At 43.9% G+C, this 144,179-nt stretch overlaps 1 protein-coding gene across 1 annotated transcript; it reads right to left on the bottom strand.

Moving 5' to 3' along the window:
• Positions 1–44,594: 44,594 nt before the first annotated feature.
• On the bottom strand, positions 44,595–107,453 carry LOC124722371 (atherin-like). The gene is made up of 4 exons (XM_047247546.1): positions 107,450–107,453; positions 107,136–107,335; positions 51,858–52,001; positions 44,595–44,894 (listed from the first exon to the last, which is right to left on the bottom strand). The coding sequence occupies exons 1-4, from the start codon at positions 107,451–107,453 to the stop codon at positions 44,643–44,645; spliced, it is 600 nt and encodes a 199-aa protein (XP_047103502.1). The 3' UTR covers positions 44,595–44,642.
• Between the last annotated feature and the right edge of the window lie 36,726 nt (positions 107,454–144,179).

Below are 144,179 nucleotides of genomic sequence, written 5' to 3'. Positions count from 1 at the left end.
GTAATGATATGATATTGAAAAAACATGTGCATAACCTCACTTTTACAGAAAGGTATTCTACAGAACAAATTTACTACATTAGAAATTAAACTTTTGTATCTTTTTTGTTATGGGTGTTACAAGCTGCATATATATTATAAAACTAACAAAATAATGAAATCCAATTAGCTTACCTCAACAAAACGAATTAATATGAGCTATAACAATGTTGACTTCAATATTTTTTGCAACAATAGAACAATCAGCCATAGATAACACAACTAATACTCATCTCGAAATAGCATAAAACATACCTCTCTGTGGTGCCATAGAGTAGTACACTTTAATCGCTTAGTGAAGGTAGAAATTTCATTTTTTCATATTCATGATTATTTTGCAATGAACAAATGTACTTTTAACTTGGCATTTTTAAGGTTATATTTGTAATATTGTCATTTTAATTTTTTTGTCACAAAGTCTCTTTAACATGGAATGACCCATATGAATGTAATTGTAATTGTGTTATTATTATTAAAACAAATGGAAATTGCATTTAGTTTTTTTTCTTAACTCTTACCACTCAGGACACTGAAAATGTCATACATGGTTAGAAGATTATGTTAAATATTGGTAAAAAAGTGGTAGGTCAAAAGTTGAAATTTATTTGAAGTACTAGGACAAACAAATTTGTGCTTCTGTTTTACAGTAATGATTATGGTCCTCCCTGATAAGAAAATGAAATTTATGCTGTACTACACCATAAGTTTTAAACACATACTGTTCAAGTGACTTACACAAGCAGTACAGTATGTAATTCATTAAATTCCTTGCCAAAGCATATATTGCCATGCTTAAATTTCATAGTCCAACACCAACAGAGCTGTTGGTGTTTATACAATATTAATACATTTTATAAGAAAGTTAGTGTACACTGTGTTGCTTCTGCAACACACTATGGTCACAATTGGGCTCTTCTGGAGGCTTTTTGGTTGATCTATGGTATTTGGAGCTTTGGAAGTTAATGAAATGAAATTTCTTGTCTCTGCACACATTGCGGCAGAAGGAAGGAAGAAAGACACAAAGATATGTATTTTATTTCTTAAAATTGTGTTGGCTTATAAAGTTTCTTCATTACACTGCAAGATGTGAACATTTAATTTTTATTGTGTACATTCTGAAGTGTTATCACATAAGATTGTTTTCTTTTCCATTACATTCATAATGGTAGTGTGTTTTTCCTCTTAACAAGAAAACATGACACTTGAGTTGGTATGTGAGCAACACATTTTGTATCGAGTGACTTGTGCAACCGGTGAAATCCATTATTCATCACACTTCTTAGCAAAGCATATACTGCTGTACTTGAATATCAGTTAATTTTTAGTTTGTTGCACAGTCAGTGTATATTCTACAGTCCTTTTATCACTGAGGGATCTGAAAATGTGTTATGTTACATGTATAGTGTGTTTCATAGCTAGTCTTCCTTATTAGTGAAAGAGTTGTATGTAAAAAATTTAAATGTGTACAAAGTGTTAGCACCTGGGGCTATTTATATTATACTCATAATGGTGGCGTCTCCCTGATACAGTAAAATGTGAAACTATTGGCAGCAGTTGGCCGTCACACATTGTTCTGAGAGATTTCTGCAATCAGTTAATTGTGCATTACGCTTCTTAACAAATAGTGTACTCCTGCACTTAAATTTCCATCTGTTTTAAGGATTGACATACAAAAACAACTTCATGGTCCAGCACCAACAGACTTCGTGCTCCTTTACCTTATTTGTAAATCTGAGGAAGTTACGTTTGTACTGGGTTGCTTTTACAAGAAACTGTGAACATATTCGTGCTCTTCTTTAGGTACCTTGGTTGACTATGGGGTGAGGAGCACTGAATGTTAATGAAATATCTTGCGATTGTACACGTTGATGCAGGTGGTGGAGGACAGAAGAAGAGGCAAGAGAAAGATACTTGTTTTATCAAATAAAATTGTTTTACCCTATAAACTTTCTCCTTTCAGTTGCAAGAGGGGAATACTTATCGTTTCTAACGTGCGTGTTTAAAAAAAGTTTAAGCGCAGCCGTATTTTCGATGTATGGAGCTATTCTGTTTCCTGTTTAGAATTCCTTTAGTTGAAAACGACTGTAATCTAATGACTGGCAACAGTTGGACGTTTACACATGTAAATTAGTTCACATTTTCAGTGACGATGTCGGACGAAAATAAATAAATAAATAAAAGAAACGAATTCATTGTAAGGGGGTTGGGTTAAGTTTTGATAACAAAATGGATTAAGTAAATATAGTTACTTGAATGTAAAACTTCCGAAGCTTGCAATGGGGCAAAGCATCTTCTCATATTGATCTACGTTTGTTTCGACAGTAATACAGAACTATGATCTTCATTTGTAGCTTTACGATAGTAAGAAAATCTTTCATCTAAATAAAACTACAGAATCCAAAACAATACCAAACATTTTGTCCAAAAATAAGAGATTTATAGCGATAAGCGCGCCCAGGCGTTTCTGCCTGCAACAGACCTGGCGTTCGCCGTGCCTACCTGGCGTGACGTCACGAACAAGCGCCGAGGCCTTCCTTTGAGTCGGTGTTGCCTAGCCCCAATACTGCCAGCAATTTGTTGAGTCAAGTCGCCCCTTGCTCGTTACCGGCCCATTAGGCAGCAACAGCTTGTGCATGCCATGCCATGTAAATAATTCTCCACACTTCGGTAACAGCTCTCTAAACAGGCAAACTGAGTTAAGTCATGCCGTCGGTGCTATTTACGGCACAAATTCCAAGATTGCCCGTTCTGACAAGAACTGTGTTACGTTTGTGGAAATCAAGAACACGTAGAATCCATATGTTAGCAATGGAACAAACATAAGTATTCTGCCCACTCACAAACATATAGTCACAAGGCTCATGTAATAAATGCCATGTATTCAAAGCCTTTTGCAGGCTTTAACAATACTAGCAAGTGAACAGTTTTTCAGTGCTATGCCAGTCAAACAAACTTTTTGTTCATTTGCTTCTTTGCGGAAAACGTGTGAAATATCTGTTGGACATAGGTGGCTCTGTTATATTGCTGATTCGTAACACGTATGAACTGTTAGGCTCCCCATGCCCATCTAAAACTAGCACGCACCTGACAGCTTATAATGGACAAGACATTCTTATTCTTGGAAAATGTAGGGGAAGGCGGGGCAAGACGGGGAGGTGGGGTAAGATGGGGAGCTTCCCTGTCTTGCCTATACTATTTGTCCAACCGTTACGTTCTTATCGCCTCATGTGTTTACCTCGCTGCGGGTGTTGAACACGTACATTATACGTTGAATACAATTGTAAATAGAATGGTATTCGTTATTCCGACGCTTCCTAATTAATTACAAACTAATCTTTAGGCTATATGGTGAATGAAAATAAAGAAAACGTGCAAAGTTAGTATTCTTGCTTTGCTTTTACGACTTACTATAGGAAATATGGTATTTATTATTTAATAGAGATTACCAGGAATGATCTGACTCAATAGTACGTTCCACGTGTTTTATTTCAGATGGTTCACAAGTATCGGCGACAAACGTCTAGGCAAGATTGGTCATTAGAGTCAATGGAAGGTGCTGTAAATTCTGTTATACAAGGTCATATGGATTCTTTCAGGGCTGCTCGACAGTTCAACGTGCCACAGACAACGACTGAACGACATGTGGCAAAGAAACGTGCTAATCCTGGCTATACAGTTGTGAAAAGGTTAGGACCAATCACTAGTGTGTTTACCCCAGAACAAGAGGCAGAACTTAAAGACTACTTAACAAAGATGGAAGGACAGTATTTTGGCCTAACACTTAAAGAACTTTGTGAACTTGCTTTTCAGCTAGCTGAACGAAACAACATCAAACATCCATTTAATACTCCAGCCAAATCTGCTGGAAGAGATTGGTTTAATGGGTTTCTTGCACGAAATCCAACCTTAACAATACGAAAACCAGAGGCCACATCAATCGCACGAGCAATGGGGTATAATCGAGTTGCTGTAGATCGGTTTTTCGATCTTTTTAGAAAGTCAATTAGACACATTCAAGTTTACGGGAGACAGAATTTTCAATTGCGATGAGACTGGTTTAACAGTCATTCCAAAAGGTCACACAGAGGTGGTTGCTTTGAAAGGGTGCAGACAGGTGGGAGCAGTTACTTCAGCAGAAAGAGGCCAGACTGTGACTGCAGAAATCTGTGTTTCAGCGTCGGGGTGCTACGTACCCCCTATCTTAATTTATCCTTGAAAACGAATGCAACAAGCGTTTGAGACTGGCCTGCCCCCTGGTGCCTGGGCGGAAGTCCAAGAAACTGGTTGGATGTCGAAAGAATTATTTTTGACTTGGTTTAAGAAGTTTATTGCATTTACTGGAGCGTCAAAGGAAAGACCAATACTTCTCATATTGGACAGCCACAAAAAGCACACCAAGAATTTAGAACTGATAGATGTGGCCCGCGAAAATGGGGTTGTATTGCTGTGTTTGCCACCACACTGCTCACATCGTCTTCAACCATTGGACGTGGCATTTATGAAACCTCTCAGTAAATTTTACGAAGATGAAGTAAGATCGTGGCTTCGTACCCATCCTGGAAAATTTGTTACGCTGCATCAGATCGCAAGTTTATTCGGAAAAGCCTTCATTCATTCAGCTACAATGTCCACAGCACTGAACGGGTTTCGTAAAACAGGCATTTGGCCTGTAAACAGAAATGTGTTTCAAGAAAGTGATTACCTTCCCTGTTCAACTACAGACATTCATCAAGCTCACACATCTGCAGTTACAGAAACGGAAGACCAAATACCAGAGATGTTGTCAAGACGTAAAACACCTGAACAATTAACAACTGACATTTAAGCCTCTGTTTCGTATAACTTTCTAGTTACCAGCCCTGAAATGGTGTTAGCTATTCCAAAGGTGGATAAAAAAACCAAAAGGAAACCAACTAATAGTCGTGGAAAACCCGTTGTTTTAACCGAATCTCCTTATAGGAGTGAACTATCTGAAGAAATTAAACGAAAAGGAGTCCCCAAACGTGCTGCATGTAAACGAAAACTCTTCTCAAATACTTTTAATAAACCCGGGATAAAACCAAAAGGACATAATGACAATGAAAAAGTGACGAACGTTACTGACGTCTTAACCACCCCTTCATGCTCAAGGAATAATAGACTGAGGTCGAATGACAACGAGGAAGAGAGTGAAGAATGTTTATACTGCTATGACTTCTCTGAAGAAGGCTGGATACGGTGTATTAGCTGCGGTTGCTGGGCCCACAACACTTGTGCAGCGATAGAAAGTGATGATGACGTGGCTGTCCACACTTGTGTACTATGTGAAAGTAAGAGGCCTAAATAGAACGTAATACCTGATTCTACAATTCGCAGAACCATGTTTCGAAACCTTATCGTCACATGATTTCGTTATCCCAGCCCTTATTTAAGCTTTAGAGATGAATTCATGCTAGTTCACCATCTTACCCCGCATATGGGGCAAGACGAGGAATTGGTAGTTTATGTTTCAAATCGATATATTTCTAACTAAATGTAACACGTTTGCAGGTTTCTTTGCATGCTATTGTAATTCAGTGGTTAAGTAAACAAATGATAATCAAACCTATTTGAATTTGTTTACTTTTGTCCCTTTTATATGGGTTTAAATTTAGCTTCCCCATCTTGCCCCGCCTTCCCCTACTTTGCCTGCCATGTATCGCTCACATAAGTGAACAGTGACATTTATGGTGCTACAATCACACGATTGTGAGAACATACTTGGCCTTGATTCATTTGATTTGTTTGGCTTTAAAATTCAGGACAATATGTAGTCAGTGTCTTCTTTCCATGCAAAAGACAATGTAGCTGGCTTGTTGAAAGAATTACCAGAACTCTTTTCTGAAGGTTTAGGCACGGCTAACAGTTTTGTTGCACATATTGCTCTGAAAGACAATACTCAGTCGAAATTTTGCCAGGGCAGAACTGCTCCCATTGCATTACAGGACAAAGTCGCTACTGAACTTAAAGAACTCCAAGATAGCGAAGCTATTGCGCCCATACAAGCTAGCCAGTGGGAAAGTCCACTGGTTTTGCTCCCAAAACCTTCAGGTCGTATTTACCGCTGTGTTGACTTTTAAGACTACAGTCAACTCCCAAACTATGGTTGATACGTATCCATTGCCACGCCCAGAGGATCTCATGGACTGCTTGCGCGCTGGTCGCTGTTTCTCAAAAATTGATTTGCGCGAAGCATATCTTCAAATACCACTAGATGAAGAATCTCAAAGGTATGTGTTGTGAACACTCATTTGGGCTTGTTTAAATATTTGGGTTTGCCTTTTGGCAGTGCTTCCGCACCTGCCATTTTTCAAAACCATTTGGAACAGCTGACTGCTCAAGTACCAAACTATTCGAACTATTTGGACGATATTGTCGTAGCAGGTCGTACACCTGAAGAACACATTGCAAATTTGCGTGCTTTGTTTCGTGTGTCATCTGATGCTGGACTAAAGTGTAGACTGGATAAGAGTGATTTTTTTAAACCTGAATTACAGGATCTTAGTCATGTAATCAACAGTCAAGATGTAGACCCTCTTCAGCGGCATTTGTTAGCTATACGGGACATGCCAGTTCCTCGTAATGTCACAGAATTGCAGTCAGTCTTAGGGAAAATGAACTATTATATTCGGTTCATACCGAACGCCGCACAAATCGCAGCTCCATAACATCGCTTGCGTCGCAAGATGTCCCCTTTGTTTGGACAGATGAGTGCCAAGAAGCTTCTCAAAAACCTAAAAGATGGATTGCTCAGTGATTGATGCTTGGTGCACTTTGATCCTGACAAACCGGTTGTGTTGCATGTTGACGCTTCCTCTACGGAATCGGTGCAGTGCTTTCGCATAGAATTGGTGATACAGTCAGACCTCTTGCTGTGACATCAAATGTGTTGTCCAAAGCTCAGTGTAACTGTTCACAAATAGAGAAAGAGGTATCTACTATTGTGTATGGTGTCACCAAATTCTACCACTATTTGTATGGCAGAAAATTCTACTTAGTAACGGATCACAAGCCATTGCAGTCGTTGTTTCATCCGACGAAGCCGGTTCCTGTACGAACTGTACAAAAATTGCAACTATGGGCTTTGTTGTTGTCTCAATATCAGGACGATATTGTGTGTCGTCCGACAGCTCAACATGGTAATGCGGACGCACTTTCCCGTCTTTCGATTAGCCCTGATACAGACTTTCACGCTTCTGCTGCATCTTGTTGTCACATCGATGCTCAGGATTCTGAACTGCTTCAATCCTTTCCGCTGAACTATAGGAAAATTGTAGAGACCACGGAAGCTGATTCATATTTGAACATTTTGCTAAAATACATTCGCACATCTTGGCCTCACTCACTGCACAGTATAAAGAACTCTTTAGTGCGTCGATACTTGGCACGTCGGCATAGCTTCGCTCTACAGAAACGAGTGATTCGTGTTCAAAATGACAGATGACAGTCGCCTGTGTTGATCCCAAAGCTTTGCAAAAAGAAGTGTTGCAGTTACTTCACCAAGGACACTGGGGGATTGTTCGTACCAAGCAGTTAGCGCGTCGACGCTGTACTTGGAGGGTATTGGTACCCAAACAGAACAGATGACGTCACAGTGTCACCCATGTGCGGAAAACAGTCCGCTCCGCTACAAAACTTCTCTGCTTGGCCTTAGTTGCAGTCACCATGGCAACGTTTTCACATAGACTTTGCGCGACCTTTTTAGAACACTCGTTGGTTGATTGTGATAGACTCCTATAGCAAGTTTCCTTTTACTGTGCCAATGATCTTGACAACGTTACGTAGCACAATTCAGGCGTTGTCCTCTATTTCTTGCCTCGAAGCTTTATCTGAAGTCGTAGTATCGGACAAATAAATTTGAAACATTCTGTGAACGCAATGGCATACAGCATCTAACTAGTGCTCCGTTCGATCCACAGTCAAACGGCGAAACGAAACGTTTTATCAGAACCCTCAAGCAGCTGATAGCCAAACTTCGCACCGCACACACCAGGGATCAAGCATTACAACTGTTCCTCGCCTCCTATCATTCGCATCCACGAGATGGATCATTGTCGGCGGACCGCCATCGGACACTGCTCCACCTGCTCCACCTTTCCCTGCATCCGGCGCCGAAAGAAGGCCGCGAATATCGCATGATATTGCGTTTTTCAGGGTTCTTAGCGACAGTAGACGGTGGATGCGAGGCGAGGTCCTTCATCGACTTGGCGCATGCATATATCTCATTTCAGGACCAGAAGGATTGCAGCGCTGACATCACACTGAAATTCGTCACTATCACGCTGACCCTTTTGTGTCTCTCCCCCCAGATTCACAGCTCCTGAGGACAGCGCGACCACAGCAGGCGCCAGAGGGTGTCATCACGATACCACGGGACGAACCCATGGAGACGGAGCCTTTGCCGTCTCCGCCTCCTCTCGTCCTACCAATGGAGCTGGACCCGCCCCCACTGTAACAGCCGACGCCTTCTACGTCTGGTTGTGGGCCTCAGGTGGTGGACACGTATCCTTTTGGTCGTTTTCCGGTGGACGCTTCCACCAGAGCGAAGGCCAGACGACGGAGTACGACCGGAAGCCTGGCGACCCCTGCAGCCACAGCTTCCATTGCAGCGCAGCATCCACACTTCGGCTTCCCCCACTGCTGTCGAGCTCCTTATACGATGAAGGTCCGCCGCTTTGGGGGGGAGGAATGTTCCGGTGTAAAAGTGAAGCGCCGGCACGACGGCCAGGAACGGTAGAGCAGAGAAGGCTGTGAAGAAGACGTCAGCCAATAGTATGCTGACCGACCCGTCTCCAGGACGACACCGAGGCAGCAGCGGCCTCTAGGCGAAGAGAACATGTGCTCCACGCCGCCTGCCCGCGGCCCAATTGAAGAGTAGCCGTTCTACGAGCTCTACAGCAGCGACTTAGGAACTGTATTGTTTCACTTGTATTAGGAGTTGTGTATACTGAAGAGATTTTCTTGTTTTGTCTGTCGCCCATTGCTTGCGACCACCATTGTAAATTCTCAAAGTTAAGTATTGTCGTTTATCTTACTGTTATCAAAATCATTAATACGATTTGCTTGAATTGTTGTCTAGCGATCTGAGAAGCAGGTTTTCTTGGCAACCCATATTTGGCGTGTAGGCAGGACACAACACTATTAATCATCATATTCCATAACATTGAAAGGTCTCTGTGTACTGCATCACTACAATAATACTTAAATTACGTAATTGTCCACATGTAAGCCCTAAATTAGATTTACATTGAATATATTTTATGCTCCTAGATTTCCACTCTTCTCATTACCATCTGTGTGAAAGAGTAGCTAGTAGTATGGAACTTGCTGTCTGCTGTGGTCAGTCTGGCCAACTTTTGGTGTTCAGTCAAAGCAAAGAGGTTTGTGCCTTCTATGTCGTCTTTATCGACAGTGGGTAGGTTGGTACCGGAAGCAACCCCTTTGGTCTGTTCTGGCTACCTGCGGAGATCCGTTGTTCTGGGGTGGTTAAGCACTTGACGGTCCGCAGTCGGTGAGCGTGGTCGGTAGCTTAAGACAGCTTAGAGTGAGATGTGTAAGTCTTGAGGCTAGCTGAACTGGTATAGTTCACTTTTTATTACGGTGATGTTTCATTATATGATCCACAGTTTATGCAGGATAGGCATGGTGCAATTTACCAATTTTAATAAGTGTCTTCTGGTATTTTCTTTGTGCTATCAGAACTTCTAGTGTACAAAGGCTTCCCATGTAGTGATGTAAATTTGCCTTTATGCTTCGCACCACATGGCGCAAACTTGCCTTGTGTGTTGTTCAGTGGTAATCAGTCGTGTTCCCTAGAGTGAATTTAGGTTGTGTTGAATGTTCTATGTAATTAATGGATTTTAGTGCATTTTACCGTATGAAATTTCAAATGGATAGCGTGCTTGCTTTGTTAGTCTGAATTAGGTGCTTGGATGAGCCAATTGGGCCCTCAGCTGTCTGTGTCTATCGAGGAATAAATTTCTTGCAGTTCATTTTATCTTCCTTTGTGCGTCGCATATGTAATTTAACCGTTTTGTGAAAATATTCAGCCACCTGGCAAATGTGCCACCTCTTTTTAATCTAGTTTCTACGTGGTCCTCTCTCCCTTCCCCATCTTTTATTGGTTTTATTTATCTGAGAATATTTTAAGCGCCGTCCGCTTTGGCCGAGCGGTTCTAAGCGCTTTAGTCCGGAACCACGCTGCTGCTGCGGTCGCAGGTTCGAATCCTGCCTCGGGCATGGATGTGTGTGATGTCCTTAGGCAAGTTATGTTTAATTAGTTCTAAGTCTATGGGACTGATGACCTCAGATGTTAAGTCCCATACTGCTTAGACCCAATATTTTAAGCAATTGCATTTGTCGAAAGATTACTACTTCGGAAGGCACGAATCTCTTTCCCTGACTCTTTAGTGAAGACCTAATGTGTCTTGAGCTTTCTCCTTTAGTACGGATCTTGCGTAAGTACGTGCATTTATCCTATTCTCTTCCCAGAATTTTCAGATACCTTCCCCTTCATGTGGTCAGTCACCATTCAACCATTTGAAACAGTGGTAAACTTAACTCAGGCAACGGCAAGCGGTATTACAATCTGTTTATTGCAGAGTGTTTAAATTGTGTCTTTGGTTAAAATAAGTTGTGTTTATACTTCATGAGTGTCCATCAACGCAGCCACCCCTTCCGAAATCGATCATAGTACATCCAACCTGGCGTTACCAAAGCGCAGTATTCTCGTAGGCCCAGATTCTGAATTTTAATTAGATTCTATAGAATTATGTTTTAATTTTACTAAGTGCTTTCATTCAGTATGATCACGCTTTTGAGTAACTAATTTCAGTGTTCATTTGATGAGAGTAGTGACGTATTAAGGGTTACTAAGCAACAAGTTAATAATTTCTTTAATTAATTGTAATTAATTTATTCCCAACTTCGTTGGGTGGCAACCCTAAATAATCCACTATAAAAGAAAATATCAGAGCGCTTATTTGCATTTGCATTCGGTAGTCCAGTAAGTTTAAAAAGCCTCGCATCACGTTTCAGCGGAAGCCATTTAACATCATTGCTTAGAACAGGGTCTGTATGCCTGTGCATTAACCAGCGTGCAATAGAATAACTAACACAGTAAATATTTCATTCTTAAGCTCAGTTTGAAGCAATTAAACAGAATGCAAATCTAACTACACTGGCTCTGAAGGAGCCTTTGCTTTGCTTCATTAACTAGCTAGCTTAGCACATGAGGGCGCTTAAATTTCCTTGGTTTGAAGAACCATGCTCATTAACAAAACTACAGAAGTATGTATGACAAATGGTAAGTATTCTCATGAATAATTATTAATTAAGTAAAGCACAACAAACTATAACTCTTCAAATAACAAATGTGCTTTGATAAGCAGCCTTTTACCCTACTCAGAATATAGTTGGCTGTGAAAAAGCCGACACAATATTAAATTCAAGTTCAAACACTTTCTCATGAAATGAACACTGATAAAACTTTGTAATTCTGATCAAGGTGCATAAATGCAACAATTAATAATCTTTTTCACTTCAGATAAATATTAATTTTCTTTTAACCAACAACTTTACTATTTCCAGGCAGCTTTTCCAGCAAGGAAAATTATTTAAGAAAATGACTGCAGATTGATTTAAAAATGCATTGGAAGTGGAGTATTTCTCAAACTAGAAAACTGAACTTTAAAAACATTAGAAATCGATCACAATTACTTTCACAGCTGCCGAATAAGTCTTTCAACAATAAATTAGGACACTCGGAATTAAATTCACTAGGATAAGTTTCCTCTCCAGGTTCGTGATTTGGGATAATCGGGGGTGTAAGATAAGTTTTTAGCAACACCACAATTGTAATTGAAATCAACCAAATTTCACAAATATCTGGTCCAGTTACAGAGTGCCAAATATAAACAATTTAGTGGAAGGCTGGGGGCACTGGTGGCGTAATTTGCAGTGGCTGTAACATGAAGGCGATGCAGTCATGGCAGTACTGTTGGCCTCGCCCTGTTACAGATCTTGTTGGGCTCGGAAATATGTTTTTACAGGGCCAGAAATCATGCCATGATAGTAGTATCACAAAATGCAGCATCCGACGCCCATAAATACTGCTCTTAGGCTCCTCTAGCATCAAAACTCCAAGAATATGAATCACAATGATCCGCTACTGCTAGCGAGACTGTAGCCGAGACTCCTTACCCGTTACAAAGGACGAGTTGCCTCTAGCGCACCACACCTTTTCCACTCCGCCAGGCTACTTCCGTAGCTGCAGGGCTTCTCCACATCTTTTACATTAAACCCTACGTTCCCTGATTATGGACCAAGTCATTTACCGAACATTGTATAACAATCATTCCAGTATTTATTTAAATCCACAAGCACAGTTTACACAACATGGTTCAAAAGTTCACATAAGTGAAATAAGTATACATATTCAAAGAATTTCCTTGACGGATACAACACTCTACATAAGCAACACCATACATTGACATAGAAATATCGATACAAATACAAAATAGGTCTAAATTAAGTGTTACATGTCCATTGATAAGAATGGGATTGTTGGGTCAAGAGGGGGAGCTTACTTCTCATTGGTCCAGGTAGAGAAAGAGGGAAGAGAGATGAGTGCTTGGCCTTATCTGCAAAGCCGGCCACAGATTTCTACCCACGAATGCATAGGCGATGGCGTGGTAAGACAGGCTTGGTATTATTAACATGGGCGGGAGACCCCTTGCTGAATAATTGATGTGGAAACAGTATCTTTTCCGCCAGCAACCAGGTCGATCACGTCGGGGACGATTATGCACATACATAACGCAGTTTCTCTAACATTGGCGGGGAGATGTGTGGGGACATGATTCGCCACCTGGGGTCAAGGGCGGCGGCGGCGGCTCAGCCAGACTCCACCCGTCACTGCTCCGAGTGCCTCATACTTGCCGTGTTCAATCCCCGTTTACCAGCGAGTGCCTCATAATCGAGGTTTGTATTTCTAGCAGTGGGGGGTATATCTTATACATACAGTATCTTTCGTTGGAAATCGGTAGAACTGCAGTACTTGTAGAATTTGCTTTGGCATCGGTAATTTTGCCAGATCGTCAGGATAATTTTGAGCATATGTTGCACTGTGGCTGAGAGCGTTGTATTTTTAATGTGATGTAACATGGCACGATATGACACAATGCGATGTTGATGGAATAACAATAAAATGATGGAATAAAATATAAAATGGCAAAAATGTTGAAAAATATGTAGATTTTGTTAAATTGTGTAAAATATGGAAAAATACGGAAAATGTAAAAAACATGGAACTGATAGTACTTGTATGTGTGCCTGGGGGTGATGGTTGGTCTCTACTGGCGCCTCAAATGACGAAATGAGGGTTATATTAAATTTAATTTGTTGTCAACGAAAACCCATACACTACACCTTAAGTGGCATATCTTAACCTAATTACAATAAAATTAATTTGTTATTAACAAATAGCCACTTTCTGATCCTCACTTTCTATGGGCACACTTCGAAAATGAAACCGCCTACTGAATACCTCTAGTTATAAAAACCAGAGGGTGGAATGGTTGCTTGAATCTTATTGGCCCAGGGGGCAGCAGACTGGAGGGGGAGTGGGGGAGGGGAGGGGTTGAGCGTTCTCCTGGGTGACCTTGATCAACTGCCAGCGATCGTCTCAGAGGAGGGGATCTGGTTGACCATGAATATAACTAGCAGAATTGTATAACCTGACACCGCATGTGTAAACTGATGTACCATTACCTTATCAGTGGCGTTATGATAAGACCGTTATCTGCACTCGTGCTCTCTGTCCTTATCTACTTAAGGAACAGGCGTGATTCTCTAAGAAGCCATCAGAACAGTCAATGATCCCTATACCAGATCACAACCGTCGTAGCTGTTGAGACACATTGGGGCTTTGCAAAGTCGTAAGTGTTGTAGCTGTCTATAAGAAGATAAAGACGCCGGAAGGCTGTGGCGAATTGCATACGATGGTACAGGCACCTGGATGCACGTAAATGTAACTATTGCATACAGTTACATGAAAAGGTCAATTATTGTTCGGTAACAACCACATAATACCTAAGAGTAAGTGTCGAGACCGACCTAAATTAGAATGATTAAATAAGAAGATAAGAAGATAGAAGAAGTGGCCAACTTATTCAACCGAACTTTTGAGTATTTCTTGTCAGCCTGGAGCCTGTACCATGATGGAATATGTGGTGTCACCGCCAGACACCACACTTGCTAGGTGGTAGCCTTTAAATCGGCCGCGGTCCATTAGTATACGTCGGACCCGCGTCAGTGATAGCAGACCGAGCGCCACCACACGGCAGGTCTAGAGAGACGTCCTGGCACTCGCCCCAGTTGTACAGCCGACGTTGCTAGGAAAGGTTCACTGAGAATTACGCTCTCATTTGCCGAGACGATAGTTAGCATAGCCTTCAGCTAAGTCAATTGCTACGACCTAGCAAGGCGCCATTTACCCTTTGCTATGTATCTAATGAAGCATGTACAGTAACAAGTAATTGTGGATTAAAGTTAAGTATTCCAGCAGCTACGTACTTTTCTTTATAGCATTCATTACGTATCCTGTTTCAGACCTCACGCCAGCCTGCGTGAGTATAAGCGCGTGCCTTTCGGTTACCCGTCACTGTGGATTGGCTGTCTTGCCAGTCCACAACAGAATAATAGAAAATGCAACGCAGAGTGGCATGCATGCAGTTGGATACTTGCAGGGATATCAGTCAATCCAGATGATCTAAAGGAGTGGGGGAATTTTGAAAACAGCTATTTTACATCATACATTTACGTAAACGTATCTTAAGGGCAGAAGTGAGCAGCCTGTTTACTTTAGAGTGATAAATTAGCTTAAATAAACAATGCAGTGACTAACTGGACTGTAACTTTCTTACATAAGGAGGCTAAGCCAAGTGGCCGGTTTGTTTACATAAGGAGAACAATGGACCCTTTTTACCCAACTCCACTACTCACGGGAGTACCTCAACGACACAAAGACAGTTCATAGAGACATACATCATGTGTGGAAGAGTATTGTCGTGTTGAAAAGTGGCACCAGAATACTGTTGCACGAGAGCTAACACACGAGGACGCAGGATGTCCGTGATGTGACACTGGGCAATCAGTGTTCCCTCAGTCACTACCAGCCGAGAACTGGAATCATACCCGATGGCTCACCACAAGACGACGCCAGGAGCAACACCTATATGCCTCTTCAAAACATTGGAACAACGGGACCTCACCCGAGTTCGCCACCATATTCACCTACAGTGGTCATCTGGGGTAATGCAGAACAGCAATTAATTGCTGAACACAATGCGACCGCCATTCGTCAGTAGTCCATGCTTTCCGATCACGTCACCACTCGAAAACCCGACGGTTCTGTTGTGGTGATAACAGCAGGCTACGGATGGGACGGTAATATCCTAGTCTGGCTGCTGCTAGTCTCCGACCAATGGTGGTGGATGACGCAGAACGTTGCAGCGTGTCCGTTACATGTTCTCAGATGACAGGCGCGGATATGAAGTGATACAATGAGCTTGGTGTACAATACTTTGTTCCTCTCTTGTCGTGCTCAGATGTTGCAGACTGGAACCATGACGACGAATCTTCAAGTTCCCAAGCAGTCCAACATCGGGCACTGACACAACCGAGTGCCCTACAAATTGTATATTGCACAATTAGACCAGCTGGCCAAATGGAGACTCACAATTGGCCCCCTTTCAAACTCTTTCACTTGCTGATAACACTTTCTGATACGAGTGGGTGGTTTCTCCGCGTCCTTCACAATGATCCCTAAAATCGGATGCCGTTCATGCCCCTTATACATCCGACAAGGTCTCGTAATAACACTCAACATGAACAACACTGATGCACCCTGATGGAAGTTCTACCCAGCACAGAGAAACGTACAGGTTGACAGTTATTGAACTACGTGAAATAAAATCGTCATAACTTCTGAACGGTTTTCGTTAGGACGTTCAAAGTGCACGGTTGGCCGAGGGGCGTGATGGGAATTAGTTTGCGAATGGGTGGTTTGGTTTAGCGACGAATCACACATTCATTTGGGTGTGTTCGTCAATAAGTAAAATTGGCGCATTAAGGAGACTGAGAAACCGCATTTCGTGATCGAGAAGTCTGTTCAACCTCAATGGGTGACTGTGTGGTGTGCAACGTCCAGTCACGGAATAATCGGTGCGATATTCCTTGATAACTTGATGAATACCGAACGGTACATGAAGGTTTTGGAAGATGATTTCATCCCAATTATCCAAAGTGACCCTAAATCCGAATATCTATAGTGACATTTGCATATACGTACAAATTTTCGTTACACCCAGCCATGTCCTATGTGCACTGCACTTTTTTTGCTGGGCAGTGTTCTACTTACAACACGTATTCGAGAAGTGGCGGCCTTTTGCGTGAAAGGTCAAAACCTAGGAAGTTGCCGCACAAATGGGCTTGACGTAGAGTGGAGCGGCAAACCCAGCATACAGACCTGTGACAATTTGCAACAGCTGGACCAAACACTAATTTCAGATCGACTATTTACAGTTCCTGCTCTAGCTGATGAATTTCTTCATGTTTGCGGCAACAGAATTTACACACTGGACATGGAAAAGATCGGAGAGTGCAAATTGTGTGCAAGGTGAGTACAGAAAATGCTTATCGACAGACGCAAAGATTTAAGATTTTTTCAACGACCCACGTTACTGTTCCTGTCTAGCACCCAACGACTATTACCTGTTCTTTCATTTGAGAGACTGTCTTGGTGGACAACGGTTTCAAGATGACGAGCAACGCAACACGGCTGTTGGCAACTAGTCCAGTCCTAAGCAGAGAACGTCTGTGCAGAGGGATAAAATAAGCCGTGCAACGTTACCGAAAGAGCTTAGAAATAAACGATTAAATTAAAGGTGAATCAGGCTTGGAGGAAATTAAAACTGAAACTGAAACGTTTTTAACTAATATATCTTTCTTATGACCGAGGAGCCTTAATTTTTGAATACATCTAGTAAGTAACAGCTCCATTCTTGCCACAATCAGAAAGCGCATTCTATGAGGCTAGAAGCTTTTTCCACGAGTCAGCAGCTGTCCTCGGTTCCACCCGCAAACATCAGACGTGTGAAACACAGCTTGCTCTTTTTAGTCATCTCATGCAGAAACCAGAAGACTGTAAAGCTCAGGTTGATGCCGTGTTTCTTTAGTTACAAATAGCTATCGGAACAGTTCCGCGCAATCCCCTAGTAAGCCAAATATGTGGATACGGAGTATCCGAATACAACATATATTTGTATTGAAGAATTACTTGCGAATAAAACTCAGTATGCCATTCTTAATGGAGAGGCATCATCGGAATTGAAGGTAGCGTCCGGCGTATCAGAAAGTAGTGTGTAGAGGAAACAAAATGGGTAAAATATGAGTCCATTTTGGTTTCCGTGTATCATGGAAACAGACCGCTTCCGAACATATGTTTCTATGTATAAATTTATCTACCTACTACAACACCGAGAGGTCTGTAACGTGAATTGAGGATCTCCCTTCAAACAATGTGGGCTTCTCAAGACCCTCAATAAGGCAGTGAGCGAGCTCGCCAGAGATTGATGAATACACTTTATACGTCTCAGTATACTCACAGAACATTATGTCTCAGAATCAGTAACCAGGCTTAGTTACTTACATTTAACACTGACCTCCCTTTTTGGGATTAAGTCTTCTGGGCTCCCTGTGAAATACACTGAGTAATGTTTCTTACACTGTACCGAAAAGTTTACCTTATTTAATAGCTATAACATCTGCAGTTTCTTAGACAGCAGGTTATCTTCCTAGCAGTAGTGGATCAGTAAAATCCACCGTTTAAAAGAATTCATTCTCTGTTGCAGCAATCGTTAGTAAATCCGCACATATACGTGGGGACTTCAGAAAGTTGCAAACGTCGTCCCTTGCTAAGACCACCGCGTGGCACGTTCTCAGTAGAGAGTACATGTTTCGGGTTTCCTGCAGACACAGTTCTGTTGCGGTACGGAAAGCAGGTGCAGCACAGTGTGGGAGTGACGTGGCACGGTAACTGGAAATGTACTCCAGAGTAGAAGTACGCGGAACAATACGATTCTTGCAGGCAAAACGTCTAAACTGCACACAAATTCACCTCGAAATTCTAGCGGTATATGGACTAAATTCAATGTCGCGTGCAGCCGAATGTGAGATCGTAGCAATAATTTCATCAAGGGCACACAGGCGTGGAAGACGCTGATCCGCCATACAATCCAGCCGGCCGAAGTGGCCGTGCGGTTAAAGGCGCTGCAGTCTGGAACCGCACGACCGCTACGGTCGCAGGTTCGAATCCTGCTTCGGGCATGGATATTTGTGATGTCCTTAGGTTAGTTAGGTTTACCTAGTTCTAAGTTCTAGGGGACTAATGACCTCAGCAGTTGAGTCCCATAGTGCTCAGAGCCATTCGGAGCCATACAATCCAGAGTCTGCACCGTGCGATTTACATCTTTTCGGAAAGTTGGAATAAGATTTTGGGGAAGAGATTTTCCTCACCATAGGGCGTTTACACAACGGTTCTCGTATGGCTCCGTGACCGAGCAGAGGATTTCTGTCATTAAGGACTTGAACAGTTCGTAGAATGTTGTGGCCGTTATTTACAGGGACTGGGTGGCTGTGTTGAAAAATAGTGTCATGTGTCTGCGTCACTTTGAAACGCACTGCAGCGTTCAGTAAAAGTTATTTGGCCTGCTATAAAGATATGTAACTTCCTTTTCGAAGTCCCATCGTACCTTCAGCATTCTTCGTCTTTCCATTTCTCCTTGAGGCTATTGCCATCGAGACTGCCTTGTGTGTGAAGGAAATAACAGGGTCATTACCATCGTTCGCGTCTTCGGCCTGTTTCCGCAGTTGCCCTTGACGATAGTTGTGTTCCGGCATGTGGTAAGGAGGAGGAGAATGCCATAATGAGACAGTTGACTGAGTTCTTCCAGCTCCTGCTCGCTGCCATGTCGCCATCACGTCGCTTCAGAAATGAAACCAGGGAGGGCGGTTCAGGTTTTATTGTATCCTGCTTCTACAGCACTCCCCACACTTTTATATGAACCTTTTTCTGTTCTTTTAAAGTAATTTGCCCACCATTGTTTCCTGATGGAGACAGCCCGTTGCATGTCCCTCCTTCTTAAGTCTGTTACTTCCGAAGCACTCTCGTTCTACTGTACCTAGAGACTGCTGAAGTCTCTTCTTGCAACGTGCACTCGTCGTTTTACATCAGTCAAAGCTGTGATCCTTGAAACAACTAGTCGATGTGGCGTCTTGTAGCTACGTGTTGGGTAAGTTCACTCGTTTTGTAGCTGTTTAGTAAGATCTAACGCGTTTGCTTTAACATTGCTTTCTGTTTTTATATGTAGATTTAGATGGATGTTTCCCCTTGTAAAGCGTTCATTTCGTTCTACTAATCTTCTCCAGTACGCTGATGACCTCGCTTAACTAGTCGGTTACCATAGACTCCGGATATCCCAACGGTCCCTCGTGCTCCATCTTAACCAGTTTACTTCCTTGTGCAACCAGTGGCTCCTTAAGATAGGCGCTTCCAAAACCTAGGCATTAATTATAGGATTAACTACTCGCAGCTTCCGATCCTGTGCTTCTAACAAACCACTCACGACCGTCATATCCTGTAGCTAACTCCAGTATAATACCTCATATTAACTCGTGATCATACACTAACGTGAAAGCACCGCCTGCCAGCTTTCCAACAGAAGACCCACAATAGACTGAACCTACCGACTGAACGCAGATGGGACTTGCATTCCTCCATCATTCATCAATCTACAAAGCCGTGATCCAGTGCATCTTCAACTATGACAACCAGTTTCTATCATTTACTTGAAATCCTTGAACTTCGTGCGTTTACTACTGGTTAGTGCATCAGCTTACCCTCCACTATTCGAATCCTTTCCTACTTATCAAACTACCCTTGTTCTTCTCACATAGTGAGCATTTCCATACATTTCAAAAATATAATTCCAACAACCGAAACTTTCCTTAGTTATCAACCCTAGTAAATTTTGACCCAACAGTAACACATTCCGCCGAATTTATACACGTTCTTCCTGCAAGATTTAAGCAATTCATTTCTATACTTTACATTTGTACTTACAATAAAAACAACAGCTTTTATCGTCATCAGTGCATAACTTCCTTTTGCAAAATTTAAATAATAGGAAAATATTTTATCATTTCAGTATATTTCAAGTACATTTGTCTATTATGTTGCTGCACTTCCACGCCAATTCCAAGTGTGCTTTCTGTGGGAAAACTTGCAGCTCCTTCTTTTTCTTTTTTTTTAAATCCACTTGAACTCGCTTACTATAGTCAAGCCTTACTCTCCCGCATCAATTTATACCATCCACATTTACCTTCATTACCAAATTAATTATTCCTCGATGTTTTAGGGTGAGTCCTATCGAGATGCCCCTTCTTTTAATCAAGTTTCGCCAAAATCTCTTTTCTGACTTTTGTACCTCCCGATTTGTTATCCGATGTACTCATCTAATATTCAGAATTCTTTTTTGACACCGTATTTCACACGTTCCTGTTCACTTCTTGTCTGCGCTAATTATCTTCCATATCACTCCCAAACCAGGCTACGCTCCAACTAATTATTTTTAGAAATGACTGCGTAACACTTAAATTCATATTCGAAGTTAACAAATTTCTTTTTTTTTCAGAAAAGCTTTCCTTGCTATATTTAGCCTGTATTTTATATTCTTTTTAATATTACCGTCGTCAGTTATTTTGCTACTGAAATATAAAAACTGGTCTCGTTCTTTAATTGTCTTATTATGTAACTCAATTCCCTCAGCATCACTTAATTTAATTCGACTACACTCCATATCCTAAGTTTTACTTTTGATAATTTTCATATTATAACCTGTTTTCAAGATAATATACAATTGATTTTTGAAGTCCTGTTCCATCTCTGCTAGTGTTACAACGCCATAAGTTAAACCTTAAAGACTTTGTTTCATCTTCCTGAACGTTAATTCTCTTAACAAGTTTCTCCTTGGTTTCCTTTACTGATTAATATACGGATTAAATAACATGGTGGATCTGCTACGACCCTATTCAGCTGGCAGTTACTGGTGCTGGAAATCTCTCTCGCCTTAAAGTGACACGTGCGCACGCTGTCAACTTGAAGTGACCCTTCGAGGCTTGTTGACAGACTGAACAGTGCAAACAAGTCGTACTGGACACACAGTGCGTTCTATTGACCTGCTCTGGGAACCCAGGTGCATGTTAACATTAGTTCCACAAGTGGCTACAAGTGATGATTTCAAAAAAAGGTTCAAAGGGCTCTGAGCACTATGCGACTTAACTTCTGAGGTCATCAGTCGCCTAGAACTTAGAACTAATTAAACCTAACTAACCTAAGGACATCACACACATCCATGCCCGAGGCAGGATTCGAACCTGCGACCGTAGCGGTCGCTCGGTTCTAGACTGTAGCGCCCAGAACCGCACGGCCACTCCGGCCGGCGTAATGATTTACTGTGGTCAATATAGCACTGAGAAAAACGTTTCCAGTTAAAGAAAGGTAACTATACAAGTCATTTGGGTCGTGCAAAATCCTTTTTGAGCAGTTTATGTTACTCAGCTGAGTTGCTGTCGCCTCGTTGCATCTGTACCAGTTGCAATGCCCCTCACCAACATCTTCTAAACGGTTTCCACACACGTAGTATGTAGTGTATAAAATCTTAACGTAACCACATTCTGTAGTGCCATCATTGCTTACGACAGTTTCTAATACTATTCAGTGCCCAATGGAATAACTATCTTTGCTCATATAAATAGTATTTGAGCCGCATTTTCTGAACACTATAGTTTTGTGTTACTTTTACACTCTAAGACGAAAAAAAGTCGCACCACCAAAGAGTTATACCATTTGATCATAAATTGATATTAATACAGGTATCGGTGACTAGTGCAAAACTGTAAACTTGGGAGGCCGGTGGATGGATGTGTGACGCTGCAGCGCTATTTCAGAGCGCAACTGGCAAGAAAAGTAAACCGTGGACATATCGGTACCAGGGCATAAGGTCTTCGCGAATTTCAGTCCCTATACTCAGTTGGACAGTATTCCTTGCAGACAGGTGCCTGAACAATATACGCAGATGTCCGCATTTGCGACAGAACGTGTAGTCGTGCTCAAAGAAGCCGATTGGACTAATCATGGAATCGCTCGATATTTGACTAGGAGCAATGCCACAATTCGACGACGTTGGCGGGAATGGCTGAACCATTGCCGAACACAGTGTCAAGAGTGAAGCGATCGACCAAGGGAGACGACTTAACATGGGGCACTCAGAGCCCCGGATTCATCATTATCATCGATCCGACGTGCAACTGATTCATCAGTGACTACAAGAACCTTTAATGGGCGGCTCACAGAAAGGGGACTGAACTCACGGTGCCCCTTGTGCAGACTGTCATTGACTTTTGTACACCAACAAACCCGTCTGCAGTGGTGACGGAGACATTCGGCAGGAATCTCGTTGACGCGTAGAACTGTCTTCAGCGATGAGTCCCGCTTCGAAGTGTCTGGAGATGCCCCAGACAGTAGTGGGATACCAACGTGACTGCCACCCTCCATACGGCCCGACAACCACGAGTGATGGTCCGGGGTGCCATTTCTTGCCATAACAGAATCTGTTTGGTTGCGCGCTTAGTCTACGACCACACCGGATGCGCCTCGCCTGGCGCCTAGGTATCTCGCGACTCACCAGGCGTTCCACCATGCTAAACAAACAGCTGTGAAATTATGAGACTGGTCGCACTGAGCGCTACGTGACTAAGCTAGTCGCTAGGAGTGTGGCTAGAGGAACGCTCGTGATGGTTCTTCCTGGCGTGTCGTCTAATGGCTCCGAAGATTATGCTACCTGATAAACGCTGCTGAATACGCAATTTCGTTTGTTTCTTCTATACCACTGATGAAGATGTATTAATAACGGCAGTTTTCAAATGGGAATGCCGGCCGCAGTGGCCGAGCGGTTCTAGGCGCTTCAGTCCGGAACCGCGCGACTGCTACGGTCGCAGGTTCGAATCCTGCCCCGGGCATGGATGTGTGCGATGTTCTTAGGATAGTTAGGTTTAAGTAGTTCTAAGTTCTAGGGGACTGATAACCTCAGATGTTAAGTCCCATAGTGCTCAGAGCTATTTGAACCATTTGAACCAAATGGGAATGTTTGTAGTTTTTCCGTAAAAGCCGTGAGGAATATCGAACAGTTTTACAGTCATTCGTAGATAACCAAAGAAACTTTCCTAGAAATTCCCAAATTTTTTTATACAACATTTTTGATTCTCAGCGCTCACCTCTCTCATAATTAATGCTATGTACACTTCCTGATGGTAGTTTCCGCAACAGTTTCAAAGAAATATTTTCTGCCAGAAGCATTTCCTGACTCGGCTTTGGAGGAGACATTTCGACGGTGCGAGCAACACGCCTATGGTGGCTGGCATCGATGCTCCGGCATAGCCACCAAGTATCCAAGCGCTGGGCACCAGGTGAGTCGTTAGGTACTTAGGCGCCAAGCGAGGAGCGTCAGGTGTGGTCGTAGCCTTACAGCTCAGTAGTATGACGCCCAGTTTTGCTGACCTTCACCTAAAGCCATCCTGGGCTTACATTTCAGCAAGATAATGCCCGCCCGCACACGGTGAGAGTTTCTATTGCTTGTCTTAGAGTTTGCCAAGGTCTACTTTGGGCAGCCAGGTCGGCGGATCTCTCCCCAAATGAGAACGTCTGGAGCATTGTGGACAGGACCCTCGAACCGGCTCGGAATTTTTACGACCCAACGCGCCAATTGGAAAGAATTTGGCACGAAATCCTTCAGGAGGACGTCCATCTACTCTATCCATCAATGCCAAGCCGAATAACGTCATGCATAAGGGCCAGAGATGGACCAACGCTTTATTGACGTTCAATTCGTGAAGCTCTTTCTCTTGAATAAGCCATCCAGTTTTTCTGAAACTGGGGTTGTTTGTCTGTACACATATATCACATCTGATGATTTCCGTCCGATTCGGATAATTCCTTCGTGGTGTGTTGTTTTTCTTTTTTATCTTAGAGTGTACTAACTACACAGAAACCCCTGTTCTTAAGGTAAGTTATTAGACTAATAGACACTCTTTTCATTTCATTTACACTGATATGTTTCTAGTTATGATTCCGGGATGTGGATTTCGCAGTATTTTATGACATTTAAGTGGCCACTAGAGAGAGCACGAAGAGCTTTTTTTATGGATGGAGGTTGGTATCATGGTAACAAAGAACACAGTGAAAGAGGGTACTAGTCAAATTTCGTGAGGTGTGGTTGAGAACTTAGTGAATACCTTGTTCAAGAATTTCATTGATATTTGGCAAGCATGATGTATGAAATTAAAGGAACCATAGTGCCAAGGCATATGTCGATCGCATGTTGCTGAGATCCAGTGTGTGGCAGTGCAAATAAAACCTCATTCCTATAGGAACACACGATACTGAACGTATGAAATCACGATGTCTGGCGAATTTTGAAATTATCAGGGACTGGGTTAGAAAACTTCGTGGGTGATCGTCAGACTTACAAGTTATGCAACAAATCTACCACGGCCTTCCTAAAGGGTACAGAAGACAGCAGTGTAATCCATTCCCTTCATGCCTTTCTTATGTTCGGATATTTGGTGTCAGAAGAACGTATCGTTCAAGATTAAGTATGTCTGTAATAGGTTTCTGAAGGCTGGTTGCTACACAGTGGACATTTCTTTTTGAGTCCGTAAGCTGCAGAATAACGCCAGTGAAACTAACATGAACCACTTATTCAGTACTTTGCAAAAACAGACATAATGTCTTATGGGACAACCGCAATCAGTGATTTTATAATGTTACTTAAAATCCGTCTTGATTGCAATTTTTTTTTTTTTTTATTATTCATATGACCGGTTTCGGTTCATTCAGAACCATCTTCAGATCTGATATTTAAGTTACAGGAGTAACCCGTCCAATTCAGCAACTTTCACATGCTACGTCACTTAAATATCAGATCTGAAGATGGTTCTGAATGAACCGAAACCGGTCATATGAATAATAAAAAAAAATTTGCAATCAAGACGGATTTTAAGTAACATTATATTCAGTACTTGTTGCTCTACATGTGAAGAACTGAAGCAGTTGTTGCGGACCGCTTTCGTTTCTTACATTCCTGTTGCTTTCGCTTCGTAGTGTAATTAGCTTTCCAGCATTTCAGAAGAGCAAAGAACTTTTCGCTGTCGATTGATTATGGGTTGGTACCCGTACGAATAAGCTCTGTCTATACTGAAGCAAATAATTATAATGGTTGTAAAGAATAATGGACTGTATCAAGGCTGCTATTTATACCAGACTCTATTTAAGGTTTGTATTAATGAAGTTCTGAAATAATGGCAAAGGCAAATAGGAGATGATTTTTTTTATATACTTCTACTTCGGGACAATCAGCTGAGCTTAGCAGCTGGTGGCTTTGATGTAGAATGCTCGATATGAAACTTACTGGAAAGATATGAAAAGATGGAACTCAAGATAAAATCGGATAGTAGGGTAGCAAGACGAGGGTAGTGAGGTAACGAAGGAACAGTGGGGAATGTAAGTATGTAGGTACGTAAGTTTCTAAAGAAGTGTGTAGTAAGACAGAAATTTCAGCAACGATATCTTAGACCACGTAAGCTGTAGTCAGAATGTATCCCCTGTTATAGCCCGACAACTACAAAGTTTTCAGATAAAACCATAACCAGCAGTCCAAAAAGTTTTTAGATTGTATTAAAAATATACAGAAAATTGTAGATATCAGTTCCAGTGATCCAGATGTTCTACATACTCTCTCCCCTTCCCCCTTGCCACCTCCTCCACACACACATGATCACAACGCACAGAACGTTCATACAACGCATTTCATTGGATTGAATGTCAGTTTGTCGTCAAAGCGTTGACTATTCGTGTGAATCTCTGCACTTTGTCGTTGTGGTAGATTGTATTGATAACACCACGTTTCCATAAGTTCCCCGCGTTATCAATTTTCATTAAGTAGGGTTACCAGACGTCCGGAAATTCCCGGACATACCCTACATTTTAACCATTTGTCCGGGGTCCGGGGGGAATTTTTGTAGAGTCTCTAATGTCCTACATTTTCAGAAACAGTGACCGTTAGAAATGAATTGGCATCTGTGAAAATAGAAACGAATAATTGGTTATTAACCTCAACTGCAAGTCGCTATGGCAACACAGCCACAGTGATACAGAATATACATTCCATACTTAGAAAGAACGAGGGATGTCGCTACACAGCATTTGAACTCTGGGTTAAAATGGACTTCGGTGTCGGCGGTGTCTGCGTGCTATGCAGATGTTTGTAACGGTGCGATGAATGACGGGAAATCGAGACAACGAATCATAATACAGATGTGAAGAGCCAATGACTTGATTTTCTCTCTCTTCTATTTGCAGTTTGGTAATCGAAGATTAAGATTATGGAAAGTCAACAGTTAATTCACAGTGCTTTTTTTACAAGTCGAAATGCCGAAATGAAAATGCAAATTCAGTGACAAATTGTCGTTAAAGTATAAATGTTTCAAGGCAGGAAGAAGCGAATACGAAGCACAATGCCTTATTGAGGAAAGTCAACAGTTAATTCACAGTGCTTTTTTTACAAGTCGAAATGCCGAAACGAAAATGCAAATTCAGTGACAAATTGTCGTTAAAGTATAAATGTTTCAAGGCAGGAAGAAGCGAATACGAAGCACAATACCTTATTTGTCTTCCAGGAACATTTGTTTGTGTTGCACACAAAGATAAGGTTATCAAACAGTTATTTTTTTATTTTGCGTCTGACTTTGATCGGCATATTGCTATGGCGATTATTTAAAAAATTTTAATTTTTAATTGCCAATTTTAGTATATTAATACGGAAACGTTTCACTTGTAGGTGCACAAGATTGGAAAGTACACCTGTCTTCCAAGAAACATAAAACACCTCAAAATTCTGCAGGTATTCGAGATATTAAAGGTTTTTTTGCTCAACCCACACAGTCAGCATATCGTGTTAGCGCTGCAGAGGCAACGCTTGCATCTCACGTTGTTAATCACCACGCATCATACAAACCCATGGACTGCAGGCCGAAACTAAACACAAAACTATGCAGTGATTCTCAAATTGAGAAGAAAGTTTCGAGCGCAAGATAAAGACCGAAGTGATAACTAACAAAGTCCTTGCACCACATTCTGTTGACGTGGCGATACAACGTCTAGAAGAAATTTCTTTTTTGGGGTTAGTACCGACAGCAGTAATAATGCTTCCCAGAAAGTATTCCCTATTTCAATACAATATTTTGACCTTAAAGCTGGCGGTATGCAGACAAAGGTAATCGAAATTAAAACTATATAAAATGAAAGTGCCGAAACAATATCATCGTATGTTCGAGACACTTTAGTAGGGGTAGGAATAGAAAATAAATGTGTCGCATTTGGTGCTGACAAATCGAACACAAATTTTGGTGGTATAAGTCGACCAGAGGGTAAAAATGTATTCACCAAACTAAAGTCCTATATTAATGAAAATTTTGTTGGAGTGGGTTGCCCAGCTCACATTCTTAACAATGCCATTCAGCATGGGTCGGATATTTTAAGTGTAGATTTAGAGTGTATTGTTTTCAAAGCATTAAGTGCAGGAATAGCAAAAAAATACTGAATTAGTTTCAACAGTCCAGAATGGCCAACCTCCTGCTTGCTACCACTAAAATATCTAACCCATTAAAGACTTTACTTTTCTACATATGCAGTAAGAACTGAGGAACTCAAGCATTATTGTGAGTTTGTAGAAATTAGTTACAAACAACTTCTTAGTCACAATAAAACGACCTGGTTATCTCTGTTCCCTTGTCTTGACAGAATAATTGAAATGTATGAGGCTTTAAAATCTTACTTTTTGTCTATATCCAATGCTCCAAAAGTTCTAAATGTTTTCTTTGAAAACAGTTTGAGTAAGGCTTATTTATATCACTTACATTCATTGATGTCTGTGTTCCACCATGGGATACAACAACTTGAAAGTGAACAAACATCCATTGTTGAGATGATCGCAATTTCAGATCATGTGTGTTGTCTTCTTAAGAATAGATTAGAGAGTAATTTCATGTCACTAAAGACGAGAAAGGCCTTGATAAGTACTAGGGAGGAGGGCCTTGATAAATAAGCTGACAATATTGAGCAGGAGGCTGTTTCGTTGTATGGCGAATGTATCGGCTATTTAGATAAATGGTGTGAATTCTTTTCAGAACTCAGTTGTTTTAGGTGGTTAAATTTAAATGATAAATTATGCATGGATAATGTACAAAAGTGTGTACAGTTCTTGAGTGATAAAGGCATTGTAATAGATGATGTCAAGTGTTGTGATGAGATATGTAATGTGAACCAGTTTTTGCAGAATCATAGCTCTGAACTTGAGAAATTGTCCTGTAATGATAAGTGAGTTAGATATTTTAGTGGTAGCAAGCATGAGGACTGCCATTCTGAACTGTTGAAACTAATTCAGTATTTTTTTTCTATTCCTGCACATAATGCTAATGTTGACAGAGTATTTTCTCTTATAAGAGCACAGTGTACAGATGAAAGGAACAGATAATCTGTTGTTTTTGTAAAGTATAATTTTAAAAACTTCAGTTGTTTAGAATTTTTTGATTATATTTCAAACAAGCTAAATGTTTTGCACAGGATTAGTTATTCAGAGAAATATAACTGACTGCTGTTGATTATCATATTTAATATTGTATGAGTCAGAATTTTTTTAAAAAAATATTAATGTATATGCCTGTGGGTATTATTAATAGCATTTAAATTTGAAATTTACATAATATTTTCATTGAGCGATAATGTCCTATATTTCTGATAAGTGTCCAACATTTTTTACCAATGTGTCCTACATTTCTATTAGATAATCTGGTAACCCCAGGATTAAGTTGCGGCAGGTGTCCATACATCATTGATTTTGTTCGGGAGTCAAGGTGTGCGGGACCAACTTTGCACACAGTTTTGTCTCCTTACGGACATATTGGGAAATATGTTGAACATTTGATTTATAGCTGTTTCTCCAGTACACTTTGTGACACAACAATGTTGACACACTACGGTCGCACGTCCTCTGCTAAACACCGTCTACTTACAACTGACTGTTCGAATGTACATCTGTTGTTTACATATGTAAGCTCAAGGCGCCACCGTAATTATTGGGCTGGCGTCGCTTATACACCAGGAGGAATAAAATTAGTCTCGGAACTTTTTGGATGAAAAATTTATGTGACACAGTCATTCAGAGATGTTCTTTTCTGTGGAGCAGAAACGTGGACACTGACGCAGAGAGCCGTGGAAAGTAACTTAAAAGAAAAGGTCGTGCAATATCGTGGCTAGGAAAAAATACTATTGAGAAATATAAAGGTGTGCTTGAAGAAATAAAGAAGTATACCCTGTAATGGTTTTGCCGCATATGGGAAATGGGACAAGATTGTTGGCCAAGGAGACAATGTGAATGTTAGCCACAAAAAAGGTGATGAGGAAGGCCTAGAGCGGACTGGACAAAATAAACGCTGTTATTAACTGAAGGAAGAGGCATGCAACATGTTTGAAATGACAGGGTTACATGAAAACGGGGATTCTAGAAATAGCTGATAAGACTGCAAAAGATTCAGAAATAACTATACTAATATAATAATAATAATAATAACGATAATAATAATAATAATAATAATAATAATAGTAATATGAACACTCACCTAACATGGTGGAAAGCCATTTGTTTCTTTCAAATCAGGATACTGAGGAATTACGCGTACAGATCTTCACGGTAGTCAGTGAGATTTTGTGACAATCTTCGCAAAGAAGCTGCTCAAATTACATGAAACGTGCTTGAAAAGGTTAACTCGGCCTTAATTGTGTTTATCATGCAGTCCAGAACACTCGTTAATATTTAAATCTTTTATTGCAGAAACCTGGAAACTTGTATTTTTTAGCCTTTAAAACCAATCGTAGACTTCTCTCGCTAGGTGAGTTAGGTCAGAATCATCTAACATGAATAGATCATCGGCAGTGGACAACACCTGCATATTAGAATAAAGATGGGTTGCTAAAATAGAATTCAAAAGTTGCTTTTATCTTCTCTTTCAGTGTGAGGGTAGTAAGACAATTTGCATGTTTCATGCATCATAATTTCCATCTCTCGCCGTCATGTAAAACATAATGTTAATTTATGAACGAATTACAGTATCTCAGTAGAAATATGACAACATGCTGATCTTTTACATGGATCTTATTCCCTCTACCCCTCTCTCTCACACACACATACACACACACATACACTCTTTAGTATTAGTATTAGACATTCAGAAATATGGATTACAAGGGAATGTCATGCTATTATGACTTCAGTTTGTGTCTGAAATTAACTTTATCATATTTCAAACTCTTCACATCAGTGGGTAAGTAGTCCAACATTTTTACAGTTGAATGCTTACTCCTTTCTGTAGCTCTAGAAGACTGTGTTAATATGCCAAACTGTTTAAAGACCTGTATGAAAGATGTTCTAAGATAGGCACCATATATTATCCTTATCAGACGCTTTTGTGCAACGAACATTTCCCCCTCTCCTTGAAGAATTGACCCAGAATATGTCGCCACAGGAAAACTGAGTTATCCTTCCACATTTTCATCTCCAAAGTCTGCTTTTGTTCATAATATCAGGGCTGTAGAGCTTAGATGGTTCATAAAATACAAATTTGTCTTTTGTAATTCATCAGTATTAACACTAGTATTTTGTTATTATATACGATTTGTTTAGAGACGCGTGGCCGTGCGGTTAAAGGCGCTGCAGTCTGGAACCGCAAGACCGCTACGGTCGCAGGTTCGAATCCTGCCTCGGGCATGGATGTTTGTGATGTCCTTAGGTTAGTTAGGTTTAACTAGTTCTAAGTTCTAGAGGACTAATGACGTCAGAAGTTGAGTCCCATAGTGCTCAGAGCCATTTCAATCATTTGTTTAGAGACAACCGCAGATTTTTAAATAAATTACACTGTATGACACACTGCAGTCACTCACAGGTTTTTTTAGAAGTTATTTTTTTGTGTCATTACTAGTTTCAGGCCTTAGCCCATCATCAAGCAGATTTCTTGGCAAGTTTCAAGTGTGTGTAGTAAAATATAACAATTTTTTGTGATTACACTGTTTACAAAGGATTTTACATTTGTATCCCAAAATTCAACAAAGTTTTTTGTGATTTTACATGGTTCTACAAAAGATTTTTCGTTCTATGTAAGCTCTATACACTGTACTTACACCATGAAACCTCTCCTTTACATATTATAAGACAGAGATTTGACTTCCTTTTTTCGATCCATGCTGATCCATGAACTGAACTAAATACAAGATGTCAGATACATTTTTTTACATCGGCTGATGATTTAATGTGCCTAAGTAATTAATATTTCTACCGATATGGCATACTTTTGGAGTTACTGCAAAGATACTTCTTCACAGTATGGATTATTTTATATGGGCATACATGTATTTATTTATGTTTAATCATAATGGTCACTGAAGAATATTCTCTTTGTCAATTAATTATTATTTCTATCATTTATAATTACAGGCATTGTATGTAATTTTGGAGGTACATTTGATTTTTTAAATTCTAGTTGCTCATTAGGGATGAAGTCAGGTTTACTGTGAAAATAGCTATATATTTCTATTCCTTCTAACAAATTCGTCTGTACTCGTTTTTCGGCAAAATGTAATACCTCCAAGTTTTCTTTGATGCTTATTTCTGTGTTGGGCCAAGTCAGCAGCAAAAGCTGATTTGATTAGGTTCTTGAACCTGACGGCATCCATGTGTTCATGATATCATATGTTGGAAGTCCTACCAGTTTGGTCAATGTAAAATTTGTGGCCTACAGAATAATTTAGTTTATAAATACCAAACCTGTGCTGTACTTCAGTCTTAACATTTAAGTTCTGAACATTTTTTTCTAGTATTTTATTGTTTTTGGAATCATTTTGGTATTTTTAGCACAGAAAAAGTTTACATGTTGGTGTGACAGCTTACCAATGAATGGTATGCAAACATATCTGATAGAGTTTTAGGGAGCTATTGTGCTAAAGTGCCATTTGGCGTGATTGGTTTGTACATATAACTATCTTTGTGTTGGTTTTTAATTCTGTTGCGAAGTTTAGTGATGGTATCAGAGGTATAACCATTATTTTCGGCTAATAGTGTAATTGCTTTTAGCTCCTATAGTTTATTTTCAATGTCCAATGTTTCCATTCTTTTGAGCATTGCCCTATAATAAGCCATTTGTGATGCTTGGGGTGATGTGGCGAGCTGCTGATTGTGACATCAATTGTAATGAGTTTCTGTATATTTTAAATTTATGGTCACCACTGTATTTATTAATATTTACCACTGTTCCATCAACCAAGATAAGTATAGCATTTTTAATATGCACATTTTTCTTTATTGTCATATTGGCTTTGAAAAAAGATGTTTGTAAGTTACAAGGGCTATCCACAAAGTACATTACGTTTTGGAATTAAAAATAAATAAAGTATTGGAATTTTTTTTTATTATGTACAGATGAAAGCCACACTTAAATACTACTTTTCTATATAGTTGCCATTTAAATTAAGGCACTTATCGTAGCGATGGACGAGCTTGGAAATTCCTTCGTCGTAAAATTCGGCCGCCTGCGCCTTCAACCACGTGGTTACCTCTTCTTGAAGCTGTGCGTCGTCATCAAAACGCTGCATAGCCAACCACTTCTTCATTGCTGGGAATAAGTGGAAGTCGCTCGGTGCCAGGTCGGGACTGTACGGCGGATGAGGAAACAACTCCCACTTAAAAGGTTCGAGAACTTCACGAGTGGCATTTGCCGTGTGGGCCCGGGCGTTGTCGTGAATCAGCAAGATCTTTGAGCCCAACTTTCCCCTGCGCTTGTTTTGTATTGCTCTTGCTGACGTTGTGCAGAGGTTGGCAATACCTCTGAGAGTTTATTGTAGTGCCTCTTTCCAGGAAGTCCACAAAAATCACACCTTTTCTGTCCCAAAAGACAGTCGCCACCTGGTTGAAGGCACAGGCGGCCGAATTTTACGACGAAGGAATTTCCAAGCTCGTCCATCGCTACGATAAGCGCCTTAATTTAAATGGCAAGTATGTAGAAAAGTAGTATTTAAGTGTGGCTTTCATCTGTATATAATAAAAAAAATTTCCAATACTTTATTTATTTTTAATTCCAAAACGTAATGTACTTTGTGGATAGCCCTCGTATTTATGCAAATTTTGGCTAGAGAGCTAGCTAGACCATTGTCCATTGCAATACCATCTTCCTGTTCATGAAATTTGTTATTCAACCTGAAATAGTTTTATGCTCGCATCAAGGTTAAAAGTTCAACAAGATCATAAATTTCAGGTAGACTGATCGTTTCATATTTAAGCAAAATTTTTAATTAATGAGACTGTTTCTTTTACCAGTATATTTGTATACAAGTTAATTATACAAAGCATGTAAATCTGGCTGTGTCTGGTATGAGTATGTCTCTGATGTTTTCTGAAAGCTCATAGCTATTGTTTACACGAAAATTATCTTCAAATTTATAAGCCTTCATGAAAACTCATAAAGTTTTTCACTGCTTTTGTAGAAAGGGGTCTTTTGTGAATTCACGGTCAAACATATAGGACAATTTTCTGTGTGAATCTTAGGTAGGAGTTGAAGTTTTGGGGCTGGGAAGTTCATTATGCAGATTCAGATTTTTCAGTTCACATTAGTAGAAACTTATACTCGTTGAACATTTTTTAAAACTAAGCTTTTAATTTGAGTTTTGGATCATAATTAAGTCCTCTTATCTCATTGTTCTTTAGAAAATCTGGTATCTTATTTAAGTAATCATCATCGAGTGTTATTACTGTAGAGCTTCCTCTGTCTTCTGAAACTGCAAATGCTTTATTGTCTATGAGTTTCTTATTTATTTTTCTGAGATCATTTGATTCTTGTGAAAATTTACGTTGTGTTTTGTTTGTGTCTATATATTTCTGGATTACTTTGTTAGAAAGAAGTCTCAGACATATAACATTTTGCCAAAAAAAGTACAGATGAATTTGTTAGAAGAAGTAGAAATACACAGCCACATTCACAGTAAACATGACTTCATCCTGAATTATCAACTAGAATCTAAAAAAAAAACAAAAACAAATGTACCTCGCTGCATCTTCTATAATTTGAAATGATAGAAATAATAATTAATTGATGGAATATTGTTCATTGGCCATTACCAACAAACCTAAATAATTAAATGTAGATCTTATAAAATGATCTGTATTATGAAGAAGTAATTTTGCAGTAACTCTAGGAGTATATCTTGTCTGTATAAATATCAAGTTCTATGGCACATCAAATCAGCAGCAGATATAAACAAATGCATTCACCATCTTGATTAGTTTAGCTCATGGATCTGCGTGGATAAAAAAAGAATACCAAACCTCTCTCTTATAATATGTAAAGGAGAGCTTTATCTGAAATAAGTACAATGTACTGTGCTTGTATAGAACGTAAAACCTGTTGTAAAACTATTTCATCAAAAAACCTTGTTACATTTTAGGACAAAAATGTAAATCTTGACAAGAAATTGATACTACCATCTGATGATAGACTCAGCCCCGTGACTAACAACGATACAATAAAATTAATTCTAAAAAAACTCGTGGCTGGTTACAGTTATTCGTACATTGCAACTTAATGCCTACAAAAATTTCATCATATGCATACAAAATTTTTCGACTCATTCAAACACGCAATTATTCAGTGTCACCTCCATTATAACTAACAGCTGATAATGTCGTCAATATTCCGCATGGAAGAATTATATTTTAATTTACTATGCAATATAGAGGGAGGTTTATTAGTTATACGACTTCCACTAGGCCATAATACAATCAGAAGTATGTTTAGAACTACCAATAGAAAAATAGTGTAAATATCAATTTTCATAATTATAAGAAAGCCGCACTAGGGGCAAAGTTGGTACTGCATTTTGAAAGAACATTTCAGGACGCGAAAGATAAACAGTGAGGTGAGAAAGCTGCTTGGGAACCACACACTGTCTTGAGAGCATTGGCAGCGAGCCAGAGTCAGGTAGAGCTGTGGCAGTTAGGTTATGAAAATATAAGGAGCTGGAGGCTAGAATATACAGATTCAACAGCTTATAAACGACAGCCACCCACACAGTGTAGAATCTGACGTCTTACAAACCGTTAAGAAAATCAGGAATGTGACAAACTAGAAATACTTGAGATGGGACATGCAGAACGCCAGTTTAAACCTGACTAGATATAATTTCCTCCCTCTCCTCTCCCTTAAATTGAGTTTCATTTAGCCAAATTTTGGATTACAACGAGTAACTCCCCTAATTCCGAATCTTTATAGAATCTAACTTCCATGTATAAAGCGGTCTCAAAAGTCTGATTACTTTACAAATGAGTTAATGAGTCAAATATTAGACACAAAGCATGTAAGCGATAAATAGTTAATAAAAAGTTTGAAAGTATGTTTAATGTTTATTGGAAGTCTCGAACAGCTCTAATTATCAAACACTGGGTGATTATAGTCTGAGTAATTTACACTCCGTTTTAAACAAAAGCTAATTTCTGACACATTTCAACGTTTATGACTTCATTTTTCCTGAATCAAGAGTTGTACAACGACATAATTTTGCGCATACATTCAGTGATAGATGTAGATACTGTCTGCAAAATGTGTTGCGAACAGAAGTAGTAGTAAAGAAGTAATAAATTCAATGTCGTCTCCCATCCTGAAGTTTTACTATATGGACAACGAAAATGTGGTAAGCGGAAAACTCTTTTGTGGGGGTATCAGCGATCAGCGAGAAAAAGCTTCATAAAGTTTGAAATAATGTATGGAAGAGCTGAGTTATCTCATTTTCAAATACTGGATGAATATAGTATGAGGAAATTTGAACGCTGGAAGCTATGCTACCTGAAGACATATACACTGTTTGTAACTGTAACACTTGACTTCAATATTAAGCCTTTTACGTAAGACTACTACTGTTAATGAGTAAATTGTGACGGTATTTTAAATTTTTAAATTCGGTCAATAATTATATTAAATATTGAAATTCAAATGTTTGTTGCCCCTGAATCTATTAGATAGGCAACCTGCACCTGCAAAGTGTGACTGTGCACCTGGTTAGTCGTTTGTCAATATAAATACACCACGGTCAGTCTTATTTTACATATTTTGTTAAATGTTACGATTTCCACACAGCACAAAAACTCAGTTTTTCATTTTTTTGTTGTTAGATGTAATGACTTTGCATAATATGAAAAAGTAATACTTTCTTGTGCAAGCCATCTGCCTCATAGTTTTAGTATCTTCTTTAACTCTATCAACAATATCTGTGTGTTGAGCTTGCATCAAACAAAAGCAAAAAACGGGAAGCTGCAAAATGATAAGCGCTTAAGGGATCGCAATGCCATTGTCTATGGAAGAAGCTGTGGCCACTACAAAAACACTGAGGCTCCAAACTCTCAGCTAGAGGAATATCGGCGAACACCCACGCGGTGACAGAGCGAGCACGTGCACGCGTCGACCGTCCACTGCATTCGGTGTTGCTGAAAGTAGAGAAATGAAGGCTGCCAAAGAAGAACTAAGAAGTGTAGTGCGTTTACTAACAGAGGAAGGAGTGCGGGCAGCGGAAATTCATCGAAAACGGCCTGAACTCTGGGGTACTGGTTGCCACCGTAACTCGGCTGTTTTCGATAATGAGGGCAATCAGCTGTTGGACAATGGTACTGGCAGTGCTGTGTGGCGTTCTAGATCACACGTCATTGGGCAACGATAGCCGTCCTTTATTGATAAGCTTGTGCCAAGCCTTGATCCTCGTGATGAGGCATGCAGTGCTCTTTGTACACTTGTTCCATTCTTTGATGAATTTCTGTTCTTCGCACTCCTTCCGCTGTCAGGAAACGCACTACACCACTTTAGTCTTTTTTGGAAGCTCCCACTTCTTTGTTTTCAGCACGAATGTGTGCATTGGACGGTCGATGCGTGTCCTTGCTCACTCTGTTGACATGTGAGTCCGCGCCCGTGCCCATCTAGCGGCGAGTTTGGGCTTCACCGCTCTCATTGGGGCCACATCTCCTTTCATAGGGAATGATGTCCCGATCCCTTCAGTGGGTTTCATTTTACAGCCTCTGGCTCATTTATTTTTGAGTGACCCTGATACACGGTCCCGTCACATTAATGAGACCACCTGCTAAAAGCCTAATAACCAACTTTTGCACCGCGGACGTACAGAAAGAGAGTCAGTGAGATACACACAGGGATGTGGAGCTATGCCGACTCCAGAGACGTGGCCAGCTGTGCTAGGTTTCTCGTTTAGGATCCATGATGCGAACAGCCCAGTTGAGGTGATCATACAGATTCTCGATTTGGTTCGAATCCGGGGAGGTTGGTGGCCAGAGGAGTATGGTAAACTCATCCTGATGCTCTTAGAACCACGCACGTACACTGTGAACGATGCGACACGTTTCATTGTCCTGCTGGTAGATGCCATCGTGCCGAGGAAAAATAAACTGCATTTAGGGGTGGATATGGTCCCCAAGGATAGATGCATACTTGTGTTGATCCATCGTGTCCTCCAGAATGACGAGCTCACCCAAGGAATGCCATGGAAACTTTCGCTAGATCATAACGTTCCTTCCTCCAGCCTGGATCCTTCCGACGATAGTTGTATGGCCGTACATGCAAACGGCCATCTGTCGGATGACCCAAAAACCGAGATTCATCTGAAAAGCAACCTGTCGCCACTCAGTGGACGTCCAGTTGCGGTATCTGTGTGCAAATTCCAGCCTTCGTCGCCGATGAACGGCAGTCAGCATCGGTGCATGACCCATTCACCTGCTGTTTAGCCCCAGACACAGCAACCTTCGCTGAACGGTCGTCGAGGAGACATTTTGGTAGCCCATTGGTTCACGTGGGCAGTCAGTAGCTCAACAGTTGGACGTCTGTTCGCTTGTACACATCTCTACAGCCGTCGTTCAGCCCCGTCACCTACGACTCGTGCTCCACTAATTTCGCATAGCGTCAATTTGTCTTGTACGGTATGCTTTAACCACGACGGCACGCGAACAGTAGAACCTTAAACGTTTCGGACATGCTTCTACCCTAGGCCCGAAACCTAGTGATCATTTCCTTTCGGACGTCAGATAAATCGCTCCGTTTCCGGACTACGACGACTGCACCGTTTCCCATGACCCAAAGACACTTTATATACCCTCCACTGCTAGTGCTGCCACCAGCCATCTGCGTATATGTGGTTGCAAACTTCAACTGTCATCTGACGGTGGTTGGCGCAGCCGAAATCAGCTTCATGACAAATATTTTAAAGACCATCTGCTAAGTGTTTCGCATTCCATATTAATAACAGTGATTAACTTAAATTAGGAGTGTTACACTCTTCAACAGTGTGTGCAGTATTTGAAGCTTCTTTGATGATTAAGAATTTTTGTCGCACTAGGAATGGAAGCTACAACTTGCCTTTTGCTTTGGCTAAGCCATTTCTATACGATGTCATATGATCCACGGGTGTTAACCAAGCAAAATACGTAGGAGCGCTTCTGTGAAGTTGAGAAAGTAACAGGTAGGTACTGACAGAATAGGGGCTTTGAGTTGTGCTTGGATAGCTCAGTCGGTAAGAGTACTTCTCGTGGAAGGAAAGTTATGGGTTAGATTCCCAGTCCAAGAAAAATTTTTAGTATACCAGGGAGTTTTAAAACATAAATTAGCTTCAAGATGTGGGCATATCTTATTGCAAAATGACAAGAATCGGTGTTCCCAATGCAGGCCTTACTAAATCCATCACAGCAAGGTTCTATCACGTACACTGCTGACCGTTAAAATTGCTACATCATGATGATGACATACAACAAACGTGGAACTGGCATGAAGTATAGTATGAGTATGTGTAGCACGACCGCACAAAATAGGTGAAAGTAATATCACCTTCACTGATGAATCAAACCATTATGATCACCTGTTTAATAGCTTGTTTGTCCGTCTTTGGAACGAAATACATCACTGATTCTGCGTGTGGGATCCGACAGTTTATTGGTAGGTTTGTGGAGGTTCAAATGGCTCTGAGCACTATGCGACTTAACTTCTGAGGTCATCAGTCGCCTAGAACTTAGAACTAATTAAACCTAACTAACCTAAGGACATCACACACATCCATGCCCGAGGCAGGATTCGAACCTGCGACCGTAGTGGTCGCTCGGCTCCGGACTGTAGCGCCCAGAATCGCACGGCCACATAGGCCGGCGGTTTGTGGAGGTATGTGACATTAGAGGTCCGCGCAAAGGTCATGTAATTCTCGTGAATAACGGACCGCTGGTTTGCGTATACGGTAATCGCACCCGATAGCGACATACTGTAGATGGGTTCCATACGATTTACATCAGGCTACTTTAGTCGCCGAAACATCAACGTGAGTTCGCTATAGTGTTCCTCAAACCACTGAAGCACGGTTCTGGCTCTGAGACGTGGACAATTATACTGTTGCAAGATGACGTCGCCGTCGGGGATGATATCAAGCATGAAGGGATGCAGGCGGTTCGCAGCTGTCAGCTTGTCTTTGGTTCCTACCACAGGTCCTACGCAAGCGCAGGAGAATGTCACCCACAGCGTAATACTGCTCCCACCAGCCTGTGTCCGTGGCGCTCTGCATGTTTCGAGCCGCTGTTCACGTTGCTGACGGCGTTTGTGGAGACGACCAGCGACCTAGTGAAGCAAAAATGTGATTCACCCGAAGAACCGACAAGTTTCCATTGCTCGACAGTCGAATCCCGATGGTCTCATGCCCACTGCAGTCGTAATTGACTATACTGTTGAATCAACATGTGAATATGTAGGGGTGTTCTGCTGGATGCTCGATGTTCAACAATGTACGATGAACTGTGTGCTCTGAAACACCTGTGCGTGCATCAACATTGTGCTCTTTCGGCAGAGATGCCACTAATCACCACCTATCCTACTTTACGGAGCAGAAAAGCCTCAGAACCCGACGTTCTTTGAAGAGTTGAGGACGTCCATCCATTTAGCACCTAGTAGTTGTTTCACTGTCCTCCTACCTCTTTCCGTAGATGCTCACGACAGTAGCACGTGAATATTCGACCAACTTCGGTGGACTGTGGTCATAGTGTTTTGGCTTATTTTCGAGATACTTGTTCACAGGCTGTGCGTAATAATAAACTTCTCTTTGTCAAAGTCGCTTATCTCAATGGATTTTCCCATTTGCAGTCCATGTGTCCTCTAGGATGACCCCCGTCCGTGTTTGCTTCGCTTACTTATTTTTGTTTCCGCTTCACATGCCCGCAAAGCCAGCAGGCGGCATCCCACGCCGCGGTGGGCTGTGGTCATAGTGTTTTGGCTTATCGGTGTATATTCTGTATGTAAAGAAAAATTATGCAGTTAGTTTCTCATTCAGAAATCACATTTGAATGTTGGTGGTTTGCGAGAAGCTGGTGTTATGCCTCGTTCGAGAAGGGGTAATGTCTACCTGTAAATGTCCGAATACTGCAGTGGCGGGGTCGTGACCTGTCTTGACTATGATTTATCATTCCGCAATACGAACGATCGCATTGGTCTGCGTCCCACAACTGTCATACTAACATGGAATATATGAATTCAAGGAGCCATATTTAACACCATATAGGGATAGTCAAAATAATGTAAACAGTGGTAGCAAGAGGATAATTGTGTTTGACGGTCAACAATGCAGGTAAGGCATGTGTTGCGCTAGACTGTGCGTGTTCAGTACGGACTAGGCCTCAGTGCAGGTTGTTTACGAGTAATGCACACTTCGTATTTGCATTCAGAGGCCGAAGTCGAAATGCAATGAAAGGCCTAGTAGAGTTCCAAAGAGGGCAGATTATGGGGGACCAGATTAACTGGAGCATCAGTAATCAAGACAGCCAACTTATTGAATGTTTCAAGAGCAACTGTTTCAACAATAATGACAGATTACACAAAATATGGAAAGACATCATCGTGTAAACGTAATAGTGGGCGCAAATGAAATCTAAATGACAGAGATCGTCGTACGCTAATACGAATTGTGTCAAAAGAACACAAAACTACGGCGGCTAAAGTGACTGCAAAGCTCAATGGCATCTTCGAGATCCCGTATCTATCGACTCTGTCCACCGAGAACTCCATAAAGTGAATATTCACGTAAGAGCTGTTATCCGAATCCATTAGTGACGACAACCAACGCAGAGAGGCGTAAAACATGGTGTCAGGAGCATAAATCCTGGACGTCTGATCAGTGGAAGCGCGTCATACGGCCCGACGAGTCAACATTTTCTTTAGTTCCAACATAGGGTCGGGTTTATGTATGGAGAAAGCCAAAAGAAACCTGATTGCTTGATTCCAGCGGTTAAGCAAGGAGGTGGAAGCGTGAAGGTATGGGCAGGCATATCATGGTATTCTGCTGGCCCCATCATTACTGAAGGCCGTGTTACAGCCAACGATTATGTGAACTTTTTAGGTGATCAAGTGCACCCCATGATTTAAATATTGTTCCCAATAATGATGCCATATTTCAGGACGTTAATGCACCCATTCGCACAGCCAGGAAAGTACGATCGTTGTATGAGGAGCATGCAACTGAACTGCGGCATCTTCCCTGGCCAGCACAGTGCCTTGTGGGCGGTATTGGAGCGCAGACTCCAGAGCAGATTTACACCTCCCTCGTCACTACAGGAGCTACAAGAGGTTCTGATCGAAGACTGGCATTACGTTCTACTGGAGACTATACAATCATTATATCCCAGTATTCTAAGAAGAATCGAAGCTGTATTACGGGCAAATGGGGGTCGAACCCCATATTACACTACTGGCCATTAAAATTGCTACACCAAGAAGAAATGAAGACGATAAACGGGTATTCATTGGAAATATATATTATACTAGAACTGACATGTGATTACATTTTCACGCACTTTGGGTGCATAGATCCTGAGAAATCAGTACCCAGAACAACCACCTCTGGACGTAATAATGGCCTTGATACGCCCGGGCATTGAGTCAGACAGAGCTTGGATGGCGTGTACAGGTACAGCTGCCCATGCAGCTTCAACACGATACCACAGTTCATCAAGAGTAGTGACTGGCGTATTGTGACGAGCCAGTTGCTCGGCCACCATTGACCAGACGTTTTCAATTGGTGAGAGATCTGGAGAATGTGCTGGCCACGGCAGCAGTCGAACATTTTCTGTATCAAGAAAGGCCCATACAGGACCTGCAACATGCGGTCGTGCATTATCCTGCTGAAATGTAGGGTTTCGCAGGGATCGAATGAAGGGTAGAGCCACGGGTCGTAACACATCTGAAATGTAACGTCCACTGTTCAAAGTTCCGTCAATGCGAACAAGAGCTGACCGAGACGTGTAACCAATGGCACCCCATACCATCACGCCGGGTGATATGCCAGTATGGCGATGACGAATACACGCTTCCAATGTGCGTTCACCACGATATCGCCAAACACGGATGCGACCATCACGATGCTGTAAACAGAACCTGGATTCATCCGAAGAAATGACGTTTTGCCATTCGTGCACCCAGGTTCGCCGTTGAGTACACCATCGCAGGCGCTCCTGTCTGTGATGCAGCGTCAAGGGTAACCGCAGCCATGGTCTCCGAGCTGATAGTCCATGCTGCTGCAAACGTCGTCGAACTGTTCGTGCACATGGTTGTTGTCTTGCAAACGTCCCCATCTGTTGACTCAGGGATCGAGACGTGGCTGCACGATCCGTTACAGGGATGCGAATAAGATGCCTGTCATCTCGACTGCTAGTGATACGAGGCCGTTGGGATCCAGCACGGCGTTCCGTATTACCCTCCAGAACCCACCGATTCCATATTCTGCTAACAGTCATTGGATCTCGACGGACGCGAGCAGCAATGTCGCGATACGATAAACCGCAATCGCGATAGGCTACAATCAGACCTTTATCAAAGTCGGAAACGTGACGGTACGCATTTCTCCTCCTTACAGGAGGCATCACAACAACGTTTCACCAGACAACGCCGTTCAACTGCTGTTTGTGTATGAGAAATCGGTTGGAAACTTTCCTCATGTCAGTACGCTATAGGTGTCGCCACCAGCACCAACCTTCTGTGAATGCTCTGAAAAGCTAATCATGTGCATATCACATTATCTTCTTCCTGTCGGTTAAATTTCGCGTCTGTAGCACGTCATCTTCGTGGTGTAGCAATTTTAATGGCCAGTAGTGTAATAAACAATTCCCAAGTAAGTACAGGTGTCCACATTATTTTGCCTATTCCCTGTACGTACCCTGCGTCAGGAAATGGGTTTACTTGCAACATGAGAAGTAGCCACTTCACACAACTATGATGTATGGAGCACCACTAATTATCAGCACTGCTACCATTGTTTCAACTTCTCTCGAAACAGCAGCAGAGACAATACTGGACACAGAAGTGGCAACACGTCTACTTGTCAGGCAGGTCCCCGATTCTGCATACAGCATCACGATGGGCATAACCGAGTATGTTGACTCTGAGGAGGGAGAACGTTGCCAGATTACATTCATTATCGTCATCGTCTGCAAGCACCGTAATGTTATAGAGTGCCTTTCGGTACACATCACGATCACCTCTGGGTCGTATAGCCGATAACTTGGGCAGCAGCCGCTACGCTTCTGATGTGTTATTGCTGGTATCTGCGCCCTGTCTTCAAGATTTCCGTGACCACTTATTACGTGCGCTGTCTTGACCTATCTCGACATAGAGTGTGTCAACTGTAGCTCTGGCCAGTTCGTCTCCAAGCCTCTCACCCATTGAAAACATATGGTCACAGGTTGCCGAGAGACTAGCGTGTACCACTCGTCAGACTTGATGAACTGGGACATAAACATGAAGCAGTACGGAACGACGTAACAGTTTTTGTCATCCAAGTTCAGTTCGACTTGATGCCCAGCCAGGTTAGAGCCATTGTTGCTGCGATAGATTGTACTCTGTATTACGCTTCGCACCCTTGTGCCCCTGAATCACCTTCAAATCTAATCTTGTATTCACCCCACTACACAGTTTACACACAACAAGCATATTTTCGTTATTTGCTCTGGTGTTCGAGATTTAATGATCAGCGGTGGAATTTCGCTTATGAAGTGTATATTTGTAGCGGAGACACAGGTACATCCATCGTGAGATTTGTGCGAAATGCAGACCTGGACTTACGACTGTGTGGCAGATTTCTTTCTTCCAGTTAGTGCACTCGAGGTCTCGTACTCGGCTTCTGGTGCCAGCTAAAGAATGGACAGCTCTGAAAAGGATCGTCAGAGTGAACGTAGGAATCATGAAGAAAAGAAAGTGTGGTGAGTGTGACGAGCTTTATTGTGTTACAGTTACAGCGTGGCGCGGTCAGGTGTGTCGGTATCCGTGCAGGAAGGAGTGCGAGAAGCGCTGGTTGCGGTCGTACTCCTCGTAAGCGGGCAGCCCGGGCCGCAGCAGCTCCAGCACGGAGTCCGCGACGGGCGGCGGCGACCACACCTGCGGCTGCGGCGGTGCCTGCGGCTGCAGCAGTGCCTGCGACTGCGGCGGCGCCTGCGGCTGCGGGCTGACGGGTTCCGGCCGCTCGCTCTGCTGGGTGTGCGAAGGCTTTTCCTGGGAGCTCTGCCGGAAAATATCAACACTTGTGACGCCTGCCTTGTTACATGAGGCTCGCTTTTATCAGGACAACTACAAGTCCCTCTTCATAAATCCTTTGACACGACAGCCACAAGATCATCGTCCACTAATATTTGTTTCTGTGGTAAGGTAGCGAGATGGCAACAGTTTGCAAGAAAACTGTAATCTCTGGTTTAGTTTTTTGAGCGGCCAAAGCCAGAAGTGGCACCTACTGCAGCGAGTTGGGGACGATGGTGGGGAGGGGGGCACCTCTTCAACCAGGAGAAACTGCGTTGTCGCATTCCCGAAACGATGAGATGCTTCTCTCTCGAATGAACTGTTACAGAATGGGCACTGACTTATCTTCCCCCTCACCCCAATCTCCCCATCCTCGAGAAGAGACTATGGGGCGAAACAACAATCCTAGGTTACGAAATATTAACACAGTGAATCCAAAATTAAAAATACTCATCTTAAAGGCAGAGGTACATTTTAGAAATACTACATAAGAAGCCGGTATTTGCAACAAGGGGAGGTGGCCTGACTTTGGTGTGGAATGTGGTGAATGCCCATTGGCGGAGTTCTTCAAAATCGTGCAGTTAAGTGTGATGTGGATGTCAGCATGTTAATGCCGCTGTGTAGGACCTCACTCTTGGCTGGGATCTGATAGAGGAAGGACATGACCTAGGTGCTCCAAGAGACAGGCTGGGTAAAAAAAAAATGGCTCTGAGCACTATGGGACTTAACATCTATGGTCATCAGTCCCCTAGAACTTAGAACTACTTAAACCTAACTAACCTAAGGACAGCACACAACACCCGGTCATCACGAGGCAGAGAAAATCCCTGGCCCCGCCGGGAATCGAACCCGGGAACCCGGGCGTCGGAAGCGAGAACGCTACCGCACGACCACGAGCTGCGGACGCTGGGAAAAATTCCGTGACACTGCAGCAGCACACATGGACGAGATTCTAGGATTTGCTGTGTAGATCGTTTGCTACTATTTATTTACCTGTTGTGTTACTTCTAAGACGTTCCTTTTTGTCAGGATGAGGTAATAATTTTTTTAATTGCGTGGCGATGAATGTTTATTGTGCCTCATGGTACAAAAGTGTCATCATAACCCGTAATTTCCGCCAGTTGACAAGAACAATGCACCACAAAGTAATTATCCGAAAGAGCCAGATATCGGTTTATGTGATGTACATGTACAAGTAAACAAATGATTATGATGTTAGAAGAAAGAGCTTCAGAAATTCAGCAAGTCAATAGTGTGTTGTTCCACCTCTGGCCCACATGCAAGCAGTTGTTCGGCTTGGCATTGATTGAAATAGTTGTTGGATATCCTCCTGAGGGATATCGTGCCAAATTATGTCCAATTGGCGCATTAGATTGTCAAAATCCCGAGATGGCAGGAGGGCCTCGCTTCAAACCGTGTCAGCCTTGCTGGCCAAGGTAGGGTTTGACAAGCTCAAAGACAAGCACTAGAAACTCTCGCCGTGTGCGGGCAGGAATCACACTTATTATAGTACAGTTGTCTTCAGTGATCAGTACCAGCAAAGGAGAGCCTAGAGACACCCCAGACACCGGTGGGATACCAACCTGACTGTCTCCTGACATACAAAAAAAAAAGTTCAAATGTGTGTGAAATCTTATGGGACTTAACTGCTAAGGTCATCAGTCCCTAAGCTTACACACTTCTTAACCTAAATTATCCTAAGGACAAACACACACACCCATGCGCGAGGGAGGACTCGAACCTCCGCCGGGACCAGCCGTACAGTCTACGACTGCAGCGCATGAGACCGCTCGCGTAATCCGGTGCGGCCCCGCCATACAGCCCGGCAACTGGGAGTAGTGGTCTGCGTAATACGTCTTTTCATATCAGGAGCTCTTTGGTTGTCATCTGCGGCACCCTTACAGCATAGCAGTACGTCGATGATATTTTACGCCCCTTCATCGCAAGTTATCCTGGGCTTACATTTCAGCAAGATAATGTCCGCTCACACAAGGCGAGAGTTTCTACCGTTTATGTTCGTGATTGCCACACCCTACATTGGCCAGCAAGGGTGCGGATATCTCTCAAGTTGAGATCCATTTGGAGCGTTATGGGCAGGGCTGAATAACTGTTTGCATAACGGCCAGAAGTGGACCAATGCGTTATTGGCTTGATGAATCTGTGAAGATCATTCTCTTGAATAAATAATACAGTTTTTTTCTGAAACTGTAATAATTTGTTTGTCTGTACATTTAGATCACATCTACCGATTTCTGTCCCATTCAGATAATTCCCTCGTGGTGCGTTTTTGTCTTAGAGTGTAAATTGTTTACGGAAGTTGAGTCACTGATCTGTTATAGACATGTACAGCTGGAAAACTTACTTCTTTCTTTTCTAGATATTAAAGACTACTGTCCTCCTCCCCCCCCCCCCTGTTATTCAATATTTAATTAATTTTTATCATATTTCAGAGCTGCCAGTTGATTTGCAACAGCGCCTTAGTTAAACAATAATGTATAAGGGGGAAGGGGCTATCAAAAAGTTTCCGTTTGAGAGCGTTGTTGCAGCGTATATGCAACGTAGCGCGACTCTAATGATGTGTATATATAAGCACCGACATGTAGACAAGGCATTAGTGTGGTATTCGTGTCTTCCGACGTGCGTATGGTAAATGCGGAAACGTGAATTACGGCGATATTATTACTACATGCATCCAAACAGGCCCAAAGTGCTGTTATTATTTTCTTGGCTCTCGAAGGGCAAAACCGACAGAAATTCGTCGAATATAGAAGAATGAGTATTGGCAGCGTGTCTGTCGAAAACTGCGACAGGGTGTGCTGCTGCTTCATGATGACGCACGTTCCCATATCACAAATGTAACGCACAAGTCACGCTGACAAGTGGGAGACACTCGAGCACTCGTCCTAAATTCCTGATCTCTCCCCATGCGATTATCACGCCTTCGGTCCCGTAAAAAAGGCCTCGAAGGGTTGCCTTTTCCTGTCGAACAAGGAAGTGCACCAGGCAACTACGAATTTCATCATGTAACACGACACAGTGTTTTACGAAACGGATATCTTCAGTCTGGTGCGTCAGTAGGATGATTGCCTCAGTGCTCATGCCGATTTTGCCTGATTGGCATACCGATTCTGAACTGTACGGCCTTCGAACGGAAACTGTTTGATTACTCCTTATAAAAAAGCTAGGAAATAATATGGAAGTCAAATGCAAGTGCTAAGGTAATTAAGGAGCTTGTACTGTGAAGGATGACCAACGCCAACAAAATCCGCCTAACTTACAGAAGCCCACCATTTCCACGACCCAGCGACATTTGCAACTAAAGGTGGAGGTGGACAAAAATATGGAAACACCGAAAACACAACCCATTATCCTGCCCAATATGATTTAGAAAAACCATTGGCATTTAAAACAGCTCCCGCTCGTCTTGGAATGGATAAATACAGGACCTGTATGGTTTTCAGTGGAAAATTATACCATTCGTACTTTAGAATACTGGTAAGTTCAGGTGACGATGATGGAGGTCGGTAGCGGTTACGTGCCCTCCTTTCCATAGTAGACCACAAAGCATCAGTAATATTGATGTCTGATGATTGCTGTGGCCAGGGGAGATGGGACAATTCACCCTCGTGCTCACAAAACCAGTCCTTGACGTTGAGACTTGTATGAACAAGGGCCGACCGCGGTGGCCACGCGGTTCTAGGCGCTGCAGTCCGGAATCGCGGGACTGCTACGGTCGCAGGTTCGAATCCTGCCTCGGGCGTGGATGTGTGTGATGTCCTTAGGTTAGTTAGGTTTAAGTAGTTCTAAGTTCTAGGGGGCTGATGACCTCAGATGTTAAGTCCCATAGTGCTCAGAGCCATTTGAACCATTTTTTGTGTGAACAAGGACCCTGTCGGTTTGGAACACAGTACCACCATTTGCGAACAAATATTGCACCGTGACCTGGACATGGACAGCCAAAGCGGTCATATAAGCCTTGGCAGTAATGTGACCTTGAAGAGTAACCATGGATCCCGTGGAATACCACGATAAAAAATGTTCAAATGTGTGTGAAATCTTATGGGACTTAATTGCTAAGGTCATCAGTCCCTAAGCTTACACACTACTTAACCGAAATTATCCTAAGAACAAACACACACACACCCATGCCCGAAGGAGGATTCGAACCTCCGCCGGGACCAGCCGCACAGTCCATGACTGCAGCACCTTAAGACCGCTCGGCTATTCCCACGCGGCAATACCACGATATGCTTGCCCAAATCGTCACCAAACCTCCCCTCCCCCCCTCCACCCTCCCTCGCCCCCCCCCCATTTTAACTGTTGGCAACAGGCAGCTCTGGACGGCGTACGCCAGACGTAAATTCGGCCAGAAGTTGGAAACAGTGCGAAACAAGGCTCACCCGACCAAAAAACTTTCTTCCGTTGTTCCATACTCCACGTTTTATGGCGTCAGAACCACGTTTTAATGTTAGAGGCATTTGCATAACTGATGCATGGTTTTGGAAATCCAGCTCACCCTTCAATTCGCAGTTACCCGTTTATGGAACCTCCGTTCGTGTTGTTTTGGTGCTGACAGGGTTCCCGAGTGCGACATTCAGTTCTGCAGTGAGTTTGGAAGCTTTCGTCCTCTCATTTTTCGTTGCAGTTCTCTTGAATGACCGTCTCTCACTATCACTCAACACACATTTTCGTCCACTTTGTGATTTAGCGGATGAGGTTTTCCGCTTTCCTTGTATGCGATATAAATGCTCGATATGTTGCCTCTTGAAACTCCAAACACCTCGGCTCCCTCAGTTACGGAGGAACCCGCCACACAAGCACCAACAGTTTGCCTATGTTCGAATTCACTTAACGCGAACATAAGCATTCACAACTACACAGAACGCTGTTATGGCGACGACTGACTCTTGCAATGTATTGAGGGCACTGCAGAGGTACCATTTGTGCTCAAATACAATAGTGTCACCTGCAGGCTTGGTTAGCATCTGCATCTACGTCCAAACATGCATTTCTCGCGGTGTTTCTATATTTTTGTCCAATCCATATATTTGCTACATTTTCTTAGCTGAGCGGCCAGTATTCACTGTACAACAAACACTGACGGAAACTGAGGGTATTACCTCATGGACACCTTGTCTGAACGCTACCAAACTGATACTACAGTAGTGAAGCCTGACATTGTCAGGGAGTAGACGTAATGTAATTTATGAAATAAAAAAACTAATTAAAAAATTTAATGCTTAGATCGTAATTTTTCACCTCAATAAATTTAAGCACAATAACTAGTTTCAATTGCTCTCTAGAACCATCTTCAGATCTTCCACATCGTAACTAATGCAACTGGCCATTCGACTTTCTTAATACCGTCTTCTTGCGAGATTATGGTTTAAAACCTGGGTCGCTCACGATATTTGTAACTACATAATGTCATAGTCTTGTTGGTCCACAGTACGAATGCATGCAACTGCATGATAACATTTAATGATGACAGTTTTTACTGTGTATTCACTGCTTTTTACTGTTTGGATGATCTGATGGTTGTAGGAAGCAACGGAAACTAACTTTAGTGCTTTAATCGTTTAAGGAAAATCCCCAGTTGCGGTCTAGGAATTAAAAAAATCTTTAAATTATTTTTTTTCGTAAATATAATACTACAGTATTTCCATCCCCATGGGGTATGTGGAAGAAAATTTCGTCCCTTCCCTCCAGTATACAAAATAGCCATTCCTACAGATGAATAATGGTATGGTTATATGACGGCTGTTTGCTTTGTCTAACGGTACCGAAACTTTTCAGCTGGAGGTCGCAACACAGCATGCTCAACGGACGTACACGTGCGACTTATCTCCTTCTTTCGGTCTCTGAGAAAGGTCGCGTCACTGCCATGGGGACAAGGGACCATCATAACGACAGATTGCTCACACAGCAGGCTATAGCCCAATGACTCTGGATAAACAGACGGATGACAAAAGCTAAAGTCCAACCAGAGGTCACAGGAAAAGTGTCACCACGATCCACCAGAGGCGTGTTGTTAGATTGTTAATGGGAGCTTCGATCAGTATGTGGATATTACGGATACTACGCGAACTCAAATGGGAATCACTGGCGGGAATAAGACCTACTTTTCGCGAAGCTCTTTAGAAGAAGTTTAGAGAACCGGCATTTACAACAGACTGAAGGCCTAGATACATTTCGCCTAAGGACCACAAAGACAAGAGAAATCAGGGCTCGTACGAAAGTATATAAATAGTCATTTCTCCCTCCCTCCATTGACGAACGAAGCAGGAAAGGGAATGATTAGTAGTAGTACAAATGCTCGATATGATGGCTTTCGGATTGCGTATATTGGTTTAGACGTAGATGTAGTTCAGGTTGCCGGAAGATGGGTTGAGGGCTAGAGTTTCCTTGTGTCTTTTACCTTTGACACCGTACCATCAATAACTGAGACTTGCCAGATTCAACTGTAACATTGAGTAGCATTCTTTGCTATCCAGCAATGACTGTCGCTTCTGTTTATAGCCACCAGATAGTCCCCAACGCGCCCGTAGATGACCTGGTGAAAAGTTGCAGGTGTGGTGTGTGAGATATCGGATATGATAACAGGACTGGTAAACTTTATGTTGTAGGGATGATACCTTCAGCTGTATTTACAGGTCGTATTTTATTTCCATTCGATTTCGGTGTTACGTTACATAACAGTTATGTTTCCCTATGATACGAGATTGAAAGCTACGGTAAATGTACAATGGAGGCTGAATGCTTTCCAATATGTGTCAAAAATGTTATACCATTTTCCAACGGGATAATGCAAGGTCCCACACCGCAGTTCTAACAAGGCATGCTTTGAGGAACGAGCGGATTCTTGAGTGGCCTGCCCGGTCCGCTTACGCATGTCTGGATAACCACGTTCCTCGGAAAGAGGTCAGGTTGATGGGAGAGAAGTCTGCTCACCGGCTTATCGTGCAGGCGCGCGCCAGAGTGCGACCCAGCGGACTGGACCCGCTGCGCCCACAACAGCAGCTCGTGCAGCTGGTCTGGGTTGGTGGGCCGCAGCGACGCCGCGGCCAGCGCCACCACGCTCCCCAGCAACAAAACCTGCAACACACACTATCTTAGCTCCTCCTCTCAGCTACAAATTTAAGGCCTGAAGTGCTCGCCTCCATCTAGTGTTAAGCTGCACACTCAATAACTCTTGTCAATAATCATTTTGAATATGCTGTGTGATATAGGCCTACGTATTTTTGGTTGTAAGATCAAAACGAACCGTTAAAGTTGTGGTATCTCGTAAGATTCTAGATATATTTAAAATCATGTTTTTTTTCATTTCCGGTCGATTATATTTCATTTCATTATCCAGTGTGGTCCATTGGTAGTGACCGGGCCAAATATCTCACGAAATAAGCGTCAAACGAAAAAACTACAAAGAACGAAACTTGTCTAGCTTGAAGGGGAAACCAGATGGCGCTATGGTTGGCCCGCTAGATGGCGCTGTCATAGGTCAAACGGATATCAACTGCGTTTTTTTTAAATAGGAACCCCCATTTTTTATTACATATTCGTGTAGTACGTAAAGAAATATGAATGTTTTAGTTGGACCACTTTTTTCGCTTTGTGGTAGATGGCGCTGTAATAGTCACAAACGTATAAGTACGTGGTATCACGTACCATTCCGCCAGTGCGGGCGGTATTTGCTTTGTGACACATTACCCGTGTTAAAATGGACCGTTTACCAACTGCGGAAAAGGTCGATATCGTGTTGATGTATGGCTATTGTGATCAAAATGCCCAACGGGCGCGTGCTGTGTATGCTGCTCGGTATCCTGGACGACATCGTCCAAGTGTCCGGACCGTTGGCCGGATAGTTACGTTATTTAAGGAAACAGGAAGTGTTCAGCCACATGTGAAACGTCAACCACGACCTGTAACAAATGATGATGCCCAAGTAGGTGTTTTAGCTGCTGTCGCGGCTAATACGCACATCAGTAGCAGACTAATTGCGCGAGAATCGGAAATCTCTAAAACGTCGGAGTTGAGAATGCTTCATCAACATCGATTGAACCCGTACCATATTTCTATGCACCAGAAATTGCATGGCGACGACTTTGAACGTCGTGTACAGTTCTGTCACTGGGCACAAGAGAAATTACGGGACGATGACAGATTTTTTGCACGCGTTCTATTTAGCGACGAAGCGTCATTCACCAACAGCGGTAACGTAAACCGGCATAATATGCACTGTTGAGCAACGGAAAATCCACGATGGCTGCGACAAGTGGAACATCAGCGACCTTGGCGGGTTAATGTATGGTGCGGTATTATGGGAGGAAGGATAATTGGCCCCCATTCTATCGATGGCGATGTAAATGGGGCAATGTATGCTGATTTCCCTTGTAATGTTCTACCGATGTTACTACAAGATGTTTTACTGCATGACAGAATGGCGGTGTACTTCCAACATGATGGATGTCCGGCACATACCTCGCGTGCGGTTGAAACGGCATTGAATAGCATATTTCATGACAGGTGGATTGGTCGTCGAAGCACCATACCGTGGCCCGCACGTTCACCGGATCTGTCGTCCCCGGATTTCTTTCTGTGGGGAAAGTTGAAGGATATTTGCTATCGTGATCCACCGACAACGCCTGACAACATGCATCAGCGCATTGTCAATGCATGTGCGAACATTACGGAAGGCCAAGTACTCGCTGTTGAGAGGAATGTCGTTACACGTATTGCCAAATGCATTGAGGTTGACGGACATCATTTTGAGCATTTATTGCATTAATGTGGTATTTACAGGTAATCACGCTGTAACAGGATGCGTTCTCAGAAATGATAAGTTCACAAAGGTACATGTATCACATTGGAACAACCGAAATAAAATGTTCAAACGTACCTACGTTCTGTATTTTAATTTAAAAAACCTACCTGTTACCAACTGTTCGTCTATAATTGTGAGCCATATGTTTGTGACTATTACAGCGCCATCTATCACAAAGCGAAAAAAGTGGTCCAACTAAAACATTCATATTTCTTTACGTACTACACAAATATGTAATAAAAATAGGGGTTCCTATTTAAAAAAACGCAGTTGATATCCGTTTGACCTATGGCAGCGCCATCTAGCGGGCCAACCATAGCGCCATCTGGTTTCCCCCTTCAAGCTACACAAGTTTCGTTTGTAGTTTTTCCGTTTGACGCTTATTTCGTGAGATATTTGGCCCGGTCATGATCAATGGACCGCCCTGTATATTTGATATGTAAAAAGTGTCAGTATTAAGTTACTTTTTTGCGTTACCTAGTGCCGGTTTGCGTGTACGCACAGATTTAAATGGTTTTATCCAAGATCTGGATGTTCAGCATAACGCTCAACACTGGCAACTGTTTATCTGCTGCATGTAAAAGCATCTTAGAAGCGACATTTTTGTGTAATGGTAACAAACTTCCATCATTACCTTTCGGTCGTTTAGTGGATAAGAAGGCCATCAAGTATAAAGATCGTGAGTGTATGATCTTTCTGTGATTTAAAAGTTACTGCACTGATTACAGTTTTACAGCTGGCCGTGGTGGCCGAGCGGTTCTAGGCGCTTCAGTCTGGAACCGCGCGACCGATACGGTCGCAGGTTCGAATCCTGCCTCGGGCATGGATGTGTGTGATGTCCTTAGGTTGGTTAGGGTTAAGTCGTTCTGAGTTCTAGGGGACTGATGACCTCAGAAGTTAAGTCCCATAGTGCTCAGAGCAATTTGAACCACTTTGAACAGTTTTACAGACCAGTTTCACAAAAAGATGTTTTTTTTTCGGACACCTGACACCTCTAAAACCAGAATGTCAAGAAATGGCTTAGGAGACATACCCATGTTACAGAAAATGAAACGTTAAGAACACACCATTACTTTTAAGAACAATTACTTTTGTCCATTAAAGTTATACAGCCTCCGCTTCACATTAAATTAGGCCAGATGAAGAATTCTGAACAGAAAACTTTGATAAATCATGTGAAAGGAGTTTTTCCTAGGGTAGCGAAGACTACTTGGAAGAAGATGTTTTTATGGGGCCACAAACAGAAAATATGTCATCGATGAGACTGTCGATGCTAAACTTGCGAATCTCAATTTGCATGTTGCAACTTCTTTCAAAGCAATTTTTCATGAATTTTTGTGCAACAAAAGAGAAGGGAATTATGTTCCCATAGCAATTGTACTGTTGCACAAACACAAAAAAGTATTGTAGACTGTCAACAAAACGCTTTTTTATTCGTAGTTTAATTTTTTCCTGTGAAATATGGTGGCGGTTACCGATATGAGTGAACGTTTCCACCAATATACTTTTACCATGGAAGCTGGAACCCTCAATGATGAACGATTATACGTTGTTGTTTACGGAAACTGATGAGAAATCTTACAAAATAGAAGCATCATCATCCAATATTTCCAGTTATGATTACTGTTTTGATCGTAATATGATTTATTTTGTAATATGATAATTGTTTTGGTGTTTTATGTAAATGTTTGGACAAATGTCGAGTCATGTACTTCATACTTTTGTTTTATTGATGTTCATCGCGTTTATACATCATAATTTGGTTTTACTAATGTTCATGTCATGTCTGATATGAAAGCGATACAATTTTTATTGTTATATTGTGTTTCAGAAATGTAGCGTGATGGAAAAATTTGTCTGCTCTTCTGAAATCCTCGTCCCAAAATTACTTAAATGCGATAGTTAGAAACCAGATGCAGAAGCAAAATTTCAGTTCGTTGACCAGTATAATTACTTTGATTTGTGTCGCTGTGCCTTTTGGGTATGAAATTTGCGATGTAAATTTACATCAAGTTTTGCTTATTATTCCAGAAACCAATGTTATTGTTCAGATTATATGTATTCTGGCCAACTTTAGTTGCTGGGTTGTTCTAAAATATCCACGCATCACTGCAACTGCTACCTTGTATCCATTACCTACATCTATACTTGGCGAATCACTGTGAAATGCTGAATTGAGAGTACTTTTCTATTGTATACCTTGCCTTTTGCCCGCGGCTTTTCACCTGTGCACGTATCTCCTCCTCCTATCTCTTTTGGTCCATCTCCTCCTCTCCCCTCTGCCCATCTCGTTATCCCTCTCACTCTCTGACTGTCCCTTCCTTCCTCCCATCTATCTGTCCATACCCTTCTCTTTCTATCAGCACAATCTATCCTGCTACACTCTTACAAGCTTTTCAGGCTGTTTTTGACTACCCTATGTATACTGTACACTACCCTTTTCTCTGCGACTTCGCTCATGTACTCGTTTGACACATATATCGTCGGCCGGAGTGGCCGTGCGGTTCTAGGCGCTACAGTCTGGAACCGGGCGACCGCTACGGTCGCAGGTTCGAATCCTGCCTCGGGCATGGATGTGTGTGATGTCCTTAGGTTAGTTAGGTTTAATTAGTTCTAAGTTCTAGGCGACTGATGACCTCAGAAGCTAAGTCGCATAGTGCTCAGAGCCATTTGAACCATTTGAACACATATATCGCACTCGTTTCCTCCTCCCCCTCTATATGTCCATCCCTTCATATCCCTTCTCTCTGTCCACCTCATCCTTCCACATCTGTCTGTTCATCTCCTTCTTCCAACTGTCTCTGTCTCTCTATTTCCTTCTCCCATCTCTCTTTGTCGTCTTCGTTTCCCATCTGCCTCCCCACCTCCTCTCTATCTGTCCATCTCCTCACTTTCCTCTGTCCTTCTCGTCCTCCCCTCTTCCTCACCATCCATCCCCTCACCCCTCTTCTCAGATGGGCCCATCAGGAAATTTAGCCCCTCCAAGACAGGCCAATACTACTCGCACAACATGTCTTCCCCCCTCCCTTTCTGTCCATATCCTCCTCTCTCTGTCCATCACATCCAGGCCCCCCCCTCTCGCTACCCATCCCCCCTCCTCTACCCTCTACATATCTGCTCCATTAAACACTCTCATATAAGCTTTCTTTCCGTTCCATTCACAGATTAAGAAGGAAAAAACTGTGTGTATGCCTTTGTGAGAGCTGAAATTGCTTGACATTTCTTGGGATGCACGTTCTTTGAACTGCAACAGTAAAAGGAGTTTGATGACCATTTCTGCATGGCTGTCGTGCTCTCTAACCGAACCCATAACGAAACACGCTTCTCTTATTTGGACATCCTCTACCTCTTCTATTAATCCTAGCTGGTAAGGACCCAAAACTGATGAGCAATACTCAAGACTGTGGAAAAAATGTTTTACCAACCACTTCTTTCCCCACCACTAGCTGTATGTGGCCATTCAACTCTAGGTCGCTCCAGCTGGTAACTCCTAGGTATTTTACGTTCGTTGCTGTTTCCAGTGATTTTTCGCCAATTGTGTAATCAAACAGTAATAGGTGCCTTCCGCTTACTCATGCCCAATACGTTACATTTATTTGCGTTGGCCGTTAACAGCATCTTCCCACACCAGTTATCGATCCTCCACAGATCTTTCTTTATTTTGCCATTTTTCTGACGTTGTAATCTCCTTATACACAACAGCATCATCTGCGAACAGCCTCTCGGAGCTAGGTAGGTATCTCTGATTGAATTCCTCGGAAGTTTATTTTAATGCACAAAACGTAAAGGCCATGATTGCTACACAATTTTAACGCGATACATTTCCTAACAACGGTATGGGGATCTACTCTGAAAGAAGTAACATGACAAAGATCGGCCTTAGTCTTTGTGTATGGTGTTCCCAAAAGTGTTGTACACTCAATGCTGTACCGAGTGGGTGTGCGATAGTCCCCCCACCAAGGGCGCACGCACAGATGGGACGCAAAAACTGACAAAGAATAAAAAAGAAAAACAAAGATGGTTTAAGAATTGACCGGAATAGATATAAGAGTTGTTCTATTCCTTGTGTTTCTATCTACTTCCTAGGAGAAGAAAGCTTTCGCTCTGTATATGCACACAGTAGTCACAGTGAACTGTTTCAGCAAGAGTGCTCGAGTACAGAATAAAGAATAATTAGTGAAATTGAAAACAGATATCACATTATTTCACCTGAATTTAAGTTCCTGTCAGGAAAGTTATAGATTGAAAGATGTGTATCTTATCGTGAAAAGTGTTTTGCTGATTTTGGTGTGAAATATAGCAGAGATATTCATGCAGCATAACTACTTAAAGATATAGTTGCTTTCAAGTTCCAGGTGAAAGCGGATTTCCATTTAGACATTCTGAAGGTTTTTGAAAGAATGGGTTAAGAGATGCTTGTCCGAACATTAAAATAGTTTTGAGGACAGTCAGTGACTAAAGCATCTTGTGAATGCAAAAATAGTTCAAATGGCTCTGAGCACTATGGGACTCAACATCTGAGGTCATCAGTCCCCTAGAACTAAGAACTACTTAAACCTAACTAACCTAAGGACATCACACATATCCACGCCCGAGGCAGGATTCGAACCTGCGACCGTAGCAGTCACGCGGTTCCGGACTGAAGTGCCTAGAACCGCACGGCCACCGCGGCCGGCTCTTGTGAACGCAGTTTCAGCAAATCAAAGATGGTAAAAAAACTACGAAATGTCGAATATGTGTGAAAGCACACTGCCAAATTTTGCTACTTTGTCGATAAAATACAATGCAGCTGCTGAACGCTACATCAGTGGCACGATCAATGCATTCGAAATTCGTAAGGTAGCAGGGGTTAGATGGCAGGGAAAGAAAGGTTACTTACGATGTGCGTTCAATAAGTAATGTAACATTTTTTCTCGGCCAATTTCGGACGAAAAAATGCGGAAGTTGTTGTGGGACTTCGTAGAATATTCACACTTCAGTCCCTATTGTTTCATGAAGTTTGGACAGGTGGCGACGCTATACGTAACATTCAAAATGGCGTCTGTAATGAAAGTCCGTTCCAAGAGGAGCGTTGTCATTGAATTTCTTTTGGCGGAAAACCATAGCATCGCAGATATTCACAGGACCTTGCAGAATCATTACGGAGACCTGGCAGTGAACAAAAACACGGCAAGTCGTTGTGCAAGGCGTCTGTCATCATCGCAACAAGGTCGCGCAAATCTCTACGATCTCTCGTGTGCCGGCCGGCCGCACACAGACTCCTGCAATGTTGGAACATCCGGACACTCATTCGAGGTGATCGACGGATCTCAATCAAACACCTCACTACACAAGTGGACCTCCCTGTTAGTAGTGCTGACACACTAATCCATCAGTTGGGGTGGCCGCTGGGTTCCTCCCCACCTAACAGTAGGCCATAAAGAGCAACGAAGGATCATCTGTCCGGAATTGCTTGCGCGCTACGAGGCTGATCGTGACAGCTTTTTGTCGAACCTCGTCACAGGCGATGAAACATGGGTTCATCACTTCGAACCGGAAACAAAATGACAATCCATGGAGTGGCGACACACCACCTCTTCTCCGAGGAAGAAGTTGAAAGCCACACTCTGAGCCAGCAAAGTCATGGAGACGGTCTTCTGCGATTCTGAAAGGGTAGTCAGTTTGATGTCCTTCCTCATAATGCAACGATCAACTCTAAAGTGTATTATGCTACCTTCAGGAAACTGAAGGAACGTCTTCAGCGTGTTCGTCGTCACTAAAATGTAAAAGAACTTCTCCTTTTCCATAACTCACATAACTTCGTTTGACTGTTCTTCCTCAACCACCCTACTGCCCGGATTTCTCGCCTTCGGACTTCCGTCTCTCTGGCCCAAAGAAGGATGCACTCCGAGGGAAGCAGTACGTGGATGACGGGGAGGTTAGGGGTGATGCAGCAAGAAGTTGTCTTCGACGTCGACCAGTAGAGCTGTACCATGCGGACATACAGGCCCTCCCAGTGAGATGGTGTAAGGCCGTCACACTGAACGGATATTATTTTGAAAAATAGGATTTTGTACCAAAACAGTAGGTAATAATATGGTGTACTGGAATACTGAATAAAACCAACCAGCTCAGAGAAAAAAATGTGTTGCTTTAGGTATTGAATGCCCCTCGCACAACTTGTACAGAAGCCAGACCGTATATACAAAAATCGAAGGACATAAAAGGAAAGCAATAGTTAAGAAGGGAATGAGACGACGTTGTAGCCTATACCCGATGTTATTTAACGAGGACTATGAGCACGTAATAAAGTAAACCAAAGAAAAAATTGGAAAAGGTATTAATGATCAGGAAGAATAATAAAAAATTTTGATATTTGCCAAAGACATTGTAATTCTGCCAGAAACAGTAAAACACTTCGAGGAGCAATTGAACGGAATGAACAGTGTCTTGAAAGGAGGATACAAGACGAACACTGACAAAAGCAAAATAAGGGTAATGGTCTGTAGTTGAATTAAATCAGGCGACGATGAGACAATTAGATTAGGAAATGAGACACTAAAAGTGGTAATTGATTTTTCTTTTTGGGAAGGTAAACAACTGATGATGACCGAAGTAGACAAGATATAAAATGCAGACTGACAATGGCAAGCAAAACATTTCTCAAGGAGATGGGAAATTTTTAGCATCGAATATAAATTTAAGTGTCAGGAATTCTTTTTAACGTATTTGTGTGGTTTTTATTAATCTTACTTCCACGGAAGTGAAATGTGGACGATACTCAGTTCGGACGGGAAGAGGTAGAAACGTTTTAAATGTGGTGCTACGGAATAATGCTGAGGACTGGATGGGTAGACCGTGTAACTAATGAAGAAGTAATGAATAGAACTGGGGAGAAAATAAATTAGTTGTGCAGTGTGAGACATCAATTAATCATCAGTTCAAAATTGAAGGGAAGCGTGGTGGTGAAAATTGTAGGAGGAGACCATGAGATGAATACAGTAAGCAGTTTCAGAAAGTTATAGGTCGCAGTAGTTAATCGGAGATAATGAGGCCTGCACAGGACAGACTGGCATGAAGAGCTGCATCAACCCAGTCTCTCTACAGAAGCTCACAAACCCAATCTTCCTTCCTTTAATAACAACAACTAAGAAATATTTTTCAACATGTTTTCATTTTTATTAATCTTACTTCCAAAATTATAATATTGGGGTTCAAATCACATTGGTGCGGTTATGTGTTTCGTTCCCTAGTCTAGTTAGCCAAACATGATCTCCAGAGGTAGCCGGCCTGCTCGTGCAGTTTAATGCTCAGCGCGCTATCTTACGAGGATGAGAGATGAGGCAGATTAATGTCCGATGAGCGACTATTAGCCTGGTTCACTGCTCAGCCCGTGTGTGCTTTAGTAGCATGTTTTCCATGTGCCTACAAGATGACTGCGGGTAAACACCGTATATTATACTTACTAGTCGCTTCTGTGTAATCAATACGTCATTTGTAACTGATAAATTACCTCAGAAAATTATTCCACAAGACATTATTGAGTGAAAAATACAAAATATGTTAGGCGGTTGATTCGCTTATTCCCAAAGCCAGAAATTATACGAAGAGCAGAAGTAGCTGAATGTAATTATTTGAGTAGGTCAGTAATATGCTTCTTCCAGTTCAAGTTTTCATGAGTATGAACACCCAAAAAAAATTGGAACATTCTAGCCTTTTTATTGACTCCTGTTCATGTGCTACATCAATTGTTCGTGTAACTTTATATGTTTTACAGAACTGAAAAGAGTATTCTCCTTTTTTCAAAATTTAGTGAGAGACCACTTTCGCAGAATCACTTAATAATTCTTTGAAAAATATCATTAACAATTTCTTCTATCGCTTCATTTCTAATAGGATTTTTGTAACACTAGTATCATCTACAAAAGAACAATTCTGCTTGATGAATATTGAGTGGAAGTTCAGTCACAAATATAACGAATAGGATTTGACCGAAAATTTAGGCCTTTGGGAGTCCTTTGACGGTTTCTCCGCAGTCATTAAAGGTTTCTTTCCTTCCACCGTTGTTTGAATTATGCAGGACAACGTTTTGGAAATCAGTTCTATCTATGTTTCTAAATCCGTCAGTTCCATTAAACTTACGTTTTTGTAAGAGAAATTGTGCTCAGAGAGAATGATTGTTAGCCAGCCACCTTGCGACCTTGAATCTGCATTCATGGTTCCTTTCACGAAATATATGAAAGAAGATGCAATATATTAGTTGACTTCTAGGAACGTACGCTCGCAGAACATTAACAGTAAAGCTTCCCTTGATGCAGAACACCTCTCTTGCAGTGCCTGTAGCAGGACTTCGCTGAGCACCTGCGTGACGTTTTCGAGCTTTCTAAATGAACCTGTCACGGAGCGCTCCGCTGTTGTTCGGATTTTTTCCGTTTCCTCTATCAAACCCGTCTGGTGTGGATCGCAGACTGACGAGCAACATTCAAGTATTGGTTGATGGGCTGCATTTCCTGAGTATACTTCCAATGATTCTAATTCTGGAATCTGCCTCAATTTTATTGGGTCTTTCTGTCTATGTATTCGTAGCGCGTTACATTTGTTTACGTTGAGAGCCAATTGCACTACCTGCACCAAGCTTCGATCCTCTGCAGGTCTTCCACCATTTCGCTACAATTTTTATTAATACAACTTCTCTGAATACAACATCATCTTCGAAAAGCCTCGTAGTATTTCCTACGTTATCTATTAGGTCATTTATGTATATATTTCCTTCTTTTGAAGACTGACTTTTAAAAATAGGGATAAATATTATCTTAAGAAAAACTCTTCACATTAATCATCAAATAATTGTTGTGAAGTATTGAATACTCTTCAATACAGTAGGATTTACCCAAGAAATAGTTGTGTGATTTAATCTTAAATTCCAGCGCATACAAGAAATTTAATATGCTCCGGCAGACTGGAGAATACATGTATACCCTTATATATATATATATATATATATATATATATATATATATATATATATATATATATATATATATGACTCCTTTAAGAGTTTGTACAGACTGTTTTTGGTTCTAGAGGTATATCCATGCTTTCACTACTTTTTTTGAGAAAATAAAAATATTGGTGACAAGGCGCTTGTCAAAATAGCAAGCTTCTTGAATAATTTTCTGCGGGATGTTCTAGAACGAAATTATTAAAACACGCTTCTTTTTATGGAAATCATATGCCTGTAATTTGAGATCCCCGAAGAAGTTCTATAACTTATTATTGAATGGAGATGCACACAATAAATTTGTTTCTTCAAGTTAAAATATTTTACAACAGTACTATGCGTACTGAAAATGCTGCTGAACCAAGGCGCTTCATTAATTCTAAGAGGTGTGTTTTTTATTTAAGATTATACTTTATCTGTACTCACAAAAACTTAGCACTGTCTACTTTTTATATTTTATTGTTTGAGAAGCCTATTATTATAGCTTGTGGAGTTCTGTGAGAAGTACCGATTTCTACGTATTGAGCATTGTAAAAGTTTCATAACAATACGTTTTCCTTCGAAAATGTGTTGATATTTTTAAATATTTCATTATCTACCATTTCAGAAAGTTAGCTAACACTAGTTTTATTAATAGACTTTTATCATTTGCGGAAATGACCGAATTAGGATCTTCTGATAATGCAAATGAAAGATCATTTACGTATCTCAGAAAAAAAACAGAGGACCCTAAATAAAACTCTACACCACACCACACCTGCTAGCTTAAAATACTGCTGTAGCTATTGGTATATGCTCTACATGGAATCGGCACTTTCTCCCTCCTGTCATACAGTAAGATAAAAACCACGAACCTTCTATATTGTTTGTTCCGTAGTATTTTAACTTTTGCGTGAGAAAATCTTGGTTATCACAATCGAAAGCCTTACTTACAGATCGTGGTACTATGACAATTATATTTATGTGAGTAGATATGCACCATACGAAGGAGCGATCGAGTACTGGACCACGAAATAAAGAGTAGAGGATTAGAGTTTAACGTCCCATAGGCAGTTAGGTGATTAGAGACGGAACAAAAGCTCGGATTCCGAAAGGATGGGGAAGGAGACTGACCATGCCATTTTAAAGAAACCATCCTGGTATTTCCTTGGAGTGATTTGTGGAAGTCATGGAAAACCTAAATCTGGATGGCCGGACGGGGAGTTGAACCGCCGTCCTCCCAAATGCGAGTCCAGTGTGCTAACGGCTGCGTCACCTCGCTCGGCTTGGACCACTCAATATGATCAAAGCACATGACGACCATCCTGTTCGCATGAAAACCTAAGCCAACAACGTTGGCCCAACACGAGGGTACTGCCAGAGTTGTGCGTGTGGCAGCGTCGGCATTTCGTTGTCTGCTGTGACCTTGGCTGGCGGCCCGGAGTCCACCGCGTCGACTTCCCTTTTCTAGACGCAGTCAAAGTGTCTGATTTCTACTGCGGACGTGAACGCCATCCCTGGATACCTGATTGGTAGAAGTGTAGTGTATTCACAATAGTTCCTCTTCATCCTGTCTTACGGACTCTACCATGATGACCGCATTTTGGCAACCTGGACTGAGTGGCATAGATGACAAACGATAAATGTAGTGATTTAGGTCACAACTGGATAAAACATGCGATCTCGACTAGTAAAGTGAACCTAACTTGGAGTTCTTTTGTTATACCAAACTGAGCTTTTGTAGTACTTCGTGCCTAACATGAATACGAAAGATTATAACTGCATTTCTCACTTTACAAAGGCATAACATTAATATCCAAATTTTTAGGATCCTGACAAATGGAGGAATAAATAGGTGGCGTATAACGAATCGGTTCATGTGAAAATATTAGTTAGAAAGGTCTCATCTTTGCTGTACCGTATTTTAACCGGCCAATGAACGTAATACGTAATTTAAATTGTCTGAGCAGCTAGTCACCTTACAAAATGTGGTGTGCGTACTGTAAGACCTTCAGTACACATACTATCAGATTATTTGACTTCACTCTAACGAAGTAGGCGACTGTCAGCAATATGTCTCGTGGTCTTATCGTGGCGTGTTTATCTTCTGCCGTTAGGTCAGACGATAGAAATGCCACTTGCACGCTTAGAGTAGCAGATTGACGGTATTCAACTGTAAACAGAACTTGATTAATTTTCACACACATTTATTAAAATAATAACAAGCATAAAAATTACTTAACTTGGTTCTGGATGCTATTTACAATTGACAATCTGAAGTTCCTTTGGTATTGGTACGTTAATCTTATTCTCACATATATCTCTGATACTTGCCAAAAGTGTCTATACATTTATCTTTATGGCTATGTACAGGAATATGGTAATCTTATTAGGCGCAGACTGAAACTTGACTATAGACTGGTACAGACAAATGTAGAAATCTTACAGACTGTTGCAGACAAATGCAGACCGACTAATCGGAGGTCTGTACACTCATTATAATACCTTGCGCGTTCATGTATCACTGCGCGAGTGTGATCCACGAAGAGAAAAGGTTCTACATTAGCAGCAATCTCGTTGGCTGCGTTACATATTAATACACGGATCGGCGGAAGCAGAATTTGGTCCGTCTCTATGGCAGCGCCATCTCGTAGTGCGGAGATGGACGAGTGCTGCGCCTGCGCTATTGTGCTTAGCGGGGCGCGCTCTAGTGGGAAAGTTGTGTACGCGCTGACTACGCAGAACTATGTACACAACACAAAATATTTCCCCACTTTTTTACTTTCGTCCTCTAAAACGATGGTACGTTTATTTAACCCAACAAGTATGTTACAAATAACAGTGGGATAGCTACTTCGAAGGTCACGGTGTGGTGAAAAGGGCGCCAGTTTTGTCCTTTGGGTAGAGGTATGTGAGGATTCCCGACAGCCTGGTGCCAAGGGTACGGTACACACTATGCGTCCGCTACTTTCGGCAATTGTCGGAGGTGCTTGCCCTTGGCTTGTGCATTGCAACAGTAGAGGTGGCTCGTTCAGGGCAGCCTCGCTTGCACTGGAATCCTGAGGCAGGCGGTGGTAGAGTAACTATCTATCGCTGGCGCCTTTGTCCCGCATTTTGCGCGGGGTTGGCGTGGTTAAATCGGATTTGGCATGTTAATGTGAAGGGGTGGCCGGATGCCCTTCCTGCCGCCACCCCGCGGTGGGAGAGTAACTCAACGGATAAATTTCAATGGCGAAGGTTTAAAGCGGCCACTGTCTCGCTATTAAAAGATCCGTTGAGAAATCACTCTTAGTCCGTCTCGATCGGTGCCACCGCGCTAACGAGTGAGCAATTTCTCGATGTGGTGAGACAATCTCGTCATTACTTGCTTCACTGCGTACTCTGGTTAGGCACTAGATAAATCACTGCTTGGGGTGACCAAGCTGTGGCACACCAATGTGTTCTCTATTTTCAGTTCATCGCTCTCATCGCCAAAGGTATCTATAAACTCCTTTTATATTTCATGTCCTTATAAATACGGCTTTTATAGTGTAGAGTAACGGGGTAAGGATGAAGTTAATCTATCCCTTGCAAATCACGGCAAATGGTAAAGCCACTATCACCGAAATTACAGGACAACAGCCCCTGCTGCAATTAGGCAAAGAAGTCCGAATTACTTGTATAAGGGACAAATGATATTTATTGCCGTGTGGAATAACTTAACAGCACAAAAATCCACTTAGAAGCGTATTCCTCCTCCAGGTTCGAACGTCTCCTTTCCTCCTCATATCTGCGTTACGGTATGTTCCGGCGTGTCTCAAATACAGATTCCAACCATAGTGTACAACGCGTTTTGGCATATGACAGTCAAACATGGACTTTCAATGCGAAAGCCGTTCAACTATTGTTAGTTGCTAAGCAAACAACAGAGAGAGGCATGTTAGGATTACTAGAAAACACAGACAGTAGCAGGTGTACTGGAAGAGGTAATTGTGACAGTAATGAATGTTAATCGGATCTGGGATGCAGCCGGGCGACTGAGTGTGAGTTGGAAAATGGAAGTTCTTTGCTGTATTCCAAGAGATAGGAAACGACCGTGGCTACGACATAATAGAAGGTGGGTAGATGGTATTAGAAAACATTTAGCATTCATGTTGTTTCTTCATGTTTTCATGACTCATCTACTCATCTTATGTTGCGTCGTAGACTCGGTATTCGTCAAACCGTACCAAAGGAAGAAAGAAAATTAGGGTTTAACGTCCTCTCACAAATGATATAATTTGAGACTGAGAATATGCTCAGTATGGCAAGGATGGGGAAGGAAATCAATTGCGCTCTTTTAGAAGGAACAATCCCATGACTCGCCTTAAGATATTTCGGAAAAACACGGGAAACCTAAATCATAAAGGCCGGATGGGGATATGAACCCCTCTACATACAGAGTGTTTATAAACTGGTATCCTTTCATGTAGGGATGCGTTCCTGACACCAAAATAATACAAAAAGTCCCCATGACCATGGGCGCGGAAATTCTTCGTTATGGAGCTACTGGTCCTGCATGCATTTTCACCTACTTTTTACTTCCTTCTTTACAGATGGTAGTGGCATTTTTTAGATTTGTTTGATTGTCTTTTCTCTTTTGTGCTATTTTCAAAGTAACTTCCATCACCTTATAAAGCTATGTATTCAGTGCGCGGAATGATGGGTAAGCACAACGTGTATTGCCTTGCATGTGGGAATGCGGTAACAGCACGCTAGATTTATTCAGAAATGTACACTGGGAGGCGGTTACCTTGCGTAAAAACGTTTGACGATTCCACCAACACTTGCAAAAGACACATTTTAGCGGAGAGTTTATTTCTGTCAAAACTTGTTGTAGCAGTAAGCTGTGTGCATGTATTTCTTAGCATTTACCCTATTCACTGATGAGGCTGGCTTTGCTCGTGGTGACATCTTCAATAATTAGAAGAATCGCATCTGGGCGTATGGGAACCTCAAGTACGACATGATAAACATCAACAGTGAATCAGCATCAACGTGTGAGATGGATTCATTAATGATTATCGTCCCTGTTTCTTCCCATAGCGTCCTATTGGACAAACATCCCTAATGTTTCTCAGAAATGAGGTGCCACATGTACTTGATAATGTACCTCTAGACGTCATCCAACGACTGCGGCTTCAGTACGATAGTGCTCCATCTCACTACAATAGTTCGCCCGTTTCTCAATAACCAGTGTCCGAATAGATGGACTGGTCAAGTGGATCCATTGCATGGACTATCCAATCACCAGATTTGAATCCAATGGATTTTTAGGTCTGGGAATATTTCTAATTTTTGGTTTATTTAACTCCTGTACCAGATTCGAAGCTCTGAGGGAGCATATACAAAATACACTCCTGGAAATGGAAAAAAGAACACATTGACACCGGTGTGTCAGATCCACCACACTTGCTCCGGACACTGCGAGAGGGCTGTACAAGCAATGATCACGCGCACGGCACAGCGGACACACCAGGAACCGCGGTGTTGGCCGTCGAATGGCGGTAGCTGCGCAGCATTTGTGCACCGCCGCCGTCAGTGTCAGCCAGTTTGCCGTGGCATACGGAGCTCCATCGCAGTCTTTAACACTGGTAGCATGCCGCGACAGCGTGGACGTGAACCGTATGTGCAGTTGACGGACTTTGAGCGAGGGCGTATAGTGAGCATGCGGGAGGCCGGGTGGACGTACCGCCGAATTGCTCAACACGTGGGGCGTGAGGTCTCCACAGTACATCGATGTTGTCGCCAGTGGTCGGCGGAAGGTGCACGTGCCCGTCGACCTGGGACCGGACCGCAGCGACGCACGGATGCACGCCAAGACCGTAGGATCCTACGCAGTGCCGTAGGGGACCGCACCGCCACTTCCCAGCAAATTAGGGACACTGTTGCTCCTGGGGTATCGGCGAGGACCATTCGCAACCGTCTCCATGAAGCTGGGCTACGGTCCCGCACACCGTTAGGCCGTCTTCCGCTCACGCCCCAACATCGTGCAGCCCGCCTCCAGTGGTGTCGCGACAGGCGTGAATGGAGGGACGAATGGAGACGTGTCGTCTTCAGCGATGAGAGTCGCTTCTGCCTTGGTGCCAATGATGGTCGTATGCGTGTTTGGCGCCGTGCAGGTGAGCGCCACAATCAGGACTGCATACGACCGAGGCACACAGGGCCAACACCCGGCATCATGGTGTGGGGAGCGATCTCCTACACTGGCCGTACACCACTCGTGATCGTCGAGGGGACACTGAATAGTGCACGGTACATCCAAACCGTCATCGAACCCATCGTTCTACCATTCCTAGACCGGCAAGGGAACTTGCTGTTCCAACAGGACAATGCACATCCGCATGTATCCCGTGCCACCCAACGTGCTCTAGAAGGTGTAAGTCAACTACCCTGGCCAGCAAGATCTCCTGATCTGTCCCCCATTGAGCATGTTTGGGACTGGATGAAGCGTCGTCTCACGCGGTCTGCACGTCCAGCACGAACGCTGGTCCAACAGGCGCCAGGTGGAAATGGCATGGCAAGCCGTTCCACAGGACTACATCCAGCATCTCTACGATCGTCTCCATGGGAGAATAGCAGCCTGCATTGCTGCGAAAGGTGGATATACACTGTACTAGTGCCGACATTGTGCATGCTCTGTTGCCTGTGTGTATGTGCCTGTGGTTCTGTCAGTGTGATCATGTGATGTATCTGACCCCAGGAATGTGTCAATAAAGTTTCCCCTTCCTGGGACAATGAATTCACGGTGTTCTTATTTCAATTTCCAGGAGTGTAGATTTAATCAAATACGACGCACTCCAGGAATTTTCAACAGAGAATGGGAAAACATGGAACGCAGGCTCGGGGCATTCAATTCATTGCAATTTTTGTAAATTTACGTTGTTAATGTATCACAAAACCCATACAACTCCCTAAAATGTTCAAATGTGTGTGAAATCTAATGGGACTTAACTGCTAAGGTCATCAGTCCCTAAGCTTACACATTACTTAACCTAAATTATCCTAAGACAAACACAGACACCCATGCCCGAGGGAGGACTCGAACCTCCGTCGGGACCAGCCGCACAGTCCATGACTGCAGCGCCTTAGCCCGCTCGGCTAATCCCGCGCGGCTGCAGCTCCCTAACGAAGGGTTTTCGTACCTGTGATGACATGATAAACATCCTGTATTACGTCTGTAGAAATCGTGAAGAAACAGGTATGATAGTAAAAACACACAGATAGGCATTATATCCTCCAGCCGTGCATTTGTAATGACAATTTGCTTTGTCAGTTGGCGAACTTCATGTAGCCCGTTGTTCAATTGTCTCGGAACTTTCACTATACCTTTTGCCTGTTAGTTATGTAGTGACTCATTCCATGATCAACTAGCTTTGGCTTACATGGTCCCACAGAATCTGAAGAACTAAAATTGGAATTACAGCAAAGAGTAAATGTAGTTGGAGATGCAGAAAGATTTACAACACAGCCAGAAGTGGTTCCACACGCTCAATACTAGTGGATGTAGCCAGTGTCGTCGCGCCAGTGACCTACATCGGTGGTATAAAAAATGTGAGCATTTCAGTTCTGTATAAACAGGGGCTCAGAAAAGAAAATTACTTAAGGCCTTCATAATTAAGTGTAACATATTCACTAAGAAATAGCCGTGACACTGTAGCCTTCACTGGTATCCACGGAGATAAACAAGTGTGTCGGAGAGCTAGAGTGCGGTAGGCGGCAGCGGCTGGGCTGTTGCCAGCGCAACTGTTCTCGCCGTTGCCAAGACCACTTAATGAAGTGTATCAGAAAACAATCTCGCGTATCCTACCTGCTGGGAATTTCGACCCACACCTGAGACTTATGACACATTTTTGTGTTGCGTAGCAGCGATTTCACCAATAGCCAGGCGTCTCCGTTTTCGTGTCATGGGCTACAGGCCACAGCTGACCTTAAGGAATGCAGCAGCTACGTAACTGCTTTCAGCTGTCTCCAGCCGTCCTTACGTAATGGACTCATACAAATTGTTTTCTGCGGTGCTCATCAGAGGAAACGAAGACACGTGTAGGCGAAGAACGAAACGAGCACAGAAACGTTCTATCATTATTTAAGGGGCTGAAAATACAAGTGGAACAAGTGACATTTCGCAAGAAAATGATCTAAGCGCATATTCGTTAAGTTAAAGTGTGTATAGCTTCAGACTAAAAGATGTACAGGCAACTTCTACCATAGTTCTGCATTTTCGAAAGTATTGCAATAGCCTGATGTGTTTGCTTTTAAGATCGCATACAGCAATGTTTAATGCTTGTTTAAATAGACCTGTTTTAAAGTAATGGATGTACATCCTGAAGCAAAATCAGCAAACTGACACCATTGATCACAAGTTCCTTGAACCTGGTCGTACGTAAACGGAGTGCGATAATTGAAAGAAACACTTGAAATATGTATTTGTTTCTCCGAGACAGGATGGAAGCAGTGAAGAACGTAAGCCTAAAGCTTACCGTAGTGGCAATAAAAACAGAAAACTTTCTTTCAATTAAAACTATGACTGTCACAGCAAGGCAAAGTTGCTGACAACACTTAAGGAAAGAAAATAAGACAGACTAATGTTATTAGGATCTCAATTAGCAAAGAAGATCCTCTAACAATGCAGTTCAAGTATTCACGAAATCGTGCTCTTGAGTTTCTTGAAATGTATTTTAGGAGGCTGTAGCCTTTACATCAAGATAAGTACGAAATAAAATTTTAGAAGTGGAAAAATATTCAGGAAATAACGAACTACATCCCTCCAATTTATCGTGAGTTCTGTAACAATATATTCCATTCTCAGACTTCAGTTAGCCTGGGTGAAAGAAGAGGAAGTGGAAAAAGAAAGTACGAGGACAAAGAAGGCTGAAAAATGCACAACACAGTCTTCAAGGCATACCACAGAAAGAAATGATTTTGATTCTATATTAAGGTAGAGACTGTGAGGGGATTGTAGACAGTGACAATGAATAATCCTTCGTACATGTTGGAACCACACCAACATTGATATTTTTATTTTACTTGATATTTATCTGTCGTCTCTCAGCTTGATGTATTAAGTTTGCATTAATTATGCACACATTTATCTTTCATAGCGATAATGTATTGTACTAAGCGTATCCTGTGTGTTGTACCAAAAATCCTCAGAATAAAGCAGAGTAAAGAAAGTGTTTTTGCACTTGTACCCGATTTACTCTAAAAAGTTTTAACGTGCAATGGGCATAAGTATTTTTAATATATTATAAAAATAAATGCACAAGTACAACAGTCTTGAGCCATATCTATAGCTATACACCGATTAACTGACCATTATAAAAAAATTATCTGATGGTTCGACAGTAACTTACATAATCCATAAACAACCAGCTAAGTTTGGCAGAGATTTACTCACAAGGGGAGGCCACGACGTTGGGATCATGGATATAGTTCAGACTTTGTACACTAGTAAAGTGCACTACTGTGGCAATTCCGAGAAAATCACAAGAGAAGTTATACGCGCCTATTATGTGTCAAGGGTCTGGCTATAAGAAGGCATTCTGATCAAGTGGTTAGGGGTTGCGCGTTGGGGGAAGGGCAGGCATAGGTTGTCGGTTCGAATCCTGCTAACACTTATTTTTTAATCTATATTTTTTTCATCACTGGACACATTATTTAATTTTCATGGCATCGAAGAGGTAATATAATGAAGAAGAAAAACCACGTGCATTTTCATGAAGTTGTAGCGAAGTTCGTGTTATTTGTCTATTTACTACTTTTAATTAAGCTGTCAAGGACGAGGGACAGGCTTGGTAAGCTCAAGTCAAATCTCTATAAATAATGATGCGAATGACGCTATTCAGTAATATAGTAGGTCACAATGGGCCAGATCACAAGAGCAATGTACAATTCCTCGCCGGGTATGCACTCGGTACCACACATTGCAGGATGGTATTTGTCATACAGACACGGAAAGCATAAATTGAAACGGCATCTACTACATCGAATGAATGCATTTTTCCCGCATTTACAGGGAATGTTCAGAGCTTCTAAGGTAAAACACATCTCGTCGACATTTTGAAAAATTTCACTTCTTCCGATAGTATAGATTAAAAATTACGCTTGAGCGAGAGTCGAACCGTAGCCCCAGACATGTTCGTCTCTTGAGTTCGAACACTAATCACTTGACCATAATGAACGCAACCGATCGGTTCCTACACACAGATATATAATCCACATAATAGACGCGTAAAACTCTTCTCGAGATTTTCTCGAAATTGCCAGAGTAGTACGCCTTATTACTTGCACATTATATTGTTTTAATGGCCTACTAAAGGTCAACAAAATTTGAAGTAAATCTGTGATTCCATCATTGACCTCCCCTTTTCAGTTTGCTTGTAGCCTCAACCCCTCATTTAGTGCATGGCGATGGTGGCTGAGCTCCATGGCTGTGGTTTAAATTGTCAGCTACATTTCGAATGCTACAGCTGCCAATTCACCTACGTACTTTTCCTTGGTTGCTTCTTCAGTATTGATCGTTCGCCGTAAATGTACTGTTTCTTACGTCATTTGCGATGTGGTAAATATTGCTTGCGGCACATTGAAACAATTCAGAGCAACAAGTAAACGGTACATCTTCGTCGAAGATATTAAAACTGAAGAAGCACCCGAGAAAACGTGCGTAGAGGGAACAGTAGCAGTCAAACTGCAGCCGACATAAAAGTAATAATGACGAATATTTAACTGTATTGCGTCAATTGAGGAAGGATGAAACCCCAATATGTGCTTTGTCACACGTAAAATAGTAAAAAAATATAGCCAGTTACTATATTCTTTTAAGTAAAACAAACATTTCTTGAATGATGTTATTTCGTCTTACTACTTATGGAAGATATATATTGATACTTAAATCGTAAACGGGGACATTTAAAAAAAGTTTAACTTGCGAGTTCAAGACTCGCTGAGGAACAAGTAGGTTTTAGGAAAGGATGTTTGATGCAATACTTCTTTTCCACAGATTATCGAAAAAAGCAACCTAGGGAGAGTTCATTCAAGAAACCAAGCTCTCAAGGACTTAAAGAAAGCCTTCGACCATTTCATAATATAAAAGGTGTACAAGGGGATATCCTCTGTTCCTCACTTTATCAGTCAAAACTATTTATGAAAATATAGTTACACTATTAATCTTCATTTGAAACTAACGAAGCCAATTAATTACTCCTCAGCACTGAATTACTTACACATGGAAACACACGAATTTAACAATATCCGCACCGAATTAAATATGAAAATATCTATGCAGGAAAAAAAACAATGTTGAGACAAAAGTTATTTTCTAGCAAAAATGGTTGTTAACAATAAAGTGCTACAGCTTGTGAGACATTTTAATTGCCTTGCTTATAACATTTCCTGTGATTGCTACTAGGACATACGATATATGGTCAACAAGTTTAAAATTCGTCAAAATTATGGAACCACTTTAACCATCGTAGGCTATTAATTTTATAGCTTTAATGCACCATGCATGTAAATTACATTACTGGAAAGTTTCAGCCTTAGGCCGTTTTCAGATGTCTGCAATATAATACTAAAAGTACAGTCAATAGGTTAGATACGTTAGTGCTCAACATTATGCTTCCGTATAACAATTGTTATTTAAATTACTTGCATCATATTTGTGATGTGTGTGTCACATTCAAAAATCTTGTGTCTTGTTCTCTTTGGACAGACACTTGTTCCCACATACATAAGTCGAATGTTCCAAATATAGTCTTGCGGATACCAATTAGTTTACACGCACAAATTGCACAACACGTCGTGTGGACAAAAACCTTATTGACATCTAGCTTACTAGTCCTTGCACATTTGTTTAATAGCACACCGTGTACTTTCACGCAGTTATACATAAACATAACTGTTACAAATCGCGGTAAACCCAAGCAGTATGCCAAGACCATACGTGTAACATTCGACGCATGTATGTGTGGGAACAAGTGTCTGTCCCCAAGTAACACGAAACAAGATTTTTAAATGTGACACACACATCACAAATACCATGTAAGTAATTTGAACAACAATTGTAATACATAAGCATAATGTTGTTCACTAATGTGTCTTACTTATTCACTTTAATTTTGGTATTATATTGCAGACATCTGAAAACGGTCTAAGGCTGAAATTGGCCAGTAATGTAATTTACATGCATGGTACATTTAAGGTAGAAAACTGACAGCCTGCGTTGGTTAAAATGGTTCCATCACTTAGACGATACATTTAGGCTGTGGACGCGTACATTAAGAAATTAAAGTTTTAAAATTTTACTCTTGTTGACAGTTATGTGTAGAAGTGAGTTAAGATATTTCATTAAGAAATAAGGACATCTTAAAAGTTCAGATATGAAACTTTACGAACTATTGAAGGGTATGGTAGGACACAAAGAAACAGTGACCCAGAATGAATTTTTCACACGGCAGTAGAGTGTGCGCTGATCTGAAACTTCCTTGCAGATTAAAACTGCGTGTCTGACAGGACTCGAATCTGGGACGCTTGTCTTTCGCAGGCAGGTGCTCTACCGATAGATCTGTCCAAGTACGACTTAGGACCCCCCTCCGCCTTCGCAGCTTCACTTCTGCCTACCTTTAGAATTTCACGGAAATTCTCCTATACTGCCTGCAGGAGAACTTCAGCGAAGTTTGAAAGGTAGGAGATGAGGTACTAGGAGATGAGGTACTGGTGCAAGTTAAGCTTTCTGGGCGGGTACAGCGACGCATTTGCATAGCTGTATCAGTAGAGCACTTGGACGTGAAAGATCAAGGTCACGGGTTCGAGTCCCAGTCCGACACACAGCTTTAATCTGCCAAGGAGTTTTAGAAACAGTCATGTTTACGTTCAAAAAGAACGTCGAGGGAAAGGGAAGTTGGAACGAACACCTTCAGTGAAAGTATTCCTATACACGGGCTGCACGTCGGAGATGGTGTGTGCTATGCGTCAGCCACTCACGGTCTGGCCGCTGTCAAATTCTCCGTTGTCGTACAGCTTTCCTATCCTGCACTAGACTGTCACGCCGACGGCCAGTGCAAGGAACGAGGAATAGCATCTCATTCACGTGACAGGAGCTCTCTTCCCTCCCTCTCCCCCTCCCCCTCCCCTCTCTCTGTCTCTCTCTCTTTCTCTCTCTCTCTCTCTCTCTCTCTCTCTCTCTCTCTCCCTCTCTCCCTCCCAAACACAGCAGCTATCTACTGTTCAGTCACTCGTCAGTGTATTAGTTGTCTGATAGGAGACCTTGAAATACTGGGAAATATCAACTGAACTATTGCCAGATACCGTCTCTGAGAATTTGTAGGGCAACAGTCACGTGCGTGTCAATGTTTCATTTTGCAGAAGTAATGATTTGCAGCGGATGTGACATAATATGTCTTGTTTCACGATCACGAATACAATACGCTGTGCTGAGTACGTCGTTACGTAGTTTCCGTAGTATATGTCCAGATGAGGCATGGAATAGTTTCGTGAACATTTTGTTACGGGTAAAGACACTCCTGCAACTCCTATAGCAAGTGACTAAAAGAAAAGCACTGAATAAATATGTGTAACGCTCCTGAAATAATTAAATTAACTACATTAAACGGAAGTAATACACTTTTCTCGGTGCAAGTGGAGCAGTAAGTCTAGTACAGTGACACACTGTCAAGAAGAAAAGTACTCAGCATTCAGGAGTGAGAGTACATTTGTCTCGCGCTATGAAACTCAACAGATAAGGTCTGACAAAGATCATTTGTCGTCCCTGCAGCTTTATTAGGGCCAATCTCAGCTTTACAACTTGCAACGAGAAGGATTGGTCCTTCCGGTTAGTATCCGATGAAAGCACAAAGACGTCTCCTACATTTTGTCGTCCTTATTGTGATTAGTCTTTCACTTCCGGTTGCGCTAACATCCCACATATCTACCGGCTTTCTTGTAGCGCCTGTGTAACGTCGGTAATTGACAGATTCTTGAACACATGAACGTCTTTGTTTCTTAACATACATTTACGTAATATTTCAGTTGAATTTCGATTGCAGACAACATATATGTCTGACAACATATTAATTTTGTTTGTAATGTTCTGATCTGTCTGATACCAGCCCACTAAATGCATTTACTCGTGTGGATATCTGTTAGTGTATCAGTTATGCAAGGTGAGAAAAACAAAAGTGGCCCGATAAATATTTACCTTGGGACTGACGCGGGAGTCACCCTGTTAATGAGAACCACAGAAGATGCTGGAAATTACCACCGTTTACGTCGATGTAGCACTGTGATGTTTAAGACTGTTCGCCTACGATGCGGTTGTCTATAAGAAAGTAGCAATGCCAGAAGACAGTATCGACTTGCAGAATGACCTGTAGAGGATTGATTAATGGTGCAGGCTCTGGCAGTTGACACTAAACGTCCATAAATGTAACATTTGTGCATACATACGAAAAGAAATCCATTACTGTACAACTACACTACTGCTGGAAGCAGCATCTACCGTAAAATACCTAAGTTCAAAAATGGCTCTGAGCACTATGGGACTCAACTGCTGAGGTCATTAGTCCCCTAGAACTTAGAACTAGTTAAACCTAAGGACATCACAAACATCCATGCCCGAGGCAGGATTCGAACCTGCGATCGTAGCGGTCTTGCGGTTCTAGACTGCAGCGCCTTTAACCGCACGGCCACTTCGGCCGGCAAAATACCTAAGTGTGCGTCCTCAAGAGGAATGACCACATAATAAAAATAATAGGAAAAGCAGATGTCAAACTCAGATTCATAGGAAGAATCTTAAGGAAATGTAACTCATCTACGAAGAAAGTGGCTTACAAGGCGCTTTTTCGACCAACTCTTGAGTATGGTGCATCAATTTGGGATCCTTACCAGGTGGGACAGATAGAAGACATAGGAGAAGATCCGTTACAGTAGAGGCATTACAATAGAGGCGTTGTGCATCACAGAGAGGTTTACTATTGAAACTTCTAGTGAGCGCTTTGCGGGAAGAGTCGGATAACATATTACTTCCTGCCATATACATGTCACGAAATGTCCACGATGAGAAAATTCTAGAAATTAGAACTAATACAGAGGTTTACTGATAATCATTCTTCCTATGCGCCATTCGCAAGAGGAACAGGGAAAGATGGGGGACGGGGCGGGGGTGGGGGGTCACTTAGTGGGACCGGAAGTAACCACCGCCACACACCGTTAGATGGCTTGCGGTTTATGATGTAAAAAAAAAAAACAGAGAGAGAGAGACGCTTAGGACCTCTGCGTGAGGGATAGAAGCAATAGCGCTTTCAATGATGTGCTGTAACTTTTCCATTGTGTGAGGATTGTCTGCGTACGACTGACACTTCACACTGCCCCAAACGTAAAACTCACAGGAGGGGAGACATCAGCTGGCCAGGATACTGTACTTTCTCTGCTGATTGTCCTCTTCTCACCGAACTTCTCGTGCACTCCTGACAACGTTGTCAAGGCGGCGTGTGCTGTTACTCCGTCTTGCTGAAAATATCCAAACACTCGTTTACCTTATGTGGGTTGATCCACATATAGATGAAACATTAAGGAATTGGAGTGGCAGTTTGTACGAATACCATTTAAATAAATAATAATTTCAAGTGAACTGCCTTTTGGTTTTCAAAAGTCAATGTGCATAGTGTTGCTTTTAGAAGAAAAGCTTCAAGTACAAGTGACAGTTGGTGCTGCGATCACTTAAGAACCAGACGTGCGTCTGCTATCGCCGTTTTCTAGGTAATCTTTTTTAGAAATTTTGGGTTGACAACATGTTTGGCAAGATGGCTTGTGTGTATGGTGGTAAGTTCCTATGGGACCAAACTGTTGAGGTCATCGGTCCCTAGGCTTACGCACTACTTAATCTAACTTAAACTAACTTACGCCAAAGACCACACACACACCCATGTCCGAGGGAGCAGTCGAACCTCCGACGGGGGAAGCTGTGCGAACCGTGGCAAGGCGCCTAAGACCGCACGGCTACCCGGCGCGGCAAGTGGGCTTGTAAGCAAGTGTGTGTTTATTTATATGAAAAATAAATATGTAATAAGTTAGCAGTGTTTCTGTAAAATAATGGATTGAAATTCAACATGCCACCATTTTTCAAACAGTGAACCTGTCGAATTTGAACCCTGGACTACGATATCGAGCACAAAAATAAGTATGTCAAATCGTTATCCGGATGGACTCTCCACTTCTGGTGTTCACCACACGTATGTTCGCTTGAGCCTAAAACGTGTCTGAACTAGCTGACAATTTCGCACAACGTTCTTAACAGCTACATACCGTGATACTTTTACGCTTTCATCGTGAACTGGGAAAGCAAACTAAACTATTTATGAACCAGCGAACAGAAAATATACTCAGGCGACAATAGTAATGGAATACTTCCTAATATCGTGTCGGAACTCCTTTTGCCCGGAGTAGTGCAGCAACTCGACGTGGCGTGGACGCAACACGCCGCTGGAACTCCCCTGCAAAAATATTGATCCATGCTGCCTCTGTAGAGTTTATGCGCGAACTGACCTCTCGATTATGTCCCATAGATTTTCGATGGGATTCATATCGAGAGATCTGGTTGTATTCTTTACCGTGAGTTCTGCGGTGTCCTGTGGAGACCAGCCCGGCACCAACCCAAACGACCATAAAAAAAACACCCTAAAACAGCATAAAAAGCACCAACAGTCTAATCTGGCTCACCTCTCAGAAAGCGCGCTGCGCCTTAAACTACTCGAGCAGGTCGACTGTCTCTGGAGACCCTATTTGGCTAACTGGAGTAGAGAACGAAAACAGTGCCTCGTCCTTGCAGCCAACTAGCAAAGTCGGCCGCCGATTCGCTATGCGACACAGGCAACAACAGTTTCCATCGTATTACAGTTTGAACGAGTAGTTAATTATTTCAGCGGGGCAATGTGAAAAGAAAATGTAGCAGCTATAGTTCGCTTAAAGAATATTTGCAGCCATGTATTCGTTTAGTGTACCTTGCAATATATATTTTTTCTAAAGAAAATTTAATTTCATTAAACTCCTAAATAATTAAAAAAGAACTATCAACAAAATTTTAAATGAAACTGCTTTCTACAATGGCAGTCGCCTTGTCGCAGTGGTAACACCGGTTCTTGCCAGATTACCGAAGTTAATCGCTGTCAGGCTTGGCTAAGTGACCGTCCGGGTCTACCGGGCGCTGTTGACAAGCAGGGTACACTCAGCCCTTGTGACGCTAACTGAAGAGCTACTTGATTGAGAGATAGCGGCTCCGGTAACGAAAACTCACCGCAACACCCTCCACAGCCGCGCCCAAGTGATGGATAACACGGCTTTCGGTCTGTACCGTTCGGCCTTCCGAGGTCTGTTGGGACAGAATTTGAGTTTCAGCTTTGTACAACCAGAGAATTTCGCTGGAAATGATACAGTTGCATCTACATCTATACTCCGTGAATTACTGTGAAATGCGTGGCAGCGGGCAGTTTTTATTGTACCATAAATTCATGTTGCATTTACGGATGGACTATGTACGTCTCTGTGCGAGCTGTCTGTCTAATTTGATATGCTTCATCTCTTTGGGATAAACAAGTAAGAGGCTGATGAATATTCGTAGCTTCTTTCCTGGAACACGGTTCTTGAAGTTTCTCACCAGATGTACGGCGTATTTCTTCGAGTTTCAAACAAGACTGTGATTATTAACACTGCCCTTCTTTGAGCTCGCCCACTGTCCCGTTTTAATACGATCATAAACTTGAGCAATGTTCAGACATGATTTGTAAAAGTGTTTTGTACGCATTCTCTTTCGTACACGAATTGCCGTTTGCTTTATCTACAACTGAACCTACGTGATCGTGCGGTTTTGTATTTCTTCAGACTATTACTGTCAAATATTTGTATTACATGAATTACTCTAATTGGGACTCATTATTCCAATAGCCAAAGAATACCACACTTTACTGTTTCCTGAAGAGCAAAACTCTGCATTTCTCTATATCAAGAGCAAGTTGACGATACTTACACAAGGCTGATATTTAACCGATATGTAACGGGATATTATTGGAATTTTTTACTATACAGAATTTCCTCACAGCTAACTGTATCATCTAGAGAGAGCCCGGGACTGCAACTAAACTACCAACTAAATCACTAATGCTTGACATAAATATCAACCGTCCTATTACCATCCTTTGATACACTATCAGATATTAACGCTCATCAGATGACTGTGAATGCCTCTCCATCCGGGGTAATCTGCTGCTTCGTGCCTGTGCTAAAATTTTCGATCCAGTCGTAAACCTGGTGAAATGGCTTATAGGAACGTAGTTTCATTAGGAGACGGGGATGTGGTAATGAAATGAGTCAAAAGATTTTCGAAGGTCTACAGACGTATACAGCACAGAATCTATCGTGTGTGTATTGTGCGAGCTGAGTTGCACACGACTGATATTTTCAGAGCTCGCGTTGGTGTCCACAGAACAAGTTACTTTAGTCCGTATAGGTTGTAAAGTTTGACAGATTAAAACGGGGGCAACCGCAGCTAAAATAGTTGTACATGAGTGACTGATAGTTACTACAGAACAACAGGTGTTTAAATACAGGTGTTAAAACTATTAAAATACAAGACTGAATGAAAAGTCCAATACTCCGCTGAAACTGTAATTATTTAAGTCGATTAGAGACCCACACTACCGGTTTCGAAGCTTTTAAGTTGCATCTTATGGTGTATATTTGTACAGATCCCCATCTGTTTTCCATTTGAGTTACTGCTTTACTGTTTTTTAATCAAGGATTAGTTTCTAATCCTTAACTTTGTTCTTTCGTTTTTTAGACATGAAATTCATCATTGATTATGGTTTTTATCAATTGACGAGGGTTGAAGACTTTGCCTAGTCACGCCAACTGTTACTCTGCGGCATTCTGTAACCATCCCTGTGCCATACGACATTGCATTTGTAGCGTTCTTTTGATATGAAACAATTACTTTTGTTTATTGACTGCATGTAGGACCGTTCTTTGTGGGGCGTATGTGATCAACTCGCAGTTTTCTAACTAGGTTATTCATTCAGTACTTTAAGATAGCTCAGATAACTTCAATTTCCATTAGCCAAACATTAATTTAAAATTTTCTGTACAGATATATACCAGAGGATGCAACTTGAAAGTTGTGAAACCGGTTGTGTGGGACTCTAATCGACTTAAGTAAATAAAACTACAACGTGGAATGTTCACTCAGTTTTATATTTTACTCGTTTTAACACCTATATTTAATTACCTTTGTACTGTATGAATTGTCAGTCTATTATGTATAAAGTTTGAACTCAGAATATTTGTTTGTCCGCAGCTCGTGGTCGTGCGGTAGCGTTCTCGCTTCCCACACCCGGGTTCCCGGGTTCGATTTCCGGCGGGGTCAGGGATTTTCTCTGCCTCGTGATGACTGGGTGTTGTGTGCTGTCCTTAGGTTAGTTAGGTTTAAGTAGTTCTAAGTTCTAGGGGACTGATGACCTAAGATGTTAAGTCCCATAGTGCTCAGAGCCATTTGAACAATTTTTGAACCAGAATATTTGTAACTGTATGCTGCAAAAAGATGTAAGTGAAACAGGACGGCACTTTTGGATGTAGCCCATAGTCCTTTCCGATCATAGGGAACGTATCCTTGCTCACTGAATCTGCAGGAAATCAAGATCAAGAGAAGAGCTGATTCGCTGGAAAGTCCTGTATAGAAATTGCAGGAACTTCACTGGGTCTTCTGGAGTTTTGGCGTTGTTAGCTGTTTTTCAGCATCTCATAGCGGTAGTACGACTGCTGAATGATGGCAGCATTTCTTGATTTTCATTTGTGAAGGAGCGTTTGAAAACAAGCCAGCAATTCTGCTTCTGTTTTGCTGTCTACCATGAAGGCGGTACGCCACAAACGTCAAATTGGTATAAAGTTTACCACATGCTAGGGTACTCAGATAATTAGCCTTTAAAACGTTAACACCGAAGCTGAGAATTGTTTCTCAGGTGGTGGGGTTGCGCGTGTATTCATGCTTTCCTTTATCTGGCGGTACCTTTTTTCTTGTTACTCGCCGCGGGGCTGTGATCGTATTCAAATGCCCTAGGCTATTGTTTTAATATATTGACCTTTTATTTTGAAAGTAGTATAAGTCAATTCTTTTAAAACAAAGAGAGGTCACATAAAATAATTTTAGACTAAATTAATCACAAATTATGTGATATCTCTTTTTGAAGAAGGGTCACTCGTTGACGGGTCACACAAAATTGTACTCAGAGCTGTTCGTTATGCCTGTCTGACACGTAATACATCGTAGGTTAGTGTATTGTGGGTAGCTTAATTGGTAGAGAATCTAGAAAAGAAGAGCGACCGATCACGAAATCCGTCGTTTTATTACAGCAGATATAGATTTCAACTATAACATAGTCATCTTCAGTGCGTATAACAACAGGTGACAACAGTCCAAACTGTCACGTAGTAAACAACATTGGTTGGTATAGAGCATACAGGAGTGAATTTGGCATAGTTTACGCAGCGGCCGGATGACCTTCCTGTGCCACCCTGTTACCCCCAGGACGGAAAACATGGAAACCAACTGTCTGCGTGTAGTGTTATTCATGTGAAAGTGTGTGACCACTTTCTAAACGTTTGCGGATAGTGCATCTGGGTACCAACCCGGCATTTACGTAATTGGATGTGGGAAACCGCCTAAAAACCACATCCGGGCCAGTCATCACACCGGCCTTCGTCGTCAGTCCACTGGGAAAATTCGATCCGGAGACGGTGCACGCCCTCGTCCTGGAACCAATCTTTAACAGACAAAATCAGTTTCACTTGTGAATTAGAATATAACGATCGTCAGCTTAATTAATTGGACCTCAGTATTGCTCTTGACAGCGACAGACTTTCTGTCGGAATTTTTCGAAAAGCCACTAATACAGATCAAATTGCGCCCACCAATTCAGTTCATCCTCATTCCCATAAGGAAGCATTTTTCATTCAGTCATTCATCGTGCAATTTCTGTACCTCTGTCACCAGACAAGCTTAGTGAAGGGATAAATATAATAAAAACAATTGCACTTAATAACCACTATGATCCTAGTTGAGAAGATCTTCAAAGTTAAAACTGATGCTAAAGTGACCACTTTAGGCAACAGTGCTGTTTCCGACAGTAATGAATACAAAAATGTTTTCTCGATTCCAGTTTTAGGCCCTCATTCGTATAAAATTCGTCGTCTTCTGATTGAAAAATATACCTTTTCCACGAACAATAACTTGCAAATAAGTCTCATTCACAATCTCAAGTCCGTAGTTGTTCCTATCCGCAATTCAGGAGTGTGTAAAATTCCTTGCGATACGAGTCCAGTTTATTATATAGGACAAACTGGAAGGTCTTTTGGTGTAAGGTACAAGGAACATTTATTGGGAAAAAGAGGCACTAATGTACACAATTCCACTTTTGCTGATCATCTGCTAATTTCCGAACACAAACAAAAATGCGTTCAAGAAATTTCCATTCTAAATAGAAAAAAGAAAGGTCATAGGCTCGATGTACTCGAAGAGCTGAAGATTTTCAAGTATATTTCTAAGAACAATGACCTTATCCTCAATGAATAGTTACAACTGCGTAACAAAAAAATTTTTAATGGTTTCAATTCACTGCTCGCTGAATTTTGATTTCTCTATTTTTACTGTATTTTCCTGCCTCTGGTTCGAAAACATCGTTTTCTTCAAATCTCATAGATACAGTATGTGCTACTAAAGTTACCTTCATGCAAATATTTTCTGGATTGTACAGCTGTTTGTAAAAAAAATTCTATACTATTCCGTCCCTTGTTGTTGTGGTTGTGGTCTTCAGTCCTGAGACTGGTTTGATGCAGCTATCCATGCTACTCTATCCTGTGCAAGCTTCTTCATCTCCCAGTACCTACTGCAACCTACATCCTTCTGAATCTGCTTAGTGTATTCATCTCTTGGTCTCCCTCTACGATTTTTACCCTCCATGCTGCCCTCCAGTGCTAAATTTGTGATCCCTTGATGCCTCAAAACATGCCCTACCAACCGATCCCTTCTTCTAGTCAAGTTGTTCCACAAACTTCTCTTCTCCCCAATCCTATTCAATACCTCCTCATTAGTTACGTGATCTACCCACCTTATCTTCAGCATTCTTCTGTAGCACCACATTTCGAAAGCTTCTATTCTGTTCTTGTCCAAACTAGTTATCGTCCATGTTTCACTTCCATACATGGCTACACTCCATACAAATACTTTCAGAAACGACTTCCTGACACTTAAATCTATACTTGATGTTAACAAATTTCTCTTCTTCAGAAATTATGTAATAGTAATTTCTGTAACGCCTAATAGATGGTTCTTAGTTATACTTAATATGCTTTACTACTGTCTAGGTCTCTTTCTTTACACTTTTTTTTAAATTAACTATCGTATTTTCTGTTATTTCTGTTATAATGTTTCAAATGGGCACATGTCACTGTCCGCGCGCGATGGGCGGCACAACTTGTATTGTTTTCGTGACAGCAATTAAGCCACTGGGCCGATTAGTCCAACGTTGTTCCCAGCAACGCGCACGTGGCAAAGGCTGGAACGTTGTATTTTATTTTTTTATTTTTGACTTGAGCATAACTGCTCTAATTTCTGACCATTGACATTTTACAATGTGATTTTACGTAAGTAACCTTTGTACGTCATTTCAAATGTCATCTTGGTTAATGCATTTTTTTGTGATACTAAATTTTCTGTGTACTTCATAGGGTTTATAAAAAGGTTGTTCTGATGAAGACACCCTTAGTAGGTGTCGAAACCTAGATCAGTGCACCTGACAGTTATTTGCAACCGGTTGGCTGTATAATCCTATGCTCAACAAAATTTTTGTAATGTTATCTAGTTTTGGGGACTATACAGAATATTCAAAGGAAAATTTATTTTACGAATTTATTGGTGAGAATAAATACGGAAGTGCCTGCCATGATAACGACTCAGAGCCATATCATGCCCAGCACAGCAGGCCAGACCGCACACAATGGTGCGCACTGTTATGGCGCACTCTACAGTAGTATGTACTGTTGTTCATTACGGAAATGCAGAACAGTGCAGGATACGTCCAGAATATCATTCAGCTCATTCTGTTGCCATTCGTACGTGACGGTGGTCTAATCTTCAAGCAGGAAGGTAACACACTGCCTAACTCAACATACACAGACATGTCTCCCGGTTATTATGTATGGGAGAATTTATGGTATTGTCCGTATTACTAACAACATCCTCGATCTGCTACTTCAGCTGGTGTAAGTAGCATAAAATAAAGCCTCCCAAGATGACATCCGACACATCTTTGCTAGTTCAAATGGCTCTGAGCACTATGGGACTTAACATCTATGGTCATCAGTCCCCTAGAACTTAGAACTACTTAAACTTAACTAACTTAAGGACATCACACAACACCCAGTCATCACGAGGCAGAGAAAATCCCTGATCCCGCCGGGAATCGAACCCGGGAACCCGGGCGCGGGAAGCGAGAACGCTACCGCACGACCATGAGCTGCGGACATCTATGCTAGTCTCTGTACAAAAACTGCCTTTTTTAATTTGTGGAGGTATGAAATGGAATGTTCACATAGGCTCAATCATAGGTAAGGCATGTAACACACTTCGATTTATTCGTAGACTACTGGGTTCAAATGGTTCAAATAGCTCTGAGCACTATGGGACTTAACATCTGAGGTCGTCAGTCCCCTAGAACTTAGAACTACTTAAACCTAACTAACCTAAGGACATCACACACATCCATGCCCGAGGCAGGATTCTAACCCGCGACCGTAGCGGTCGCGCGGTTCCAGACTGTAGCGCCTAGAACCGCTCGGCCACTCCGGCCGGCAGACTACTGGGAAATTGGAGTCAATCTATACAGGAAAGTGCTTAAAATAGTCGTATAACCCATTCTAGAGTATTGTTCTATTATGTGGGACTTATAACAAATATAACTAACGGGATATTGAACGTATACAGAGCCGGGCAGCATGCATGGCCACAGGTTTGTTTGACCCACAGGAGAGTGTCACGAAAATGCTGAATACCCTGAGCTTGCGGGCACTTCAATTAGACTCCAACGATCCTGCACTAGTCTACTTACAAAGTTTGAAGGACCAATACTCAGTCATTAATCTATGAACATATTACAATCTTTTACTTATCGCTCCCGAATGGTCCCGAAAACAGAAGTAACCTAATTAAGTGCGCACACGTGTATTTAAGGTTTAAGCTATCTTTATTCTCACGCCCCACATCCGAATGAAATGAGAAGAAACTCTAAATGCGTTACATTAGTAAGTACCCTCTACTATCCACTTCACAGTCGGTTCAAGAGCATAGAGGTACATATAGCTAGAGGAGGCTATGAAAGTTATAATATGTGCACTGTTTTATGGCCACGCGTTCACAATCATTCGCACATTTTTATTTTTCCTTTGTGATATCAACTTCTTCATTTTTGCTAGAATCCATACTGGAAAGCTATGCAGATAATATCGTTACTACACTTTTCACGGTAGGCGAGGAAGATAATCATATAGCTACAGACGCAACAGCCATCAAAAGAAACGAGAGAGAGAGAGAGAGAAAGAGAGAGAGAGGGAGGGAGAGAATCTCTGTCAAACAATGGCCTGTTAAATGCAAGCTCATCAAAGAAGCCGGTACGTCCAGTAGAGTGAAGTTTGTAACTATTAATATCTTTGGAAATTTTCAATTGCGAGGTTACTGCAGTGTATGTATGTATGCATCGTCGCGTGTGTGTGGAGGGGGGAGCAGGGGGGGGGGGCAGGAACAGGATAGCGTTACAGGAAGGTTTAACATATAAAGTCGATTAGGAATTGTGTTGCCTTCCCAATAAGAATCTCGTTTGCTTATCTCTAATGGACTACATGCTGTCACGTATTGTCCGAATATTTCCATTAAGAATGAGAGTTAATACGGTTTATTTGTACCTCAGTCGACCCACTTCTGAATATACAGCGTGCGACTACGATAAGCATACAAAGTAATGAACAGCTGGAGACATGCTTTGACGCCAGTACCCGCCCACAATCTACCAGGTAACACAATATGCGTGGACTGCTAGTGAAAGCCTGTGCCTTGAAGACAGAGGTGCATATATCGACTGAAACTTGCGTCAGAATCTCGGTGCCACGGATTTGTGCAGTCACAATGGGCTAGACGGGTTTACAGGTGAAATCTTATACACAGCCACCGTACGGAAATGCTTACGACCCGCAGGCCAAAACAGAGTGTTGCAACGAGAGAGAGTCCTGTGAAAAGAAAGATAAAGGAGGAAAAAACAGTATTTACTCAAGTTTTTGTGTTATGATGAATAGTTGAAAGCTGTTTTCTTTTTTTAAGTGCAAAACTTAAAAATGCGATTTTCACACACCGAAAATATATGTTACATCTACTACACTATTAAAAGGTTAAAAAGGACACGAATACCGCACATGAAACGTAATTTTACACTTGTTTTGGGCTTCAGACTAGTTTGAGGAAAGAGTCAATATTTTAAACGGAGTTCTTAAATGAAAGAGTGAAGAAGTGCCAATATCTGCAGAGCGAAATTCTCCTGAGATCATTGTTAGCTTCAGGGTAAACTCTCGGGATAAAAAGCACTTCATTCTCCTGACTTATTTCTCCCATGTCAGCTCTGATTTAATTTAGCGTTGATGCCATCAGAGGACGTGTACATAAATGACGCATTACATTGTATGGCAGACAGTCTAGGGTTTACTGGTTTGATCTTTGATGCAGTAAATAAAATTACACCTATACCACAATGTCAGCCGGCCGGAGTGGCCGTGCGGTTCTAGGCGCTACAGTCTGGAACCGAGCGACCGCTACGGTCGCAGGTTCGAATCCTGCCTTGGGCATGGATGTGTGTGATGTCCTTAGGTTAGTTAGGTTTAATTAGTTCTAAGTTCTAAGCGACTGATAACCTCAGAAGTTAAGTCGCATAGTTCTCAGCACCATTTTAACCACAATGTCTTGTACTCATAATATTATATCCTTCTGAGGGTTAATCCTTCATCTGAAGACACCTGCCAAACAGGATTACGTTATTGAGACAGTTCAGCCATAAATAAACAGAAAGTTATTGAAAATAAAATTTATATCACAACGGTAACACCGTTTTCCACAAAAGTGTAACTTAATTTAACGTAAAAACTTTCAGACACATGATAAAGTACAAACTATTAGCGTCGAATTTACCTGGTCCATTAAGAACAATTAACTGTGAAAGTTCACATTTTAACCCCCATTACCTTAGCGATTCAATGTACAATATGATAACAGCAAAGATGGTTCTGGAGGCTAATGATCACATGGTGCACGAACACTCTAAGTAGAAAAAAAGAAAAGATAGAAAACGATGCATCACGGAGGACTTATCCGAATGGGACGGAAATCGACAGACGCTACGTACATGTACACACAAACAAATTATTACAGCTTCAGAAAAACTGAATGATTTATTCAAGAGAAAGAGTTACACAAACTGAGCAAATCAATAATGCGTTGGTCCACCTCTGGCCTTTATGTACGCTTGGCATTGATTGACAGAGTTGTTGGATGTTCTCCTGAGGGTTCTCGTGCCAAATTCTGGCCAATTGGCGCATTAGACCGTCGTAATCCCCAGATGGTTGGACGACCCTGTCCGTAATGCTCCAAATGTTCTTACTTGTGGAGAGATTCGAGGCCTTGTTGGCCAAGGTAGAGTTTGGCAAACACGAAGTCAAACATTAGAAACTCTCGCTGTGTGTGAGCGGGCATTATCTAGCTGCAGAGTAAGACCAGGATGGCTTTACGCGAAGGACAGCAAAACGGAGCGTCGAATATCGTCGAGGTGTCACTGTGCTGTAAGGGTGCCGCGGACGACAGTGAAAGGGTTCCTGCTATGAAATGAAATGGAACCCCAGACAACCGCTCATGACTGTCAGGCTGTATGACGTCAGGCTGGTATCCCACCGCTTTCTGGGACGTCTCTAGACAGGTCTTCGCTGTGCATCAGCGCTCAGTTCGAAGCAGGAATCGTCACTGAAGACAATTCTACTCTGGTCAAAGAGATTCCAGGCCGATGACGTGCCTGGAGACGAGCTGCACAGCGGTGGGATACCAACCCGAACGTCGCCCGCCATTCGAGCTGCCAACCAGGAGTGATGGTCTGGTGCGCCATATTTTTACATAACAGGAGTCTTTTGGTTGTCACCCGGAGCACCCTTACAGCACAGCCGCACGTCGACGATATTCCACTCTCCGTTTTGTCGCCCTTCATGGCAAGTCATCCTAGGCTTACATTTCAGCAAGATAATACCTTTGCGTTCACGGCGAGAGCTTCTACTGTTTGTCTTCTTACTTATCAAACCCCACCTTGGCCACCAAGGGTGCCAGGTCTCTCCTCAATTGAGAACGTTTGGGGCATTACGAGCAGGAGCCTTCAACCAGCACGGGATTTTGACGATCTAACGCTCCAGTTGTACAAAATTTTGCACGATTTCCCTCAGGAGGGCATCCAACAACTCTGTCAGACACTACCAGACAGAATAACTGCTTGAATGAGATTTTCACTCTGCAGCGGAGTGCGCGCTGATATGAAACTTCCTGGCAGATTAAAACTGTGTGCTCGACCGAGACTCGAACTCGGGACCCCTGCCTTTCGCGGGCAAGTGCTCCACCAACTGAGCCACCGAAGCACGACTCACGCCCGGCACTCACAGCTTTACTTCTGCCAGTATCTCGTCTCCCACCTTCCAAACTTTACAGAAGCTTTCCTGCGAACCTTGCAGAACTAGCACTCCTGAAAGGAAGGATATAGCGGAGACATGGCTTAGCCACAGCCTGGGGGATGTTTCCAGAATGAGATTTTCACTCTGCAGCGGAGTGCGCGCTGATATGAAACTTCCTGGCAGATTAAAACTGTGTGCCCGACCGAGACTCGAACTCGGGACCCTTGCCTTTCGCGGTCAAATGCTCCACCAACTGAGCCACCGAAGCACGACTCACGCCCGGCACTGCTTGCTTAAGGGCCAGAGGTGGACCAAGGCGTTATTGTCTTGCTCAATTTATGAAGCTCTTTCTCTTAAATAAACCATAGAATCTTTCTGAAATTGTAATCATTTATTTGTGTGTACATGTACAGCGCATGTACTGATTTCAGTCCCATTCGGATGATGCCTTCGTGGTGCGTCGTTGTTTTCTGTCTTAGAGCGAATATTTGCAGGTCACCGCCGATAGACCGTGCCGGGCAGTCGAACTGCACACTATAAACTATAAATTCATACCTAATAGTTCCAGTAGAATTAAAGGTACTTTCTCTGAAGTGATATATGCAAAAAATCTGGCTTTACCAACTCACTGAAGATCTTTGTCTGTAGTGTCACACAGTTGCCAGCCTAGTATTAGCTTTGGTGGTTCACAATTAACAATTAACAATCAATGTGAAACCGTTGCATTGTGGCACAACCTCTCTAACGTTAAGCTATTACTAATTTACAAACGAAAGTTCAAACATAATAGCTGAGGTGCTGAGGAATAACATCTAATTCTGAACACTATGGCTACAAACGCACGATGAACGGTCTACTGCTACGCGACAGATGATACTGCTTCTTATTTGCAGTGTGTTGAAAATAATGTGCTATTTTGAAATAATAAAAGCTACATTAAGGATGCAAAACGTAAAATTCCGTAGCTGTATAGCAACCAAGGTTACGTATTTCAAACACAAGCTTTCGTAGTATCCAGTGACCCAAGGGGAGATTTTTGCGTTTGCGATAAAAAGTATCCGGACATCACCCAAGATGAATGCGACTGGTAAAGATAATTCATCTATTGTATGTAAAATGCGATTGGTGAAAAAATGCTCTGCGGGACTTTTCAGCCCTTCTAAACATAGATCAATTATTTTCGGTTTCATAGCGAATCGGTAAAGCGAAACACGGCGCATCATATACAGGACGTGTTCAGATCGATTTCGCATTTTAACAAACCGGCGAGAGTTGAAACAACCTCAGTAAGAAGCCGACACTGTTTCGGTATTTATTCGTGCCCATAATCCCTACACTTCCCTGCGGGATGCAAGGGGCTGAGCTGATGTGTGTAACGACGCAACAGGATCGTAGCTAACTGGCCACATTTCCCACAAACCATGACATGGGTGTGTGTATTACAGCTATATCTGAAACAGACTGGCTCATCAATGCTAGTCAAGTATGCCATTTTACGTCCACACAAAGCCGAAAATTAATTGTTAAAATGAATGGTGGTGTCTTTTCCAGATCATTACTGGCTCTCTTCATTACAATCCTGCGTTTAAATTATCGATTTACGAATGTCTTATCAGAAACACTGATCAAATGTTCAAAATGTCCACCGAACGGTTCTACACATGTTTGCAATCCCACAAAATTTGTGGGCAGATGAAAACCCTCACTGTAAATTTCAGGGCAGGCGGCATCGTTAGTTTTGGATTAATGTATGCGTTTCTGACTTGTAGGTCCATTCTTTCATAAAATTATCCCAGTCTTGCAGCGAGTGAGGTGGCGCTAGGGTATGCCACAGGACTCGTAGTCGGGGGGACTTAAAATCCTCGTCCCGCCATTCATAATTATGTTTTCCGTGACTTTCCTTAATCGCTGAAGCTGAATGCCGGGATGATTGCTTTGAATGGCCGGTTTCCCTCCCTAATCCGTCCCCCTTCCAGGTGTGTGCTCCATCCTTAATGACCTCGTCGTTGACGGGACGTTGCACCCTAATTATCTTTTCTATCTCTTTTGCCAGGCTTGGTACTGTATTCTAATCTGCAAATAAGAGATAGTTAAGTCACACTGCTCTACCTGTACCATTATATGCGGATAGGTAAAGGAGGATCAGCTCTGTTGCCTACAAATTCTCTGACGTCAACACTTGGTATCTGTGGGATCACCTAAAGCAGTTGGTTTATAAAGCAGTCATTCCTAATGTAGAGGTATTTCATCAACCTGTGATGTAAACTTATGAAACAATGGAGCACTGTCCGCCATTCGAAAGGGTGCAACAGCCTACGATCCGACGAGTTAATGCATGTGTAAAACCAAGCGGAGGTTTGAATATTTGTTATGGGTTGCTGGCTTCAGAGCTTTGTAAAATGTTCTGTCATTTATATATTAAAACTGGATTTTAAAAGCATGTTTCAATGGAGTAGCCTGCTCAGTTTGCTAAGTAGCACCGCTCCCAGAAATAGTATAAGTACTGGTATACTTCGCACCTTTCCAGTAAAGTAACGCATTCCCATTGTACTTTTCGTTTAGTTCCTCGCATCAGTACTTATCAAGGCTCAGCAAAAACAGTATTCTCTCTCAAATTCAGCTGTTTGTACAGTTCAGTTACTACAAGATAGCCGCCATGCAAGTCAAATTTTAACCTAGCCAGTTTTTATAAAGGGTGTTTGACAATCCCTCTTACAGGATTTTACAGGTTGTAGAGGGAACTCAGTAGATATAAAAATGGTTCAAATGGCTCTGAGCACTATGGGACGTAACAGCGGAGGTCATCAGTCCCCTAGAACTTAGAACTACTTAAACGTAACTAACCTAAGGACACCACACATCCACGCCCGAGGCAGGATTCGAACCTGCGACCGTAGCGGTTGCGCGGTTCCAGACTGTATTGTCTACAACCGCTCGGCCACACCGGCCGGCCTCCCCATATACGGAGGACATCTGCAAGAGCTGTTGTAGCTTCCACGAATGACCGATTCACAGCCTGGCTCGCTATTGACTGCAGTGGGTGTCAGTCTGGAACAGTATTTCAGTTATAAATAATTTTACAATAGTAACACTGACGCCAGTCCTCTTTCAAACATACACATTGGTTCAGATTCGTCCCTGTTTCTGTTTGACCCGCAAGTGAAAAAATAAACAACCATTACATAAAGTTTCTTTCGTACTTTTTGGTGACGCAACAGTATTACAACCTCAGACGTTAAAAGAATTAGTGAAAAATTTACCTGTGGACAAAATCAACTAATTAAAAAAAACGTAAGTGTATCCATGGAAGTCGTGCAATTAGGTATCTACAAATGTATAACCGTGAGGACTCGAATTATCGCCAGAAATAGAGATTACGTAGATGTGAGCGTGTCGTGCACGAAGTGAGCTGCGGAACGGTAAGGGAGTGCATCTGGCAGCAGACAGGGCGTGCCTCGGCTCCGTGTTCCGCAGCACGCAGTTGGCAGGCAGCTCCAGCCGTGTGGCTGCTCTGACCTCGGCCGCGGAGCACGAAGGGCAGCGCCACCAGCCGCCGCTTGGGCGTGTCCCGCACCCGTTGACACGGAAAAGCTCGGCGGCGACCTTTAGCTTCCAACAGTTCTGTAAACAACCCACAACTCGCAAACTTCCTCACGGAGCTAGTCCGCAGCTCGTGGTCGTGCGGTAGCGTTCCCGCTTCCCACGCCCGGGTTCCCGGGTTCGATTCCCGGCGGGGTCAGTGATTTTCTCTGCCTCGTGATGACTGGGTGTTGTGTGTTGTCCTTAGGTTAGTTAGGTTTAAGTAGTTCTAAGTTCTAGGGGACTGATGACCATAGATGTTAAGTCCCATAGTGCTCAGAGTCTCACGGAGCTAGTTACATAGACCATACACTGATAAGGCATAACATTATGATCATTGTCCACCGCAACGTTGGATGCTGTCTAGTGTCGTTGCGGAAACGTGTCGAGGTGACAGAAGTATGCAAGCGGAGCAGACACGGATGGGGGATCACCCTAGCGAACACTTGGGCTACAAATGGGGAAATTTATTGAGATAAACGACTTTGACAAAGGGCAGATTATTATTACACGGAGCCTGTGAACGAGTATCTCTAAAACGGCGAAGCTGATCGAATGTTCACGTACTACTGTCGTGAGCACCTACGTAAAGGGTAAAAAGACAGTGAAACTATCCCTAGACGCTAAATGTTTGGACGTCCAAGACTCTTCACAAATCGTGGGGCTCAGAGGATTGTCTGCTCTGTAAAGTAGGATAGAAGGTGATTAGTGTCATCTCTGCCGAAAGAGCACAATACTGGTGCACGCACAAGTGTTTCGGAGCACACCGTTCATCGTACATTGTTGAACATCGAGCACCAAACAGACCGTCCCTACGAGTTAAAAAAAATGGTTCAAATGGCTCTGAGCACTATGGGACTTAACTTCTGAGGTCATCAGTTCCCTAGAACTTAGAACTACTTAAACCTAACCAACCTAAGGAGATCACACATATCCATGCCCGAGGCAGGATTCGAACCTGCGACCGTAGCAGTCGCGCGGCTCCAGACTGTTGCGCCTAGAACCGCTCGGCCACCTCGGCCGGCCCCTTAGTGTTCACATTTTGACCCAACGACATCGTCAATTGCGATTTTAGTGGGCGAGGGACCATCGGGATTCGACCGTCGATCAATAGAAACGTGCAAATCTTCGGGCGAATCAAATTTTTGCTACTCTAGATGGATGGTCGTCTCCACAAACGCCGTCATCAAGTCTAGCGCACCACGGACGCAGCTTGGTGGGAGCGGTATTGTGCCATGAGAGACGCTTTCTTGCGCTTGCATGAGACGTGCGGTAGACACGCTGACACTGCGCACCACCTACACCCTTCATGCTTGGTGTCTTCCCCGACGGTGATGTCCTCTTTAAGCAGTATAATTGTCCGTGTCCCGGAGCCAGAACCCTGCTACTGTGGTTTGAGGAACATTGTAATGAATTCAAGTTGATGACTCGGCAACTGAATTAGCCCGATAAAAATCCTATGGATCCCATCTGGGTCGCTATCGGGCGCCTCACCGCCTACATAAATCAGTGGCCCGTTATTTACGCGAATGTGCATAGACATCTAATGTCACATACCTCCATAAACTTACTAACAAACTTTCGGATGCCTGATACGCAGAGTCAGTGATGTATTTCGTTTCCCCTTAAGCAATGGGTCGTAATAATTTTGCTTATCAGTGTATATCAATGGCAATATTTCTTTCGAAATGGTGTGGAAGAGAAATGGCACCGCTGGAAAACTGTACCGAAATGCGGGAAACCCTACTGAGGACTGGCACTTAAAGTAGGGATTGGCAATTGATCCTTAGCATGAACACATCTAACGCAATGCACTTACATAGTCGGGAAGACCCACTATCGTTTGAACACAGGAGAGTTGAACAGTTACTGGAAACAGTCACATCTACACTGCTTGCCATTAAAACTGCAACACGTGGATGGCTAGCAAATAGCAACATTTTCCTTATTGTGCCTATACAGTACACTACGAAGAATATATAACTAACTTTGTAACTGATTTGGGGAATACGTGGTGCAAGATATAGTACGCAGGCCTATCACCTATGGCAGTAACAATGGCTCCAACACGTCTGGGCGACGATTAATTTTTAATGGTCACCGTCGTATTATACAGGGTGATCAAAAAGTCAGTATAAATTTGAAAACTGAATAAATCACGGAATAATGTAGACAGAGAGGTACAAGTTGACACACGTGCTTGGAATGACATAGGGTTTTATTAGAACCAAAAAAATACAAAAGTTCAAAAAATATCCGACAGATGGCGCTTCATATGATCAGAATAGCAATAATTAGCATAACAAAGTAAGACAAAGCAAATATGATGTTCTTTACAGGAAATGCTCAATATGTCCACCATCATTCCTCAACAATAGCTGTAGTCGAGGAATAATGTTGTGAACAGCACTGTAAAGCATGTCCGGAGTTATGGTGAGGCATTGGCGTCGGATGTTGTCTTTCAGCATCCCTAGAGATGTCGGTCGATCTCGATACACTTGCGACGTCAGGTAACGCCAAAGCCAATAATCGCACGGACTGAGGTCTGGGGACCTGGGAGGCCAAGCGTGACGAAAGTGGCGGCTGAGCACACGATCATCACCAAACGACGCGCGCAAAGAGATCTTTCACGCGTCTAACAATATGGGGTGGTTCTAATAAAACCCCATGTCATTCCAAGCATGTGTGTCAATTTTTACCTTTCTATCTACATTATTCCGTGGTTTATTAAGTTTTCAAATTTATACTGACTTTTTGATCATCCACCTATCATATTCTATTTTGTTGGGCAAACGATCAAATATTTTTGTGACGCTCGCGGTAGCTGCGCAGTCTTAGGCGCCTTGCCACGGTTCTCGCGGCTTCCCCCGTCGGAGGTTCGAGTCCTCCCTCGGGCATGGGTGTGTGTGTGTTGTCCTTAGCGTAAGTTAGTTTAAGTTTGATTGAGTAGTGTGTAAGCCTAGGGACCGATGACCTCAGCAGTTTGGTCCCATAGGAACGTACCCCAAATTTCCAAATTTCCAAAATACTGTTGTGCCTCTATGCTGAACTCCTTCTTACAGTGTTGTAGCTATATACATTACACTTCTTCTCAAACTGCCGTGAATTATTCATAACGAAATTCATTAGTGAATGTAAACATTGTGAAGGTGCAGTTAGAATGGCTGTCTCCTTGAAGAAACACGACTCAGAACATTATATAATTTTTTCTGTAATCATTACATTTGTAAATAAAGAGTTACCATCTGAAAGTACACTACAAGACTTTAATTGATGTAAATATGTTAATATGTTTATTTGCTGCTTTCCAAAACTACAGATTATATGACAAACAAAAATTGCTGCACTTCGCTGGTTAAGACTTTCGGTAACACGATTCTTCCAGTTCGAATTTTAGTCAATAGTTACTTGTACAACCAAATATTTGTAGCACTGTAACCTGTGAACTCGTGACCCTTCATACTCTTTATAATATGTTATTATCAATTTATTCTGCTAATGTCTCTCTAACCGAATTAATTATAACAGTCACGTCATCTGCAAAAATAATTAACTGTGCTTGATGTATTATAATGACAGTCATTTACATATACACTCCTGGAAATGGAAAAAAGAACACATTGACACCGGTGTGTCAGACCCACCATACTTGCTCCGGACACTGCGAGAGGGCTGTACAAGCAATGATCACACGCACGGCACAGCGGACACACCAGGAACCGCGGTGTTGGCCGTCGAATGGCGCTAGCTGCGCAGCATTTGTGCACCGCCGCCGTCAGTGTCAGCCAGTTTGCCGTGGCATACGGAGCTCCATCGCAGTCTTTAACACTGGTAGCATGCTGCGACAGCGTGGACGTGAACCGTATGTGCAGCTGACGGACTTTGAGCGAGGGCGTATAGTGGGCATGCGGGAGGCCGGGTGGACGTACCGCCGAATTGCTCAACACGTGGGGCGTGAGGGCTCCACAGTACATCGATGTTGTCGCCAGTGGTCGGCGGAAGGTGCACGTGCCCGTCGACCTGGGACCGGACCGCAGCGACGCACGGATGCACGCCAAGACCGTAGGATCCTACGCAGTGCCGTAGGGGACCGCACCGCCACTTCCCAGCAAATTAGGGACACTGTTGCTCCTGGGGTATCGGCGAGGACCATTCGCAACCGTCTCCATGAAGCTGGGCTACGGTCCCGCACACCGTTAGGCCGTCTTCCGCTCACGCCCCAACATCGTGCAGCCCGCCTCCAGTGGTGTCGCGACAGGCGTGAATGGAGGGACGAATGGAGACGTGTCGTCTTCAGCGATGAGAGTCGCTTCTGCCTTGGTGCCAATGATGGTCGTATGCGTGTTTGGCGCCGTGCAGGTGAGCGCCACAATCAGGACTGCATACGACCGAGGCACACAGGGCCAACACCCGGCATCATGGTGTGGGGAGCGATCTCCTACACTAGCCGTACACCACTGGTGATCGTCGAGGGGACACTGAATAGTGCACGGTACATCCAAACCGTCATCGAACCCATCGTTCTACCATTCCTAGACCGGCAAGGGAACTTGCTGTTCCAACAGGACAATGCACGTCCGCATGTATCCCGTGCCACCCAACGTGCTCTAGAAGGTGTACGTCAACTACCCTGGCCAGCAAGATCTCCGGATCTGTCCCCCATTGAGCATGTTTGGGACTGGATGAAGCGTCGTCTCACGCGGTCTGCACGTCCAGCACGAACGCTGGTCCAACTGAGGCGCCAGGTGGAAATGGCATGGCAAGCCGTTCCACAGGACTACATCCAGCATCTCTACCATCGTCTCCATGGGAGAATAGCAGCCTGCATTGCCGCGAAAGGTGGATATACACTGTACTAGTGCCGACATTGTGCATGCTCTGTTGCCTGTGTCTATGTGCCTGTGGTTCTGTCAGTGTGATCATGTGATGTATCTGACCCCAGGAATGTGTCAATAAAGTTTCCCCTTCCTGAGACAATGAATTCACGGTGTTCTTATCTCAATTTCCAGCCCAGGCTGTGGCTAAGCCATGTCTTCGCTATATCCTTCCTTTCAGGAGTGCTAGTTCTGCAAGGTTCGCAGGAGAGCTTCTGTAAAGTTTGGAAGGTAGGAGACGAGAAACTGGCAGAAGTAAAGCTGCGAGTACCGGGCGTGAGTCGTGCTTCGGTAGCTCAGATGGTAGAGCACTTGCCCGCGAAAGGCAAAGGTCCCGAGTTCGAGTCTCGGTCGGGCACACAGTTTTAATCTGCCAGGAAATTTCATATCAGCGCACACTCCGCTGCAGAGTGAAAATCTCATTCTGACGACATTTATTTTTACTCCGATCTCAACCACTGTTCTCCTTTCATGCCCCTCGATTCTTATACATGCCATCTGTAGCCATACAAGTTGTAAATAACCTATCGTTCCTTGTATTTTACCCCTACTACCTTCAGAATTTCATAGAGAATATTCCAGTCAACATTGTGAAAAAATTTCTCTAAGTCTACAAATGCTATAAACGTAAGTTTGCCTTTCCTTAACCTATCTTCTACGAGAAGTCGTAGGGTCAGTATTGCCATGCATGTTACTACATTTCTGCGGAATTCAAACTGGTTTTCCCCGAGGTCGGCTTCTACCAGTTTTTTCATTCCTCTATAGAGAATTAGTTTTAATATTTTGCAACGATGACTCATTAAACTGATAGTTCGGTAATATTCACACCTGTCAGCACCTGTTTTCTTTGGGATTGGAATTATTAAATCATTCTTGGAGTTTGAGAGTGTGTCTCATATATTTTCCACATCAGCTGAAAGGGTTTTGTCATGGCTGGCTCTCCCAAGGCTGTCAGTAGTTCTGACGGAATATTGTCTACTCCCGGAGCCTTGCTTCCACTTAAGTCTTTCAGTGCTCTGTGAAATTGTCCTCACAGTACCATGTCTCTCATCTCGCCTTCAGCTACGTCCTCTTTCATTTCTATAACATTGCCTTCCAGTTCGTCTCGCTTGTATAGACTCTCTATGTACTCCTACCACTTTCAAGCTTTCCCTTCTTTGCTTATTACTAGTTTTCCATCTGAGCTCTTGATATTCATATATCTGCTCCTCTTTTCTCCAAGGGCTGCTTTAATTTTAGTGTAGGTGGTATTTATCTTCCCCCTAGTGAAATATTTTTCTAAATCCTTAGATTTGTCCTCCAGCCATTCCTGCTTAGTAATTTTGCACTTCCCATCTATCTCATTTTTTGGACGTTTGTATTCATTTGCTGAATTTTTATATTTTCTCCTTTCATCAGTTGTGTTCAATACCTCCTGTGTTATTCAAGAATTTCTATTAGGTCTTGTCTTTTTGCCTATTTGATCCTCTGCTGCCTTCACTATTTCATCTCTCAAAGGTAATCATTCTTCGTCTACTTTACTCTTTCCCCCTGTTCTAGTCAGACGTTGCCTAATGCTCCTGAAACTGTCAACAACCACTGGTTCTGTCAACTGATCCTGGTCCAATCTCCTTAATTTCTAATTTTGCAATTTCCTTAGTTTTAATCTACAGTTCATAACCAATAAATTGTAGTCAGACTCCACATCTGCTCCTGGAAATGTCTTACAATTTAAAATCTGATTCCGAAATCTCTGTCTGAGCATTATATTAACAATCTCAAATCTTCCGGTGTTTCCAGGTCTCTTCCCTGTGTACAAGCTTCTTTCTTGATTCTATGATATGCACTATCTGATCAAAACTATTCTAAAACCGCCGGCCGTGTGACCGAGCGGTTCTAGGCGCTTCAGTTTGGAACCGCGTGACCGCTACGGTCGCAGGTTCGAATCCTGCCTCGGGCATGGATGTGTGTGATGTCCTTCGGTTAGTTAGGTTTAAGTAGTTCTAAGTTTTAGGGGACTGATGACCTCAGATGTTAAGTCCCATAGTGCTCAGAGCCATTTGAACCATTTTTATTCTAAAACCTGTTTTTGAACATTGCTACGGAGTGTGTCCAGCCTTTACCTTTATGACGGCTTGAACTTTGCTAGGATCACTTTCAGTGAGAGGTCTGAATGTTTGTGGAGAAACGGCATCTCATGCCTCCTCAATAGCCAAATGGTTCAAATGGTTCTGAGCACTATGCGACTTAACTTCTGAGGTCATCAGTCCCCTAGAACTTAGAACTACTTAAACCTCACTAACCTAAGGACATCACACACATCCATGCCCGAGGCAGGATTCGAACCTGCGACCGTAGCGGCCACGCGGTTCCAAACTGAAGCGCTTAGAACCGCACGGCCACACCGGCCCTCAATAGCCGAAACCAGAGAAGACAGTGATGTTGAACGCTAGGATCTGCAGCGAAGTTTTCGTTGTAACTCATCCTAAAGACGTTCCATTGCGTTCAGGTACGGACTCAGAACAGGCGAGTCCGTTTCAGGAATGTTTATGTCTACAGACCATTTCCTCACAGATGCTGCTTTACGACAGGTTGGATTGCCATGCCCATACAATCATCGCTTCTGAACTGTGTCTCTACTGTACACAATACACAATGCTGCAAACTGTGTTGATCGCGTTTTCTTAAAGGGAATAAAGAGACCCACCTTAACCACGAAAAACCACCACTCACCGAAACATCACCACATCCGTACTTCAGCGTTGGCGCTACAAATAAAGGCAAGTAACGTTCTCCAGGCGTTCGGAAACCCAAACCCTTCCACTGGATTGCAATAGGATTTATCTCGATTTACGAATGCAGATCGTTGTGGGACAGCAGTGATTCAAAAAATTACCGTCTTGATCGACAAAGACCAGAATGGATAGAGACTTCTTCCAAATTGAACATGCTCATTATGTTTTAATGACACAACTATATTCAAACAATAAGAGGAAGAGTTCTGAATGTGAATTTAATTACATTTCTTCACATTATCTTTCCCAGTTCAAACAGTAATAATAGTATTTTGTAAATTGATTTTATTACATTGCACGTCATTGGACACAGATTCAGTAATAAGATTTTGTGTTAAATGATTTGCTGCTTTGCTAACATGTCAAGAACACAGTGCATGTATCGCGTAAACATCACACCACGCTCCTGTTTCTATGTTATTAACGCGCTCACGTCGGCGCTGAGAACTATGTTTCTCACTAGGGGGCGTTGCACGTATTCATACTTTCCTTCACCTAGATCTCGGTCTCTGTCTCTCTGTTTCTCGCAATGGGACGGTGGCCGTATTCAAATTCTCTAGGCTACTGTTTTAATGCATTGACCTTTTATTTCAAAAGTGGCATAGGTCCATTATTTTAAAGCAACGAGACATCACATAAAATAATTTTACACAAAATTAATCACAAATTTTGGTATCTCTCATTTGCGCAGAAAGCTCCCTCTTTGAAAGGTCACACAAAATTATATTCAGAGCTGTTCGTTGTGCCTGGCTGATACATAATACATATCGTACATTATAATCTTGAACATGGCTGACGTTTAGGAACCGTATTTAAGTTTTAATGAAGGATAAAAACAACCATCCTGTTGCACCATTTTTATTGTACTGAATGCAATAAAATTTGTACAACCGGTTGGCAGTTCATCATTATACATTTGTATATTGCTGGTAGCATAATTTCTAAAGTCGAGCGTGAGCCATTGGTGGTACACAATGGCGAGTATGTGTTAAGTCATGTCAGTTTCAGAAACAATTCAATTTCCTGTTTTTAAATAAGAGGTAGTGAAAGTGGTCTCACATTTCAGTTCTGCTGTTCACCTGGATTAATTACAGTGTTTTTTTGTTCTGACATCTCTTATTAGGTTTCTCTCTTAATAATTCGCTCCTCGCCTAAATTAATTAACCTAGCGACAGTAGTTTTGGAGTCGCAATTCCGGAGGACCACGGTTCAAATCTCCTTCCGGTCTGGCCATCCAACTTTAGGTTTTCCGTGATTTCCCTAAATTGTTTGAAGCAAATCCCGGGATTGTTGCTTTGAAAAAGGGCACGGCCGATTTTCTTCCCCCTCTTTCCATAATCGGAGCTTGTGCTCCGACTCTAAAGAACTCGTTGTTGGTGGGACGTTAAATTCTAATATTCCTTGGTTCCTTCTTCCGACAGTAGCTAAACAATAAGCAGAGGTAATTGTCTGCAATACCCTCTTTGTTAATAGTTACGTTATGGAGCAAACATATGCATTTTACAGCAACATCAGCAAATGCGTCGATTCCTCCCATGTTTTGTACCGTTTCAGCCTTCGCCTAAACACAACAGAATTGTCGTAACACACAGCTCAGTATTACGTCAGCTGCCAGATAACGACCGCCAGCTGCGTGCAAACTCAAGAGGACGACTCTGGTCCTACGACGTAATATATTGTGTTCGTTGTATGACTGCCCTATTTAGACAAGAGCAAAGGCTCCCCTTTTAACCACTGTCAGTCACTGTCAGACGCAGCAAATCTGCCACACTATTGCTTGGCCTTAAGAGTTTTCTACGTCACTACCTGTTTCCGACTCTGCCGTGTATTTCATAAACAAATATAACAGAACAGCTTCTGAAATATATTAACCGTGTCTGACACACTGAGTCTTTAAAAATATTCAATACCGGAGATGAAACAAAACAACCAACCTTTATGTCTTGGATGTTGTACTGGAATACGTTTCCAGTATGAAGGGGACAGACAATCCATTTGCTGTGGGTGGATTCCTATGCGGCCATCCGCTATAATGAGGCAGTCTGACGCATTAGGAAGCGAGTTGCATCTATAGACACCGTCACTGATTTTAAATTTCCGTACACAAACTACTTACGTGACATCAAGAGCCACGGAAACATCAATGGCAAGAGATGCGTTTGAAACGTGTTCCAACAAACGAAAGGTGGCTAAATGCGGTGTTACAACCTCGCATTACTACAAGGCCGTGATTTACGAGGACACATTTGGATCGATCAACCATTTTTCACCCTTATTCGACTCCGCTTCAAGCATGCTTCTTTTCCTCTCCATCTACGTCATATCAGTTTACGATTGTCCTGCATGTGAGTGTGAGCCGGAAGCTGCTGTAAACCACATCTTGTTTTCGTGTCCCGGATTTGACTGTGAACGATTGGACTTCTTGACGACATTGCTGAGTATGGGGTATCACCATCCATAAATCAGCTTTTCTTTTGTTTATCAAAGACATGTTTAAAGTTCAGACATGGTATGAACTGATAAATCAGAGGTGTGTAATTTACTTATAAATCCATTTCTTAACATTTTATGGAGGACAAAGCTGCGAGAGATTGAACTATTATATCTGTAATATGTATTTATGTATTTATTTCACACAATTAAGTATAAAATTTAACCAATTATTTTAGATGTCTCAACAGAGCACAAGCTCTGGAGGCCAAATGAAGACAAAAATAAAATAAAGCAACAGGACCAGAGAATGACACAGACACACGACTAGCACTCTTTCCCACTTAGAGCCTACAACGTAGTCTAAGACGTACGTATTATCACAGAGCTGTTCTATTGTCTTTCAGGATGCAACAAGAAGGGAAAAAATAACAATGTTTGTCAAAAAGCATGATGCACTTAGACCGCTGGCCCGATATCAGACTCTTGACATATTATTTCACAATTATTTGTGCATGACATTTTCTGTTGGTCCTATTGCACAAATACAGTTAAATTTGAGTACGAAATAACTGAGACTAAAATAAACACTTGCATAAAAATTACTTACTGCTTTTGTAATCGGTTGTACAGGTTAGAAGTTCGTATACTTTATGTTGTAAAAACATAGATTTTGCCTGTTACACGAGTAAATAATAACCATGGTTTGCGAATGAAGGCGGGTGTTTTTCCTTTATATTGTACTAATATAAATCAGTTATGCCTCCAACAATTGCCAGCATACATTAAATTAAAAGATATTCTTAGTGCTCAAATGTATTCACTCTTTTTTGTTTAGACGTCCAGATCAAGTTACATACACCAGGAGTAGACCTGATATTGCCTAATTAAACTTTTGGCTATCTATATCTGGGTTCAGCCACATCCATCAAACAGCGAACCCTAAATACAGGTGAGCGAAGGCTGGTCCAAACAGTTCTCGACAATTGTTCAACGTTCTGGTATCAATGCCTAAGAGAATTAGCAGAAGAAACAAAACATGATTCAGAAAAGAGCTTCTGTGTTACAGAAATGCTCTACAAAGCGCTTTAAAATTCAGTTTGTGGATGTTTCATGACCAGTCAAAAAACATATTACTTCTCCCATCGAATATCGATGGTAAAATGATAGAAGTTCAGGTCAAGCAGAAGCCTACTGCCCAGTAGGGAATAAAACTGAAAAGAGGGAATGTTACTGGAGTGGTAAGCATCCTATGCCATATAAATGGTGGCGCTTCATTGGGAAAACAGCGCTAGAAATGCTTATCAAAAACTATTTGTTTCATTATGGTTTGTTACTCAGTTCTACATTTAAACATTACAGCTTTTTCATTTAGTATCTCTCAGTTGTTCGCTGTGAATTTAGATACACTGCGTGGTACAATGGCAATACAGTAGTGTTACACAGTTGAGAGTTGCGTTAAAAGTTTGTAAGTGGTCCGTACTCGGGAAATTAACAATTCGCTAAGAACAAAAGGGAACTTAGGAAGCTACACAGCATCAATAAGGCAAGCAAATATTTTAGAAAATTGTAGTGTGTAAGCTATATCAATAGTGGAGGCTCTCACTCGACAGTGAAATGGGTATGGAAGGCAACTGACTGACAGATCAAACATTTGAGCCTAACGTGGACTGTGGTTTCAAATTTATCTGTCTCGCTTACATTTCAGACTGCCTTAAAGCGCTCGTACAAAAGGGACTGTAAAATCATATTTTAAATCCTGAAATTGTAACCTTCGAAAGAAAATCCGCTCCTTTCAGATCTGCAACTGGCTCAAAAGACGGGCATTGCGTAGGTCATTATCTTAAATGGACAATCATCAACAGAAGTTAAAATAACATCCATTGCTTCACAGAGAGTGCAACTCTACTGTTGCTTCACATATTGCACATTACCGAATTAGCATATAGTGTTAGTTGTGATATCAGACTTTTCGTAGATGATGCAATTATCTGCGAGGAAATTCACCTTGATAAATATTCCAGTGATATAAATTTAGATGTCAACGAAACATTAGCCTGGTGCAAATGGCAACTTAATTTAGATACGGTGTATCTCAACGAAAAATAAATTCGTGGGCTCCTTTGACAAGACGAGTAATGATTCAGAACTAGTCAATACTGCCGCACAAATATTCTAGAATAACAGTTTATAAAGAAATGATGTGGATGTACTTCGTAGACTCAGCTTGTAGGCAAAGTAAATTCCAGCCTACGATTCATTGACAGGATGCTGTAAAACTCAGTCTGGCTACAAAAGAGATGACCCATACTTGAATGCTGCTTACATGCATGGAATTCTTACCAGATCGCACCAGCAGGAGAGCGAAAAGAAAGAAGGGCTGTGTGAAATGGTCACAGAATTATTTTACTGGCGAGAGAATGTCAGATAAAATTGTAAAATCTTAACTGGTGGAAAGCCGCAGAAAGACGTCAATCTCTTGAAAAATTAGTTAAAAAACTTCAATAATCGTCTTTCTGGGCAAAAACCATGAATGTTCTTTAGCTCCTTTATATCTACCCCTTAGAGTTGGTGCAGATAAAATTAGCCACTGAGGCGTAGAAACAATCATTCTTTCAAATACAACGGGAAGACGTCTTAATATACAGAAGAAGAAAAAAGTATCCCTTGCAACACGCTTTACAGTGATTCACAAAGTTTAGATTTAGACGTGTGAACTACTTTTCTCTAAATTCAAGAGTCCCGAATTGAGGAATATTGTGATATGACCTTTGTTACGGCTTTCGCTGCAACTTTTCGCGAAAGAGCCCAGGGAAAGTGCAGAACACGAAAACCGTGACTGCCGCTACAGCGCAGTTTTAATTGTTACTGCGTAAACAGCGGGTAACGCAGCAGCTGTGTTAAACTTTACGTTCAGCTCATTGTCTGCTTCTTACAAAGAAGTGTCAGTAGAGTATATTTGTTTTTGACGGGAAGGGTGCACCAGAGTTTACAGACCTTGGCGGCCATGGTGCGGTGCGCTGCGAGCTTCGGCGACGGCGGCGGCGGCTGCGGAGCAGACCTCACTGCCGGCTGAGGGACTCCGGCGCGCTTAAGAGAAGCGGCCCCCACCACGCCGGCCGCAGCCACAGCCGCCCAGCTACTCCCGCTGCCTAATGGGCAGCGCACGTTGACTCGCTGACGCACTCTTCCCTCTACTGAATACAACCCCGCATCACCACTCTCACAACCGAGATCCACTCATCGTTAACTAATTATATTAAATGTAGAGGGTACGAGGCGTATTGGAAAAGTACGGGCCGTTTGCTTACACATCGCTGGCCATTAAAATCCCATCACCAGTGACGATAGCTAATAACGAACTTTTAATTGTAAACCTGAGATTTTTCCGCGGTGTTTCGCTCACAGACATGGAGACGCCACAACAACTGTCTCGTTCGGCCCCTACAATAAAAGTGTACCTAATTACTCGATTAGACCTAATAATATTTCAAGTCACGGATTCAAGTAGGACGCAAAGTTACAAATCTTATGACCTTAATCGAGGGTTGATTTCGTGAATATGTGAAAATTCGGTAAACTTAATATGCAAATTTCAAACAAAATATCAATTTTGTTTGGTATTTTGCACCTGACAATGTCCTACTGAGACAAAGCTCCATCAGATGGTGAAGTCAAAGTAATTTTAATGTCCGCCAATAATACTGTTTAAGAAAGTCACAAAATGGCGAATATCGTTAAAGAAAGTAGCTGTTTCGTTCTACTTGGCGTTACAGACGCGCTACTGCGGAATAAGACCTTTTCTTTGCGGAGGTGCCCGACTGGCGCCACCGCAGAATAACTAACCTAAGCGCCAGAGAGCTTCCCCGTTCCACTCCGGCTAAAATGTCACAGGAATGGTCAGCACAGTCTGCATAGTAAATCTGGCTGCAAGAACTGCTTTTTACCTGTGTTTGCAGTCACCGTGTGTCCACCGAGGGAATAAAACCACAGAGACTCGCTCCCTGGGCACATTCTGATCGAGGTTTTGGACTATGCCGTTTGGTTGTTAAACCGCTAGAAAGAATTACTCGTAATGTGGAAGTTGCCACCATCTTTCCTTAACATGTACTGCCCTCCGTTACTTTGGATTCAGTTATGTGTAGAACCACATCGGTAAGAAACAGGCTGCACCACGGCAGTACGCATATACCTACCGCGACCATCGCAACTATGCGAGGACACAGTTTTCTCTGAGAGCTGACTGCACACCACTCACCTATGCTGCTCGGGTAAGAGTTGACATACTTTGCTTTCGTATCTCTTATGGTCAACAATAATTCCCTTATTCCTAGCAAGATGGTTTTCCACATTTGATTAGTTAGGACTTTTATTCCTTGTTTGATAATTTTTCTGTTGTATCTTCTGGTTCCCTTGGAAGACCGGCAATAAGACGAATTTGGCCGAGCGGTTCTAGGCGCTACAGTCTGGAACTGCGCGACCGCTACAGTCGCAGGTTCGAATCCTGCCTCGGGCATTGATGTGTGTGATGTCCTTAGGTTAGTTAGGTTTAAGTAGTTCTAAGTTCTAGGGGACTGATGACCTCAGCAGTTAAGTCCCATAGTGCTCAGAGCCATTTGAACCATAAGACGAATTATCCGAAATTGTGGAATGGTATAGTCCCATTCTGTGATAGCAACTTCGCGTTTTCCTGTGTTTAATTGGTCAAAATATAAAGTTACTTTTCAGCCTTTCCGTTATGTTTTTATGGTCTTCCCCCTATGCCTTATTCATGTACGTAGGCGAAACAATTACTGTAAGTTAGCTTTTATCTGGGGACAGGGAAGCAGTCATCATCATATGATTTGATTGTCTCACTGGAGGCATTTTAATGAGACATTACGCTTTGTTTAACTCTCCATTGCATGATTTACACAAAAGATCCATATCGCCACGCACTCATTGTGCGTATATGGTATAGTAGGGAGAAAATATGATTAAATTTGTAAAACGTGTGGGCAAAAATATGGACACACGAAAAACACAACACATCACCACTCGTCTCGAAATGGATAAATACATGTCCTGTATGGTTTTCAAGGGAATCTTACACCTTTCTTTCTACAGAATAGTGGCAAGTGCAGGTAGCGATAATCAAGGCGAATACTGATCAAGCAACCGTTCTTTCAAAGTAGACCACAAGGGCTCAACAATTATGTTGAGACCTGATGACTGTGGTGGCCAGGAGAGATGCGAAAATGCGTCCTCGAGCTCACAACACCAGTCCTGGATGATGCGAGTTGTGTGAACAAGGCCCCTGTCGTCTTGGAAGACGACATCACCGTCGAGGAACAAACATTGAACCGCGGGATTGACCTGATCAATCAAAATGGTCACATAACCCCTGGAAGCAATGCGACCTTGCGCAATAACCATGGGGCCCATTGAATACCACGGTAAGGATGCCCAAATCATCACCGAACCGACACCACGTATCACTCTTGGGATAAACTTGGTCGGAAGTTGGTAGCGGTGTGAACCAAGACTCATCCGGCCAGATGACTTCCTTCCATTGCTTCATAGTCCAGCTTTTATGGCTTCGGCACCAAGTTTTTCTGTTACCGGTGCTTGCACAGCTGTCGAGTGACTTTGGAATTCCAGCTCGCCCTGCAGTTCCCTGCTTATGGAGCTCCCTCCATGTTATTTTGGCGCTGACAGAGTTCGTTGGTGCGACACTTGGTATTGCAGTGACATTTGCAGCGGTCGTTTCCTTACTTTTCGTCATAAGCCTCCTCAATGACTGTACGTCACTATCACTCAACACAAATTTCCGTCCGCGCTGTGTCTTAGCGGGTGATGTTTTCCCGGTTTTCCTGTATGCGGTTTAAATTTCCGATATGGGGCCTCCTGAAACACCAAATACTTCTGCTCCCTTGTTTACCGAAGCAGCAACAATTTGCCCACGCTCGAATTCACTCAGGTTCGGCATAATGCACTCACAACACAGAGCACTGTTCTGAATGAGACTGACACTTGTAGCGTATTCCACAGGTATCGTTTGCGGCCAAACACAATAGCATAACCTGCAGTTTTTACTAGCATCTGCATTTATGTTGAAGCATGAATTTCCCCTGGTGGTTCCATATTTTTCTCCACCACCTGCAGATTTGAATGGCGAGAAATTTAGTGCAGAGGGCGCCACCTCTGGCAGCACCAACGGCTCTAGCTCGGGTAGGCACCGATCCTAATTGGGATTGGATGAGAGATATGAGTACGCTGCATGAACTTTGTCACAGAGTTCGTCAACAGTAGTGGCTGGAGAGTGAAGGCGTTTCAGTCTCCCAGCAACACGAGAACAGATGTTTCCAATGGGGGACTACTCAACAGAGCAACAATCGAATACTCTCTGTTTCGAAGTAGGAGAGGAAAGTTTGGACATGTGATCATGAGTTAGCCTGTTGAAAAATAACGTCTCAGAGACCTCGATGAGAGGGCGCAGCCACCGGTCTTAACACGTCAGAAATGCAGCGGCTGCTGTTAAAAAAATCAGTGTTATTGTGCACCTAATGACCTACATTCCATCACCTCAGGTGCAGGGTCCGTAAATGGGGATGAACGAAAGCTGGCGAAGGTTCATTCTCCTCGGAGCCTCCACACATGGTTACGTCCAGCACGATCCTGTACGCAGAACAGAAAGTCTTATCAAAGACGACGTGGTGCCATATCTGCACACGATGTAATTGTTGGGCACAGCACTACAGGTATCCACACGGACAGTGGGTCGATGTCTGGAAGACCACAGACTGTTAGCTAGGCGACTATTGTTGGGTCTTTCACTGACGAGGCAGCAGAAAGTGTGCATCCACTTACAATTTACAAGTCTATATCTTTTGTAAGGAACTATTCAGTCGGATTCACTTACCCAGGGGCGTGTAGGACCCTTATCACGTTAATACATTGTAAGAAAAGAAAAACGCACCGCGAATGAATAATCCGAATGGGACGGAAATCGGTAGATTTGATGTACATGTATAGACATACAAATGATTACCATTTCCGAAAAATTCGATGATGTATTCAAGAGAAAGAACTTCACAAATTGAGCAAGTCATTGGCAGTTGATCCACCTCTGGTCCTTTTGTGAGTAGTTATTCGGCATGGCATTAATTGGCAGAGTTATTGGATATCCTCCTGAGGAATATCGTGCTATATTCTGGACAACTGGCGGATTAGACCGTCAAAATCCAGAGCTGTTTCGAGGGCCCTGCCCATAATGCTCCACACGTTCACCATTGAGAAGAGATCTGGTGACCTTCCTGGCCAAATTAGTGCTTGCCAAGTATGAAAACGAGCAGTCGAAACGCTCGCCGTGTGTAGACGGGCATTATCTTGCTGCAGTGTAAGCTTAGGATGGCTTTTCATGAAGGGCAACAAGACGGGGCGTAGAATATCGTCGACATACCACTGTGTTGTAAGAGTGCTGCAAATGACAATCAAAGAGGTCCTGTTATGAAAAGAAATGGCACCCCCAGACCATTATTAATGGTAGATACTCTGTGGCTACTTACACTGTAGGCTAGTATTCCATCGTCTGATGATGTACCACGGAGCTATGTAACTACTTAAAGTTCATTATTGTGAAATAATGTATTTTGTTGATTCTTGTAAAAGTCATTTTAACCCAATCGCAATTTTTTGTCTCTTGTTACTTTTGGAGATCTGAAGATGGTTGCTAGGCAACTGAAAATAATAATTAATAGCGAAGTAATGTGTTATTGCGATAAAGACGATTGAAAAATTCTATATAAATTTTTTTAAAGCTGTAGACATGCATCAGAACGCATATCTCCGTCACCTGATGACGTCAGGTCTTATTAAAAATAAAGTCTCATAATTAGAGAGAAAACAGAAACAAGATACGCAAGAAACACTGTCTACGAACCACACAAATCGGCACACATATAAAATATTTATTGGTTTGTTGCACGATGTAACGTTACCAATATGTAGGCGTGTTATTCGCCCACCTACAGTTGGTATTGAGGAGAGCTGAATTTGCTTGGTTGGATGAGTGCGAGTCGGCGGGATGGGGGCGTCATGCGGCCGCTCTGGGAGAGCTCAGGTGCAGAGACAAGGTGCGCGTCGCCGGGAATGGACATCATATTCTCCACGTTTACACAGCTAATGATCACAGCATCAGTTTCACATATTTCGTCATATTTGTGTTTTTATTTAATCAACAGTTTACTATTGTGTCAGTAACTTTATTTAAATGCTAATGGCAAGTGCTGTTAAAGAACTGTGCTGATTTAAAAGTGGTCAGTCGCATGTGTTAATGGACAACACCATTCAAAAAGAGACCCAAAAGACGCTTCTGTCAAGAAGGCATAACTAATTGTATGAACAAATTTTAATGACAATTCGTTGTCATTTAACGTGAGCGCACTTGCACAAGAATGCTGACTTATTTATTTATGAATCATCTATTACTTATATTTGGCAACGGCCTTGCCGCAGTGGATACGTCGGTTACCGTGAGATCACCGAAGTTAAGCGCTGTCGGGCGTGGTTCGGCACTTGGATGGGTGACCATCCTCGCCGCCATGCACAGTTGCCATTTTTCGGGGTGCACTCATCCTCGTGATGCTAAATGAGGAGCTACTTGACCGAATAGTAGCGGCTTCGGTCAAGAATACCATCATAACGACCGGGAGAGCGGTGTGCTGGCCACACGCCCCTCCTATCCGCATCCACATCTGAGGATGAGACGGCGGTCGGATTGTCCTGATGGGCTTCTTGTGACCTGAAGACGGAGTGCTATTACTTATATTTAATGTAAATGATCTGGGTGTAGCCAAATGTTTATGACATTTCTTTATTTAAATATTGTTGTAATACATAAATTTAGTCTGGGAAGTGCTCATGTTGAGTCAAATGATGTCTGTGGAGTGTAAGAACGATGTGTTTTTGGTGGTGACGGCCTTCAGCCGATGGAAAAGCAGACATTAGTAGAACACTACGAGAGTGAAGTGGAGGCTGCGACTTTTCGGGTGAAGAGCACAAGGGAGCGATTATGGTACTTTACGTCGAGTTCTTGAAGAAGGAAGACCTGCCTGAGGTAGCATGCGTGATTCAATTGTATGAGTGATTGATTCTGGGGTGTGAATGGCCGCTACCATACTTTAACTTCTCAAGGGACTTTATAGTTCGTGAGGTCTGAATATGCTCCAGTGTAGGACTCAACTTTTTCTGCTTGTGTTACGGGAATAAGGACAGACAGAGTATTAGTTATTATTCTTTGTATCACGTGTGTTATTTAGTGAATCATCATGTTGAACTCCCAATTGTTTTGAGCTGGTGAATATTTCGTGTACTGTGATTACAAAATGGCCTTAGGTCTCGTGTATCTTTGATAACAATTTAGTTTGGGGATTTTGCTGCCATCATCACAACGCTCTCAAAGCAACTTTACACCATTTTATGAGGGTATTTTCTGTCTATATTTTAACTGTATGACATAGGACCACTTCCCATTTATCTGAGATGTCGTTCCTTGAATAAACATTATTCAACATAATTCTCTGTCGTCTACATCAATTATAGATGTTAGAATAGAATCCTTGTTATTAAATTATTCATTTAACTTTTATTTTCTGTTTCTGTGAATTGTATTAACTCGCAATTCTAGCCGGTGCATAGACTATTTTTCTGCAGGATCACAGCTACAGGTTATTATTTGTAGCGAATTAGCTGTGGGGCATGAAATCAGATGTGCGCGACTCGACGCTATAACAACATTGAGTTATTCTTCTTAAATAGAACTGTGCATAGCACACGTACCTAAGATACGAGTAAAAGTAGGTGAAAAGGAAACTAGTTTGCTCATATGGTATGCTGCTTGGAAGAGCAATTACACAAAAGTAGGAACTGTTGCGAACAGTCACAATAAAGGCTCTCCAAACACACCGTGTGTCATTCCGAGCCACATCATAAAGGAATGCTTTTCAGCTGCAAGGAAAACAGTACCAACAATCCCACATAAACTCGCTATCAAGAATCTGAATAAACACGAAAAAAAGCCGAGATCCATAAGGAAGAGATAACTGAGTGGACTGCATTGATATTACACCAGACACTTACCGACCTGTAACACTGAGTCAATAATGATTTCTGAAAATGAGGTATCCTAGTTAGCAGATGTATTTGGCAGGCAAGTCGTGACATTAAGAAGCACTGATTCTTGTATGTCTTCTGACAACACCGAGCAATAACGTGTAAATCTAATTCTGAAGAAATAGGCGGATATTCCTTTAGATGTCACGGTAAACATCACAGATTATTACACAATCTTTACATGAATTAATATTGTATTGACTTCCTTAATATCTAAACATCTGTAGTAGTAACCAACAGTAAAATGGAGCTTAACAGCTGATTTGCTATGCAGTATTCTGGTATGCACAATAGTGCAGCTTGAGACATAGTGAATAAATTGATGTTTGGAAACATCAGTGATTTAACAATGGATTAGTAATATGATTAAGACAGTACCACGATGCAGATCCCCATAACACCACCGTCAGCGTCTATGATTCTCTCCATATCTTCATCAGTGTATGGATATCGACGCCAGACATTGGCGCAATGTCACGCATCTGACCCATTTAGCAGGACAGCAATATTTTGCTGAGCAAATCAATAAATGCAAATAGCGGGAGTCTGTGACGTTTTTCTGATCAATAAACTCAATTTTTTTAAGTAATTATAATGAATGAGTAAATAAACATTACGTTAGGCATTTTGTTAAAATACTGCAATAACCGATGTGTAAGAATGCAGCAGCGGCCATTTCAACAAAAATAAGTGCAATTTTTGGCACATGCAGTAAGGTCTTCGTCTTACACTGAAGAGCCAAGGAACTGGTACACCTGACTAATGCCGTGTAGGGCCGCCGAGAGAACGCAGAAGTGCCGCAACACGACGTGGCATGGACTCGACTAATATCTGAAGTAGTGCTGGAGGAAATTGACACCATGAATCCTGCGGGCCTGTCCATAAATCCGTAAGAGTTCGGGGGGGGGGGGGGGGGTGAAGCTTTCTTCTGCACAGCACGTTGCAAGGCATCCCAGATATTCTCAATAATGTTCATGTCTGGGGAGTTTGGCGGCCAGCGGGAGTGTTTAAACTCAGAAGAGTATTCCTGGAGCCACTCTTTAGAAATTCTGGACGTGTGGGGTGTCGCATTGTCCTGTTGGAATTGCCCAAGTCCGTCAGAATGCACAAGAGGCAAAGATGGATGCAGGTAATCGGACAGGATGCTTACGTACGTGTCACCTGTCAGAGTCGTATCTAGACATATCGGGCGTCCCATATCACTCCAATGACACACGCCCCACACCATTACAGAGCTTCCACCAGCTTCAACAGTTCTCTGCTGACATGCAGGGTCCATGGATTCCTGGTATTCGCGGTACACTCGTCAAATGGTCGTTCGGGAAAATCCCCACTTCATCGCTACCTCGGAGATGCTGTGTCCCATCGCTCGTGCCCCGACTTTAACACCACGTTCAAACACACTTAAATCTTGATAACCTGCCATTGTAGCCGCAGTAAATGATCTAACAATTGCGCCAGACACTTGTTGTGTTATGTAGGGGTTGCCGACCGCAGCACCATATGCTGCCTACTTACATATCTCTGTATTTGAATACGCACGCCTATACCAGTTTCTTTTGTGCTTCAGTGTAGTATACAAATGAAAGTCATGTATTCGTCAAAGGTCAGTCAACAGTATACGTTTCCCCTTCTTATTTGCATGTGTCAACGGAGACAAGTGGGACTCAGATCTGGTCTAGGTCACATCTCCCTGGACCTGATTAGCTTATATCTACATCCACATGGATACTCTCAAATCACATTTAAGTGCCTAGCAGAGGGTTCACCGAAACCTGATTACTTATTTACCTCAGTCTCATATCAAGAAGAAAAAAATGAAAAATGTCTACAGATTAAAACATACATAGTTTATTTACATCTTCTTAAAACTATAAGTACAGTATACAAATTACAAACTAAAATCACTTACAAATTCAGTGAGTAGTAGGATTATGATGGCACAGGCCCGCTTTTGATATCAAATTGAAATGCAAATGCCGGCCGGGGTGGTCGAGCGGTTCTAGGCGCTACAGTCTGGAACCGCGCGACCGCTACGGTCGCAGGTTCGAATCCTGCCTCGGGCATGGATGTGTGTGATATCCTTAGGTTAGTTAGGTTTAAGTAGTTCTAAGTTCTAGGGAACTGATGACCTCTGAAGTTAAGTCCCATAGTGCTCAGAGCCATTTTTGAAATGCAAATTAATGTTATAGGCCCTCTATTGTTCCTGATCTATATTAACGATATAGGAGACAATCTTAGTAGCCGTCTCAGATTGCTGGCAGATGATGCTGTTTTGTAAAGTCATCAGATGACCAAAACGAATTGCAAAATGGTTTAGATAAGATATCTGTATGGTGCGAAAAGTGACAGTTGACCCTGAATAAAGAGAAGTGTGAAGTTATTCACATGAGTACTAAAAGAGATCCGCCACATTTCGATTACGCGATAAGTCACACTAATCTGAAGGCTGTAAATTCAACTAAATACTTAGGGATTACAATTACAAATAACTTAAAGTGGAACGATCACATAGATAATATTGTGGGTAGACCAAACTATAGATGCGATTGGCACAAAACTTAGAAAGTGCAAGAAGTCTACTAAAGAGACTGCTTGCGCCACGCTTGTATGCCCTGTTCTGGAGTATTACTGTGCTGTGTGGGATCCGCATCAGGTAGGACTGACAGAACATCGAAAAAGTACAAAGAAGGGCGGTTCGTTTTGCATTATCGCGAAATAGAGAAGATAGTGCCACAGACATGATACGTGAATTGTAGTTGCAATCACTGAAACAAAGGCGTTTCTCGATGCGACGGGATCTTCTCATGAAATTTCAATCACCACTTTTCTCCTTCGAATGCGAAAACATTCTGTTGGCACTCACCTACATAGGGAGAAATGATCATCACAATAAAATAAGAGAAATCAGGGTTCGCACAGAAAAATTTAAGTGCTCGTTTTTCCCGCGCGCCGTTCGAGAATCGAACGGCAGAGAGAAAGCTTGAAGGTGGTTCATTGAACCCTCTGCCAGGCACTTTATTGTCAATGGCAGAGTAATCACGTAGATGCAGATGTAGAATTAAATTAATCAATTAATTACCCCTACCCTACCACCCACACACCCTACCCACCATACCCCGACCCCTAGATGACGTCACGTGTTTTCCTCAGCCTGCACGTGAGTCCCCCCTCCTCCTCCTCAACCCTCCCCACCCTCTCCCCTAAATACCCTATTGGCGGAAATTTCGAAATTTGGTAGGAATTTCTTAGTCCCAGGGCTGTGCTGACGTCCCACCCCACCCAGACAGCAAATGTCTAGCGCTGTTGTTAGATCGGTTATTGCTCCTACAATGGCAGGTTATCAAGATTTAAGAGAGTTTGGACGTGGTATCATAGTCGGCGCACAAGAGATGGGACACAGCATCTCCGAAGTAGCGATGGAGTGGGGATTTCCCGTACGACCATTTCACGAGTGTACCGTGAACATCAGGAATGTGGTAAAACATCAAATCTCCGACATCACTACGGCCGGAAAGAGATCCTGCAAGAATGGGATGAAGTGGATATTTCCCGTACGATCATTTCACGAGTGTCCCGTGAGTATCAGGAACCTGGTAAAACATCAAATCTCCGACATCGCTACGGCAGGGAAAAGATCCTGCAAGAATGGGACCAACGACGTGGCAGAAGTGCAACCCTTCCGCAAATTGCAGCAGATTTCAATGCTGGGCCATCAACAAGTGTCAGCGTGTAAACCATTCAACAAAACTTCATCGCCATGGGCCTAAGGCGCACTTGTGTACCCTTGATGAGTGGACGACACAAAGCTTTACGCCTCGCCTGGGCGCATCAACACCGACATCGGACTGTTGATGAGTGGAAATATGTTGCCTGTTTGGAAGAGTATCGTTTCAGATTGTATCGAGCAGATGGACGCGTATGGATAAGGAGACAACCTTATGAATCCACGGACCCTGAATGTCAGTAGGGGACCGTCGAAGCTGGTGGAGGCTCTGTAATGGTGTGGGGCGTCTGCAGTTGGGGTGATATGGAACCCCTTATACCTCTAGATACGACTCTGACAGGTGACACGTACGTACGCATCCTGTCGGATCACCTGCATCCATCCATGTACATTGTGCATTCCGACAGACTTGGGCAATTCCAGCAGGATAACGTAACACCCCATAATTGCTACAGAGTGGCTCCAGGAACACTCATTTGAGTTTAAACACTTCCACTGGCCACCAAATTCCCCAGACATGAACATTATTGAGAATACCTGGGATGCCTTGCAATATGCTGTTCAGAAGAGATCACCACCCCTCGTACTCTTACGGATTTATGGACAGCTTTGCAGGATTCGTGGTGTCAGTTCCCTCCATCACTACTTCAGATATTAGTCGAGTCCCTGCCACGTCGTGTTGCGGCACTACTGCACTACTGCGTGCTCGCGGTGGCCCTACACGATATTAGGCAGGTGTACCAGTTTCTTTGGCTCTTCAGTGTATACGTAAAGGGACAAAATGGAGACACCTAATACACTACACATTACCGGATAAATACAGGTCCTGTGCTGTTTTAAAAGGTGTCTTATACTCGTGTTCTTGCAAAATAATGACAAGTTCAAGTAACGGTGATAGAAGTGGATATCGATGACGCACCCTTCTCTCGAAAGAAGACCATGTAGGCTTATTACTACTGAGATCTGGTGACTGTAGTGGCTAGGACAATTTATCCTTGTGCTCACACAACCAGTTGTGGACGATGCAAGCTGTGTGAACAGTAGTCCTGTCGTCTTGGAACACAGCATCACAATGTTGTAACAAACATTGGACAATGGGACGGATCTGGTGAGCCGAAACGGTCACACAATCCTTGGCAGCAATATGGTTTTGCAGCGTAACAATGGGACCCCTCACATACTTTAATAAAACTGTATCGCAACGGATAATTAAAGGGGCAGAGGTAGCCCTAGCAAACATGAGACTTGGGTGTTGCACCTCAGAAACCATAACAAGGTAGTCATCCAACTGGTCTACATCAACGCCTATTTATTATAAACTTCTCTACTTACTCAAACACGAACAAAAAATAATCACAAGATCTACTTGATCTTCAAAAAAGCAGAGTACACGAAAGCTGACAGTTATTAATATGGAACAGTTATAATCTAATTCTCGAATGATCTCGCGAAGACCAGATAGCTTATGTGACTAGACGAATCATGGAGAAACAAATCTGTGGTGGACGCACAGTGATTGCGCCAGTAGAATGAAAATCTACAATATGAGGACATCATTCACTGAGTCATGAATGAGCCTTCAGTCATTCGGCAAAAGTATAAGATTCGCAGGACCATCTTGATCCTAATAACGCGTCTACAAGCGCTCGTCAACTCTCATTCCCTGCTTCGCCTAAATTGCAATTTCTCTCAGTATTCTGCATTCAGTAGTGTGGAGAGTTGCGAGCGACGTGATCTGCTGCAGTCTAAAACAAACCAGCTGCTGATTTCGGGAAGATCCCTCTTCAAAATCCACAGACAAAGTGCTCCCTTCAGAATCCGCAACAGACTTCTCGCCTCTGTCTACAAGTCTGCGTAATTCTTGTGCGCCAATGTGAAAGGCTCTGCAAAATGCTGGCCAGTGATACTGTTGTTAACAAAATAGCCAACTCCCGACCTATCATACCTTTTACAGCATTAGCCAATTGTCTAACTTCCACGTTCACAGTTCTTAAACAATTCTGTCACACTCCCGCTCTTCAGTTAAGTTTTTCACTTCAGTCAGTATGCTAGTCTTCACGTCCGAATGTCTTGGAAACTGACTTCCCCTTTTGTGCTATTTTGTAAGATTAACAAATGTGGAGCTCTCTTACTACTTTTTAGATAAGATGGTGTTCAGCACACGTAAAGTGGTGCCAGAAAGTTCACCCAGTGCGTTACAAAAACAAAAAATAATTTCTGAACATAATGCAGCTGTGTCACTACTCACTAAATGTAAAAATCTGCATCTTTGGTAGACTTCGACCTCCACACCATTTCAGGAGGGCGACCCGTTGGCGAAAAATAAAGCTCTTTCGAAATGTGTGTTGAATGAATGGCACAGCTTGTAAAAATCAAGATTCTGCACTCGCGCAGGTGCTCGTCACTGCAAATTAGGTGGCTTCCTTGACTGGAGACCTGGGCCCCATATTGTACAGAGAACACTATGCAAAAAACTGCCAGAGTGCAACTCCTAGGCGCACGGGCCAAACAATGCTTCAGCTGTGGCATCTTACCTGCTGTGAGTAGGCACTTCACCTCATCACCCAAAATTTCTCCTTTGAAAGGCAAGCTGAAAATCACAGGGTCTTTTTGTGTCATCTCGTTGTCTCTATAGAGCTGTACAAAAGGAAGCCAGGAGAGCATGTTGATTGGTGGTTGGTATCCTCTTTCTATAACACAAACTGCACCCATAGATTAACTGTGTTCTTTATTCATAAGAACAGAAAGTTTACTTAACTCAAGCTATTCGTTGTGGTACCAGCTCTTCTATCATAGTCCACAGGAACCTCACTGCTGGTGAAGTACAAAGTCCGCTATCTTCTCAATTATGGTTGCTATGCACTGCCTGTCTCTGAGTTAGCTGTGGAGCTGACTGCTACGGCGCTTCCCACTGGGCTGTGACTGATGACACTGGAACTTACTCAAACAGTCACACCCTTCGGTCTGCGGCGGCTATCCTAAATATTGGCGGCCTTGAGGGTGTTGGTGGCGCGTTTCTTGCGAGTCTGTTGTTGGCTTCTGTCTATCATCTCGCAACCTCTTTGCTGCATGCTGTCCTCGCACCAGCACATTCCTCCCCCCCTCCCCCCCCCTCTAACCCCCCCGAAATACCGCACCGTTTTAATGTAGTGAGGCTGCAAACGACAACAGGGAGGGAGGCAAGACGCTGGATGTAGAAATGGGCTGGAAGCCGTGACTGTGGAGGGCGGCATACACCCAACTGTACCCCACATCTGGCTTGCAAGGCAACAAGAACATCCACCGGAAAATTGCTGCCAGGGCACACGTCCAGGGCTGAGGGCGTGTGCTGGGGCGATAACGGCGATGGCGAGAGTAATGGCGGGTCCAGGTCCATGGGGTCGGCGAGCAGGGACAGCCGGGGCGAGGGCACGTCGTCCATCCGTTCCTCCTGGGTGCCCTGGCGGTACCAGTGGTCTGCTGCAAACGCTGCATGGTCTCATGAAGCCGTGAATCTGCAGGAAGAAAAGCAGCAGAATCACGGGGCAAATGACATGCACGAATTTGGTTCTGGTGGCGGCGCTGGAAACCATCGGGACTTGCAATCAAATACATGTAAGAGCCAATGCGTTTCTGGATCACGCCTCTTTCCCAGCGCACACGGTTGCCATTAACCCTGAAAAGAACAAGATCGCATGGCGCAAAGCGATACTTGCGGACCCTTTGGCGGCGTCAGATGCTGCGGTGGGTGGAGCAAGTGTAGCAGCGTCCGATGGCGGCGGCCTTACAGAAGTTCCGCCGCTGATGTTCCGTCTCGTGGATGGGAGCGATAAGAGGTGAGAAAGAGTTGCAGCACCTGTTCCCGTGTGTGGGTGGTGCGAAGCTTGGTCATCTGTTGCTTGAAATTGCGTATGAAGCGTTCCGTTCCTCTGTTGGACTGTGGGTGAAACAAAGTACTTGTTAGATGACGAATACCATTCTGTGCACACAACTGTTCAAAGTCATGTGAAGTGAACTGTGATCCATTCTCCGGCACAAGTACTTCTGGCAACCCTTCGATGCAAAACATTGAGGACAATGCTTGAATGGTACTACGTGATGTGGTAGAAGTTCAAATGGCTCTGAGCACTATGCGACTGAACTTCTGAGGTCATCTGTCGCCTAGAACTTAAAACTAATTAAACCTAACTAACAAAGGACATCACACACATCCATGCCCGAGGCAGGATTCGAACCTGCGACCGTAGCGGTCGCTCGGCTCCAGACTGTAGCGCCTAGACCCGCACGGCCACTCGGGCCGGCTGATGTGGTAAAAGTCATAGGCACCGCAAATGCGAACTTGCTAAATGAGTCTACCTCTATGAGCCAACGAGTGTTCCAGAATGATCCTGCAAAGTCAACGTGCGCTCGTCGCCATAAAAGTTGAGTCTTAGGCCAAGCTGAGAATGTTTTTGGCTAAGCGGATTGGTTCTCCGAGCATGCGCGACACCGTACCGTCATCTGTTCAATGTGGGCGTCCATTCCCTGCCAAGTACAGTGCTGGCGCGCTAACTGTTGAGTGTGAACAATTCCCCAATGTCCTAGATGGAGCAATCGCAACACATCCTTTTGCAATACTTTAGGAATAAGCACACACCATACTCCACTGTCATTCTGAACTACAATCACACCTTGTTGAACTGAAAGACTATGCCGACATGCAAAATATAGGCGCACAACTGAGTTCTGAATACTGTTCAATAAACGAAGCCAAGACTTGGGAATGTAATGCAACAAAATCTTGAGGTCCGGATCTGCTTCCATGGCCTGTTCTATTTTTCTGTAGTGCAAGGGAAAAGATCCAGCAATTAAGAGTCCTGTGCATCGATTTGGCAAAAGGATGCGGCAGAACCACCAAAATCGAAGTCTGACCCAATCGGAAGGCGAGATAGGGCGTCTGCATTACCATGCTTTGCCGTAGATCTGTATACAATTTCATACTGATACTGCGAAAGCAACAAAGCCCAATGTTGCAATTTTTGAGGAGTGCGTGTAGGAACCGGGTTTGGCGGATGAAACAAGGACTGCAAAGGCTTGTGATCTGTCACTCGGCTTGGCAGGGTCAAAATGCACTAAACATCTGTCACTAAGCAAGGCATTTTTGAGTTTCTGAGATGCGTCTTGACAGTCTTTAATCCACACAAAAGGTACACTTTTGCGACGCAAGCGATGCAATGGCGCCGCGATCTGAACGGCATTCGGTATGAACCGAATGTAGTACGTCATATTCCCTAGTACTGACTGCAGTTCAGACACATTGCGAGGAACAGGCTGGTCACGGATTGCAAACAAATGAGATTGGAGAGGGTGCACACCCTGGCCGTATTTCACATGAGCTAAGTACTGTAGTTCAGTTTGAGCCGCGCGGGGTAGCCGCGGGGTCTAGGGCGTCTCGTCACGGTCCCCGCGGCTCCCCCCGTTGGAGGTTCGAGTCCTCCCTCGGGCATGGGTGTGTGTGTTGTCCATAGCGTAAGTTAGTTTAAGTTAGCTTACGTAGTGCGTAAGCTTAGGGACCGATGACCTCAGCAGTTTGGTCCCATAAGACCTTACCACAAATTTCCAAATTTTTTTTCACTTTGAAGGAAAAAAAAACAGACGACACTTGAGTCATGCTTCTGACAACACTCGAAAAAGAGTACGCAAATTGGCAATGTTTTCCCCTGGTGTACGACCTGACACGACAATATCGTCAAGGTAGTTTGAACAAAATGGTACTTTTGCAGTCAACTGTTCCAACCTTGAAAAATGGCGGGTGTGGAAGCACTGCCGAAAGGCAAAAGTAAATATTTGAACAGTCCTAACTGTGTATTTACAACAAACACCTTCTGTGATTCTTTATCCAATGGAATTTTCAAATAAACATCACGCAATTATAGAAAAGTAACATCCTAGACCAGTCATCTCCATGAATTCCTCGGGGCGAGGTAACGGATAAGTGTCAACTACTGTCTGTGGGCTGATTGTAGACTTGAAGTCAACATAAATGCGAATGCGACCAGAAGGCTTAGGCAACAAAACTAGTGGACTTGTCCACTGGCTAGCTTTAATGGGAGAAATTGCACCATTATCTTGCAATTCTTTCAATTCACTGGCTGCTTTGTTTCTGAAAGCAATTGAAATGGGGCGGGCCAATAAAAACTTAGGCTGTGCATTGTTTTTCAATTTAACATGCGCTACAAAGCTATTAGCTTTTCCTATTCCTTCTGAAAATAGCCCAGGAACTTCTTTAAGCAAACTATCTACACTGTCTTGTGTTACAAATGTAGAGGCCGACAGTACATTGTCATGGATGCTAAGGCCAAACAAATCAAAGGCATCTAAACCGAAAATGTTCTCATTGTCTTTTGACTTCGAAACAGTAAAATTCACTGTCCTGGTGTGAGATTTGTAAGTGGCAGGCAAACTCCACTGTGCAAGCACTGGAATTTCCTGCCCGTTGTAAGCAGTGAGGTGCTTGCTAGATTTAGAAAGGCGTGGTGAGCCTAAATGTTCGTACGTGGCGCGATTAAGCAAATGGCTGGGACCGCGCGGCTCCCTCCGTTGGAGGTTCGAGTCCTCCCTCGGGCATGGGTGTGTGTATTGTCCTTAGCGTAAGTTAGTTTAAGTTAGATTAGGTAGTGTGTGAGCCTAGGAACCGATAACTTCAGTAGTTTGGTCCCATAGGAACTTGCCACAAATTTCCAATTTCCAAATTTTCGAAACTAATTGATGCACCTGTGTCTAACTGAAAGTTCACATGACGGCCAGCAGTTCGTAATGAGACAATTAGTTTGTTAGAACGTCGTTGCACAGCTGTTGTAGGTTCACTGCATGTACACGAACATGTTTTTTCTGGGAGCAGGCAAAATTGGCGTTTTTGTGCCATCGCAAACAGCCTGCTTGGACATGGCCTTTTTTCCACACGTGTAACACGTTGCGTTACGTGATGGGCAATCTCTTATTTTATGGCGAGCAGAACATCTATGGTCACTAAGTTCACAGGTCTGTTTACATGTATAGTGGCTGTCCGCGCGGCTGTGTATGCATGCGCTCGCTGTTGTGGCTGCTTGGGGCGGTCGCGAGCAATAGACGAGTCGACCCGACAAATCAGGGCCTGGTCAAACTTATTGGCCGCTATGGCACCCGAATCATATTGCTCTAAGGTTTGCAACACTTGAGGAAGTGAAAGATCAGAGTGCTTTAGGATCTGTTCCCGTATTCTACTATGGCGGACATTGAATGTTACAGCTTCCCTAATCATTAAGTCACTGTAAAAGTTGCCACAACTACATGTAAATTTACACTTCCTAGTCATGCCCGTTAATTCTGTATACCATTCTACATCTACATCTACATAAATACTCCGCAATCCACCATACGGTGCGTGGTGGAGGGTACCTCGTACCACAACTAGCATCTTCTCTCCCTGTTCCACTCCCAAACAGAGCGAGGGAAAAATGACTGCCTATATGCCTCTGTACGAGCCCTAATCTCTCTTATCTTATCTTTGTGGTCTTTCCGCGAAATATAAGTTGGCGGCAGTAAAATTGTACTGCAGTCAGCCTCAAATGCTAGTTCTCTAAATTTACTCAGTAGCGATTCACGAAAAGAACGCCTCCTTTCCTCCAGAGACTCCCACCCGAGTTCCTGAAGCATTTCCGTAACACTCGCGTGATGATCAAACCTACCAGTAACAGATCTAGCAGCCCGCCTCTGAATTGCTTCTATGTCCTCCCTCAATCCGACCTGATAGGGATCCCAAACGCCCGAGCGGTACTCAAGAATAGGTCGTATTAGTGTTTTATAGGCGGCCTCCTTTACAGATGAACCACATCTTCCCAAAATTCTACCAATGAACCGAAGACGACTATCCGCCTTCCCCACAACTGCCATTACATGCTTGTCCCACTTCACATCGCTCTGCAATGTTACGCCCAAATAATTAATCGACGTGACTGTGTCAAGCGCTACACTACTAATGGAGTATTCAAACATTACGGGATTCTTTTTCCTATTCATCTACATTAATTTACATTTTTCTATATTTAGAGTTAGCTGCCATTCTTTACACCAATCACAAATCCTGTCCAAGTCATCTTGCATCCTCCTACAGTCACTCAACGACGACACCTTCCCGTACACTACCATTGACGGTACGTCTGTTCCAGCTATTGCTGCAAACGAAAAAACGGATATCTGCTTGCTCCTACTTCAACTTGCTGATCATAGTACTGAGTTAACGCAGCGACTACTTCGTCATAACTGAATTCGTCGGGAGATGCAGTTGGGAATAGTTTTTGTATTAACCTGTACACTGGCGACCCTGCAATCGAAAGAAAGTATTGTAACTTCACAATACCTTGAACTCGATGAATTGCACAATGAGCTTGGAACTGTGTCAGGTATTCGAGCCATTCCTCTTCTGTGGCGTTAAATTTCAGGAACGGTGGTATGCTGGTCGGCCGCACTTGTTGGGTGTGTCAGACGGTTGGCTGTTGTTGTGTGGCCGACGCTGCTTGTGCAGCCAGAAGTTGTTGTACCGTCGTCAGCAAGGCAGCAATTTGTTGGTTCTGAAACTGAAAAGCTTGTTTTTTTTGTGAAATCTTATTGGACTTAACTGCTAAGGTCATCAGTCCCCAAGCTTACACACTACTTAAATTATCCTAAGGACAAACACACACACCCATGCCCGAGGGAGGACTCGAGCCTCCGCCGGGACCAGCCGCGCAGTCCATGACTGCAGCGCCCAAGACCGCTCGGCTAATCCCGCGCGGCTAAAAGCTTGTGTTAGATCCTTCACACTGGCCTCTGAAAAGAGAAATTTTATTAGTTTTACGGCTCCCCTATTGGAATACTTGCAAGACACAACAAAAATTTTGTGAGCACTTGCATAAGATCACTCCTGCAATCTGAAACACAAGAGAAGCAAGCAAATTCTTCGTCACTGAAGGATTCTCGTCACCATCTTTTATGTCGTCCCGTTGTCTCTGTAGAGCTGCACCAAGGGAAGCCAGGAGAGGATATTGATTGTTGACGAGTATCCTCTTTCTATAGCACAAACTGCATAGATTAACTGTGTTCTTTATTCATCAGAATAGAAAGTTTACTTAACTCAAGCTGTTCGTTGTGGTACCAACTCTTCTGTCATAGACCACGGTAGCCTCACTGCTGGTGAAGCACAAAGTCCGTTATGTTCACAATTATGGTTGCTATATGCTGTCTGTCTCTGAGTTAGTGGCGGAGCTAACTGCTACGGAGATTCCTCGTGGCCTGCGACTGATGACACTGGAACTTACTCAGTAAAACAGGTACGAACTCACTCGCCCTCCGGACCACGGCGGCCATCCTAAAAACTGGCGGCCGAGAGGACGTTGGCGGGCACGTTTCCTGCGAGTCTGTAGTTGGTCTGTATCTGTCGTCTCGCTGCCTCTTTGCCACGTGGTATGCTGGCACCAGCTTACGCCAGCACAGGTGGTCCGACCGAACAGCGAGTCACTGTCACGGCTCCTTCTGTCTACTGCGGCTCACTATGGACCCAACTAAAGCACATAAAATATCCCATGCAGAACTGACACCAGAAAGAGAAGAACCTAATATAACAGTACACGCCTTAATCCTGGCAGTCACTGAAGTTACTTAATACAAGCATCAAATATTTATTAACTGCCAGGGGTAGAACTCAGACTGATAAATTTAAATCAATAATGAATGAAACTTGAGGCATGCTAGTCCAGCAATGGACTAATGTGTAGAACCATTTTTCACACTTGGGACGTAAACTCAGTCGGAAGTTGGAAATAACTTGAAACAGGACTCATGCAGCCAAATGACTTCCTTTCACTGCTTCATCTTTCATGTTTTAAAACTCCAGCACCACGTTTTACTGTTACAGGCATTTACATCACTGATGTGTGGATTTGGAACTGAAGCTCACTCTACAATAATTCCCTACTTATTGTTCTCCGTTCGTGTTGTTTTGATGCTGACAGAGGTCGCGAGTGCGACTTTCAGTTCTGCAGTGACGTTTGCAGCTGTCGTCCCCTTATTTGGCGCCACAGTGTACTCCAGCGACCGTCAGTCACGATGGCTCAACACACACTTTCGTCCATGTTGTGACTTACACTGAGGTGACGAAAGTCATGAGATAGCGATTTGCACATATACAGGTCGCACTAGTGTCATGCATACGAGGTACCAAAGGGCAGTGCGTTGGCGGAACTGTCATTTGTACTCAGATGAATCATGTGGAAAGGATTCCGATGTGATTATGGCAGCACGACGGGAGTTAAGAGACTCTGAACGCGGAGTAGCAGTTGGAGCTAGACGCATGGGACATTCCATTTCGGAAATCGTTAGGGAATTCGATATTCCACAGTGTCAAGAGTGTGCCGAGAATACCAAATTTCAGAAATTACCTCTCACCACAACAGCAGTGGCTGACAGTCTTCACTTAACGACAGAGAGCAGCGGCGTTTGCGTGGAGTTGTCAGTGCCAACAAACAAGCAGCACTGTATGGTTCAAATGGTGCAAATGGCTCTGAGCACTATGGGACTTAACATCTGTGGTCATCAGTCCCCTAGAACTTAGAACTACTTAAACCTAACTAACCTAAGGACATCACACACATCCATGCCCGAGGCAGGATTCGAACCTGCGACCGTAGCAGTCGCGCGGTTCCCGACTGAGCGCCTAGAACCGCGAGACCACCGCGGCCGGCCAGTACTGTATAAAACAGCCGCAGAAATCAATGTGCGACGTACGACGAACGTATCCGTTAGGACAGGGCGGCGAAATTTGACGTTAATGGGCTATGGCAGCAGACAACCGACGCGAGTGTCTTTGCTAACAGTAAGTCATCTCCTGCAGAGCGTCTCCTGGGCTCGTAACAATATCGGTTGGACCCTAGACGACTGGAAAACCGTGGCCTGGTCAGATGAGTGCCGATTGCAGTTGGTAAGAGCTGATGGTAGGCTATGTGCGGGGCGCAGACCTCTGAAGCCATGGACGCTGGCTGTCAACAAAGCACTGCGCAAGCTGGTGGTGGCTCCATTATGGTATGAGCTGTGTTCACATGGAATGGACTGGGTCCTCTGATCCATCTGAACCGATCATTGACTGGAAATAGTTTGCTTGGCTACTTGGAGACCGTCTGCAGCCATTCATGGATGGAATTTTTGTGGATGACAATGTGCCATATCACTGGGCCACGATTATTCACGACTGGTTCGAAGAGCATTCTGGACAATTCGAGCTAATGATTTGCCACCCAAATCACCCGACATGAATCTCAACAAACATTTATGCGACATAATCGAGAGGTCAGTTCGTGCACAAAATCCTGCACTGGCAGCATTTCCGCAGTTGTGGACGGCTATAGAGGATGCATAGCTCAATTTAACTGAAGGGACTTCCAACGGCTTGTTGTATCCATGCGATGTCGAGCTACCGCACTACGCAAAAGGAGGTCCGACAAGATATTAGGAGGTAGCCCATGCTTTCGTCACCTCAGTGTAGCGGCTGATGTTTTTCCACTTTCATTGTACGTGGTATAAATAGACTAACACTTCGGCTCCCTTGGTTATGGAAGGCTCACCATGCGAACACCAACGATTTGCCCACCTTCGACTTCATTTATCTCTGAGGTAATGCAACCAGAACTACACAGAACACTGTTCTGACCACGACCAACACTTGCAACGTATTGAGGAAAGTGCCCAGGAGCCGTTCACAACCGCAGGCTTGGCTAGCATCCGCATTTTTTGTCAAGCATGCATTTCTCGGGCTGTTCCCATATCTTTTTCCAACCCCTGTACTGCCAGCCACCAAAAATTTCAACACCATGAAGCCGGTATGCCACAAACGTCAAATTTCCACGACGTCTATTACATGTTTGTATGTGCAACTGATTATCATTTCAGTGCAGCCGCACAAAGTAGATATGAGTTACCCCGTTTACATTCTGTCTATAAAAAAAGACTACGCTGCGTATTTTTCATTCAGAAATCACATTTTAAAGAAGATCGTGTTATGTATGATTCGTGTGTGAGTAAAAAGGAGAAACGGCTACCAGTAAGTGTCAGAATAAGACACTGACAGGATCGTGGTCCATTGACACTACTGATTATCATTCCCGTTATTGCTGATCACGTTTGTCGTTATCCAATGACTGTCATACAAATTTGGAACTGATCGATTTAAAAGGGCTATACTCAACTCTACCTAGGGTACCAGCAGTCCTGTGCAAGTTGCGCGTGAGACGACAGACATATTGTCGTTCGACCGTACAGGATCGTACAGCCCATCCGGAGATGGGTTCATTTGCAACAACCTAAGTACCCACACGGCTCCGGGCGGGAAGGAGCGCCGGTCCCCGGCACGAATCCGCCCGTCGGATTTGTGTCGAGGTCCGGTGAGTCGGCCAGTCTGTGGGTGGTTTTTAGGCGGTTTTCCATGTGCCTCGGCAAATGCGGGCTGGTTCCCCTTATTCCGCCTCAGTTACACTATGTCGGCGATTGCTGCACAGACAAGTTCTCCACGTACGCGTACACCATTACTCTACCATGCAAACATAGGGGTTACACTCGTCTGGTGTGAGACGTTCTCTGGGAAGGGGGGGGGGGGGGGGTCCACCGGGGGCCGAACCGCACAATAACCCTGGGTTCGGTGTGGGGCGGCGGAGGGGTGAAGTGGACTGCGGTAGCCGTCGTGGGTTTGCGAACCATTGCGGCTGGGGCGGGACGGAGCCTCTCCGTCGTTTCTAGGTCCCCGGTTAACATAACATAACCCACACGGCAATGCGGCGACAGGTGGAGTACAGCTGACTCTCAGCACGACGAACATTCTTGCAGCTTCTCCTGACGCATCTGCAGAGAAAGTCACGCCGACAGTGCTTGGCCCAGCAACAACACTGGTTCAGTGTACGGCAACACGATGGACACACCCCTGCGTCCACTCTCTGAGGAGAACGAACGTTACCAAACTACCGTAGTGATTGTCACACTGGCCCTGCACCTGACATAATGGTACGAGGTGCCATTTTGTAAACAAGATTATCACCTCTGGTTCGCGTAGCCGGTAATTTAGACAGCAGGCGTTACATATCTGAAGTGCTAAGGTCCATTGCTGTGCCCTATGTTCGAGATCTCCATGACGTTATCTTTCAACAAGTTAACAGAACACCGTACGTTGCCAGTATCGTTGTGTTCCATATCGATACAAAGGGTGTTCGACTGTTGCCCTGGCAGAACGTTCTGCAAAAGGTTCATCCATTTAAAATCATTGGTCACTGGTAGCCCACCACTCGCCAGAAACTACTTGTGATGAACCCTGGCATAGAGTTGAAGCGACTAGGAATTACATATTTGAGACATCAAAGCTCAATTCGACTTGATGTCTAGCCTGTTTAGAGTCGTTGAATTTCCAGAGGTGTCATCTCTGTGTAATACACTGAGGTGACAAAAGTCATGCGATAGCGATATGCACATATACAGATGGCAGTATTATCGCGTACACAAAGTATAAAAAGCCGGCCGAAGTGGCCGTGCGGTTAAAGGCGCTGCAGTCTGGAACCGCAAGACCGCTACGGTCGCAGGTTCGAATCCTGCCTCGGGCATGGATGTTTGTGATGTCCTTAGGTTAGTTAGGTTTAACTAGTTCTAAGTTCTAGGGGACTAATGACCTCAGCAGTTGAGTCCCATAGTGCTCAGAGCCATTTGAACCATTTGAACCAACTAAGTATAAAAGGGCAGTGCACTGGTGGAACCGTCATTTTTAATCGGGTTATTCGTGTGAAAAGATTTCCGACGTGATTACGGCCACATGACGGGAATTAACAGACTCTGAACGCGGAATGATAGTTGGAGCTAGACCCATGGGACAGTTCATTTCGAAAATCGTTAGAAAATTCTATATTTCGAGATCCATTGTGTCAAGAGCGTGCCGAGAATACCAAATTTCAAGCATCACTTCTCACCACGGACAACGCAGTGGCCGACAACCTTCACTTAACAACCGAGAAAAGCGGCGTTTGCCTAGAATTGTCAGTGCTAACAACCAAGCAACATAGCGTTAAATGAATGTGGAACGTAAGATGAACGCACCCGTTAGGACAGTGCAGCGAAATATGGCGCAAATGGGCCGGTTGGACCCTAGAGGAGTGGATGGGCTCGTGACCATATAGGTTGGACACTATATGATTGGAAGCCGTGCCCTGGTCAGACGGGTCCCTCTCCCAGTTAGTAGTAGCTGATGGTAGGATTCGAGTGTCGCGCAGACCCCACGAACTCATGGTCCTAAGTTGTAAACAGGGCACTGTGCAAGCTGGTGGTGGCGTCATAATAGTGTGAGCTGTGTTTACATGGAATGTACTCGGTCCTCTGGTTGTGTTTGACTACTTGGAGACCATCTCCAGCCACTCATGGACTACATGTTCCCAAACGACGGTGACCTTTTTATGGATGCAATACTCCATGTCATCAGGCCACGACTGTTCGCGATTGATTTGAAGAACATTCTGGACAATTCGAACGAATGATTGGCCATCCAGATCGCCCAGCATGAATCCCACCGAACATTTATTGTACATAATCGAGAGGTCAGTTCGTGCACAAAATCCTCCACCGGTAACACTTTCGCAATTGTGTTCGACTATTGAATCAGCATAGCTCAATATTTCTGCAGGTGACTTCTAACGACTTGTTGAGTCACTGCTACGTCGAGTTGCTACACTATGCCGGGCAAAAGGAGCTCCAACGCGATATTAGAAGGTATCCCATGACTTTTATCACCTCATTGTAATTTGTGCATCCTTTATAATCCCAAATCACCTATAAATTTATTCAGAATAATCCCAAATCACCTATAAATTTATTCAGATATCCATCCTACCGTAGTGCAACACACAAGAAGTAAAATTTCGTTATTTGCTACCTGTCCTTGTGTTGTAGTTCCTATAGCCAGCAATGTGTATCCATTATTGTAGATTACAGCTGCGATTCAGAAGTTGCAATGTTTAAGACAGTGTCACGGGCAGTGATCAAGTCGCAATGAACAGCCAGTTCTTTAATGGAAGTAGTTATAATTGTTGCTCTCAATAAATAGAAATGAGTCATTCCGACTAAGTCAATTACTGTGTAGGGTTTCCTGCAACCTGCCAGACAGATATCTTCAAGACTTTCGTTTATTTTTCAGTTCATCGTCATCCCTGCAAGAACAATGGGAACAGAAATAAACTACAGAAGTAACCGACTCTCATCTAACGTCAGCTCACGACTCCCTGATGTGTGCCTCCTACGCAGAGCGCCCAGTGTTACGTATTCGCGAAGCAAATCCAATGATGGCGTAAGTACAGCCCACGGAAAGTAGAATTGTCAAGCGTAATTCGTATTGGGTATCGTTTTTCTGGGAAATTCCTTGCAGCACGCATGACGACCTTTCGGCTAGAGCTGTTGCGTGACACGTACATTGACGAGAAATATTACGTGGGAATAGCCGAGGCAGGAAATGCACAACAGTGGAATTATGCATTTTATAGGCAACGAAAGTGAATGCATTCGTGAATAATAGAATAATAGCTTCCAGTTGACATCTCAGTGTTTTTTAAAATTTGCGTAACTGTAAATATTGAAGTGACATTGCCAGAAATCAAAATGGTTCAAATGGCTCTGAGCACTATGGGACTTAACTTCTGAGGTCATCAGTCCCCTAGAACTTAGAACTACTTAAACCTAACTAACCTAAGGACATCACATACATCCATGCCCGAGGCACGATTCGAACCTGCGACCGTAGCGGTCGCGCGGTTCCAGACTGTAGCGTCTAGAACCGCTCGGCCACTTCGGCCGGCTGACATTGCCACGCAAAATGTAAAATTAAAAGGGAGGATAGCCTGGAACGTTGGGGAAAAGTGGTGACTGTGCATGGAACAAAGTATTGCACACGAGAAAAAACCGTGACGAGAATAGTAGCAAAAGTGACACGATCCAGTCACATTTATATGACTACCACATATGTTCAACGTGAACATGCAATAACCACTCACACACGGCAGGTGGCAGCACCAAGACTGGAGAGTACAAAAAGAGTGCCTGGGGGTCATGGAAAACAGTAGAGATGGGCAGACTCGTTCATCCTTGGGAACTGGTTCACTGGTGATCGCTCTTTTTTGGGAACCGTTCATTTTTACTCGTTCACCGTTCATTGTGCTTGGTATTTGGTTCTTATGAAAAATTGAAAATTACTAGCATAGGTGACTGAAGATGGAAGACGCAAAGAGGGGGCACTTGCCTCCCCCCTGGAGTACAGTGTTTTTATTCATAACAGAATTCTCACGCACTTGTAATTTTCGTGATCCTGCAAAACATCTCTGTAGCGTTATGTGGCTTATCGCAGTGAAATAATATAAGGTGGCGCACGAGAAACCGGCCCCGAGTGCAGACTGCTCGCCAATTACGCACGATTTGTTGATCGCGACGAGCGGAATAGATAAACATGTAATAATTAGGCAGTGAAGCAATAACAAATAAGCTGATGCAAACAACTTCGAAACAACAGATGACGACTGGTAAGCGACAATAAGCAGTCTAGTACTCACAAGGAACCTCCCCATCGCACCCCCCTCAGATTTAGTTATAACTTGGCACAGTGGATAGGCCTTGATAAACCGAACACAGATCAATTGAGAAAACAGGAAGAAGTTGTGTGAAACTGTGAAAAAATAAGCAAAATATACAAACTGAGTAGTCCATGGGCCACATATGCAATATCAAGGAGCATCTGACCTCAGGAACGCCGTGGTCTCGTGGTAGCGTGAGCAGCTGCAGAAGGGGAGGTCCTTGGTTCAAGTCTTCGCACAACTGAAAATTTTACTTTCTTTATTTTTGCATAGTTATATCTGTCCGTTCGTTCATTGACGTCTCTGTTCACTGTAATAAGTTTAGTGTCTGAGTTTTGCGACAGCACCGCAAAACCGTGCGATTAGTTGACGAAAGGTCGTGCTTCTCCAATCGGACCCGAAAACATTTGATCGAAAGGCCATAGGTCAACCGATTCCTCCACAGGAAAACACATCTGATATATTCTATACGACACTGGTGACGGCATGTGCGTCACATGACAGGAATATGTTGTCGACCCACCTAACTTGTACACTTGGCGAATGGGTAAAAAAGATTCTTCTACCTTGCCCGATTTAGGTTTTCTTGTGTATGTGATAATCACTCCCAAAAAAGTGATGAAAACGTAAGAGTTTGTCACATAAACTGAAAATAAAAAAATAAAGTTTTCACTCGATGGAAGATTTGAACCAAAGCCCTTTCTTTCCGCAGCTGCTCAGGTTACCACGAGACCACGGCGCTCCTGCAAACCCAGTGTCCTTGATGTTGCCTATCTTGCCATAAACGTGTCGTTCGGGAACGAGACCGACCGTTTCCCGTTCCCGGGAACTATAAGTAGAAAGACGAGACCGAGACAGACGGGAACTGGACAGAGGCTGGACGAGACCAGCTGACGTGCCATTGTGGTAACGAAACCGTCCGTTTCCCGCTCCCGGGAACTATAGGTAGATAGCCGAGACTGACACAGACGGGAACTGGACCGAGGCTGGACGAGACCAGCCGACGTGCCATTGTGGGAACGAGACGGACCGATTCCCGTTCCCGGGAACTATACCTCGAAAGCCGAGACCGACACAGACGGGAACGGGACCGAGGCCGGACGAGACTGGCCAACGTGCAGTTGAGGGAACGAGACCGTCCGTTTCCCGCTCCTGGGAACTATAAGTAGAAAGCCGAGACCGAGAAAGACGGGAACTGGACCGAGGCTGGACGAGACCGGCAGACGTGCCGTTGTGGGAACGAGACCGAACGTTTCCCGTTCCCGGTACTATAAGTAAGTAGAAAGCCGAGACCGAGACAGACGGGAACTGGACCGCGACTGGACGAGACGGGCTGACGTGCCGACGTGCCGTTCGGGAGCGAGACCGACCGTTTCCCGTACCCAGGAACTATAAGAAGAAAGCCGAGACCGAGACAAACGGGAACTGGACCGAGGCTGGACGAGACCGTCAGACGTGTCGTTGTGGGAACGAGACCGACCGCTTCCAGGTCCCGGGACCTATAAGTAGAAAGCCGAGACCGAGACAGACTGGAATGGGACCGCGGCTGGTCGAGACAGGCCGACGTGTCGTTGTGGGAATGAGACCGACCGTTTCCCATTCCCGGGAACTATAATTATAAGGCCGAGACCGTGACAAATGGGAGCGGGACCGAGGCTGGACGAAACTGGCCGACGTGCCGTTCAGGAACGAGACCGACCATCTCCCGTTCCCGGGATCTATAAGTGGAAAGCGAGACCGAGACAGACAGGAACGGGACCGAGGCTGGACGAGACCGGCTGACGTGCCGTTCGCGAACGAGACCGACCGTTTCCCGTTCCCAGGAACTATAAGAAGAAAGCCGAGACCAAGACAGACGGGAACGGGAACGAGGCTGGACGACACCAGACGACCTGCCGTTGTGGGAACGAGATCGACAGTTTCCCGTCCCGGGAACTATAAGTAGAAAGCCGATACCGAGACAGATGGGAACTGGACCGAGACTGGAAGAGAACGGCCGACGTACCGTTGCGGGAACGAGAACGACTGTTTCCCAATCCCGGGAACTATAAGTGAAAAGCCGAGACCCAGACAGACGTGAACGAGAACGAGGCTGGACGAGACCAGCCGACGTGCCGTTGTGGGAACGAGACCGACCATTTAACGTTCCCAGGGACTATAAGTAGAAGGCCGAGACCGAGATAGACGGGAACGGGACCGTGGCTGGACGAGATGGGCCGACGTGCCTTGGGGAACGAGCCCGACCGTTTCTCATTCCCGGGAACTGTAAGGAGAAAGCCGAGACTGAGACAGACGAGAACGGGACCGAGGCTGGACGAGACCGGCCGACAAGCCGGTGTGGGAACGAGACCGACCGTTTCGCGTTCCCAGGAACTATAAGTAGAAAGCCGAGACGGAGACAGACGGAAAGTGGACCGAGGCTGGACGAGCCCGGCCGACGTGCCGTTTTGGAACGAGACCGACCGTTTCCCGTTCCCGGGAACTATAAGTAAGAAACCGGGACCGAGACTGACGGGAGCTGAACCGAAGCTGGACGTGAGCAGCCGACGTGCTGTTGTGGGAACGAGACCGACCGTTTCCCATTCCCGAGAACTGTAAGGAGGAAGCCGAGACCGAGACAGACGGGAACGACACCGAGGCTGGATGAGACCGGCCGACAAGCCGTTGAGGGAACGAGACCGACTGTTTCCCGTTCCCAGGAATTATAAGTAGAAAGCCGAGACCGAGACAGACGGGTACAGGACCGATGCTCGACGAGACTGGCTGACGTGCCGTCGTCGGAACGAGACCGAGCGTTTCCCGTTCCCGGGAAAGATAATTATAATGCCGAAACCGAGACAGACGGGGACGGGACCGAGGCTGGACGAGACGGGCCGACGTGCCGTTGTGGGAAGGAGACCGACTGTTTCCCGTTCCCAGGAACTATAAGTAGAAAGCCGAGACCGAGACATATGGGAACAGGACCGAGGCTGGACGAGACCAGTTGACGTGCCGTTGTGGGAAAGAGACCGACCGCTTCCCGTTCCCGGGAACTATAAGTAGAAAGCCCAGACCAAGACAGACGGGAACTGGACCCAGGCTGGACGAGAACGGCCGACGTGCCGTTGCGGGAAAGAGACCTACCGTTTCCCATTCCCGGGAACTGTAAGGAGAAAGCCGAAACTGAAAGAGACGGGAACGGGACCGAGGCTGGACGAGACCAGCTGGCGTGCCGTTGTGGGAACGAGACCGACAGTTTCCCGTTCCCAGGAACTATAAGTAGAAAATCGAGACCGAGACAGACGGGAACTGGACCGCGACTCGACGAGACGGACCGACGTGCCGACGTGCCATTCAGGAGTGAGACCAACCGTTTCCCGTACCCAGGAACTATAAGAAGAAAGCCGAGACCGAGACAAACGGGAACTGGACCGAGGCTGGACGAGACCGGCCGACGTGCCGTTGTGGCAGTGAGACTGACCGTTTCCCGTTCCTGGGAACTATAAGTAGAAAGCCGAGACCGAGACAGACGGGACCGAGACCGAGGCTGAACGAGACCGTCAGATGTGCCGTTGTGGGAACGAGACCGACCGCTTCCCGGTCCCGGGACCTATAAGTAGAAAGCCGAGACCGAGACAGACTGGAATGGGACTGCGGCTGGTCGAGACAGGCCGATGTGTCGTTGTGGGAACGAGGCCGACCGTTTCCCGTCCTCGGGAACTATAATTATAAGGCCGAGACCGAGACAAATGGGAGCGGGACCGAGTCTGGACGAGACCGGACGATGTTCTGTTGTAGGAACGAGACCGACCGTTACCCATTCCCGGGCACTATAAGTAGAAAGCTGAGACGGAGACAGACGGGAATGGGACCGGGGCTGGATGAGACCGTCCGACCTGCCGTTGTGGGAACGAGACCGACCGTTTCCCGTTCCCAGGAACTATAAGTAGAAAGCCGAGACCGATACAGACGGGAATGGGACCGACACTGGGTGATATCGGCCGACGTGCCGTTGTGGGAACGAGACCGACTGTTTCCCATTCCCGGGAACTATAAGTAAAAAGCTGAGACCCAGACAGACGGGATAGAGACCGAGGCTGGACGAGACCAGCCGACGTGCCGTTGTGGGTACGAGACCGACCGTTTCCCGTTCCCAGGGACTATAAGTATAAGGCCGAGACCGAGATAGACGGGAACGGGACCGTGGCTGGACGAGATGGGCCGACGTGCCATAGTGGGAACGAGCCCGACCGTTTCTCATTCCCGGGAACTGTAAGGAGAAAGCCGAGACTGAGACAGACGGGAATGGGACCGAGGCTGGACGAGACCGGCCGACAAGCCGGTGTGGGAACGAGACCGACCGTTTCGCGTTCCCAGGAACTATAAGTAGAAAGCCGAGACCGAGACCGACGGAAAGTGGACCGAGGCTGGACGAGCCCGGCCGACGTGCCGTTGAAGGAACGAGACATACCGTATCCCTTTCCCAGGAACTATAAGTAGAAAGCCGAGACCGAGAGAGACGGGAACGGAACCCAGGCTGGACGAGACCAGCCGACGTGCCGTTTTGGAACGAGACCAACCGTTTCCCGTTCCCGGGAACTATAAGTAAGAAACCGGGACCGAGACTGACGGGAGCTGAACTGAGGCTGGACGAGAGCAGCCGACGTGCTGTTGTGGGAATGAGACCGACCGTTTCCCATTCCCGAGAACTGTAAGGAGAAAGCCGAGACCGAGACAGACGGGAACGACACCGAGGCTGGATGAGACCGTCGACATGCCGTTGAGGGAACGAGACCGACTATTTCCCATTCCCAGGACGTATGAGTAGAAAACCGAGACCGAGACAGACGGGAACGGGACCGAGGCTGGACGAGACCGTCTGCTGTGCCGTTGTGGGAATGAGACCAACCGTTTCCCATTTCCGGCAACTATAAGTAGAAAGACGAGACGGAGACAGACAGGAACCGGACTGGGGCTGGAAGAAACTGGCCGACGTGCCGTTCAGGAACGAGACCGACCATCTCCCGTTCCCGGGATCTATAAGTGGAAAGCCGAGACCGAGACAGACAGGAACGGGACCGAGGCTGGACGTGACCGGCTGACGTGCCGTTCGCGAACGAGACCGACCGTTTCCCGTTCCCAGGAACTATAAGAAGAAAGCCGAGACCAAGACAGACGGGAACGGGAACGAGGCTGGACGACACCAGACGACCTGCCGTTGTGGGAACGAGATCGACAGTTTCCCGTCCCGGGAACTGTAAGTAGAAAGCCGATACCGAGACAGATGGGAACTGGACCGAGGCTGGAAGAGAACGGCCGACGTGCCGTTGCGGGAACGAGACCGACCGTCTCCCATTACCGGGACAAGTAAGGAGAAAGCCGAGAGAGAGAGAGACGGGAACGGGACCGAGGCTGGACGAGACCGGACGATGTGCCGTTGTAGGAACGAGACCGACCGTTACCCATTCCCGGGCACTATAAGTAGAAAGCTGAGATGGAGACAGACGGGAATGGGACCGGAGCTGGATGAGACCGTCCGACCTGCCGTTGTGGGAACGAGACCGACCGTTTCCCGTTCCCAGGAACTATAAGTAGAAAGCCGAGACCGATACAGACGGGAATGGGACCGACACTGGATGATATCGGCCGACGTGCCGTTGTGGGAACGAGAACGACTGTTTCCCAATCCCGGGAACTATAAGTGAAAAGCCGAGACCCAGACAGACGTGAACGAGAACGAGGCTGGATGAGACCAGCCGACGTGCCGTTGTGGGAACGAGACCGACCATTTAACGTTCCCAGGGACTATAAGTAGAAGGCCGAGACCGAGATAGACGGGAACGGGACCGTGGCTGGACGAGATGGGCCGACGTGCCTTGGGGAACGAGCCCGACCGTTTCTCATTCCCGGGAACTGTAAGGAGAAAGCCGAGACTGAGACAGACGAGAACGGGACCGAGGCTGGACGAGACCGGCCGACAAGCCGGTGTGGGAACGAGACCGACCGTTTCGCGTTCCCAGGAACTATAAGTAGAAAGCCGAGACCGAGACATATGGGAACAGGACCGAGGCTGGACGAGACCAGTTGATGTGCCGTTGTGGGAAAGAGACCGACCGCTTCCCGTTCCCAGGAACTATAAGTAGAAAGCCCAGACCAAGACAGACGGGAACTGGACCCAGGCTGGACGAGAACGGCCGACGTGTCGTTGCGGGAAAGAGACCTACCGTTTCCCATTCCCGGGAACTGTAAGGAGAAAGCCGAGACTGAAAGAGACGGGAACGGGACCGAGGCTGGACGAGACCAGCTGGCGTGCCGTTGTGGGAACGAGACCGACAGTTTCCCGTTCCCAGGAACTATAAGTAGAAAATCGAGACCGAGACAGACGGGAACTGGACCGCGACTGGACGAGACGGACCGACGTGCCGTTGTGGCAGTGAGACTGACCGTTTCCCGTTCCTGGGAACTATAAGTAGAAAGCCGAGACCGAGACAGACGGGACCGGGACCGAGGCTGAACGAGACCGTCAGATGTGCCGTTGTGGGAACGAGACCGACCGCTTCCCAGTCCCGGGACCTATAAGTAGAAAGCCGAGACCGAGACAGACTGGAATGGCACTGCGGCTGGTCGAGACAGGCCGATGTGTCGTTGTGGGAACGAGGCCGACCGTTTCCCGTCCTCGGGAACTATAATTATAAGGCCGAGACAGAGACAAATGGGAGCGGGACCGAGTCTGGACGAGACCGGACGATGTTCTGTTGTAGGAACGAGACCGACCGTTACCCATTCCCGGGCACTATAAGTAGAAAGCTGAGACGGAGACAGACGGGAATGGGACCGGGGCTGGATGAGACCGTCCGACCTGCCGTTGTGGGAACGAGACCGACCGTTTCCCGTTCCCAGGAACTATAAGTAGAAAGCCGAGACCGATACAGACGGGAATGGGACCGACACTGGGTGATATCGGCCGACGTGCCGTTGTGGGAACGAGACCGACTGTTTCCCATTCCCGGGAACTATAAGTAAAAAGCTGAGACCCAGACAGACGGGATAGAGACCGAGGCTGGACGAGACCAGCCGACGTGCCGTTGTGGGTACGAGACCGACCGTTTCCCGTTCCCAGGGACTATAAGTATAAGGCTGAGACCGAGATAGACGGGAACGGGACCGTGGCTGGACGAGATGGGCCGACGTGCCATAGTGGGAACGAGCCCGACCGTTTCTCATTCCCGGGAACTGTAAGGAGAAAGCCGAGAATGAGACAGACGGGAATGGGACCGAGGCTGGACGAGACCGGCCGACAAGCCGGTGTGGGAACGAGACCGACAGTTTCGCGTTCCCAGGAACTATAAGTAAGAAACCGGGACCGAGACTGACGGGAGCTGAACTGAGGCTGGACGAGAGCAGCCGACGTGCTGTTGTGGGAACGAGACCGACCGTTTCCCATTCCCGAGAACTGTAAGGAGAAAGCCGAGACCGAGACAGACGGGAACGACACCGAGGCTGGATGAGACCGTCGACATGCCGTTGAGGGAACGAGACCGACTATTTCCCATTCCCAGGACGTATGAGTAGAAAACCGAGACCGAGACAGACGGGAACGGGACCGAGGCTGGACGAGACCGGCTGCCGTGCCGTTGTGGGAATGAGACCAACCGTTTCCCATTTCCGGCAACTATAAGTAGAAAGACGAGACGGAGACAGACAGGATCCGGACTGGGGCTGGACGAAACAGGCCAATGTGCCGTTGTGGGAACGAGACCGACGGTTTCCCGTTCCCGGGAACTATAAGTAGAAAGCCGAGACCAACACAGATGGGAACGGGACCGAGGCTGTGCGCGACTGGCAGACGTGCCGTTGTGGGAACGAGACCGACCGTTTCCTGTTCCCGGGAGCTATAAGCAGATAGCCGAGTCCGAGACAGACAGGCACGAGACCGAGGCTGGACGAGACCGGCCGACGTGCCGTTGTGGGAACGAGACCGCCCGTTTCCCATTCCCAGGAACTATAAGTAGAAAGCCGAGAACGAGACATACGGGAATGGGACCGAGGCTGGACGAGACCGGCCGACGTGCCGTTGTGGGAACGAGACCGACCGTTTCCCATTCCCGGGAACTATAAGTATAAAACCGGGACCGAGACTGACCGGAGCTGAACCGAGGCTGGACGAGAGCAGCCGACCTGCCGTTGTGGGAACGAGAACGACCGATTCCCACTCACGGGAACTGTAAGGAGAAAGCCGAGACCGAGACAGACAGGCACGAGACCGAGGCTGAACGAGACCGGCCGACATGCCGTTGTGGGAATGAGACCGACCGTTTCCAGTTCCCGGGATCTATAAGTAGAAAGCCGAGACCAAGAACGACGGGAACGGGACGGAGGCCGTACGAGACCGGCCGATGTGCCATTGTGGCAACGACACCGACCGTTTCCCGTTCCCGGGAACTATAAGTAGAAAGCCGAGACCGAGACAGACAGTAACGGACCGAGGCTGGACGAGACTGGCTGATCTGCCGTTGTGGGAACGAGACCGACAGTTTCCCGTTCCCAGGAGTTATAAGTGGAAAACCGAGACCGAGACAGACGGGATTGGGACCGAGGCTGGGCGAGACCAGCTGACGTGCCGTTGTGGGAACGAGACCGAGCGTTTCCCGTTCCCGAGAACTATAAGTGGAAAGCCGAGACCGAGATGGACGGGAACTGGACCCAGGCTGGACGAGAACGGCCGACGTGCCGTTGCGGGAACGAGACCGACCGTTTCCCATTCCCGGGAACAGTAAGGGGGAAGCAGAGACTGAGAGAGACGGCAACGGGACCGACGCTGGACGATACCGGCCGACGTGCCGTTGTGGGAACGATACCGACCGTTTCCCGTTCCTGGGAACTGTAAGGAGAAAGCTGAGACCGAGACAGACGGGTATGGATCCGAGGCTGGACGAGATCGGCCGATGTGCGTTTGTGGGAACGAGACCGACCATTTCCCGTTCCCGGAACCATAAGTAGAATGCCGAGAGCGAGACAGACGGGAATGGGACCGACGCTGGACGATACTGACCGACGTGCCGTAGTGGGATCGTGACCGACCGTTTCCCTTTCCCGGAAACTATAAGTAGAAAGCCGAGACCGAGACAGATGGGAACGGGACCGAGGCTGGACGAGACCGGACGACGTGCCGTTGTGGGAACGAGACCGACCATTTCCCGTTCCTGGGATCTGTAAGTAGAAAACCGGGACCGAGACAGACAGGAACAGGACCGAGGCTGGAACGAGACCGGCCGACGTGCCGTTGTGGGAACGAGACAGACAATTTGCCGTTCCCGGGAGCTATAAGTAGAAAGCCGAGTCCAAGACAGACGGGAACGGGACCGAGGCTGGACGAGACTGGCCCACGTGCCGTTGTGGGAACGAGACCAACCGCTTCCCGTTCTTGGGAACTATAAGTAGAAGGCCGAGACCGAGACAGATGGCAATGGGCCCGAGGCCGGAACGAGACCGGACGACGTGCCGTTGTGGCAGTGAGACTGACCGTTTCCCGTTCCTGGGAACTATAAGTAGAAAGCCGAGACCGAGACAGAC

Source organism: Schistocerca piceifrons, chromosome X (genome assembly GCF_021461385.2).
Source record: "Schistocerca piceifrons isolate TAMUIC-IGC-003096 chromosome X, iqSchPice1.1, whole genome shotgun sequence".
NCBI lineage: Eukaryota > Metazoa > Arthropoda > Insecta > Orthoptera > Acrididae > Schistocerca > Schistocerca piceifrons.
The sequence above is the reverse complement of the archived record's forward strand: the minus strand, read 5'-3'. Positions and strand labels throughout refer to the sequence as shown.

Bases quoted from the DNA above. Each gene is read 5' to 3' on its own strand.
- LOC124722371 (XM_047247546.1), bottom strand. The intron at 52,002-107,135 runs GTCTGTAAACTC...TGTGTGTTGCAG, and splicing joins ACCGCACCATGGCCGCCAAG to GTTTTGTTGCTGGGGAGCGT. The intron at 44,895-51,857 runs GTGAGCAGACTT...ATTTTCCGGCAG, and splicing joins CGCGCCTGCACGATAAGCCG to AGCTCCCAGGAAAAGCCTTC.